The following is a 144179-nucleotide window of genomic DNA, read 5'->3' as shown; positions in this document are numbered from 1 at the left end:
AAAATAAATACTCTGCGTATTCATTTCCATTAGACATTTAGTCACAATGTTGAGAAACTTAATTAAAGCAACACTTTGTAAACTTTTATCACCCTATGCTTATATTGATTTGGGAATATTGTCTGCTAACACATACATGGAAATCAATTAAACAAAATCAACTTTAGTTTGTGTTACAAATAAAGAGACACACTGTTAAAAATAAGTAACTTGTGCTACATTTGGGTATATGTATAAGACGGGAGGATGATAACTATATTTTTAGTTTTCATTTTCTATTGAAAATGAAACTGGATTCATAAAACTAGCAAACATATGTTATAATGTATGTCCTTTAACTTGATACAATTATCATTAATCATATTTTGAATATTTTTAAAAATATAAACACCAAAGACCATGTAGGAGCTGTATCTACATCCCTGACACATTTATAGCAGATGTGTAGTTTGGTCTTCATATGGGTTCCCTAACAATTGGAGAAGGATCTCTCTCTGACTCTACTGCTGCTCCTGGATCTCCTAACCCTAGCTAGACTGCCTGGATAGGCCTCAGTGAGAGAGGGTTGCTAAGTTCTGCTGAAAAAAGATATATTAAAATGGTGCCCAAGAACAGCATTCTCTTCCGTGAGGTGAAGGGAAGTGGATAAAGGGGCAAGGATTTGTAAGAGCAGGACTGAGAGGAGTGGAGAGAAGGAGCTGTAATCTGGATGTAGGGTGAATACGAAAAATAAATGATTGAACAAATCAAATAAATAAATCAAACCTAAACTCAGATACTTCCATTTATTGAAGAATGAAAATTTTAGACTTATCTCACAAGTGTTCTCTCCTACCCCTTTTCTCTCCTTTTCTCTTTCTTCGTTCTCCGTCCTATCATATGCAGACAGAGCAACAGCAAAAGATAGCAACATGAAAATATAACACGAAATGTTCATGAATATTATGTTTAAGAACCATTCTTTCTGCATTCCATATATAAATGCATTTCTTAGAAATAAAATCTAATAATATAGTCCTTATTCTACATTTGTTTTGTGAGTCAGAGAGAGAGAGAGAGAGAGAGAGAGAGAGAGAGAGAGCACGATGTTGAGAGCACGATGTTGTCCTGTTTCTGGATTCATATATTTTGCTGTAAATAAGGTAATTACATTCATGACTGCATGAAAAATACTATTTATGCCACAGTTTTCATATTCATCTATTGATAGATACATTGATGGATTCCATGTCTTCAACATTATGAATAATTGTGCAACAAACAGGATGAGCAAGTTATTATCCTTTGGTGTTAAGCAGAAACTCTGGAGCAAAATGGTAATTATATGGTAATAAGTTACTGAGAATTTTGTAGGGCCTCCTTAAGGGAGGTGAGTCTACAAATGTAGGAAACGGGCTTCAGGTGAAGTTCAAAGTTAAATATCTTTAATTCTGACACTGTGAAGCTTCTTTAGAAGAGTATTTTAAAAAAGACAGACTAATTTCAGTAGCATCGCACATAATAATGGAAATTAGAAATGAAATGACACAGTCACATAAGAACACAAAGGAATGCAAACAGGTTATTTTTCAATGAAAGATAGAAAGGAGGTAGATCTAGATGGGAAGAACTAGGAGGAATAGAGGAAAGGGAAACTATAATTAGGATATAATATATAACAAAAAACTATTTTCTATAGAAATGAAAAATAACATTTAGAGAGATAATGGACTTTAGGAGAGGAGGGAATGAGAGTATGGCTCCAAAAGTGTCCTGTATTTGTGCATCAACAATTGGTCTCTCTGAGATGCCTCTGTGTCCCTGGATGTTCACTGAAAGGGGAGTTATGATGATTCAGTCATGTTTTATTTGGGAGGTAATACTTTTATTGATCATTTTATTTACTTACATTTCAAATGCCCCCTTGTTAGTCTCCCCTCCATAAACACCCCATCCCATTCCCTCTCCCTTTGCCTTTCAGGGTGTCCTCTACCAGTCACCCACACACTCCTGCCTCACCCCTCTAACATCCTCCTTTGGTGTGGCAACAAGCCTCTACAAGAGTAAGAGCCTCCCCTCACACTGATGGCAGATAAGTCAATCCTCTACTACATATTTAGCTGTAGCCATGGACCCACACGTGTATACTCTTTGGTTAGTGGTTGAATCCCTGGGATGTTTGAGGAGTCTGGTTAATTAATATTGTTGTTATTCCTATGGGGTTGTAATCCCCTTCAGTTCCTTCAGTCCTTCTCTGTCTCTTCCTTTGGGGTACCCAGGCTCAGTCCATGAATGACCATGAGTGTCAGAATCTGTCCTAGTCAGGTGTTGGCAGAACCTCTCAGAGGATTCCTGTCTGCATGAAGTATTTGGCAGTAGTGTATGGGTTTGTTATATGCAGACGAGATAGAACCCAAGATAGTCTATGGTCTATGGATGGCCTTTTCTTTGTCTCTGCTCTATTTTTGTCCCTGCGTTTCCATGTATATCTCTTCAGGTCTGGGTTACCTCACTCAGGATGATAATTTCTAGTTTCATCCATTTGACTACAAAATTTATGATGTCCTCATTCTTAATAGATGAGTAGTATTCCATTGTGAAAATGTACCACATTTTCTGTATCCATTCTTCTGTTCAGAGACATCTGGGTTGTTTGCAGCGTCTGGCAAATCTAAATAAGGCTGGTAAGAATATAGTGGAACACGTGTCCTTCTGAAATGTGGGAGCATCTTTTGTAGGAGTATTCCCAGGAGTGGTACAACCTCCAGATAGCTTTCCAAAATTTTTGTGCCAGCTGGCAATGCCACCAACAATGGAGGAGTGTTCCTCTTTCTCCACATAGTTGCCAGCATTAGCTGGCACCTGAGTTTTTGATTTTAGTCATTCTGACTGATGTGATGTGGAATCTCAGGGTTGTTTTGATTTGCATTTCCCTGATGACTAAGAATGTTGAACAACATTTCTTTAGGTGTTTCTCAGCCATTCTAGATTCCTCTGTTTAGCTCTGTACCCCATTTTTAATTGGGTTATTTGAAGGCTATTTTTTTAGTTCCTTATATATTTGGATATTAGCTCCCTATCACATGTGGGGTTGGTGAATATTTTTCCCAATCTGTAGGTTGCTGATTTGTCTTTTGCCTTATAGAAGCTTTTCAGTTTCATCAGATGCTATTTATCGATGGTTGATCTTAGAGCCTGACCCATTGGAGTTCTGTTTTTGAAATGTCCCTCATGCCAATAACTTTGAGGCTCTTTCCCACTTTCTTTTTTTCTTCCAGTATCTGAGGACTGAACCCAGGGCCTTGCACTTGCTAAGCAAGTGCTCTATCACTGAGCTAAACCCCCAACCACCATCCCCACTCCCACCTTCTCTTCTAATAGATTCAGTGTATCTGGTTTTATGTTGAGATCCTTAATCCATTTGGCCTTGAGCTTTGTGCAAGGTGATAAATATGGATCCTTTTTTCTACATACAGACAGTTGAAACAGCACCACTTATTGTAGATGATTTCATTTTTTACTTTGCACATCGTTGGTTTTTTGTGAAAAATCAAGTGTTCATAAAAGTGTGGGCTTATTATTTGGGGCTCTTTAATTCTATTCCATTGATTGACATATCTATCTCTGTACCAGTATCATGTGGTTTTATCTCTATTGCTCTGTAGTACAGTTTGAAGTCAGGGTTGGTGATTCCCCCGGAAGTTCTTTTATTCCTAAGAATTATTTTTGCTATCCTGTGTTTTTTCTTATTCCATATAAAATTGAGAATTACTCTTCCCATATCTGTGAAAAACTGTATTCTAATCTTGATGGGATTGAGTTAGACCTGTTGATTGCTCTTGGAAAGATGGCCAATTTTTTTTTTCTATTTTAATCCTACCAATTCATGAGCATGGAAGATCTTTCCATCTTCTGAGGTCTACTTCAATTTCTTTTTAAAAGAAATTTGAAGTTCCTGTTGTACAGATGTTTCATTTGCTTGGCATGAGTTACAACAAAAAAATCTTATAAAATTTGTGGTTAATGTGAAGGGTGTTGTTTCCCTAATTTCTTTCTCAGTCTTTTTATCATTAAAATAAAGGAAGGCTACTAATATATTTGAGTTAATTTTATATCCAGCCACTTTGCTGAAGTTGTTTATCAACTGTAGAAGTTCTCTGGTAGAATTTTGGGGGTTGATTATGTATATAATCATATCATCTGCAAATAGTGATATCTTAACATTTTCTTTTCCAATTTTATCCCCTCAACTGCCTTTTGTTGTCTTATTACTCTATCTAGAACTTTGAGTACTATATTAAATAGATATAGAGTGGGTAGCCTTGCCCTGTTCCTGATTTTAGTGAGACTGCTTCAAATATCTCTCCATTTAATTTGATATTGACTGATGGTTTGCTGTATATTGGTTTTCCTATGTTTAGGTAAGGGCCTTGGATTCCTGATCTCTCCAAGACGTAACATGAAAGGAGTGTATTTTATCAATTGCTTCTTCAGTATCTAAGGAGATAATCATTTGAATTTTTCTTTCAGTTTGTTTATATAGTGGATGACATTAATGGATTTTTACATATTTAACCATGTCTGCATCCCTGGAATAACAACTGTTTGATCGTGGTGAATAATGGTTTTAGTGTGTTCTTGGATTCAGTTTGCTAGAATTTTACTGACAATATTTTTCATCAATATTAATTAGCAAAATTGGTCTGAGGTTTTCTTTCTTTGTTTGACCTTTGTGTGGTTTGGATTCCAGAGTAGCTGTGGCTTCATAGAGTGAATTAGGTAGTGTTACTTTTGTTTTATTTTATGGAATAGTTTGAGGAATGTTGATATTAGCTATTCTTTGAAGGTATGGTAGAATTCTGCACTAAAACCATCTTGCCCTGGGCTTTTTTGTTTGTTTGCTTGTTCACTGGGTCAAGGGAGGGGGACTAATGACTTCTATTTCCTTAAAGAATATGAGACTGTTTAGATAGTTTACCTGATCTTGATTTAAATTTTGTATGTGGTATCTGTCTAAAAAGTCATCCATTTCATTTAAATTTCCCAGTTTCATTGAGTAAAGGCTTTTGTAGTAGGATCTTACTATTTTTTGAATTTCAGTTCTTATGTTTCCTTTTTCATTTCTGATTTTATTAATTTGGATACTGTCTCTGTGCCCTTTGGTTAGTTTGGCTAAGTGTTATCTATCTTGTTGATGTTCTCACAGAAGCAGCTTTTGGTTTTATTGATCATTTTTGTTCATTCTCTTTGTTGTTAATTGGTTAATTTCAGCCCTGATTTTGACTATTCCCTGCCTTCTACTCCTCTAGGGTTTTTTAAAGTATGCTGTTAAGTTGCTAGTGTAGGATCTCTCCAGTTTCTTCAGGAAGGCATTTAGTGCAATGATTTTTTTCTCTTAGCACTGCTTTCAATGTGTCCCATAAATTTGGGTATACTATGGCTTGATTTCCATTGAATTCTAGAATGTTCTTAATTTGTTTACATCCTCCCTTACCAAGTTATCATTGGGTAGAGAGTTGTTCAGTTTCCATCAGTGTGGGGGATTTCTGCAGATTTTGTTGTTATTTTGGTCCAGGGTGATCTGATAGGATGCATGGAATTACTTCAATCATCTTGGATTAGTTGAGGTTTGTTTTGTGACTGATTATATGGTCACTTTTGGAGAAGGCATTGTGTGGTGCTGAAAAGAAGGAATATACTTTTGTTTTAGGGTGAAATTGTCTAATATATCTTTAAGTCTATTTGGTTCATAACTTATATTAGCTTCACTGTGTCTGTGTTTAGTTTCTGTTTCAATGACCTATTGGTGAGCAGTGGGTGTTGAAGTCTCCCACTATTATTATGTTAGGTTCAATGCATGTTTTTAGCTTTAGTAAAGTTTCTCTTATGAATGTTTGTGCCCTTTCATTTGCAGCATAGATATTCAGTATTGACATTTCATCTTGGTGGATGTTTCTTTTGATGAATATGAAGTATCCTTCCCCATAATGTTTGATAACTTTTGGTTGAAAGCATATTTTATTAGATATTAGAATGACAACTCCCTCTTTTTTCTTGGAACCATTTACTTAGAAAACATTTTTCCAGGCTTTTACTCTGCATATTATCTGTCTTTGTCATTGGGGTAAGTTTCATAAATGCAGCAAAATGCTGGATCCTGCTTGGATAGCCAGTCTGTTAGGTTTTGGCTTTTGGGTGGGAGGGGCACTGAGTCCATCAATGTTGAGAGATGTTAAAGACAGATAATTGTTACTTCCTGTTATATTTGTTGTTGGAGGTGAGATTGTGTGTCTATGATTCCCTCCTTTTTGATTTGTTGTAAGATGATTTCCTGTTCTTACTTTGGCATAGATACTCTCCTTGTGTTGGAGTTTTCCTTGTAGAATGCTCTGTAGGGCTGGATTAGTATATATATATATATATATATATATATATATATATATATATATATATATATATATGTTTAAGTTTGGTTTTGTCATGAAATGGTTTGCTTTATCCATCTGTGATGATTGAGATTTTTGCTGAGTATAATAGCCTTGGCTGGCATTTGTGATCTCTTAGGATCTCTATGACATCTGTGCAAGATCTTCAGGCTTTTAGAGACTCTGTTGGGAATTCTGGTATAATTCCGATAGGTCTGCCTTTATATATTACTAGGCATTTTTCCCATACAGCTTTTAATAGTATTTCTTTTTTCTGTGCATTTAGTGTATTGACTATTGTGTAATGGAAGAAATTTCTTTTTGGTCCAATCTATTTGGTGTTCTCTAGGCTTCTTGTGCATTTATGGCCATCTCTTTCTTTAAGTTGGGCAAGTTTCATCTATGAAACTGTTGAAGTTTTCTGGCCCTTTGAGCTTAGAATTTTCACTCGCTTCCATTCCTATTATTCATAGGTTTGGTCTTTCCATGTGTACTGGATCTCCTGGATGTTTTGGGTTAGGAAATTTTTATGCTCTGTATTTAATTCTTAGACCATGGTGTCAAAATCTTCTGTGGTACTTTCTATGCCTAAGATCCCCTCTTCTCTCTCTTGTATTTTGTTGGTGATGTTTATATCTGTAGCTCCTGACCTCTTTCCTAGGTTTTTATTTCCAGCACTGCCTCTGTTTGTGATTTTTTTATTGTATCTACTTGCATTTTTATGTCTTGGACCAGTTCATTCAATTCCTTCACTTGTTTGTGTTTTCCTATATTTCTTTGAGAGATTTATTTGTTTCCTCTTTAATGGATTATACCTGTTCTCCTGTGTCTCTTTAAGTGAAGTATTTATACATCCTTAAAGTTCTCTATTAGCTTGATGAGATGGGATTTTAGGTCAGCATCATGCTTTTCAGGTGTATTGGGGTATTCTTGGCTTGCTGCTGTGGGAGAGCTGGATTCCAATGATGTCAAAGTATATTTATTGGCTTCTGTTGCCTATGATCTTACACTTTCCTCTAACCATCTCCTTATCTCTGGTCCTAGCTGACGTGGGTGACTCTTTGTGGAGCCTGCATCCCTTACTCCTGGATTGCTCCTGGAGGAATCTGTGGCCCTAGCTGTAGTCAATCCCCCGGAAGCTCTGTAGACTGATGCCCTGACTACAGCAGATCTCCCAGGAGCTCTTCAGAATGTGTGGTGTTGATAAGAAATGCAAGATACTCTGATCTGCCTCTAAGTAGGTGCAGACCAGAGGGAAGATAGCATTTGTGCATAGTGGAGAGGAATTCTGCTTCTACTGGGCACCTGAGGGTCCCAGGTGCTGTGGTTATTTTGGTGGCTCTCCTTCCTGTTACCCTGGCTGCTGCAGATCACCTGGGGACCCTGTAGACTGTGCATTCTTGAAAGAGACAGGCTGGTCTGCTCCCAAGATAACAAGACCACTTAGATATAGAGAAATTAGAATTTTATTCATATTAAACATACAAATAGTTTCAATGTATTATTTCAATTTTACTTAGGTATAATTAATATATTTGAAATATCAAATAGGAAATATTTTAGGGCTATCATAACATCATGATTTCTTGTTAATCATTAAATATGTCAAATAGAAAGTAGTACATAAATTATTACAGAAAGAACAAAGTTAATAAATTCATGAGTCATTTTTTATTGTTCAAAACAATTAGTTTTTGTCATCCATTGTGGAACTGGGGGTTCTGTAATTCTCTGGTCAAGACAGAAGTGGCCAGAGTCTCAGAGCTCTCAGAAGGCAAGCCTGTGCAGGGCAGGTAGGCAGGTCCCAGGCCTTGCCTACTTTTGTGGCAGTGGTAATGCTAGCAGCAGGAGGACTGACAGTGGAAGAAGGTGACAACTACCATGAAAGCAACAGGGACATCAGGGTCAGCAGGGGCATGAGCCCAGCCTAAGGTCCTGCAGTGAATGTTTTGGGAGCTAAATCTCTTAGGCAAAGTCTTATACCTCAGGAAGGCAGTCATTCTCAGTTGATTCTCAGATAAATAACTTGTGCACTTTATTGAATGTGGATAGGGACTTCATAAACATTGAGGAGCAGGGTAGAATTTATGAATAGCTGTTTCTCATTGGCTCAGTTTGAGGTGGTAATAATGCTAAAATAGCATGGGGAAAGGCTTCAGTTGTTTCCCTATGTAACTGATTGGCATGGTCCTCTTAGTGAGATGTTGTAGTGACATGTTCCAAAGCAGGCAGAGTTTGGCAGGGAGCTGGCCCTCAGCCTACTGTATTCAATTCTGAGTTTCAAAGGTTTGGGGTTCACTCAACTTTACCAGTTCTTCTGTCTTGCAGCACACTCCACTTGCCCCACAAGTTTTAAGTTCTCAAACATGTTAGTAGGTACTTAACAGAAGACATGACTGAAATTTTTGATCAAATTAAAGAAAAAGTATACTTAGAAATTTTCAATCGATACAAAATATGTAATAAAAGAGAGCAAATTAATTTTAATGACCCATGAACTTTCTTCATTCTTGGAGTGCACTTAAAAAAAGTTCTATCAGAATTTAAATCTTAGCTGTATGCATTAAGTGTGTAAAGTAATGGGGTTAGTTATATTATTTTATATTTATAATGTATTTTATCCATATTAACACTCATTTAGTGTTTTTATAAGAATATTTGATTAAAAATAGGTAGAAAGACTGGTCATGCTTCAGGTCCATGCTTGTACTAGCAGCGGTCCCAGAGTAGTGGATGGCGCCCCACCTCAAAGCTCTGCTTTGAGGCCATCTCTAACCAGACACACACAAGAGGCCTACTCAAACCCAAGACAAATGACTCCTCCTGCCTTCTAGGAGGCCTGCTTCAATGCTCAGGCCAACCATCACCAGAGACAACTAAATAACAAAGGGCAAACATAAGAATATAAACAACAGAAAACAGTACAATATGGCACCACCAGAAGACAGCTCTTTAATACAGCAAGCCGTGGATTTCCTAACACACCTGAAGACAAAGAACGCAATCTTAAATTCCATAATTCCTTTAATGAAATCCAGGAAACAAAATCAAACATGTAGAAGTCCTTGAAGAGCAAACAAATAAGTTCCTTAAAAAATACAAAAAATGAAATCAAATACAGACAAAGGAAATGAATAAAATGGTCTGAAGACCTAAAACTGGAAAGAGAAGCAATTAACAAAAAACCCTACAATTGGAGGCAACTCTCGAGATAGAAAACCTAGGACAGAGAACAGATTCTACAAACACAAACATCACTAATAATATACAAGAGATGGAAGAGAGAATCTCAGAAGTAGATGGTACCATAGAATAAATGGACACATCGATCAAAGAAAATGCCAAACATAAAAATTTCCTAACTCAAAATTAGAAATAATTTTGGAATTTTGCAGAAAATTTGGAATATTACAAAAAGACTAAACTTAAGAATAATAGAAATAGGTGTGAGGATTGCTTTGATTTGCATTTTCCTGATGACTAAGGACTTCATGAAATTCATAGGCAAATGGATGGACCTAGAAAATATCATCCTGATTGAGGTAACCCAATCACAGAAAAACACACATGGTATGCATTCATTGATAAGTTGATATTAGTCCAAATGCTCAAATTAGCCAAGATGCACAGACCACATGAAACTCAAGAAGTATGACCAAAATGCAGATGTTTCACTCCTTCTTTAAGAGGGGAACAAAAATATCCAGAGGAGGGGATAGGGAGGCAAAGTTTGGAGCAGAGACTGTAGGAGCCTGCCCCACATTTGGTCCCTTTATATATGCAGCCACCAAAACTAGATAAGATGGATGAAGCTAAGAAGCGCATGCTGACCATAAAAGCCAGAAGATCCTGGACAGATGTCTTTCAGATCCTAAAAGACCACAGTTGTCAGACCAGACTACTAAGCCCAGCAAAACTCTCAATCGACATAGATAGAAAAAAACAAGAAATTTTATTATAAAACCAAATTTAAAGAGTATCTTTCTATTAATACATGCCTAAAGAAGACACTAGAAGGAAAACTCCAACACAAGAAGGATAACTACAACCAAGAAAACACAAGAAAATAGTCATCTTACAATAAAACCAAAAGAAAAGAATCACACACACACACACATGCACACACACACACACAATAACAACAATAACAACAACAACACTTCCAACATCAAAATAATGGGAACTAATAATCATTGATCATTAATATATCTCAACATCAATGGGCTCAGTTCCCCAATAAAAAGACATGGGCTAACAGATTAAACACATAAATAGGATCCATGATTCTGCAGCATATAAGAAACACAGCTCATCAACAAAGATAGAACTACCTCAGAGTAAGGAGCTGCAATAAAGTTTTCTAAGAAAACAGATCAAGGAAACAAGCTAGTGTAACCATTCTAATATCTTTTAAAAATAGAATTTCAAAGCCAAAAGTTCTTAAAAGAAATGAAGAATTTCATATTCAACAAAGGAAAAATCCACCAAGATGACATCTCAAGTCTGACAATCTATACCACAAATGCAACGGCACCCATATATATATCGAAGAAACTTTAAAAACTCAAACTACACATTGAATTTCAAACATCAATAGTGCAGGACTTCAACACCCTATTCTCACCAATGGACAGGTAATGAAAGCTAAAATATAAACAGGAGGAGGAGGGATGAGGGATCTCTAAGAAGTCCCAAAGACCTTTAATAGGGTAGGCTCCCAGAATTCAAAATGGGTGATCATAGCCATGAAAACTAACAGTGGGGACATGAAATCCGAAGAGGCCTCTCCTGTAGCCAGGCAGTACTCCCCAGAGGAGGGATTAGGACACCAACCCCACCACAAAACTTTTAATTCAAAGTTTATTCCCCAATGTAGGGGAATGTCAGGGCCAGGAGGCAGGAAGAGGTGGATGTTTCCCCATAGAAGAAGGGGAAAAGAGGAGAAGATGGAGGTTTATGGAGGGGAAACAGGGAAAGGAGATAACATTTGAAATGTAAATAAAAATATCCAATAAAAATATTGAATTGTAAATAATAATAAGTATTTATCTATTGTTTATCAATATAATTTCTTCTTTATTATCTTGTTTTGCTAACATTGGTCTATGTTACATATATCTTTGGGAAGCATGAATAGTTTTAATTTTTTATATTTTAATTAGCCTACAAAGTAACACATTTAATGTCACAATTTCATTCATGTTTAGTTCTGATTAATTCTTCCATCCCAAGTGTTCATCCCTACTTCTGCACAGCATATCATCTATACTGTACGCTTATCAATATTTGTATTTCCCATTCCATTTTGATATTAAAATATACTCTATTGTGCTGTCTCTCACTTAAAGCATTTTTTTCAATTTGCTGGCTATTATCCACACATGCCTTGTCCTAAATGCTCAAAATAACAGAAGCTAGGAGCTGCATAAGAGAAAACACATGGTATTTGCCTTTCAGAGCTAGTGATATTTCACTTAACACATTAGTTTATAGATCCATCATTTCTCTACAAATTTCAGTTTCAGATTTTATTTTATGGCTGGGTAAAATCCATGTTCATATATGGATCACATTTTTTGATTGGATGTTTTATTTATTTACATTTCAAATGTTATCCCCACTTCCTGATTTCCCTGCCCAAGCATTCACCTACCCTGGGTATCAAGCCTTCATAGGAACATGGCCTTTCCTCCCACTGATGCCAGACAATGCCATCCTCTGCTACATAGGAGGCTGGAGCCATGGGTTCCTCCACGTGTACTCTTTGGTTGGTGGTTTAGTCCCTGGGAGCATTGGCAGGTCTGGGTGGTTGATATTGTTGTTCTTCCTATGAGGTTGCAAACTCCTTCAACTCCTTCAGTCCTTGCCCTTAAGTCTCCATTGGGGTCCCCATGCTCAGTTCAGTGGATATAAGCATCCTGATCTGTATTTGTCAGGCTCTGGCAGAGCATCTTAGTGTCAGCAAGCACTTTGTGGCATTCACAATAGTGTCTGGATTTGATGGATCCCCAGGTGGGGCAGCCTCTAGATGACCTTTTCTTCAGTCTCTGCTCCACACTTTGTCCCCACATTTCCATTAGGCAGGAGTTATTCTGGGTTAAAATTTTGAAGATAAGTGGGTAGTCCCATACCCCAACTGGGGGCCTTGCCTAACATCTGGATATGGTCTGTGAAGATTTACCTCCCCTTCGATGTGCATTTCATCTAATCTCATTCCCTATGTGCGCTGGGAGCCTCTTGCTTTCCTGGCATCTGGGACTTTCTGGTTGTTACCCCCAGGTCACCGTAACCCATTGCTATACACATCTGTTCAGTTTCTTTTTTTTCTCCATCTTTATTAAATTGGGTATTTCTTATTTACATTACAATTGTTATTCCCTTTCCCGGTTTCTAGGTCAACCCTAAGCCCTCCCCCTCCCCTTCTATATGGTTGTTCCTCTCCCCATCCTCCCCCCATTACCGCTCTCCCCAAAAAGATCACCCTCACTGGGGGTTTAGTCTTGGCAGGACCAAGGGCTTCCCCTTCCACTGGTGCCCTTACTAGGTTATCCATTGATACCTATGTAGTTGGAGCCCAGGGTCAGTCCATGTATAGTCTTTGGGTAGTGGCTTAGTCCCTGGAAGCTCTGATTGGTTGGTATTGTTGTTCATATGGGATCTCAAGTCCCTTCAGCTCTTTCAGCCCTTTCTCTGATTCCTTCAATGGGGGTCCCGTTCTCAGTTCAGTGGTTTGCTGCTGGCATTCGCCTATGTATTTGCTGTATTCTGGCTGTGTCTCTCAGGAGAGATCTACATCCAGTTCCTGCCAGCCTGTACTTCTTCGCTTCATCTGTTTTATCTAGTTTGGTGGCTGTATATGTATGGGCCACATGTGGGGCAGGCTCTGAATGGGTGTTCCTTCAGTCTCTGTTCTAAACTTTGCCTCCCTACCCCCTCCCAAGGGTATTCTTGTTCCCCTTTTAAAGAAGGAGTGAAGCATCCGCATTTTGGTCATCCTTCCTGAGTTTCATGTGTTCTATACATTTAAGGTAATTCTATCAGTTTCTTAACCCTCTGTATATCACACTTTTCTCCTCCCATACCTGATACTGCACCCCTTTTCCTCTCCCCATCCTTTTTTCCTCCTAAGTCACTCCCATACGCCATCACTTGTGAGTATTTTCTTTCCCCTTCTAAGAAGGACTGAAGGATCTACACTTTGGTTTTCCTTCTTCTTAAGCTTCATATGGAAGCAAAAATCACTGGTCCTCAATATCTCTTAACACCAATGGACTCAATTCCCCCAATAAAAAGACAGACTAACATACTGGATACATAAACACGATTCGGAATTTTGCTACATACAGGAAACATAGACAGACACTATCTCAGAGTAAAAGGGTCAAAAAATATTTTCCAAGCAAATGAATCCAAGAAATAAGCTGGAGCAGCCATTCTAATATGGAATAAAATCAACTTTCAACCAAAAGTTATCAAAAAAAGATAAGGAAAGACACTTCATACTCATCAAAGAAAAAATCTACCAAGAAGAACTCATAATTCTGAACACCTATGCTACAAATTCAAGGGCACCCACCTTCACAGAAAAAAAAACTTTGCTAAAGCTCAAAGTGTACACTGTACTTCACTCAATAATAGTGAGCAACTTCAACACCCTACTCTGATGAATGGACAAATGATGGAAACAGAAAATAAACAGAAACATAGTGAAACTAACAGAAGTTATGAAGTAAATGGATCATATTTTCATTATCCATTGCTGTTTGGGTGAATGTCTAGGCTGACTCCATCCCCTTGCTGTTGTGCAAAAAAAGAATGATAAACATAAATGTGCAGGTATCTCTGTAGCAGAATGTATTATACTTTGTGCATATGCTCTGTAGTGCTATAGCTGGGGCATGTGGTACTTATGTTTTCAGTATGGACATTCTCAGAAAACCACCACTTGCTTCTTATTTTTGAAAGTCTGGATCGAAATTATTTTACTCTTATGCTTTAAGTCTCTTCTAATTAAGCATTATATATTTGAGAATAATTTTCTCATTTTTATCAAAATCATAGCTGTATATGTTCACTAGTTATATTGTAATAAGTCAATAAGTCAGTGTCTGTATGCCACATATAATGATGAAACCAGGGCAATAAGCATTTACACCATTTCAGCCAGTAATAATCTTGTGTGATGAGAGGTTTGGAATCTTCTCTAGTCATGTTTAAATGTAACAGATAAATCTACACTATCTCAGCACATATAGGGCTTACTAGGCAGATTACCTGAATTGAATACTATCAATATAAAAAAGAAAGAAAAGGGGAAAAGAAGGAAGGAAAGAAGAAAGAAAGAAAGAAAGAAAGAAAGAAAGAAAGAAAGAAAGAAAGAAAGAAAGGAAGAGAAAGAGAGAAATTACCCAAAGTCTGTAATCCTACTATTGGAGAGAGGTGGATATAGGAAGAACCCTATGGTTTCTGGGAAGCAATCTTGTTCTACCAGAATCATCAAAAGACCCTATTTGAACATATAAGGTAGAAAAGGATTGAAGAAGATTCTTGATATTGACATTTTATATCTATAAACATGAACATATGTGCATGTATAACACGTGCATGTATATGCATAACAGACATAACAAATACATCATAAAAACACACACAACACACATATGTACATATACCTATCACATGCATACACATAGCACATACATACTTAAAACAAACACCTAAAACAAACAAATGCAGGCACACATATCACACGCATACACAAACACATCACAGCTTGTACAACCAAGAGTTTCTCTCACCTACTTTTTCAGGAACAAAGCTAATTCCTATACAATATCATTGTGCTCTTTGCAAAATTTGTCTTTAATGTTTTTCTTTGTCTTTTAAATATTTATTTATATCTTTTTATTGTTTATTTTATTTATTAACATTTCAAATGTTATCCCCTTTCCTGGTTTCCCCTCCACAAACCACCTATATCACTCCTTATCCTCCTGCTTCTATGAGGGTGCTCCCCTACCCACCCACCCATTCCCACTTCACCACCCTGGAATTCCTCTACACTGGGACATTGAGCCTTCACAAGAACAAGGGCCTCTCCTCCCACTGATGCAAGATAAGGCCATCCTCTGCTACATATGCAGCTGGAGCCATGGGTCCTTCCATGTGTACTCTTTGGTTGGTGGTTTAGTCCTTGGGAGCTCTGGTGGGGTCTGATTGGTTGGAATTGCTGTTCTTCCCATGGGGTTGCAAACCCCTTCAACTCCTTTAGTCCTTGCCCTAACTTCTCTTTTGGGGTCCTTGTGCTCAGTCCAGTGGTGCATGTGTTCATGGATTTGGTTTGTGAGAATTGTATTCAGTAGTTTTGCATCATCTATATTTTAAGGGAAACTGGTCAACTCAGGGCTTAACTCAACCAAATATACTCAAAGAGAACTATACAAAGAATCAACAATCCAGGAGCTGGTTCTTTGAGAAAAATCAACAAGATAGACAAACCCTTAGGCAGACTAACCAGAGGGTACAGAGACAGTATCCAAATTAACAAAATCAGAAATAAAAAGGGAGACATAACAGAAATAGGAAGTTCAAAAATAATCAGATCCTACTACAAAAGCCTATGCTCAACAAAACTGGAAAATCTGGATGAAATGGACAATTTTCTACAGATATCATTACCAAAGTTAAATCAGGATCAGATCAACCTTCTAAACAGTCTCATAACCCCTAATGAAATAGAAGCAGTCATTAAGTTTCCCAATCAAAAGAAGGCCAGGACCAGATGGTTTTAGTACAGAATTATATCATACCTTAAAAGAAGACCTAATACAAGTACTCTTCAAACTATTCCACAAAATAGAAACAGAAGAAACACTACCAGATTTGAAGCCATAATTATGCCTACACCTAAACCATACAAAGATCCAAAAAGGAAAGTGTGTTACATGATCTAATTAATGTGTTCTGCTCTTCTTGAGGTTCTTACCTGTCTGAATTTATCTTTCTTTTTATTGCTTGGAAATAGCCTTATTTGAACAAAACTGCTTCTTTACCACATTTCCTTAGACATAAATCTCTATTTTATTACTGACTTAAAACTGTATTTTCAACTCACAAACCTAATACACGAACACATGCAACCATTGGACTGAGCACAAGGATTCCAAAAGAGGTGTTAGGGCAAGAACCAAAGGAGCTGAAGGGGTTTGCAACCCCATAGGAAGAACAACAATACCAACCAACCAGAACTTCCTAGAGCTCCCAGGGACTAAACCACCAACCAAAGAGTATACATGGAAGGACCCATGACTCCAGCTGCATATGTAGCAGAGGATGGCCTTATCTTGCATCAGTGGGAGGAGAGCCCCTTGTTCTTATGAAAGCTCGATGCCACCATGTAGTGGAATTCCAGGGTGGTGAAATGGGAGTGGTAGGGTGGGTAGGGGAGCACCCTCATAGAAGCAGGAGGATAAGGAGTGATATAGGTGGCTTGCGGAGGGGAAACCAGGAAAGGGGATAACATTTGAAATGTTAATAAATAAAATAAACAATAAAAATATATAAATAAATAAATATTTAAAAGACAAAGAAAGACATTATAGACAAATTTTACAAAGAGCCCAATAATACTGTAAAGGAATTAGCTTTGTTCCTGAAAAAGTAGGTGAGGGAAACTCTTGGTTGTACAAGCAATGGGCGCGCGTGCGCATGCATGTGTTCATGCATCTATTTGTTTTAGGTGTTTGTGTTAAGTATGTAAATTGTATTAGCAACTGTGTTTGTTGCTATGTGGATCACTGCAATTTTAGTATTCTAACTAGATTTTCAACTTTTTATTTAAATTAAAGTAATTTACTCAAAACCTAACAGTGGAATGCCAACTGTCTGCCAAGGGTTTCTTATCATCTATAATCATCTGGGCGTGTCTAAAATTATAGAACCATATTTATTTTCTTTGGAGATCTCAATACTCTAGTCTCTATAAATGCAGTTACAAGTAAGAAAATACATATATTTGTAGTCCCTTAACTTTTGTAAGCAATCAGTCAGGGGAATAATGTTTAGACTAGATACTGTTAACTCGTGTCATATACTAAAAGTAAGGATATTTGAGAACACATGTGATTATATACTGAGGTCCTGTGAGATACCAGAAGTATTTTAGTAAAACAAAAGTAACAACAGAGTTTCCTAGTTTAAATCCATGAGAGGAAAATACACTTAAGGAGGATTCTGAGGGTAAAATGAGCATCTTAGAAAACAGCCTGACTGGATTTGATTATTTCTTTGGAAAATAGAGTAAACAGTGTATTGAGAAAAAAGAACCAGAGATATTTGTTGTCTTTCTGTCTGTGTGTCTGTCTCTCTCTAAATTCTTGGGACTAAGTAAATAACAAACTGCCACAGGTTATGGTTTATTCAGTTTTGCTATTGAAAATAAAATTGGTGCTTTTATGAAAGATATGAAATGTTATCCAGGATGTGTGTAGTTTTTAAAGATTTTATGAAATTCCCTTCATACCCATATACCCTCTTAACTGGAAACTTCCAAAGTAAAAAGTATACAATTGTATTATTAACCCTTCAACATAGGAGAAACATACTGCTTCAGGGAAAGGATATAGAGATTTCACCTACACACAAAACCTCAGACTGTAGCCCAATATTCCAACAAAAACTTTGACAAACTGATGTGAATGCAAGATAATTGCATAGTTACTTTCTTGGCAGAAGATTGATACAGAATGTTAATTTGTATTACAGCATGTATACACATGTCTATTGCCTTCTGTACAGTCCAACTGTTTTGATTTAGTAATACTGAGGCTTTTAAAGTATTCTTATTTTGGCTTCTCCACCTATACACCAGCAACTTCAACAAAAATTTTATAGAAAACCAAGCAAAAATGTAAATATAGCATATTGTTCTTTTGCGTTTAATTCATGGGTCTATTTTGCTTAATAACTGCTCTGCATCATTCATAAAACTTATTACAACTTTTGTTTCATTTAGAGGAGAGCTCACTGGAAATAAGATTATAATTTATTAACACTATATGCATATTCTGTGTAATAATTTAGATTGTGGGTTATTGGTAGATCAAATAAATAGGTGTTGAAAATTTCTTTACTGGCTTACTTTTTTCATATCTCTTTCTGCTTCCATAAGGGCAATACATTGTAAAATAAAAGAGAGGCATTTAGCTTTAGACATTAGCTAGGGAATGTTTCCAAGGTGTGAATGTAGGGTTGGGAATTTCTGGCCCCATTCCTTGTAAAAAAACATGCATGTTTCTCACTGAATAAATTATGGCATTGCATTATCATTTTAATTAGTTTATTTGCTTACTTTTCCAGACCAATTTTCCCTACCTCTTCTCATCCCAGCCACCCCTCCCCCTACCTCACTCCCCTACTACAATCAATTCCTCCTCCAATCTTCTTGAGAAAAGGACAGGCCTCCATGAATATCAGCTAGTCGTGGCCTTTTCAGTAGCAGTAAGACAGGGCACCTCCTCTGCTATTAAGGCTGGATGTAGCAACCCAGCAGGAGGAAAGGGTACTAAAAGGAGACAACAGATTCAGAGATTGCCCTTGCTCCCACTGTTAGAAGTCTCACCAGAAGATCAAGCTACACAACTGTAGCATATTTGAAGAAGGCCTAGGTCAGTCCTATTCAGGCTTCCTGGTTGACATCTCAGTTTTTATGAGCCTCTATGAATCCAGGTTAGTTGATTCTGTATGTTTTCTTGTGATGTCCTTGACCCCTTTGGTTTCTACTTTCCTTGCCCTTCCTTTGCAGGATTCCCCCAGAATTCTGAAAAATAGATAATGAAAGGAGATAAGGAGAGGAACTTCATTCTGACAAAGGAGATTCTCTACCTATCATTTACAACTGGATTTCTCCACTTCCTACAATATTTGAAGAATTACTTAATGTTTAGATGTGGTTCTTTGCATCTGTTTCCATCAGTTGCTGAGGAAGTCCCTCTAAGGATGATTTTGTGGCACCAATCTATGAGTATAGCAAAATATTACTAGGCATCATTTCATTGACATTTTATTTCTGTCATGGTTGTTTCTATACTATTTCTCTGGGCTATTCTGCCTTTGGGTCCTGGCCTGCAAGGCAATGTCAGGGTGGGCTGCTTCTCATGTCATGAGTGTCAATCTGAACCAACATTTCCATCTTAATATTTGAGATGAGATGGGAACAAACCTTGCAAGACTTCAGAAAATGGATGAAACATAGTAGTCTTCCCACTTTTTCCTGACCCATTTGTCAGAAGTGCAATCAGATCTGAGTATGACACTAGCATCTGAGGCACAAAGATGACTGACTGTAACTATATTTCCCAGATCCTGAAGGTCATTGCGGAGCACATACATGCTTTCCACTTTTTTGAGTTAAGATAAAGTGAGTAGGAATTTCAACTTTAAGACATCTTTACATCATACCAAAACACACTCTATGAGTCAAGTCAACACACTTCTCATCCCATTTACCTCTCAGTTTGAAGTATGTATAGGAAATGAGCATGGTAGCAGAAACCATCAGTGAACACAGGATTACACTTAAATCTTCCACCCACAAAATGTCCAATTCAAAATGTGCATCTGAAACAGGAACTGAAGAGAGTTGCAAAAGTTAGAAAGGTGGCAGCAGAGATGGTGCAGCTGGAATACAGACTTATGACAGATTCACGTCTCAGGTTGCACTGCTCTGTTTTCTGGATTTATGAGTGTGGGAAAGAAGGCTAACATATCCCAATATCTTACAAGATAGACAATTAAAGGAGATAAGGAGGGGAACTTCATTCTGACAAAGGAGATTCTCTGCCTATCATTTACAACTGGATTTCTCCACTGTCTACAATATTTGAAGAATTACTCATATAACAAGCATATTGATGAATTTGTCTGTTAATTCTAGTTTGATTTTTGGCAGTGCCAATATCTCACAAGAGAGGATTAACTTAAAAAAAAATTACTAAAAATACAGCTCGAGTTTGTGAATTCTGCTTTGGGTTTTGAGCTATAACTCAATTGCTATAAAGAATTGCCCCATCTTCATTTCCTTTCACTTCTTTATATAGCTTCTGTTACAACTATAAAATTAAAGAGTCTGCAAATCAAATTATAAGATAGGTAGGTGAGGAGTCAATGGATCTTGCAATCTAAGCCACCATCACTCTTCTTTAGCTAAGTGCCTTACCAGTGACAAGGCATTTGGGAAAAGAAATATTTGCTAGAAGTGTCCACATACTTGATAGCACCTACCTCTTTGTTTCAAATGTAAATACCCCATGATTGATACGACAATCACCACCGAAGATATCATTATTAATATGCCTGTCACCCAAGGAGCATCGCATGTACACCTACACCCTGGAGAAACAAAGTTATAATCACGATTTATGGTGTAAATATTCTTATGGTTTGGAAAGTATGTCAAGAAAACAGGAGCTATAATCTGATGTCACATTTCTATGTTCATTAGAACCTAGCATGACTTAAGACTAAAGCTCACAGAACTGCTGGTGACATGATGGAGGGGCAAACTGTTTCTAGGATGGAATGAATTTATAGGATGTTCTGAGAGTGACAAGCACACAGAAAGAAGCTCTTCTTTGCTTTGCTGCCTCTTGTCCATCAGTCTGGGATGTAATAATTCTCATTACAAAGTTAATATTTCCCCCTTGTAAATGATCCATTCAACACTTTCTACACAAAATTAGTAAAATGCTAAGTGTTCAAAGTGTGTCAATGAGAAACAGTTGAATAATGGGAGGAGATTTTTAGAGTAAAACTCTATTTAGAATTATTTTTTCTACTGTAAATCTCTCAAGAGCTTTGGGAAAGTCATATTTAAGCCTTAATACCTGAATAAATGGATACACAGAAAATGTGTTCTACATTTAAAAGAATGTTTTCTATTTTTTTAACATTTTAAACAATGTAAGTTTACCATTAAATATATAAAACATATGCATATGGCATTAGAATCCCAAGGGTGCAATATTAGCATGAATGCCCTCAGAGGTAACTAACATCATAACCTGCTCAACAAGAAGGAATCATGCCTGGTACTGGAGTCCTGGATAAACATCCAGGGCTAGCAAAATTATGTATGTTAAAGGAGAATTTATAAGTGTCAACTTACTAAGCCTCCTTAATTTCTAAATACAGTGTAAATATTTCCTTAAATCTACATTGTGAAAGTATGCAATATCTGTATGCAAATGTAGCTCAGATAATAAAGTGTATTATAGTCTGCACAAAGCCCTGGGATCCATCCCCGACATTGTGTAAAACCATGCTTGCAGCACACACCTATAATATTAGTATTCAGGAGTTTGAAGAAAACAAAGGAAATTCAAGGTCATTTCCAGGGATAGTAAAATTGTGAATAGTATTGGCCACATGCTTCCAGGCATTCCTTTCTACATTCTTTAGATGCAGTAGCAAAAAATGTGAGCTTCTTGAGAAGGCTGGGAAGCTCAGACTAAAATAGAAATTTTCAGTGTTCAGAGGAAATTAATGAACTTACCTTGAATAACAACAATGTTCTCAAGAATACATTGTAAAATGACTTTACAGAGATCACTGATCACAGCAAAGGGATAAGAGACAACAGAGGGAGGTGTACTAATCGTGACATCACAAGTCTGAATTCCTTAGCTGATGGCTAAACTACACTTGGAAGGAAATCTAGGATACCTATTGTGCTCTTCCAAAAGCAATCCCTATTTAAGGCCTTTTAAGTGGAGAGTATCCTCAAATCCGAGACAGCTTTTTATTAATTAATTTATTTCTTCACTTTATATCACAACTTTTCCTCCCTCTTCTCCTCCCAGTCCCAGTTTTTGTTAGTTTGCTTGTTGTTGTTCTTGTTGTTGTCTTGTTTTGTTTTCATTTTTATTTTTATTTTGCATTGTATTTTTAGGGGAAATTCTTCTCTTGAGCACAGCATAGTTGAGAATGTATGCAAACTTTGTCTCCTATAGTAAATTAATAACCTGATATCAAAATTAGCACCCCTCCCACTGTATTCTATTCTACCTTTGCTGAGATGAGTGACCTCTCCATGGTCATTTTGTCATGTACAGTCAAAAACATTGCTCTAACTACAGATAAGGTCATTCGATCCTTGAAGAAGTGAAGTGATAAAAGCATTAAGTGTTAAAACATTTGTCAGGTGGGTTTGAGTCTTCAACATAACCAGACAAAAATATTCCAACAAGACTGAGGTTCTAGAAGACAAACAGCATTGTCAAGAGATCCAGCAGAAAGAGAGGACATGTTAGGAACAAGGAGTAGACAGCTAACTGAAAACACACACACAAAAATTAGAGCACTTTAAAAGGGAGCCCTGCAAATCAAGGCTCAGGCAAAATTAGCTTCCTTCCCTTCTCCCACATTGCATTGCCCATCCTTCAGCATTACTTACTGTTATGTTCAGGATGTAGGAGAAAACTAGAAACCAAGATGGAGAGCACCATCACAAATAATATTATACCCAGAATCATTTTCCAAATTATATTCCATGAAAAAAATGCATCTGTAATAAAGGGTTACAAATCTTATAACATAGAAATTAACATGTCTTCAGACCAATGCATTTCAAATGATGAACTTGCAAGGCATGTTCCTCTTCAAGATCTCATATCTCTGGCAGATTAGATGTAGTACATTTTGGAGAGAGTTATCATGGGACCAATGAAAAGCACAGCATTGTCTCTAGTAGAGCTAAGCCAGGCATGAATAAGTTCAAGACTGATGCAAAGTTAAATGAGAGCACTTTTCTTATGCATCCCTTCCCACTTCCTCTCAGGAGCTTATTTGGTAAAAGAGAAGAGGCAAAGCTGCGGGTTCCTTTTCCCTGTCTATGGCTAAATCACAGGTTTCCAGGAACCATGGTAAGGTCATTCCTAAGTCCATTTTCCAGCCCTTTGTCTAAGCTCTCATCCTGTGTGCAGTACTGAATTCATATGTGGATTACAATGAATTTCTGATCCTCCAGCCTTTACCTTTCCAATACAGGGATTACTAAAGCACATAGGAAAGTGCAAAGTGTATGGTACTAGGAATTGAACTTATGACTTGTGCATTCTAGGCAAATACTCTACCAACTGCATTAAAACTCTAGACCTCAAACATGTTTTAAAACAGCTTATCTTCTCTAAGGAACTACTGACTCATACAATATACTTTGTGTGATTTACTTAAATTGTACATAAATAAGAAGTATCTCCCTTTTGTTATTTTTTATATATGCATAAGTTTGTAGGTGCATTATACATGTGTCTATGTGAATGTTTCTCTCCATCCCCCCTCTCTCCATATATATATATATATGTATATATGTATACATATATACATATATATGTGACATATATATATATATATAACATACTGTGTGTGAAAGAGAGGAAGTGTGTGTAAGTACATATATATTATATACATATAGGCTATGAACTCTAAAAGGAGGATAAAATATTTAAATTTAGTTCTTACCTTGGAATTATTTACATTCCTATTTCTGATGCAACTGTTGTACAAAGATTTACTTTTCCATTGAAGATGTAATTGAATGAGAAAATGCAGTTAACTATAGAAACTAAATTGTCAAAGGCAGAAGGTGAGTTATTCCTATATCTCTTGAGTTCTCAACATATTTCCCTTCATCTCAGCATTCCATTGTCCTCATGAGCACATATAAATGCTGACACATGCATGATTGTTTGGCACTTTAAAAGGTACCCTTTAAATTTTATTTTACTTCAGTTATATACATTGGCTTATATAAATATAAATTAGATAATATGATATGCAGTATTTGAAACAGTTTGCAGACATCAGTATATACAAGTGACAAGTTTAGACTTTTATACTTTTAATAAATAGGTAGATAAGGGACCATAAATAGAATTGTTATACAACGTGTTAAAAGGAAATAATACTAAAAGAATAAGAAATTGAAAAATAACAGCATGCCAGATGTATGCAAGGGACAGATGACATGCTTTTAGGTTGTTTTGTATAAGTAGTCTTTTATAAGATGATAGACAACTGAACAAAGAACTGTGGAAGAAAAGAGGAAAATAAGTAGTATATGCAGCATTTTGATAGTAAAAGGCATTCAGAGTGAAGATCTCACAGTCTCCGCAGATGAGAAGCAGCAGAACACATGTTAATAGATTTGTGTGGACAATGAAGACCCTTAGTGGATGAGATCAGATAAATTAATGGGCACATACAACACAGAACACTGTGAGGCACTGTTCTGGAAAAAAACATTTTAATAAGTCTTCCCTCCTATTGGTTAATTATAATTAGTCATAGGCAAGAATGGCAATAAGTAATTTCCAGCTTCCTATTGATAAAACTGAACATGGATGACTGTGTCTTAAAATTGAATGGTAAGGGTAATATGGTCAAAAGACATGATAAAGAATCCAGTAAACTTGAATGCATTTTTCTCTGCCCTGTTCTTTTATGAGATGTTCTGTCTCTAAATATATCTTAAATGTGAGAAGCAAAGGTTTGACAAACACCTTGTACCCCAGGACTATAACCAGTAGATTCCTCCAGTCCTTAGAAAAGCAACAGTTTTCTTGCTTCCATTACCATGGTATCTTCCTTAAAACTCCTCAACCCTTTCATTTCTTCAATCCCTATATATGATATGACAACACCTGATGCTGCTAGTAGAACATCCATCAAATTTGTCTTCCCACTTTGAGTACACAAAAATTAAAGTTACTTATCATGCATTACCATCAAAATCATTTTCTGAATTTTATTAAGCTTATAAATGTGTGTGCATTTCTATGTGTGTGCACATGTGCTCATGCATGCACATTTAAATATCAAAGAACTACTTATGCTAGGGGGTTCTATCTTTTTACTTGTGAGTCCCTGTGATCAAACTCAGTTCATTGACCATCAAGTCCTTTATCTGTTTTTCATTTCAAATATAGGACTGAATTTATGTCATCAAGTCCTATAATCAAATTTCTGCTTTAACATCACAATAGCAATGAGACACTGGATAGACCTACTGCTTTCCCATAAAGAAAAAAGTCAAGCATTACTTCAAGAATTTTGTTCAGAGAATCTGAATATATGAAGAGTAGTTTGTAAGGCAACGAATTCATCAAGCTTCCCTCGTGGTGGCTAGCTTGTATAGTATTGGAAGTTTCTATGTGGGTGGCTGGGAGAGAAAAGGCATTAATGATCCTACCTAATGCTGAACTCTGAATAATTCAATACTCATGTTTGTGGCAAAATGTGCTACTGGAGCAATGGCACAAATATAAAAGAGTAACTGCATTCTGATTTTGTTTGAGACATGCTCCACAGGAGGGAATTTCGTGCCTGTTACTGGAATCCTACTCAAAAGCACAGAAACACTAGTGTTGAACCTGCTGTTGATATTTTTCTGAGTTGGTGTGTGTTGAATTATCTTCTAAATAATTATGTTTATACCCATAATCATAGACTCCTTTCAACCTTAGTCAGAGAAGCTTCTTGTGCAATGGGCAGTAGTCAATGGTCACAATTAACTGAGAATAAGAAATAGAATATTCTCAGCCCCTAAATATGACATCTATATTACATCTATATTAGTCTCACCAGCATTAGGTCTCTGGGAACATTTCTGAAGTGAGGACAGAAAGACTATGCTAGCCAGAAGATAGGGAGGAGTGCTATAAAGGGATATATTTTGGAAATGGTATGGATTATGCAGTCGTGAACCCACAGCAGCTGTACAAGTCCTCAAAAGATCAAGCAGTCAAAATCCCAGCACAGATAGTGGTAACTGGCGTCCAGGGTTCACTCTGAACTATTTACAGGAGATAGTTGCTGAGAGACAGTAATTCATTCTCTGTTGCAACAGGATCACTGGAAGGTTCCCCACCTTCCAGTGGTGCCTCCACAGCCACAGCCACATGAAAAAAAACTAACTAGATAGAGTACGTTATCAGTAACAAAAAGGACATGGAGTTGGGAGATGTGTGTATTGCGGAGGATACGGGAGGGGGTGGTATTTAAAGGTAGAAAGGGGATAGGTATGATTATATACAACAATATACATGCAAAAATTTTCCCTAAATAATTTTTTAATTGCCATAGAACTCCAATATTAGTAAGCAAAAGTGAAATAAAGAATGTGGGAAAATAGAATAATCGTGGTAAAAGTAATATGATAAATAAAACCAAAATAAAGTAGAGCTTTAGAAGTCAAGTCAAGAAAGAAAATGAATCATTGTGTTTAGCTTTAAACTATCCTGCAATGGCTGATACTAAAAACAATTACACAAACTTTACCTGATAAGATAACACTTGTCCTTCCCTCTTGGCCTGTCAGAGGGTTCTGAAGGCAGCAAGTGATTTTCTGGAAGGAGCTGTCACTAATGAGAAGGGATATCTTCATATTGAACAGTCTGTCTCCACCCTGTGAATGGGATTTTGATGCAGCTGGAATGACCTCCCCTCTGCTGTCTCTCCATTCCATGAGAGGCCGTGGGAACCAACCTCCAGAGTGACATTCCACTATCACACCTTTGGTATTAGGTGGGTGCACATGAATCTGTACCCGTAAGTTTATAGCTGATTGGGAACACAGGAGTAAAACATTATTTTTATGTTAATAAAAGGGGAAATAAAACTGAAAAAGTAAAATTCTCTCTCACATTTTAAGTAATTGCTAAAACCTGAAGAGGCAGGAGGTCTGGTGGCTTGAGTTTTCAAAATAGAAAAGTACCTGATAGAAGTCACAGTACTACTAGCAACATATTCTATATTGTTTATTTATATATTAATTCACTCAAAATGCTATTTTTATATGGACTCACACAAAATGTTTTTATTAAATTGAAACAAGCGTAGGTCCTTGAAATACAATACAAACCAAAATCAATATCCATATACTATAAAATCAATATCTACATACTATAAAATCTATGGTTTAAAATGTTTTCTCTATAGACAACACTTAATCACTGTTGAGACCAAATTTTAAATGATGAAGTCAACAATATCATAATAAAATTTTGATTCTTTAATTGAAACTTCAACTGTTTATTTTGAGTATATAGCTAATGCTTTCATACAGTATATTTCATATAAAATAACTAATACATTAGTGTTTTCAAAATGCATTATATACCAATTTGGATCAAGTTAATGTCTTTGAAAATGTTAGGACATTATATGGGATATAAAATTTGACTAAAATGTGAGAGGAAAGAACTGCGATTTAACCCAACCCTAAAACAACTCTGTTTTACAAATCTTTCTGGTATAACAAAATTAGCTTATATTGATGTCTGATACAGTCCTATATTCTCCATGAGAAGGTTAAGCTTCTGAAATATGGCAAATGATATTTAAGAAGAGAATGACAAATTTTAAGTTTTATACATACATACAAACATACATACATACATACATAAATACATACATACACATATAGCTTTGCTGTGATTCTGTCTCTCTTCCTCTCTCTCTCTCTCTCTCTCTCTCTCTCTCTCTCTCTCTCTCTCTCTCTCTCTCTCTTTCTCTCTCTCTCTCCCTGCTCTACTCTACAATCCTGTCTGGCGTAGAGCTCTCTACATGGATATGAGTCTCTTAGAACTCTGTGTAGACCAAGCTGACCTTGAACTCATGGAGATTTGCCTACTACTATTTCATATGTACAGGGAGCAAAGAGCCATGCCAATGCACCTAGCTTTAAAATATAAATTTAATTAATTATATCGCATTCCTTTAGGTTAGTTCTCAATTATTGGTTTGGAAACACATATGAGGTTCACAAATATTATCTATGAGCTTAGAGGCCAAAACACACATGATCAAAGAATCACTTTCTTTTTTCAATTCCTCACTTTTTTGTATTATTTTCAGATTCATAAGTTTACACAGTGAGAAAAAATGTAAATGTGATAATACTTGCAGAAATGATTACTCAGGAAAATTATTCTCTCACAAAATACCCAGTGGATTGATTTAAGGAAATTTGAGAATAAGAATTACCACAAAGAAAACTATTTTAAAATTTAAATCACTGGTAGATATCACACTTTATTAACATATTGTTAGAAATCACTAGGAGGATAGCACAAAAGTGTCTTATTGATAAGTTAGAAATCTAGCAATCTGTGTGTACTTGATGTATACACAGACATATTTTTAATCTAAGTAAAAAGCAAAATTCATGATACTGAATTTGGTAATACTAATTTTATTTATACACTGAAACACTGAAAAATCTATCTAAGTTTCAGACCATGATGAGTTAAAAATGTTGATTTATAGAAATCTCAGAAAGCTCCATGCCTACCTGTGACCTTGACCTCTGTGATGTGCTCTTCATAAAAATCACCTTCTTTGAACACGCAGTGGTAAAATCCATCATCATCAACAGTCACATTATAGATCCTAAGGGTCACTTTCCCTTCTCCAATCCCATCTTTTAGTAGTTCTGTCCGTTCCACATACTTGGAGATAATCTCTCCAAACATGTCTTTACCATCTCTATATAGGTGCACGGGCTCTCTATAGAGGTTCCGGAACCAGCGAATCTCCATGTGCTGGGCTTGTTGTGGTGGAGACAACTGACAACTGAGTTCTAAGTTTCCACCCAATGAAGCCAAGACTGGCACATCTGAGCCAGTCACTGTAAATAGCTCTGGGAAGGAAAATAAGAATATAAGGTAGTAGAGACAGGACATAACTTTTGTTTAAATCAGTCTCTCTCCCTGATCCCCCTATACCTCACCTCTCCTTTCCCCTTCCCCTTCTCCTTTCCCTCTGCCTCCTTCTTTTCAACACACTACAGAAACAGAAGCACCCCTTATTTAAAATCAGCTACTTCATCCCAAAGATATCATAATATATACATTTAGCTGATTTTTATATTTGATATACTTTATATTACACTATTTATATAGTGTCTCTTCTTTTTATCATAGAGTTACACAGAGCTTTTTGAACTGTGTGATTCTTACCTTTGTTTATTTCTGAATAATTCCTATTTATTGAATTTTTTTCTCCCTTCTTCATTCACTATGTCTTACCATAGTACCCTCTATTATCTGTCTTCAGAATCACCAGCAAGATATAATAAACTACCATAATCAATCCCATTAAGTACCCCCTAGTTAAAGTGCATCTTTGTTGTTGCTTTTCCTTTTAATAAAAGATGGGAATAGTATATTTCTCTTTGGTTAGAGATTCAGAAATTCTCAACTTTGACATCAAGTACCTGAATGGAATAAAATACACAATACCCAAGCTACACTCCATGTACCCAAAGAAGCTAAACAAGAAGAAAGGCTCAAGCTATGATGTTTGAATATCAATTATAAGGGAGAATAAAATTGTCATAAGAGGCTAATGGAGTAAGAAACTGGGAGGGAGAGGGGATGGGGAAGGAAATGAAAGGATTTGGGATCAGGTGTCTGGAGGGCAGGAGAGATGGCCAGATGGCCATGAGAATGACCAGTAATTTGTAACTGACAGGGGTATAAAGGAGGGGAGCATCTCTAGGATGAAACAGAGATCTAGTATAAAGGAAGTACCCAAGAATCAATAGGGGTAACTTTAGGTAACCTTAGCTGTGTCTCAGAGAATTGGAGAGATGAGACTTGAAAAGGTCATCTCCTGTAGCCAGGCAAGAACCCCAATAGAGAGGTAGAGACAGCAACCCATCCACAAAACTTTCAACACAAAATTTACCCTATCTACAAGAAATGCCGGGTGAGGATGCAACTAAGACTAGGAGATTAGTCAACCAATAACTGGCCCTACTTGAGACACATTCTGTGAGCAAACACCAATCCCTGACACTAGTAATGATACTCTATTATACTTTCAGACAGGAGTCTAGTATAGCTGCCTTCCGAGAGGCTCCATCCATCAGTTGACTCATATAGATGCAGACACCCACAGCCAAACAGTAGATGGAGCTCAAGAACTTCTATGGAAGAATAGGGGCAAGGATTGTGGCCTGAGGGGTATAGGATTTCAACAGTAAGATCAATAGAGTCAACTAATCTGGACCAATGGGCCTCTCAAAGACAGAACCACCAACCAAAGAACATGCACAGGCTGGACCTAGGCCTCAGCATACATATGTAGCAGATGAGCAGCTTCGTCTTCATGTGGGTCCAGAAAAATTGTGAGTCTATACCAAAAGTTGTTGCTTATCTGTGAGATATGTTCCTCCAGCTGGGCTGCCTTATCTACCCTCAGTAGAAAAGGATATACATAGCCCCACAAAGACTTGATGTGCGACACACCCGCGGATCCCGGCCCGCAGCAGCTCTCTGCTCCCAGACCCCGTGAGAGAGAGAGACCTCACCGCCTGGTCAGGTGGGCACTCCTGAGGCTGCAGAACAGAAGAGACCACCAACACTGCTCACCCCTGCCCACATCCCTGGCCCAAGAGGAAACTGTATAAGGCCTCTGGGCTCCCGTGGGGGAGGGCCCAGGAGCGGCAGGACCCCTGCCTGAGACACCGCCTGAACCTGAAGGAAACAGACCGGATAAACAGTTCTCTGCACCCAAATCCCGTGGGAGGGAGAGCCAAACCTTCAGAGAGGCAGACAAGCCTGGGAAACCAGAAGAGACTGCTTTCTGCACACACATCTCGGACGCCAGAGGAAAAAGCCAAAGACCATCTGGAACCCTGGTGCACTGAAGCTCCCGGAAACGGCGGCACAGGTCTTCCTGGTTGCTGCCGCTGCAGAGAGCCCGTGGGCAGCACCCCACGAGCGAACTTGAGCCTCGGGACCACAGGTAAGACAAACTTTTCTGCTGCAAGAAAGCTGCCTGGTGAGCTTGGGACACACGGAAGCAGAATTCCTCTAGGACCGGGCACGTTCTGTGTTTACCGGAAGTCCCACACCCGCGGATCCCGGCCCGCAGCAGCTCTCTGCCCCCAGACCCTGTGAGAGAGAGAGACCTCACCGCCTGGTCAGGTGGGCACTCCTGAGGCTGCAGAGCGGAGGAGACCACCAACACTGCCCACCCCTGCCCACATCCCTGGCCCAAGAGGAAACTGTATAAGGCCTCTGGGCTCCCGTGGGAGAGGGCCCAGGAGCGGCAGGACCCCTGCCTGAGACACCGCTGGAACCTGAAGGAAACAGACCGGATAAACAGTTCTCTGCACCCAAATCCTGTGGGAGGGAGAGCTAAACCTTCAGAGAGGCAGACAAGCCTGGGAAACCAGAAGAGACTGCTCTCTGCACACACATCTCGGCCAGAGGAAAAAGCCAAAGACCATCTGGAACCCTGGTGCACTGAAGCTCCCGGAAACGGCGGCACAGGTCTTCCTGGTTGCTGCCGCTGCAGAGAGCCCATGGGCAGCACCCCACGAGCGAACTTGAGCCCCGGGACCACAGGTAAGACCAAATTGTCTGCTGCAAGAAAACTGCCTGGTGAACTCAAGACACAGGCCCACAGGAACAGCTGAAGACCTGTAGAGAGGAAAAACTACACGCCCGAAAGCAGAACACTCTGTCCCCATAACTGACTGAAAGAGAGGAAAACAGGTCTACAGCACTCCTGACACACAGGCTTATAGGACAGTCTAGCCACTATCAGAAATAGCAGAACAAAGTAACACTAGAGATAATCTGATGGTGAGAGGCAAGCGCAGGAACCCAAGCAACAGAAACCAAGACTACATGGCACCATCGGAGCCCAATTCTCCCATCAAAACAAACATGGAATATCCAAACACACCAGAAAAGCAAGATCTAGTTTCAAAATCATTTTTGATCATGATGCTGGAGGACTTCAAGAAAGACGTGAAGAACTCCCTTAGAGAACAAGTAGAAGCCTACAGAGAGGAATCGCAAAAATGCCTGAAAGAATTCCAGGAAAACATAAATAAACAAGTAGAAGCCCATAGAGAGGAGACACAAAAATCCCTGAAAGAATTCCAGGAAAACATAAATAAACAAGTAGAAGCCCATAGAGAGGAGACACAAAAATCCCTGAAAGAATTCCAGGAAAACACAATCAAACAGTTGAAGGAATTAAAAATGGAAATAGAAGCAATCAAGAAAGAACACATGGAAACAACCCTGGATATAGAAAACCAAAAGAAGAGACAAGGAGCTGTAGATACAAGCTTCAACAACAGAATACAAGAGATGGAAGAGAGAATCTCAGGAGCAGAAGATTCCATAGAAATCATTGACTCAACTGTCAAAGATAATGTAAAGCGGAAAAAGCTACTGGTCCAAAACATACAGGAAATCCAGGACTCAATGAGAAGATCAAACCTAAGGATAAAAGGTATAGAAGAGAGTGAAGACTCCCAGCTCAAAGGACCAGTAAATATCTTCAACAAAATCATAGAAGAAAACTTCCCTAACCTAAAAAAAGAGATACCCATAGGCATACAAGAAGCCTACAGAACTCCAAATAGATTGGACCAGAAAACAAACACCTCCCGTCACATAATTGTCAAAACACCAAACGCACAAAATAAAGAAAATATTAAAAGCAGTAAGGGAAAAAGGTCAAGTAACATATAAAGGCAGACCTATCAGAATCACACCAGACTTCTCGCCAGAAACTATGAAGGCCAGAAGATCCTGGACTGATGTCATACAGACCCTAAGAGCACACAAATGCCAGCCCAGGTTACTGTATCCAGCAAAACTCTCAATTAACATTGATGGAGAAACCAAGATATTCCATGACAAAACCAAATTTACACAATATCTTTCTACAAATCCAGCACTACAAAGGATAATAAATGGTAAAGCCCAACATAAGGAGGCAAGCTATACCCTAGAAGAAGCAAGAAACTAATTGTCTTGGCAACAAAACAAAGAGAATGAAAGCACACAAACATAACCTCACATCCAAATATGAATATAACGGGAAGCAATAATCACTATTCCTTAATATCTCTCAATATCAATGGCCTCAACTCCCCAATAAAAAGACATAGATTAACAAACTGGATACGCAACGAGGACCCTGCATTCTGCTGCCTACAGGAAACACACCTCAGAGACAAAGACAGACACTACCTCAGAGTGAAAGGCTGGAAAACAACTTTCCAAGCAAATGGTCAGAAGAAGCAAGCTGGAATAGCCATTCTAATATCAAATAAAATCAATTTCCAACTAAAAGTCATCAAAAAAGATAAGGAAGGACACTTCATATTCATCAAAGGAAAAATCCACCAAGATGAACTCTCAATCCTAAATATCTATGCCCCAAATACAAGGGCACCTACATACGTAAAAGAAACCTTACTAAAGCTCAAAACACACATTGCACCTCACACAATAATAGTGGGAGATTTCAACACCCCACTCTCATCAATGGACAGATCATGGAAACAGAAATTAAACAGTGATGTCGACAGACTAAGAGAAGTCATGAGCCAAATGGACTTAACGGATATTTATAGAACATTCTATCCTAAAGCAAAAGGATATACCTTCTTCTCAGCTCCTCATGGTACTTTCTACAAAATTGACCATATAATTGGTCAAAAAACGGGCCTCAACAGGTACAGAAAGATAGAAATAATCAAATGCGTGCTATCGGACCACCACGGCCTAAAACTGGTCTTCAATAACAATAAGGGAAGAATGCCCACATATACGTGGAAATTGAACAATGCTCTACTCAATGATAACCTGGTCAAGGAAGAAATAAAGAAAGAAATTAAAAACTTTTTAGAATTTAATGAAAATGAAGGTACAACATACCCAAACTTATGGGACACAATGAAAGCTGTGCTAAGAGGAAAACTCATAGCGCTGAGTGCCTGCAGAAAGAAACAGGAAAGAGCATATGTCAGCAGCTTGACAGCACACCTAAAAGCTCTAGAACAAAAAGAAGCAAATACACCCAGGAGGAGTAGAAGGCAGGAAATAATCAAACTCAGAGCTGAAATCAACCAAGTAGAAACAAAAAGGACCATAGAAAGAATCAACAGAACCAAAAGTTGGTTCTTTGAGAAAATCAACAAGATAGATAAACCCTTAGCCAGACTAACGAGAGGACACAGAGAGTGCGTCCAAATTAACAAAATCAGAAATCAAAAGGGAGACATAACTACAGATTCAGAGGAAATTCAAAAAATCATCAGATCTTACTATAAAAACCTATATTCAACAAAACTTGAAAATCTTCAGGAAATGGACAATTTCCTAGACAGATACCAGGTATCGAAGTTAAATCAGGAACAGATAAACCAGTTAAACAACCCCATAACTCCTAAGGAAATAGAAGCAGTCATTAAAGGTCTCCCAACCAAAAAGAGCCCAGGTCCAGACGGGTTTAGTGCAGAATTCTATCAAACCTTCATAGAAGACCTCATACCAATATTATCCAAACTATTCCACAAAATTGAAACAGATGGAGCACTACCGAATTCCTTCTACGAAGCCACAATTACTCTTATACCTAAACCACACAAAGACACAACAAAGAAAGAGAACTTAAGACCAATTTCCCTTATGAATATCGACGCAAAAATACTCAATAAAATTCTGGCAAACCGAATTCAAGAGCACATCAAAACAATCATCCACCATGATCAAGTAGGCTTCATCCCAGGCATGCAGGGATGGTTTAATATACGGAAAACCATCAACGTGATCCATTATATAAACAAACTGAAAGAACAGAACCACATGATCATTTCATTAGATGCTGAGAAAGCATTTGACAAAATTCAACACCCCTTCATGATAAAAGTCCTGGAAAGAATAGGAATTCAAGGCCCATACCTAAACATAGTAAAAGCCATATACAGAAAACCAGTTGCTAACATTAAACTAAATGGAGAGAAACTTGAAGCAATCCCACTAAAATCAGGGACTAGACAAGGCTGCCCACTCTCTCCCTACTTATTCAATATAGTTCTTGAAGTTCTAGCCAGAGCAATCAGACAACAAAAGGAGATCAAGGGGATACAGATCGGAAAAGAAGAGGTCAATATATCACTATTTGCAGATGACATGATAGTATATTTAAGTGATCCCAAAAGTTCCACCAGAGAACTACTAAAGCTGATAAACAACTTCAGCAAAGTGGCTGGGTATAAAATTAACTCAAATAAATCAGTTGCCTTCCTCTATACAAAAGAGAAACAAGCTGAGAAAGAAATTAGGGAAACGACACCCTTCATAATAGACCCAAATAATTTAAAGTACCTCGGTGTGACTTTAACCAAGCAAGTAAAAGATCTGTACAATAAGAACTTCAAGACACTGAGGAAAGAAATTGAAGAAGACCTCAGAAGATGGAAAGATCTCCCATGCTCATGGATTGGCAGGATTAATATAGTAAAAATGGCCATTTTACCAAAAGCAATCTACAGATTCAATGCAATCCCCATCAAAATATCAATCCAATTCTTCAAAGAGTTAGACAGAACAATTTGCAAATTCATCTGGAATAACAAAAAACCCAGGATAGCTAAAGCTATCCTCAACAATAAAAGGACTTCAGGGGGAATCACTATCCCTGAACTCAAGCAGTATTACAGAGCAATAGTGATAAAAACTGCATGGTATTGGTACAGAGACAGACAGATAGACCAATGGAATAGAATTGAAGACCCAGAAATGAACCCACACACCTATGGTCACTTGATTTTTGACAAAGGAGCCAAAACCATCCAATGGAAAAAAGATAGCATTTTCAGCAAATGGTGCTGGTTCAACTGGAGGGCAACATGTAGAAGAATGCAGATCGATCCATCCTTATCACCCTGTACAAAGCTTAAGTCCAAGTGGATCAAGGACCTCCACATCTATACCAGACACACTCAAACTAATAGAAGAAAAACTAGGGAAGCATCTGGAACACATGGGCACTGGAAAAAATTTCCTGAACAAAACACCAATGGCTTATGCTCTAAGATCAAGAATCGACAATTGGGATCTCATAAAACTGCAAAGCTTCTGTAAGGCAAAGGACACTGTGGTTAGGACAAAACGGCAACCTACAGATTGGGAAAAGATCTTTACCAATCCTACAACAGATAGAGGCCTTATATCCAAAATATACAAAGAACTCAAGAAGTTAGACCGCAGGGAAACAAATAACCCTATTAAAAAATGGGGTTCAGAGCTAAACAAAGAATTCACAGCTGAGGAATGCCGAATGGCTGAGAAACACCTAAAGAAATGTTCAACATCTTTAGTCATAAGGGAAATGCAAATCAAAACAACCCTGAGATTTCACCTCACACCAGTGAGAATGGCTAAAGATCAAAAACTCAGGTGACAGCAGATGCTGGCGAGGATGTGGAGAAAGAGGAACACTCCTCCATTGTTGGTGGGATTGCAGACTGGTAAAACCATTCTGGAAATCAGTCTGGAGGTTCCTCAGAAAATTGGACATTGAACTGCCTGAGGATCCAGCTATACCTCTCTTGGGCATATACCCAAAAGATGCCTCAACATATAAAAGAGACACGTGCTCCACTATGTTCATCGCAGCCTTATTTATAATAGCCAGAAACTGGAAAGAACCCAGATGCCCTTCAACAGAGGAATGGATACAGAAAATGTGGTACATCTACACAATGGAATATTACTCAGCTATCAAAAACGAGTTTATGAAATTCGTAGGCAAATGGTTGGAACTGGAAAATATAATCCTGAGTGAGCTAACCCAATCACAGAAAGACATACATGGTATGCACTCATTGATAAGTGGCTATTAGCCCAAATGCTTGAATTACCCTAGATCCCTAGAACAAACGAAACTCAAGACGGATGATCAAAATGTGAATGCTTCACTCCTTCTTTAAATGAGGAAAAAGAATACCCTTGGCAGGGAAGGGAGAGGCAAAGATTAAAACAGAGACTGAAGGAACACCCATTCAGAGCCTGCCCCACATGTGGCCCATACATATAGAGCCACCCAATTAGACAAGATGGATGAAGCAAAGAAGTCCAGACCGACAGGAGCCGGATGTAGATTGCTCCTGAGAGACACAGCCAGAATACAGCAAATACAGAGGCGAATGCCAGCAGCAAACCACTGAACTGAGAATAGGACCCCCGTTGAAGGAATCAGAGAAAGAACTGGAAGAGCTTGAAGGGGCTCGAGACCCCATATGTACAACAATGCCAAGCAACCAGAGCTTCCAGGGACTAAGCCACTACCTAAAGACTATACATGGACTGATCCTGGACTCTGACCCCATAGGTAGCAATGAATATCCTAGTAAGAGCACCAGTGGAAGGGGAAGCCCTGGGTCCTGCTAAGACTGAACCCCCAGTGAACTAGACTATGGGGGGAGGGCGGCAATGGGGGAGGGGAACACCCATAAGTAAGGGGAGGGGAGGGGGATGTTTGCCCGGAAACCGGGAAAGGGAATAACACTTGAAATGTATATAAGAAATACTCAAGTTAATTAAAAAAAAAAAAAAAGACTTGATGTGCTAGGGTTCAGGAGAGACCCAGAGGAACTCTGCTCAAATAAGAAGGGAAGTGGGCATGAGAGAAGTATTGTGAGTGAATGGGAGGAGAATAGGGAAAAGAATGTAAACTGAAGAAATAAAAGTAAATAATTTACTAGTAGAGAGATTGATAAATAATAGATAAAATGGGACCATAGATGTCTATTCTAATGACCATGTAATAATATTAGTGTGCTTATATAATTGATCATTAAAAACAAATATCTGAGCATTGCTAAAAATAATTTTATTTGCTTGGGGAAAAAATCTGAAGATTGTTACTTGGGAACCTCACATGAAGAAAAAATGAGGCATTTGTTTTCAGTGTCTGGCTTACCTCACTCATTATAACTTTTCTACTTCCATTCATTTTACTGTGAAGTACATGATTTCATTTTTCACAGCTGAATGAATAGTATAGTCTAGTATATAAGTGCCACATTTTCATTGTGGCGTGAACCTCATGACTTGAAGTTCATTTAAGTTGTTTTTATTTTCTCGCTACTGTTAACAAAGTAGCAATGAAAACAGATAAGCAAGTGTCTGTGGAGCAGGATATTAAGTCCTTTATGCATATGCCAAGATACATATTTAGAGTTATTTTTATCTTTTTAGAGGGGTCTCCACACTGGTTTCCAGAGTGACTGACTGTACCAGTTTACAACCCTATCAACAATGAAGGAGGGTTCTGTTACCCAGTCATTCCTACCGGCATTGGTTGTGCATTGTTTTCTTGATCTTAGTTACTCTGAGTGGGGTAAAATGAAATCCCAAAGTTGTAATGATTAGTATTTCTCCAATCACTAAGGAAAATGAAAACATTTGATATATGTCTTGGTTGTTTTTATTGCTTCACTTCAGAATTCTCTGTTCAGATCCATAGCCCATTTTTATTTTGGCTATTTTTCTTGACTCTTTGTTTTCTGAGTAACTTATACAACTGTATCATAATCCTTTGATTAATAGCTGACCAAGAATATCTACTATTTCATGGGATTCCTTTTTGCTCAGTCAGTTGGTTCCTTGTGTGTGCAGAAGCATTCCACTACTACTGTCACTCTCCTAATTCAGTGTAATTCCTAACTACACACTAAATTTGTATGTTTAAACACAGAGGTCAGGTCTAAACCTGTGTCCTGAGCAGACCTGGAATGCTAACCCCCTCCTATAACACCTAGAGGGAGACTGACTCCAGGTGCACTGAAATGCCCATGATCATAAGAGAGGCCACAACATCTGGCACAATATTCACAGTAACTTTAGGTGCTGGCTCCCCACCCACTCCTGCAACACTCAGAGAGGCTTGAATCCCAAGAACACTGAGACAACAGGAGCTTAGGAGTTTGGTCACACCAAGTCACAGGGACAGCTGGACTCTGAGAAGTTACAGTGCAACCAGGATCACAGGAATACAGCCTAAAGTCAGAGACAGCAATAGCAGGTAACACTAGAGATAACCAGATGGGAAGAAGCAAGTGCAAGAACATAAGCAACAGAAACAGAGATGACTTGTTATCATCCGAATCAAGTTCTCCCAACACAGCAAGTGCTCGATACCCCATCACACCAGAAAAGCAAGATTCCGATTTAAAATCACATCTCATGATGATAATAGAGGACTTTAAGAAGGACATAAATAACACCCTTAAGGAAATACAGGACAACACAGGTAAACAAGTAGAAGCCCTAAAAGTCGAAACACAAAAATCCCTTAGAAATATAAGAAAACACACAAAAAAAAAACAGGTGAAGGACATGAACAAAAATATCCAGGATCTAAAACAATAAGGAAATTACTAAGGGAAACAACCCTGGAGATAGAAAACCTAGGAAAGAAATCAGGAATCATAGATGCAAGCATCAACAACAGAATACAAGAGATAGAAGAAAGACTCTCAGATGCAGAACATACCATAGAAAACATTGACACAAGAGTCAAAGAAAATGCAAAACACATAAAATTCCTAATTCAAAAACATCCAGGAAATCAAGGACACGATGACAAGACCAAAGCTAAAGATAATGGGTATAGAGGAGAGCAAAGATTCACAACTTAAAGGGCCAGTAAACATCTTCAATAAAAAGTATAGAAAAAAGCTTCCCTAACCTAAAGAAAGAGATGCTCATGAACATACCAGAAGCCTACAGAACTTCAAATAGACTGGACCAGAAAAGAAATTCCTGTCACATAATATTCAAAACACCACATGCACAAAATAAAGAATATTAAAAGCACTAAGGGAAAAGGCCAAATAACATATAAAGGCAAACCTATAAGAATTACATCAGACTTTTTACTAGAGATTCTAAAAGACAGAATATCCTGGGCAGATGTAATACAGATCCTAAGAAAACACAAATACCAACACAAGCTACTAAACCCAGCAAAACTCTCAATTAACATAGACAGAGAATCCAAGATATTCTGTGACAAAATGAAATTTACACAATATCTTTCCATAAATCCAGCCCTACAAAGGAAAATAGATATAAAAAAAACTCCAACACAAATACAGAAACGTCACCCTAGAAAAAGCAAGGAATCTTCTTTCAAAAACTTCTCCCAAAAAATAGCCACACAAAAATAATTCCATATCTAAAACAAAAATATCAGGAAATAACAATCATTTTCCTTAAGGTTAAGAATATCAATGGGGTCAATTCCCCAATAAACAAGCATAGACTAACTACCAGGATCCATAAACAGAACCAGCATTTGGCTGCATACAGGAAATTCACTTCACTGACAAAGACAGACACTACCTCAGAGAAAAGGCTGGAAATTTTTTACAAGCAAAAGGTCCCAAGAAACAAGCTGGCTTAGCCATTCTAATATCAAATAAAATCGACTTTCGACCAAAAGTTATCAAAAAAAAAGTAGGGAAGGACACTTCATATTCATCAATGGAAAAACCTGCCTATATGAACTCTCAATTTTGAATATCTATGCCTTAAATGCAAGGGCACCCACATTCATAAAAGAAACTATATTAAGCTCAAAGCAAACACTGCACCTTACACAATAATAGTGCGAGACTTCAACATCCCACTCTCAGTAATGGCCAGATCATGGAAACAGAAACTAAACAGAGACACAGTGAAACTAACAGAAGTTATGAACCAAATGGATTTAACAGATATCTATAGAACATTTCATCCTAAAACAAAAAGAATATACCTTCTTCTCAGCACCTTACGGTACCTTCTCCAAAACTGACTATATAACCCATCATAAAACAGGCCTCAACAGATACAAGAAGATTAAAATAATCCAGTGGATCCGATCAGATCACCACAGGCAAAGGCTGGTCTTCAATTACAACAAAACCAATGTAAAGCCCACATACACATGGAAGTTGAACAATGCCCTACTCAATAATAACTTGGTCAATAAAGAAATAATGAAAAAAATTAAACACTTTTTAGAATTTAATGAAAATGATAGCACAACATACCAAAACCTATGGGACACAATGAAAGCAAGGCTAAGAGGAAAACTCATAGCTCTGAGTGTCTGCAAATGTAAAGTGGAGAGGGGATACACTAGCAGTTTGAGAGCACACCTGAAACCTTTAGGACAAAAAGAAGCAAATACAGTCAAGAGGACTGATGGCTGAAAATAATCAAACTCAGAACTGAAATCAAACAAGTAGAAACAAAAAGAACTAAACAAAGGATCACCAAAATCAGGAGCTAGTTCTTTGAGAAAATCAGCAAGATAGATAAGCCCTTAGCCAACTAACCAGAGGGCACAGAGAGCATATCCAAATTAAAAAATCAGAAATGAAAAGGGAAACATAACAAAAGAAACTGAGGAACTTCAAGAAAATATCAGATCCTATTATTACTCAACAAAACTGCAAAATCAGAAGGAAATGGACAATTTTCTAGACAGTTATCAGGGACCAAAGTTAAATCAGGATGAGGTAAAACATCTACAACATTCCCATAATTCATAAAGAAATAGCAGTCATTAAATTCTCCCAACCAAAAAGGACCAGATGGACTTAGTGAGGAATTGTATCAGACCATCAAATAATACTTGATACCAGTAGCCTTCAAACTATTCCACAAAATAGAAGCAGAAGGAACATTACCCAATGCATTCTTTGAAGCCACAATTACACTTATAACTAAACAAAAACTGAACAAAGAAAGAGAACGTTGGGCCAATTTCCCTTATGAATATCGATGCAAAAATAAGGGAAAGATCAGGAAATCAATGCCCATACCTAAACATAGTAAAAGTAATATACAGCAAACCAGATGGTATGATAGTATAATTAAGTGACCCCAAAAGTTCCACCAGAGAACTACGAAGCCTGATAAACAACTTCAGCAAAGTGGTTGAGTATGAAATTATCTCAAACAAATCAGTAGCCTTTCTCCACTCAAGGGATAAACAGGCTGAGAAAGAAATTGGGGAAATGACACCTTTCACAATAGTCCCAAATAATGTAAAATATCTCGGTGTGACTCTAATCAAGCAAGTGAAAGATCCTTGTGACAAGAACTTCAAGTCTCTGAAAAAAGAAATTGAAGAAGATATCAGAAGATGGAAAGACCTTCCATGCTCATGGCTTAGCAGGATTAATATAGTAAAAATGGTCATTTTGCCATAAGCAATCTACTGATTCAGTGCAATCCCCATCAAAATTCCAATTCAATTCTTCACAGAGTCAGTAAGAGCAATTGGCAAACATGTCTGGAAAACAAAATACCCAGGATAGCAAAAACTATACTCAAAAATAAAAGGACTTCTAGGGGAATCATCATCCCTGGCCTCAAGCAGTATTACAGAGCAATGGTGATTTAAAAAAAGCTGTATGGTATTAGTACAGAGACAGGCAGGTAGATCAGTGGAATAGAATTGAAGACCCAGGAATGAACCCACACACCTATGGTTACTTGATCTTTGACAATGGAGCTAAAACCACCCGATGGAAAAAAAATAACATTTTCAACAAATGGTGCTGGTTCAACTGGAGGTCAGCATGTAGAAGAATTCAAATCGATCCATTCTTATCACCCTCTACAAAGCTTAAGTCCAAGTGGATCAAGGACCTCCAACTCAAACCAGATACACTCAAACTAATAGAAAAAAATGGGAGGAGTCTTGATCACATGGGAACTGGGGAAAATTTCCTGAATAAAACAGCAATGGCTTATGCTTTAAGATCAAGAACTGTGAAATGGAACCTCATAAAACTGCAAACTTCTGTAAAGCAAAGGACACTGTCGTTAGGAAAAAACAGCAACCAACAAATTGGGAAAAGATCTTTACCAATCCTATATCTGATAGAGGGTTAATAACCAAAATATACAAAAAAACTAAAGAAGTTAGACTCCAGAGAGCCAAATAGCCCTATTAAAAATGAAGTGCAGAGCCAAATAAAAATTCTCAACTGAGGAATATTGAATGGCCGAGAAACACCTAAATAAATGTTCAACATCCTTAGTCAGCAGGGAAATGAAAATCAAAACAACCCTGAGATTCCACCTCACACCAGTGAGAATGGCAAAGATCAAAAACTCTGGTGACAGCAGATGCTGGTGAGGATGTGGAGAAAGAGGAACACTCCTCCATTGTTGGTGGGGTTGCAAGATGGTACAACCATTCTGGAAATCAGTCTGGAGGTTCCTCAGAAAATTGGACATCGCACTACCTGAGGACCCACCTATACCACTCCTGGGCATATACCCAAAAGATGCTCTAACATATAAGAAGGACACAAGCTCCACTGTGTTTATAGCAGCCTTATTTATAATAGCCAGAAGCTGGAAAAAGCACAGATGTCCTTCAACAGATGAATGGAAGCACAAAATGCGGTACATTTACATCATTGAGTTTTACTCAGCTATTAAAGACAATAACTTCATTAAACTCATAGGCAAATGAATGGAACTAGAAAATATCATCCTGAGTGAAGTACCCCAATCACAAAAAAGTCTCACATGGCATGAACTCACTGATAAGCTTATATTAGCCCAAAAACCTTGGAATACCCAAGAAACAATCCACAGATCATATGAAGCTCAAGAAGAAGGAATACCAAAATGTGGATGCTTCAATCCGTCTTAGAAGGGAGAATAATACTCATGGGAGGAAATACAGGGACAAAGAGGGGAGCAGGAACTGAAGGAAAGGTCATCCAGATCCATCCCATATGTAGCCACAAAACCCAGTCACTATTGCTGATGCCAAGCATCAGCTGACAGGAGCCAGATATGGATGTCTCCTGAGAGGCTCCAACAGAGCCTTACTAATACAGATAAGGATGCTTGCAGTTAACCATCAGCTGAGTACATGGACCCCAGTGGAGGAGCTAGAGAGAGGACTGAAGGAACCAAAGCAGTTTGCAATCCCTCATGAAGAACAACAATATCAACCAACTAGACACCCCAGAGATTTGGTGGACTAAACCACCAACCAAAGGGTACACTTGGAGGGACCCATGGCTTCAGGCGCATATGTACCAGAGAACGGCATTGTCTGGCATTAATAGGAGGAGAAGCCGTTGGTCCTGAGAAGGCTCATTTCCTCAGTGTAGAAGAATGCCAGGAAATTGAGGTGGGAGTGGGTAGGTGGAATTGGGAGCATCTTCATAGAAGCAGGAGGAGGGGAGGGGTGTGGAAAATGGGGGAAAGAGGATCACATTTGAAATGTAGATACATAAAATATCCAATAAAAAAATATCCAGTTAAAGAAAAGAAAAAAAGCAAAAAATAAAAACCCAGAGGCAATGTAGCCCTCGCCTCTCGTTGATGTAGCTTTTTTTGCAGAAAGTTATAAGTGGTCAAAGTACAGAAAAAAGTGACCTTCGCCTGCTTAGCCAAATATATAACACAATTCATATAAATAAAACATAGTGTTTTCTTTATATATTTATATATTTTAAACTATGGATAAAGGAGTCAAAATGATTATAAGAGCAAGAGGTACTAAGAAATCTCCTGTGAGGTTCTATCTAATAGATAAGACAAGAAAACCCCATCCATGAAATCTCAATAGTAAGACTAAGACTAGAACAACATCTGCACCTGTTGACATGCCAGTATGGACGGGGAAATCCCACTGGGATTATCTAAGTAATCCACCCTTAGATGAATAACTACAATCAGTTTATGACAACTGAAAGAGAAATCATTAATCTTCTCCACAGAGAAGCCCAATTTTTGGTAATCCAATTCCAAATGGTCAGGTTTAAAAGCATTTACATATAATCAATACTAAATATATTAAATATTCTATATATACATGCATTTGTGTGAGTGTTTGTGAGTGTGTGCGTGTGTGAGTGTGTGTGTGCAACAATTTTAAGGAAAGAGGCCAAGAATTTGAGAAGAATTAATAGAGGGGTATACTAGGAAGGGTTGGAGAGAGGAAAAAGGTAAATGATGTAATTATATTTTTCTTAATTTTTTTTTATTTTATTTAATCCTTTTTTACACTCCATATTTTATTTCCCTCCTGGTCCACCATCTGACTATTTCACTGTTCCCCATCCTGTACCTCTTCTATACCACTCCCCATTCCCACCCGGTCTCCATAGGACACAGGAAGCCCCCAGGCCTCCCACACACACCCCACCCTACCAGACCTCTAAACTCCTTGAGGCTTCCAGCCTCTTGAGAGTTTGGTGCATCTTCTCTGACTGAACCCAGACCTGGCAATCCTCTACTGTATATGTGTTGAGGGTCTCATATCAGCTAGTGCATGCTGACTGGTTGGTGTTCCAGTGTCTGAGAGATATTGGGGTCCAGGAATTTTAAAATGTACTTCTTGGGATATATTTTAAACAAATAAATATTCATGACTTTAGTTTGTCGCTAGGCAACTTTAGAGTCAATGGATATTAGTTTAGAAGTAAAGGCAGGAACAATATACAATTCATTAGGACCTAGGAACTAGAGAGAATTACTCTATCAATTAACTATTAAACTTAAATTCTGTTAGTAATAATCTATCTATAATGAACTCATTGTAATAAATGTATCATACTAAATAGAGATGTTAATAATTAGGGAAATTCTATACATTTGAAATAGGTAGAGTTGGATTATTTTGGAAACTGTGTGTGTTTGGTGCATAATTTTCCTATAAACCCAAAGGTGGTCTAAAGATGAAGATTATACAATGCTTTAATGGTAGAGGCCAAAAAGAGAGAGAATAAAAAAGAACATAAAGTTTGTTGGGAGGGAGGTGGGGAAGAACTAAGAAGAGTTGGGGAGAGAAAGGAATATGAACAAAACCTATTGCATAAAAGTGTCTTATAATTTTTTTTAAATTAAATGTTAAAGATAAAAATAAAACATGATTGAGACCTACAGAAACTTTGTCATCAACAAAATTATAAAAAGTCGGAAAAAAACTCTTCTACACATGTCAAAAGTATTTATCAGTTTTTTGAATTTTGTTAAGACAAAAGTACTTGGATAAAATATAACACAGAAAAGCAAGAGGTTCCCAGGACCCAAGGGGATGACATTAGCTGAAACACCCAAAAAAAGGGAGGGAAAACTTGTAGAAACCATATCCAGAAGTTAGGCAAGGCCCCTGGTTGGGGGATGGGACCACCCATGCATCTCCAAATTTTTCACCCAGAATTGTTCCTGTCTAAAGGAAATATGGAGACAAAGTGTGGAGAGAGACTTAGGGAAAGGTCATCCACAGACTGAACCACCTGGGGCTCCACCATCCCATATGTGGCCACCAAACCCAGGATGCCAAAAAATGATTGCTGACAGGAGCTTGTTAGAGATGTCACCTGAGGGGCTTTGCCAGAGCCTGAGAAATACAGAGAGACGGATGTTAGCAGCCAACCACTGGACTGAGCACCGGGACCCCAATGGAAGAGTTAGAGAAAGGACTGAAGGAGCTGAAGGGGTTTACAATCCCATAGGAAGAACAACATTATCAACAAACCAGACCCCCAGAGCTCCTAGGGACTAAATCACCAACCAAAGAGTACACATGGAGTGACCCATGCCTTCAGCCGCATATGTAATAGAGGATGGCCTAGTTGGGCATCAGTGGGAGGAGAGGCCCTTGGCCCTGTGAAGGTTCAATGTCGCAGTGTAGGGGAAAGCAAGGGTGAGGAGGCAGGAGTGTGTAAGTAGGTAGGGGAATACCCTCATAAAAGCAGTGGGAGGGAGATTGGATAGGGGATTTCCAGAGGGGAAACCCACAAAGGACATAACAATTGAAATGTAAATAAATAAAATATCCAATTAAAAATTAATAAAATATCTGTAAATAACACAGAAGCAAATTAATTCTTAAAATTAAGAGTTGTTAAAAATCAAGGAAAAGAAGATCAGAAATGTAAAGGAAATAAGGCATAAATGTATTTCAGAGAAAATGAAAGACTTTGAAATATACTTGGCATTACTGATTAATTCAAAAAGAAAGTGTAAAAAGAGATTCTATTTTCTCATCTGTAGATGTCATTAATGACTTTGACATCTGTAAGAAATATACCTGAGGAGCTCATACATGGCAACAGTGCAGAATATCATTTCTAATATCATAGTAAAATACTAATATATAGACATGCACTAGCAAATCTACTCACAGAAATATGTGTAAAAAATACATTTAATATAAATGTAAGCAGTGAATTAATTTGGCTGCTGCACTTCTTTATATTATGCTAGTCCCCAATAACCACACAAACAAAACAAAATTTATTTGAAACTGTCCCTCAATCGTTGAGCAGTTAAATGAACTATGTTAACTTTCTATGCTATTCTAGCCACCTCCCAGTCCCATCTTATGATACTTTTATATTTTTATTGATCTGGAACTTTGGGCTTCAAATGTATTTTCATTGTCTCTCTTCGAACCAATTCCTCCATTGTCCTGGCTAATCTGATCCCCCTCTCTCTCTCACTCCTTCCTCTGGCTGGTGGATATCCAGCCCTATTCACTATTTCACCAAGTCATTGGGTGATCAGCATTTATTCACAAGACAGATAATAAATGGTAATAATTGTTTACATGGATTTGAGACAGGAGTTCTTGGTATAAGTACAATAATGCTGTGTTCCAGTTGAAACAAGATATGAGACCAGGGAAATCGACATCTGAATAATATAAGTATAGACTTTATACATTGTTCAAAAAGATTATGCCCACAAATATGTTTATAGCCATATTCACAGTTATGTTCAAAACTCTGTGAAGACACATTTGTGGCAACCTAGTCAAATGTGAGCCCCAACTAAAAAGGACTCAATAAGAATTTTATCACTTAATGTAGAACTTTTACTGGAACATTCTACATTTCTGTGCCATTTACTGCTTCATACTTTGTTTACTGTACCTCCAAAGAAGCTACATGTTGATTGTATAAATTCCCTTACAAATAATTGAGCAAGATTTTAACTTTCCTCATCTCATTGTGTTGATAATTCTCATGTATTCCCATAAAAATCCACATCCTTGACCACTTCCTCAAGATAAAAGTGGTACATGAGACACATTTGCTCGCTGTGAATACTGAGCTCTCAGGAGCAAGAAGCTGATGTTCTTCACCCTTTTTTTCTCCAAAGAACCTGGTACAAATCTAAGAAAATAAGATGTTCCAGTTGGAAATGACTCATTATTTCTACCCATGTGGTTACTGTGTCTGAAGTAGAGTGGATCCCAGGGCTCATATGTTTGAATACTTAGCCTCAAGTTGGTGGAACTACATGGAAAAAAGTAGGTGTGTTCCTGTTGGGAGACTTGTGTCACTGAAGGTTGGCATGAGTCCCAGTGAATATTCTGCTCAAGATATGAGTTCTCCTGGATGCAGATCTCTCCTGAGAGACACAGACAGTATATGGCAAATACATGGGTGAATGCCAGCAGCAAACCACTGAACTGAGAACGGGATCCCCGTTGAAGGAATCAGAGAAAGGACTGAAAGAGCTTGAAGGGGCTCGAGACCCCATATGTACAACAATGCCAACCAACCAGAGCTTCCAGGGACTAAGCCACTACCTAAAGACTATACATGGACTGACCCTGGACTCTGACCTCATAGGTAGCAATGAATATCCTAGTAAGAGCACTAGTGGAAGGGGAAGCCCTGGGTCCTGCCAAGGCTGGGCCCCCAGTGAATGGGATTGTTGGGGGGAGGGTGGTAATGGTAGGAGGATGGGGAGGGGAACACCCATAAGGAAGGGGAGGGGGAGGGGCTAGGGGGATGTTGACCTGGAAACCAGGAAAGGGAATAACATTTGAAATGTAAAAAAGAAATTCCCAGTTTAATAAAGATGGAAAAAAAGATAGGAGTTCTCCGTTGTTCTGGCCACAGGCCTTTGCTGCACCATCGTGGACTCTAACCCTCTGAAATGTTCAGTGCAATTAATTGCTTCCTTTTATACTTTGCCTTGGCTGTGGTATTTTATCAGAGGAATAGAAAAGTAACTAATACAGTTACCTAGGTCCCTAGGAATAATAGTTTTAAAATCCGGCCCATTTTATTCTTCCTTACTATTCCTAACAAGCTTGATATTGCTAAAGCTCTATAGTGAGTGACACATTTATACCTGAGTTTGCTGTATTCATCTGAAGGAGGAACATAACAACACAGTGTCCATAAAAATACAGTCCTGTGGATCCCATTGCACCTGTCAAAAATAAGGATGCAAGTTACAAAGTATTAAAACGCTAAGAATTTGCAGAGGTGAAAACAGACTTGGGGGAGAAAAAGAAATAGACTGGTCACTATAAGAAATGATATTTGTAAAATTCTACTGCTCTTCACCATTTCCAATAGACCTAGAAAATGGATATAAGAAATGGGAGTTTTCAAATGTTAAAATGGTTATTTGAGAAGACTTTTGGGGAATTAAGCAGTCTATTTTGCTTTGAAGAAATCCCCCCATCTTCTCCGTTATTATAGGAGCTAGTAATAAGACTTAAGTTTGGGTTCTGATTTAAAGATGTGCAGAATTGGGGCAACGTTGAATTTAAATATTTAATGTGCTAAATATTAATCTAAGTTAAGAACAATGAAAGGTAGCCTGAAATTCATAGAACTGGGGTAAGGAAAATTTTGCACAAAAATTAGAGTCTTACATGTGATAACTAACATGCATTTCTTTACAGTCAAAACAATTCATTTCTAACTAAGGTCCCTCATGGTTATCTGGCAGCATCTGCCATAGATGATTAGCCACTTTCCTCATTACCAAATACCAAAATTAATAGAGTGAAGTTTTGTTTTGCGTTATAGCTTAAGAAGTGTTATGGTACACCATATTTGGAAATACATGGTGGTCAGTGTGTAAAGCAGTGTGTAAAACAACATTGAGTCTGCAATCAGGAAGCATCGAGAGAATAGAAGTGAGGTCAAGCTATCAAGCCACAAGGCCTGTCACCAGATGACCACCACATCAGAGCTCTACCTACTTAAAGTCACGACTTTCCAAAACAACTCCAACATCCAAGAACAAAGCATTTAGACCTGTGGTCCTACGGAGATTGTGACTGTAAATATTGATGGCCAACATGAGAGTATATAATATACCATCACCTAGGAGATAGCTCTCTGGGCACATGTGAGAAAATTTTGATACCAGGTTATTTGTAGTAGGAAGACCTGGCCTAACTGTGAAACAGTATTCCACGGAGTGTGATCCTAGAATAAATATAAAGAAAAAAGACATAAATAGTCTCCTTCACATCTGTTTACAGTGACCAGCTAGCTGACTCATGTTTCTATCAACATTATTTTTCTTGCCAAGATTGGCTTATTTTTTGAATATTAGGCTGAAATAAACCCAACTTTCTTAAGTTGCTTTCTTATCTGGCATTTTGTGACAACAATAAAGAGGACAGCATTTCAGATTCAGCCCACATTATTTTCTTGTCCTCATAGGCTCATATTCATCTTACAATGGCAATGCATTTGTTCCAAATCTAGAAATTAACATAATCTCTAGTGGTCTTCATGTTATTTGAGTGTTAAAAGTCTCTTCTGAGACTCAAGGTGTAATCTCTTAACTAGACCACTCTAAAATCCAACAACAAGCTATATACTTCAAATACACAGTGACGCAGATCAAACATTCCAATTCCAAAAGTAAGGAGCAATGAAATAGAAATAATAGGACAAAAGTAAGACTAAGAGCAAATAGAAAATACTTCAGCTCAATGCCTGGCCTCTGGAGCTCATGGTGTCATTATCTGTTTTCTAAATGTAACCTTTCCCCAGAATTCTGCCCTCTCCAACACACATAACCTTTCTGGTGGGTTAGACCTATTCTGTGCATTTAGGTCTCCACAACTGATGCCTCCTGGGCCTGCCATCCCCAACATCCTGAAGTTTCCATTGAAACTTAAGCTTTCCTTCCTTGTTTACTACAATGTTTTTGTGGAACTTCCTATCAGGTTTTCAAACTTTGCCACATAGAGTCTTTTGTGGGTTTGGGAAACTTCGATACAAATTTCCATTACCCTGCACTGTTGTGTGTTCAGTGCATTCAAAACTGGTACTATGTAGATGATATTGCCAAGTTCTGATGCCACTGGAAAACCCCAATAGAGGAAATAACAACTTATCCTCAACAGATAGATACTCTGTCATTGTATCTGGCTTCCCGGATTATAGCAATTCACATGCATTGATACATGTTCGGTCTTTTCATTCTCATGTTGTCGTAGGCACACTTATTTCTCACCAAGTGATTCCTTTTGCAACTAAGTAAATTTCCAGCACACTGAAGAACAGTAAATTCTCTTGTCTTGTCATGTGCAGTTGATTTATGACAATAAATCTATGACATATGATCTATGCTTTAAACCCAGGGCTGACTGTGCCACCTCCCACTGTAGAACGCAAAGGAATCCAAATAATAAGGTAGGTATTTAAGATCCTATTTCACTAAGTGGGTTTAGAACCTATATTACCACTTTCTTTACCCTTTATGCTGGATGTTTAGAGATTCTAAGATTCTGAGATCTCACCAGAATATTTAATTAAGAATCTGATTTATTGGAAGCTGAGACTTCTCCCTAGTCATTTGGAGAATCTTACATCAGTGAATGTGGGTCAGATGGGTGTGTCACTGTACCCTGTTGGGAGTGGGTGAAGGCCAAAGTAGTTCCTTGACTGATAATCGCAGTCACTAGTAAACTGAAGTGTCTCACAGCTGCCTGTAACTCCAAGTATCTGATATTCTCTTCTGGCCTCCGTAGATATCTGCATTCATGAACCATACAAATAAGAAAACATACAGTCATAAAAGAAATGAAGCAAATATTTAAATAAGAACCTCCATGTCAACACTGAATGTGCAGGTATTATTAATAGTTTGGAGTTCAGTAATTAGCTTACTTGTAACTCCTAGAATAGCGCTTTGTCCTTACCAATGAACTGTGACAAGAAGCTCGAGGCATGTTCTTCACTGATAACTTCAGAAAAGTCACCTCAAGAAAATGACTGAAGAGAAGGCTGACTGATCACCGAAACTATCAGTTACTGGCTTCCATTGACAATGTGTAATGATTTACTGCTGACATTTGTATATTCCTGATGCTGGGTAAGAGAGCTACATATCAGTGTCCTGCTTCCAACTTACATCACTGAGGCATCTCTACTGTTCTGTTATAATCAGAACTGTAGTGCTGAGAAGTTCTCACCACATGAGAAGTTCAGAAGCAGTCTTTCTGTGGAGGGTGAGAATGATTGTATACAAAGTAGAGAAGTATCCAGTTATGTGACAATCTTTATGTAATAAAGTTTTATTTAAAGTTAAAAAACAGCTATTTTAAACACTTAACATTTTGGCATAGTTGTTTAAAGTAATATTAGTGGCAGCAGTATAAATTTTAGGCCAGAACTGTGGCCAAACTACTAGTTAGCATGCTAACATCTTATAGGTTCGGAAGTTTGTCATGGTGCTGTTGTAAATTTTCATGCACCTATTGGACAAATCTGAGCTGTGGACTAGACAAAAGTCAAAGGTTAACTATAATGAATAATGTCTTTCTTTATCCATAGTCACTACTCTGAGTTATTTTGTAAAACCATCTCAGTGAAAGCCAAATATCAAAATATTTGCAGTGTTGAAATCAAAGTGATACTCCTATGAGAAAATGTGTGCTTTGGAACATTGCTAAAGAGACCAACAAATTTCATTCTCACTTAGATGAAGATCACAACCGTTCACATGTCTCATGCTGCTGATCGATGTTTAGCTATTTAACAGTAGTGAGTTAGGTGTTTCATGATATAGAGTTTCAATTTATGGAGATAAAAAGTGTCTAGAAATAGAACATGAAGGTGGTTGCACAGTAATGTGAATATATTTAATACTACTGAACATTACATTTTAAATAAGTGGAAATTTTAATTTATTAAGAAATTTTTAAACTATTTTACTAGTTCTTTTAGAATAGTATATAATATATTGTGATTGTACTCACCCCCTCCATCAACTTTTAACAACTTTTAACAGTTTAATCACCCTTCCCTACCAACCCACTTTGTGTCCTTTGTTGTTGTTGTTGTTGTTGTTGTTGTGGTTGTTGTTGTTAAACCATTCAGTCCTATTTAAGATGCCCATCAAATTTTAAGTCTGGCACCTTCCACTGTACCATGGTCTATCCACTAGGAACCACAACATTGAAGAAAGTTGACTTTCCTTTCTCAACCATTTTCAATTGTCAATATCTCCTCGAATACCACTGGGACTTCAGGCCCACGTCTCTACTCCATGCTTGGATTTTGTTTGGCTTGAGTTTAAGGTGGTGGGTGACTACAATGAGTCAATATTTTCCAAACATAAAAGGGCTGCTGAACTTGTGGACTCATAGCAGTTGTGACAGCCTGTAGCACCTTTGGTACACTGAGCCAGTCAGTTTATTTTTCCTGACATTGCTAAAGATTTTACTGTAATAAACCAAATAAACTTACAATTTATACAGAATTTGAACTAATAAAGGTACAAAAAGTAATGTCAGGAAGTGTAATGTTAGGAAAGAAATTCATTGGCAACATGAACACACTCTAAATTATTCAATGTCTGGGTGACGACTATTCATCCTCTGACTCACAAGATTTCACTAATCTTCAGATGTAGGTCAAGTGACAGAAATTAAAGAGAGAACAGTTCATGAAGCATCGGAAATGGAAAGGAATGAGAGAGAGAGAGAGAGAGAGAGAGAGAGAGAGAGAGAGAGAGAGAGAGAGATCATCTGTAAGGAAAGAATATATCCCCATATCTTACTAAAAACTCTCACTTACTTGGTACTGGAGATCGTGGGTCAGCTCCTTTTTGTTCCTGTAGAGATAGTCCCAGTTAGATCACTTAGATGTCTGACAATGCTTTTGAGAATATTCTAGAGCAAGGGCAGTATATGTCAGATGCAAATGGGAGCCAGGAGAACTCATTACCAAACTTTCTTTTTTGAAGTCACACCTGGACATACTATTGTCTAACACTGATGTTTGCATTACTTTCCAAGGGAAATTTCCAATAGACTGATTACCTCAGCATGTAAATGAAACAATTATTTAGCTCTGTCCTTACACTTGGCATTACACAAGTACTAACATGACTCTTCTCACTGTGGGAAGAGGCAAAACAAAATCTGACTCATAAATGTCAAGTAACTAGCAATGCAGTCAAGACCTTTGATAATTTGATTTTAAAACCTATATCTGTACTTAGAGACAAAAAAAGATTCCCAAACTAGACATTCAAAGAATCAGCGAGCCAATGACCATTGCAAGGAATCTTGAACAAAAAAATTACCTTCAAGGCAGTTAAGTAAAGAAATACAGCAGGTATTCTAGGTTGTGGGCAAAATGTTTTTTAAAATATTGAATGGAAAATTCACAAAAAGTAGATCACTGTGATTGGAATAGGTGAAACGATGGAAAGCAAAGGAGAGAGGCAATCTGTACAGACAAGCAAATATGAAATTTTAAGAAAAAAATTTCCACTTAATTTTATGTTTATATGTATATACTTAAGTCTACTAAAATATATGTATACAAATGTATATATTTGATATTACATAGACAATAATCATAAAGATTTATAATAATTATCTATGAATATGCATATAAGCATATAAGCATACAAGCATATAATATACACATGTAACACAATTATATATATGTGTTTATCTACATGCACATAGAAATAAGTTTATGTATAACACATATATAGGTGATAATGCTCATATGTATTGATATACACATGTGGAAATTCTACATGTATACAGATATATGACAATAAGATCATATGTGGATATATTTACTTCCTCATATATAATTCATGAACCATATACACATTATTTATATACATGCATGTTTATATACATACACAAATCTTATCTTAGAAAATATAAATATAACAAGTTATATTACTGTGAAAGCATCTAAAGTACACTTGGAAAAGACTGAACTCTAGTTGGGGTATAGAATTGATAGAATGATAGAGTACAGGAAAATATTACTTAGAATGCCTCTCAGATTTTAGTGTTTTCCAAACAGGATAAACAGAGGGAATACTATGTGAAGTATAATTTCATGAATGAAAAACTCTTAATAAATGAGTAAGTGAATTCTTGGTGTGGAACATATTAACATTTGTGTACCTTGGGTAGTCTATGTTATACTCAAGACAACTTGATTGACTAGGTCTCATGGTATGTATTTTGACTGCACTTTTAGTGATTCAGATAAGGACCATGTCTACAATCATTTTACTACCAAGACCCTAGAATACTATGCCTTGGTTCTTCTTGTTCACCTGAAGTCTTTGGCCAGATTAACCCCATTCAGACTCCCCACTGAAGTCACTACTTTCAGAAGAATAGCACAATTGGGTTTGTTTTCATATTTCTTTTATTTCTTGGATATTTTATGTATTTACATTTTAAATGTTATCCCCTTTACCCCCTCTCTCATAACCCCTCCCCCTGCTTCTATGAGGATGCTCCCACTCCCATCTCAATGCCCTGGCACTCTCCCACATTGGAGAAATGAGCTTAACAGGACCAAGGACTAAACCTCTTATTGATGTTGGACAATGACATCCTCTGCTACATATGCAGCTGGAGCCATGAGTCCTTCCATGTATATACTTTTTGGTTGGTGGTTTAGTCCCTAGGAGCTTTGGGCAGTCTGGTTGGTTGATATTGTTGTTCTTTCTATGGGGATGCAAATCCCTTCAGCTTCTTCGGTCCTCTCTTTAACTCCTCCATTGGCATCCCCGTGCTCAGTCCTATTGTTAGCTACAAGCATCCTCATCTGTATCAGTAAAGCTCTAACAGAGTCTCTCAGGAGACATTCATATCAGGCTCCTGTCAGCAAGCGCTTCTTGGCATTAGCAATAGTGACTGGATTTGGTGACCATTGCAGATATGCCAACTAGAAAAATCACTGTTTATGTTATGAGTGTCTTACCTTGGCCTCTCTTTAACTCCATCTTTATGATCTCAAAAAAATGAACTTGGAGAAGACATACATAATATAAAACATAGGTAATTTATTGCAGAATTATCAGGGTTAGTAACAATAAAAGTGAGCAGTAGTCAAAGGAATAATTGCAAAGAATAACACTTTCACTTTGTGAGCATGAACCCTAGTGAAAGGAATAATTAAGTTGAACACACTCTTTGGGGTTAAGAGTAAACAACAGGTCAAGAAACAACTATACCAATTTAAAAGTTAATGTGAATTTTATACTATTTGTTAATAGTATAAATAGTATAAACAAGACAACTTCCTTGAAAGTATTTTTCATCTACTGATGATTGAGAGTTCATTTCAATTAATTCCCAAGGGAGGGATAAATAATGTGTCCTTGACCTTTACCAGAAAGCATTTAGGTAGATAATAATTTTATACTTTTGGAAAGAATAAAATGTCACAAGTCTACCCATACCACTGTTTCTACCACTAACCAAAGTCCTGATACTTTATACGTTGATGATCATAAGGGAAGTTTCACTATGCAATAATCTTCAAGATTGTATCTAGCTAGCTACCTAAAAATACATAATATTTGTATAAAAGTCATGTCACTGTTTTACCAGTAGTCACATCTGGCCTGCAGGTTGATAGTATAGCATGCAGGGTTAAATCTAAGTAAGATTATTGGTCTCCCTCAGCAGCCTGAATAACACCTTACAGCAATACAAAAGATACCCTACAATGAGAGAGCTTCTAGTTCAGTCCAGCATGTTTTTCTGGATCCTGAGATCAACATAGTCTTATGAAACAACAGCAATGGCAAAGAATGTTTTGTGAGGATTCTACATATTCCTTGGTCAATAAGTCATAAGAGGATCCTCATACCTGGCATAAGGGTTTCACTCAACGACATTATAGATGTTGGTGATGGTATGAAATTTGATTCCTTGAGGATGAAGCAAGAGAGAGTAGTACCACTATCCACTTTGAAAACATCCTCCATATGAAGATACTATCAACTATAGCTCAGATTTTAAAGGAGCCAGAATCTGCCGATCGCACTGTGCTAGGGTTAGAGACTTTGCAACCTGAACCTCTGAAGGACGTTTAAAACAGAAATGTATGTCATTCTACCCCTACCCTCCAAAATGTCCATTCCAAGAGAATCAAAATTACAAATGCCCCAGCATTGCTCAAAAGCATTAAACCTGTAGAACTATAGTCAAACTTGACAGTAAATGAAAAAAAGAAAGTTATACATTTCCACTATATAATGCAGACCCAGGCAGAGGGCAAATATTCCTATACAAAAAGAGAAGGAAAAGGAAATACAAAGGACAAAACTGGTGAAATATTAAAAGTTCTAGCTCTATTTCTGATTGTGGAGGAGCACTGTGGTGGGGTGTGAACTCCCAAGGGCTTGGCTGTCTTTTGGTCTGGCTTTGCCCATTGCATGCAACCTCTCTTGCCTCCATATTGTTGACATCTCTGCTGCTGACATCTTTTACCTTAGCTCCAGTTTCATTTTTTTTCTGCCAGTTACCTTGTCCAAGGCTATGAATAGGGATTCTGACCCTTCAACACACAGCCTGTCTTCCCGGGTTGTCTTTGAAATCTTGTTGGAGCCTTACATGACTCCAAAATTCTTACAGTGAACTGGCCTATAACTCCATAATCATGTGAATGATAAGAATTGAAATAAGAGTGAGTTGTGACCAGTCTTATTTTAAACATATCTGCAATGGCCCTTCTGCCCTTTGCTATTGAATACAGAAAATATTTCCCTGGAAGTTCTCAAGGAACTGAAATGCCGCAGGGATCTCTTGTAGTTACAGCAGCATAGAAAGGTCTTCAAATAAATTTGTAACTCTCCATCTCTGAGCTGTGGAGAAGTAGAGACTCACCAACTTCTGATATGTCTTAAATGAATATTTTCTATCATCTAAGGACAAAGCACTTTGACCAAAATTTTGTATGTTCTCTTTTATTTACCAAGCTGTCCTACTCTATTACTCAGGACTCTCTACCGAATATATTTATATGTATATAAATATATACATATACATTTATATGTATATATTACATTTTAATTTTATAAATATATCATATTTAATTATATAAATATATAATTATATTTAATTATATAAATATACAATATATATATATTTTAATTATATAGAATACTATGTAATTGTGATTACATATATTTGTCCATGTACATATATACTTATATGATGTATAATTTTTTTCTTTATTAACTTGAGTATTTCTTATTTACATTACGATAGTCATTCCCTTTCCTGGTTTCCGGGCAAACATTCGCCTAACCTCTACCCCTCCCCTTCTATATGGGTGTTCCCCTCCCCATCCTCCTCCCATTACTGCCCCCCCCAACAATCACGTTCACTGGGGGTTCAGTCTTAGCAGGAACAAGGGCTTCCCCTTCCACTTGTGCTCTTACTAGGCTATACATTGCTACCTATGAGGTTGGATCCCAGGGTCAGTCCATCTATAGTCCATATAGATGTTTTACTAGCTTGGTTAAAGTCACACTGATGTATTTTATATTATTTGGGACTATTATGAAGGGTGTCATTTCTCTAATTTCTTTCTTGGCTTGTTTCTCTTTTGTGTAGATGAAGGCTACTCATTTATTTGAGTTAATTTTATACCCAGCCACTTTGCTAAAGGTGTATATCAGGTTTAGTAGTTCTCTAGTGTAACTTTTGGAATCGCTTAAATATATTATCATATCCTCTGCAAATAGTGATATTTTGACTTCTTTTCCAATCTGTATCCCCTTTATCTCCTTTTGTAGTCTGATTGCTCTGACTTGAACTTCAAGAACGATATGGAATTAGTAGGAAGAGAGTGGTCAACCTTGTCTAGTTGCTGATTTTAGTGGGATTGCTTCAAGTTTCTCTACATTTAGTTTAATGTTAGCTACTGGTTTGCTGTATATGGCTTTTACTATGTTTAGGTATGGGCATTGAATTCCTATTCTTTCCAGGACTTTGATCAGGAAGGGGTGTTGAATTTTATCAAATGCTTTCTCAACATCTAATGAAATGATCATGTGATTTTGTTCTTTCAGTTTGTTTATGTAATGGATTACGTTGATGGTTTTCTGTATACGAAACCATCCCTGCATGACTGGGATGAAGCCTACGTGATCATGGTGGATGATTGTTTTGATGTGCTCTTGGATTCGGTTTGCCAGAATTTTATTGAGCATTTTTGCGTCGATATTCATAAGGGAAATTGGTCTGAAGTTCCCTTTCTTTGTAGGGTCTTTGTGTGGTTTAGGTATAAGAGGTTTAGGTATAATGTGTGGCTTCATAGAAGGAATTCGGTAGTGCTCCATCTGTTTCAATTTTGTGGAATAGTTTGGATAGTATTGGTATGAGATCTTCTATGAAGGTCTGATAGAAATCTGCACTGAACCCATCTGGACCTGGGCTCTTTTTGGTTGGGAGACCTTTAATGACTGCTTCTATTTCGTAAGGAGTTATGGGGTTGTTTGAATGATTTATCTGTTCCTGATTTAACTTCAGTCCCTGGTATCGGTCTAGGAAATTGTCCATTTCCTGCAGATTTTCAAGTTTTGTTGAATATAGGCTTTTGTAGTAGGATCTGATGATTTTTTTAATTTCCTCTGATTCTGTAGTTAGGTCTCCCTTTTCATTTCTGATTTTGTTAATTTGGACAAAGTTTCTGTGTCTTCACGTTAGGCTGGCTAAGGGTTTGTCTATCTTGTTTATTTTCTCAAAGAACCAACTTTTGATTCTGTTGATTCCTTCTATGGTTCTTTTTGTTTCTACTTGGATGATTTCAGCTCTGAGTTTTATTAATTCCTGCCTTCTACTCCTCCTGCGTGTATTTGCTTCTATTTTTTCTAGAGCTTTTAGGTGTGAGGTCAAGCTGCTGATACATGCTCTCTCCTCTTTCTTTCTGCAGTCAATCAGAGCTATGAGTTTTCCCCTTAGCACAACTTTCATTGTGTCCCATAAGTTTGGGTATGTTGTATCTTGCTTTACATTAAATTCTAAGAAATCTTTAATTTCTTTCTTTATTTCTTCCTTGACCAGGTTATCATTGAGTAGAACATTGTTCAACTTCCATGTATATGTGGGCGTTCTTCCCTTATTGTTATGGAAGAACAGCTTTAGCCCATGGTGGTCTGATAGGACACATGGGATTATTACTATCTTTCTGTATCTGTTGAGGCCTGTTTTATGACCAATTATATGGTCAATTTTGGAGAAAATACCATGAGGTGGTGAGAAGAAGGTATATCCTTTTATTTTAGGATAGAATGTTCTATGAATATCTGTTAAGTACATTTCGTTCATGACTTCTCTTAGTCTGTCTATGTCTCTGTTTAATTTCTGTTTCCATGATCTGTCCATTGATGGGAGTGGGGTGTTGAAATTTCCTACTATTATTGTGTGAGGTGCAATGTGTGCTTTGAGCTTTAGTAAGGTTTCTTTTATGTATGTAGGTGCCCTTGTATTTGGAGCATAGATATTTAGGATTGAGAGTTCATCTTGGTGGATTTTTCCTTTGATGAATATGCCATGTACTTCCTTAACTTTTTTGATGACTTTTAGTTGAAAATCAATTTTATTTGATATTAGAATGGCTACTCCAGCTTGCTTCTTCAGACCATTTGCTTCGAAAGTTGATTTCCAGCCTTTCACTCTGAGGTAGTGTCTGTCTTTGTCTCTGAGTTGTGTTTCCTGTAGGCTGCAGAATGCAGGGTCCTCATTGCGTATCCCGTTTGTTAATCTATGTCTTTTTATTGGGGAGTTGAGGCCATTGATGTTGACAGATATTAAGGAGTAGTGATTATTGCTTCCTGTTATATTCGTATTTGGATGTGACGTTATGTTTGTGTGCTTTTCTTCTCTTTGTCTTGTTGCCAAGATGATTAGTTTCTTGCTTTTTCTAGGGCATAGCTTGCAACCTTATGTTGGGCTTTACCATTTATTATCGCTTGTAAAGCTGGATTTGGAGAAAGATATTGTGTAAATTTGATTTTCTCATGGAATATCTTGGTTTCTCCATCTATATTAATTGAGAGTTTTGCTGGATACAGTAACCTGGACTGGCATTTGTGTTCTCTTAGGGTCTCTATGACATCTGTCCAGGATCTTCTGGCTTTCATAGTCTCTGGTGAGATGTCCGGTGTGATTCTGATAGGTCTGCCTTTATATGTTCCTTGACCTCTTTCCCTTACTACTTTTAATATTCTTTCTTTGTTTTGTTCATTTGGTGGTTTGACTATTATGTGATGGTTACGGTTTCTTTTCTGGTCCAATCTATTTGGAGTTCTGTACGCTTCTTGTATGTTCATGGGCATCTCTTTCTTTAGGTTAGGGAAGTTTTCTTCTATGATTTTGTTGAAGATTTACTGGTCCTTTGAGCTGGGAGTCTTCACTCCCTTCTATACCTATTATCCTTAGGTTTGATCTTCTCATTGAGTCCTGGATTTCCTGTATGTTTTGGACCAGTAGCTTTTTCCGTTTTACATTATCTTTGACCATTGTGTGGATGATTTCTATGGAATCTTCTGCTCCTGATACTCTCTCTTCTATCTCTTATATTCTGTTAGTGATGCTCGTATTTACGGCTCCTTGTCTCTTCCTTTGTTTTTCTATATCCATGGTTGTTTCCCTTTGTGCTTTCTTTATTGCTTCTATTTCCATTTTTAATTGCTTCACCTGTTTGTGTTTTCCTGGAATTCTTTCAGGGATTTTTGTGATTCCTCTTTATAGGCTTCTACTTGTTTATTTTTGTTTTCCTGCATTTCTCTAAGGGAGTTCTTTATGTCTTTCTTGAAGTCCTCCATCATCATGATCAAATGTGATTTTAAATCTAGATCTTGCTTTTCTGGAGTGTTTGGATATTCAGTGTTTGTTTTGGTGGGAGAATTGGGTTCCGATGATGCCATGTATTCTTGCTTTCTGTTGCTTGGGTTCCTGTGCTTGCCTCTCAGATTATCACTGGTGTTACCTTTTTCTGCTATTTCTAGACCATCCTATAAGCCTGTGTGTCAGGAGTGCTTTCGACCTATTTTCCTGTTTTCTTTCAGTTATTTATGGAAACAGAGTGTTCTGCTTTCAGGCGTGTAGACTTTCCTGTCTACTGGTCTTCAGCTGTTCTTGTGGGCCTGTGTCCTGAGTTCACCAGGCAGGTTGCTTTGAGCAGAGTCCTTGGTCTTACCTGTGGTACTGCAGCTGAAGTTGCTCATGGGGCACTGCTTTTGAGTTCTCCGTGAGGGCAGCAACCAGGAAGGCTAGCGCTGCCTTTTCCCGGGGGCCCCATGCACTGGGGTCCCAGATGGCATTAGGTGTTTTCTTCTGGAGTCAGAAATGTGGGCAGAGTGTAGTCTCTTCTGGCTTCCCTAGCGTGTCTCCCCTTTGAAGGTTTAGCTCTCCCTCCCATGGGATTTGGGTTCAGAGAACTGTTGATCCTGTCCCTTCAGGTCTGGGCGGTATCTGGACTTCAGGGGACCTGCCACTCGAGTGCCCCTATCTTCTGGTTCCCAGAGGCCCTATACAGTTTCCTCTTGGGCCAGGAATGTGGGCAGGAGTGGGCAGTAATGGTGGTCTCTCCCACTCTGCAGTCTCGGGAGTGCCCAACTGTCCGGCCGGTGAGCTCTCTCTCCCAAGGGGTTTGGGAGCAGTGAGCTGTGGGTCGGGATCAGCGAGGTTGGGGATCCAGTTAAAAACAGGAAGTGTCCAATCCCAGAAGAATTTTGCCTCTGTGTGTCCTGAGTCCACCAGGCAGGTCGCTTGGAGCAGAAAAGTTGGTCTTACCTGTGGTCCCGTGGCTCAAGTTGCTCATGGGGGGGGGCTGCTTTTGAGCTCTCTGAGAGGGCAGCAACCAGGAGGGCCTGTGCTGCCATTTCCCGGGGTCCCCCATGCACTGGGGTCCCAGATGGCATTAGGTGTTTTCCTCTGGAGTCAGAAATGTGGGCAGAGTGTAGTCTATTTATTTATTTAGTGTGTACATGTGTGTGTGTGTGTATGTGTGTGTGTGGGTGTGTGTGTGTGTGTGTGTGTGTGTGTGTGTTTCACACACATATACCATAGTATACATATGGAGGTAAAAGCACAACTTGAGAGAATTAGCTTTCTACCATGTGCATTTCAGGGATCAAACTCGGGTCTATAGATTTAGTAGCAATCACTTTTACCTGATGAGCTTTTTCACCAGCTCCAAGGCTTTAATAAAGAAAACAAAAATGTGAGAATGTCATACATTTATATCTAGTAAGTTATAATATCTAGTTAGCTCTTACTTTTAAACATATTACCAGCCATTGATATTTAGTGGTTAAATGATGAATATGTAGCCATCCATTTGTATCCATGAAAAGTTAGTTCCAGGATCCTCATAGATACAAAAATATACAAATATTTAAATTCCTTGAAATAATATTTTGACACTTACATAAGACAATGAAGAACTTCTCCAAGATATTAAAATACTTCCATATTAAACATAACACCTAATACAATAGACCCTATCTGTCTCTCTGTCTATTTCCCTTCTCTCCAACTTGTGGATAAGATGTAAACTCTATGCCACTGCTCCAGCATCATGCCTGTCTGCTTTAAATTGCAGACCACATAATGGTTATAGGTTTACCCTTGAAACTAGAAGCAAGCCCCAATAAACACATTCTTCTATAACTTGCCTTGGTAATGATGTCTCTTTACAGCAATAAAAAAAGACATAAATGAGGAAAAGGTGTAAATAAGGCTCAATAAAGATTAAAACAATAATTATCAGTAAATGGAATACATAAGAGCAGTGTAAAGTAATCTATATAAAAAGCTGTTTCTTTAGAAGATGATCAGATAGTAAGTATTAAAATTTCTCTATATGTTAAAAGAGAAGTATTAAAAAACCACCTCGGGAGAGAGCCCCTGGGCAGCACCCCACGAGCGAACCTGAGCCTCGGGACCACAGGTAAGACCAAAATTTCTGCTGCAAGAAAGCTGCCTGGTGAGCTTGGGACACACGGAAGCAGAATTTCTCTAGGACCGGGCACGTTCTGTGTTTACCGGAAGTCCCACACCCGCAGATCCCGGCCCGCAGCAGCTCTCTGCTCCCAGACCCGGTGAGAGAGAGACCCAACCGCCTGGTCAGGTGGGCACTCCTGAGGCTGCAGAGCGGAAGAGACCACCAACACTGCTCACCCCTGCCCACATCCCTAGCCCAAGAGGAAACTGTATAAGGCCTCTGGGCTCCCGTGGGGGAGGGCCCAGGAGCGGCAGGACCCCTGCGCCTGAGACACCGCCGGAACCTGAAAGAAACAGACTGGATAAACAGTTCTCTGCACCCAAATCCTGTGGGAGGGAGAGCTAAACCTTCAGAGAGGCAGACAAGCCTGGGAAACCAGAAGAGACTGCTCCCTGCACACACATCTCGGACGCCAGAGGAAAAAGCCAAAGACCATCTGGAACCCTGGTGCACTGAAGCTCCCGGAAGGGGCGGCACAGGTCTTCCTGGTTGCTGCCTCTGCAGAGAGCCCCTGGGCAGCACCCCACGAGCGAACTTGAGCCTCAGGACCACAGGTAAGACCAAAATTTCTGCTGCAAGAAAGCTGCCAGGTGAACTCAAGACACAGGCCCACAGGAACAGCTGAAGACCTGTAGAGAGGAAAAACTACACGCCCGAAAGCAGAACACTCTGTCCCCATAACTGACTGAAAGAGAGGAAAACAGGTCTACAGCACTCCTGACACACAGGCTTATAGGACAGTCTAGCCACTGTCAGAAATAGCAGAACAAAGTAACATTAGAGATAATCTGATGGCGAGAGGCAAGTGCAGGAACACAAGCAACAGAAACCAAGACTACATGGCATCATCGGAGCCCAATTCTCCCACCAAAGCAAACACGGAATATCCAAACACACCAGAAAAGCAAGATCTAGTTTCAAAATCATATTTGATCATGATGCTGGAGGACTTCAAGAAAGACATGAAGAACTCCCTTAGAGAACAAGTAGAAGCCTAAAGAGAGGAATCGCAAAAATCCCTGAAAGAATTCCAGGAAAACATAAATAAACAAGTAGAAGCCCATAGAGAGGAGACACAAAAATCCCTGAAAGAATTCCAGGAAAACACAATCAAACAGTTGAAGGAATTAAAAATGGAAATAGAAGCAATCAAGAAAGAACACATGGAAACAACCCTGGATATAGAAAACCAAAAGAAGAGACAAGGAACTGTAGATACAAGCTTCACCAACAGAATACAAGAGATGGAAGAGAGAATCTCAGGAGCAGAAGATTCCATAGAAATCATTGACACGACTGTCAAAGATAATGTAAAGCGGAAAAAGCTACTGGTCCAAAACATACAGGAAATCCAGGACTCAATGAGAAGATCAAACCTAAGGATAATAGGTATAGAAGAGAGTGAAGACTCCCAGCTCAAAGGACCAGTAAATATCTTCAACAAAATCATAGAAGAAAACTTCCCTAACCTAAAAAAAAGAGATACCCATAGACATACAAGAAGCCTACAGAACTCCAAATAGATTGGACCAGATAAGAAACACCTCCCGTCACATAATTGTCAAAACACCAAACGCACAAAATAAAGAAAGAATATTAAAAGCAGTAAGGGAAAAAGGTCAAGTAACATATAAAGGGAGACCTATCAGAATCACACCAGACTTCTCGCCAGAAACTATGAAGGCCAGAAGATCCTGGACTGACGTCATACAGACCCTAAGAGAACACAAATGCCAGCCCAGGTTACTGTATCCAGCAAAACTCTCAATTAACATTGATGGAGAAACCAAGATATTCCATGACAAAACCAAATTTACACAATATCTTTCTACAAATCCAGCACTACAAAGGATAATAAATGGTAAAGCCCAACATAAGGAGGCAAGCTATACCCTAGAAGAAGCAAGAAACTAATCATCTTGGCAACAAAACAAAGAGAATGAAAGCACACAAACATAACCTCACATCCAAATATGAATATAACGGGAAGCAATAATCACTATTCCTTAATATCTCTCAATATCAATGGCCTCAACTCCCCAATAAAAAGACATAGATTAACAAACTGGATACGCAACGAGGACCCTGCATTCTGCTGCCTACAGGAAACACACCTCAGAGACAAAGACAGACACTACCTCAGAGTGAAAGGCTGGAAAACAACTTTCCAAGCAAATGGTCAGAAGAAGCAAGCTGGAGTAGCCATTCTAATATCAAATAAAATCAATTTCCAACTAAAAGTCATCAAAAAAGATAAGGAAGGACACTTCATATTCATCAAAGGAAAAACCCGCCAAGATGAACTCTCAATCCTAAATATCTATGCCCCAAATACAAGGGCACCTACATACGTAAAAGAAACCTTACTAAAGCTCAAAACACACATTGCACCTCACACAATAATAGTGGGAGATTTCAACACCCCACTCTCATCAATGGACAGATCATGGAAACAGAAATTAAACAGAGATGTAGACAGACTAAGAGAAGTCATGAGCCAAATGGACTTAACGGATATTTATAGAACATTCTATCCTAAAGCAAAAGGATATACCTTCTTCTCAGCTCCTCATGGTACTTTCTCCAAAATTGACCATATAATTGGTCAAAAAACGGGCCTCAACAGGTACAGAAAGATAGAAATAATCCCATGCGTGCTATCGGACCACCACGGCCTAAAACTGGTCTTCAATAACAATAAGGGAAGAATGCCCACATATACGTGGAAATTGAACAATGCTCTACTCAATGATAACCTGGTCAAGGAAGAAATAAAGAAAGAAATTAAAAACTTTTTAGAATTTAATGAAAATGAAGATACAACATACTCAAACTTATGGGACACAATGAAAGCTGTGCTAAGAGGAAAACTCATAGCGCTGAGTGCCTGCAGAAAGAAACAGGAAAGAGCATATGTCAGCAGCTTGACAGCACACCTAAAAGCTCTAGAACAAAAAGAAGCAAATACACCCAGGAGGAGTAGAAGGCAGGAAATAATCAAACTCAGAGCTGAAATCAACCAAGTAGAAACAAAAAGGACCATAGAAAGAATCAACAGAACCAAAAGTTGGTTCTTTGAGAAAATCAACAAGATAGATAAACCCTTAGCCAGACTAACGAGAGGACAAAGAGAGTGCGTCCAAATTAACAAAATCAGAAATGAAAAGGGAGACATAACTACAGATTCAGAGGAAATTCAAAAAATCATCAGATCTTACTATAAAAACCTATATTCAACAAAACTTGAAAATCTTCAGGAAATGGACAATTTCCTAGACAGATACCAGGTATCGAAGTTAAATCAGGAACAGATAAACCAGTTAAACAACCCCATAACTCCTAAGGAAATAGAAGCAGTCATTAAAGGTCTCCCAACCAAAAAGAGCCCAGGTCCAGACGGGTTTAGTGCAGAATTCTATCAAACCTTCATAGAAGACCTCATACCAATATTATCCAAACTATTCCACAAAATTGAAACAGATGGAGCCCTACCGAATTCCTTCTACGAAGCCACAATTACTCTTATACCTAAACCACACAAAGACACAACAAAGAAAGAGAACTTCAGACCAATTTCCCTTATGAATATCGACGCAAAAATACTCAATAAAATTCTGGCAAACCGAACTCAAGAGCACATCAAAACAATCATCCACCATGATCAAGTAGACTTCATCCCAGGCATGCAGGGATGGTTTAATATACGGAAAACCATCAACGTGATCCATTATATAAACAAACTGAAAGAACAGAACCACATGATCATTTCATTAGATGCTGAGAAAGCATTTGACAAAATTCAACACCCCTTCATGATAAAAGTCCTGGAAAGAATAGGAATTCAAGGCCCATACCTAAACATAGTAAAAGCCATATACAGCAAACCAGTTGCTAACATTAAACTAAATGGAGAGAAACTTGAAGCAATCCCACTAAAATCAGGGACTAGACAAGGCTTCCCACTCTCTCCCTACTTATTCAATATAGTTCTTGAAGTTCTAGCCAGAGCAATCAGACAACAAAAGGAGATCAAGGGGATACAGATCGGAAAAGAAGAGGTCAAAATATCACTATTTGCAGATGACATGATAGTATATTTAAGTGATCCCAAAAGTTCCACCAGAGAACGACTAAAGCTGATAAACAACTTCAGCAAAGTGGCTGGGTATAAAATTAACTCAAATAAATCAGTTGCCTTCCTCTATACAAAAGAGAAACAAGCCGAGAAAGAAATTAGGGAAACGACACCCTTCATAATAGACCCAAATAATATAAAGTACCTCGGTGTGACTTTAACCAAGCAAGTAAAAGATCTGTACAATAAGAACTTCAAGACACTGAGGAAAGAAATTGAAGAAGACCTCAGAAGATGGAAAGATCTCCCATGCTCATGGATTGGCCGGATTAATATAGTAAAATTGGCCATTTTACCAAAAGCGATCTACAGATTCAATGCAATCCCCATCAAAATACCAATCCAATTCTTCAAAGAGTTAGACAGAACAATTTGCAAATTCATCTGGAATAACAAAAAACCCAGGATAGCTAAAGCTATCCTCAACAATAAAAGGACTTCAGGGGGAATCACTATCCCTGAACTCAAGCAGTATTACAGAGCAATAGTGATAAAAACTGCATGGTATTGTTACAGAGACAGACAGATAGACCAATGGAATAGAATTGAAGACCCAGAAATGAACCCACACACCTATGGTCACTTGATTTTTGACAAAGGAGCCAAAACCATCCAATGGAAAAAAGATAGCATTTTCAGCAAATGGTGCTGGTTCAACTGGAGGGCAACATGTAGAAGAATGCAGATCGATCCATGCTTATCACCCTGTACAAAGCTTAAGTCCAAGTGGATCAAGGACCTCCACATCAAACCAGACACACTCAAACTAATAGAAGAAAAACTAGGGAAGCATCTGGAACACATGGGCACTGGAAAAAATTTCCTGAACAAAACCCCAGTGGCTTATGCTCTAAGATCAAGAATCGACAAATGGGATCTCATAAAACTGCAAAGCTTCTGTAAGGCAAAGGACACTGTGGTTAGGACAAAACGGCAACCAACAGATTGGGAAAAGATCTTTACCAATCCTACAACAGATAGAGGCCTTATATCCAAAATATACAAAGAACTCAAGAAGTTAGACCGCAGGGAAACAAATAACCCTATTAAAAAATGGGGTTCAGAGCTAAACAAAGAATTCACAGCTGAGGAATGCCGAATGGCTGAGAAACACCTAAAGAAATGTTCAACATCTTTAGTCATAAGGGAAATGCAAATCAAAACAACCCTGAGATTTCACCTCACACCAGTGAGAATGGCTAAGATCAAAAACTCAGGTGACAGCAGATGCTGGCGAGGATGTGGAGAAAGAGGAACACTCCTCCATTGTTGGTGGGATTGCAGACTGGTAAAACCATTCTGGAAATCAGTCTGGAGGTTCCTCAGAAAATTGGACATTGAACTGCCTGAGGATCCAGCTATACCTCTCTTGGGCATATACCCACAAGATGCCTCAACATATAAAAGAGACACGTGCTCCACTATGTTCATCGCAGCCTTATTTATAATAGCCAGAAAATGGAAAGAACCCAGATGCCCTTCAACAGAGGAATGGATACAGAAAATATGGTACATCTACACAATGGAATATTACTCAGCTATCAAAAACAACGAGTTTATGAAATTCGTAGGCAAATGGTTGGAACTGGAAAATATCATCCTGAGTGAGCTAACCCAATCACAGAAAGACATACATGGTATGTACTCATTGATAAGTGGCTATTAGCCCAAATGCTTGAATTACCCTAGATCCCTAGAACAAACGAAACTCAAGACGGATGATCAAAATGTGAATGCTTCACTCCTTCTTTAAATGAGGAAAAAGAATACCCTTGGCAGGGAAGGGAGAGGCAAAGATTAAAACAGAGACTAAAGGAACACCCATTCAGAGCCTGCCCCACATGTGGCCCATACATATACAGCCACCCAATTAGACAAGATGGATGAAGCAAAGCAGTGCAGACCGACAGGAGCCGGATGTAGATCTCTCCTGAGAGACACAGCCAGAATACAGCAAATACAGAGGCGAATGCCAGCAGCAAACCACTGAACTGAGAATAGGTCCCCTATTGAAGGAATCAGAGAAAGAACTGGAAGAGCTTGAAGGGGCTCGAGACCCCAAAAGTACAACAATGCCAAGCAATCAGAGCTTCCAGGGACTAAGCCACTACCTAAAGACTATACATGGACTGACCCTGGACTCTGACCCCATAGGTAGCAATGAATATCCTAGTAAGAGCACCAGTGGAAGGGGAAGCCCTGGGTCCTGCTAAGACTGAACCCCCAGTGAACTAGTCTATGGGGGGAGGGCGGCAATGGGGGGAGGGTTGGGAGGGGAACACCCATAAGGAAGGGGAGGGGGGAGGGGGATGTTTGCCCGGAAACCGGGAAAGGGAATAACACTCGAAATGTATATAAGAAATACTCAAGTTAATAAATAAAAAAAAAAAAGAAAGAAAAAAAAAACCACCTCGGATGCACAGTAATGACCCTGTGAATTACTTATGAAAAGACACCATAAAAAATATAAGCCTGAATTCTCTATGATGACATACTTGCAGTAAAGTACAAGTCATTCATGAAAGAGAAACCTGAAATTTTCCATTAGATTACTAATACATTACTTAAATAAAGCCCATATTCTTCATATATCTTGTTTTGCTTCAGGAGCAGGCAGAACCTTAGATAGCAATGGTTAATAAAATGAGGTCCTATTTAAAGTGTAAACTACTCCCTCCATCTGCCTATTATGACTATTTTATCCCCCTTCTAAATGAGAGTCAAGCATTTGGGCTAATAACCATTTATCAATGAGTGCACACCATGTGTGTTTTTCTGTGATTGGGGTACATCACTCAGGATGATATTTTCCAGTTCCATCCATTTGCCCATGAATTTCATAAAGTCATTGTTTTTGATAGCTGAGTAATATTCCATTGTGTAGATGTACCACAAAACTTTTAACACAAAATTTATCCGGTCTATAAGAAATGCAGGCATGTATTATAAAGAAGGCTGCTAAGAAGATGTTGGAGCACATGTCCTTGTTATGTTTTGGAGTATCTTTTGGGTACATGACCAGGAGTGGTATAGCTGGGTCTTTTGGTAAAGCTATTCCAAATTCTCTGAGACACCACCAGATTGATTTAAAGTGGTTGTACCAGCTTGCAATCCCACCAGCAACTGGAGTATTCTTCTTTCTCCATATCCTTACCAGCATCTGTTGGCACCTCAGTTTTTAATCTTAGCCATTCTGACGTGTAAGGTGAAATCTCGGGATTGTTTTGACTTGCATTTCCTTGATGACTAATGAAGTTGATCATTTCTTTAAGTGTTTCTTGGCCATTTCCTCAGTTGAGAATTTTTTGTTTAGCTTCATACCTCACTTTTTAATTAGTCCCAGACATCAAGGATGTGAGAGGCTCCCAGTACCTAATGAGGATTACCTTAGTGGAAATACCCAACAGTGGGGAGATAGAACCTAAAGACCACCTCCAGCATGATCTTCAGTGGAGAGATGGGGCCACCCACCTATCAAAAAATTTTTAACTCAGAATTGCCCCTGTCTAAAGGAAATGCAAGGACAAAATGGAACAAAGACTAAAGGATGGCCATTCAAGACCTCCCCACCATGTGATCCATTCCATCTGTAAATGCCAAACCCAAACATGATTGCTGATGCCAAGATGTGTTACAAATAGGAGCATGGTATGGCTGTCCTCTGAGGGGTTCTGCCAGCACCTGACTAAGACAGATGCAGATACATCCAACCACTGGAATAAGGCTGGGGACCCCAATGGAAGAGTTAGGGGAAAGATTAAAGGAGCAGAAGGGAATTGCAACCCCATAGGAAGAACAACAGTATCAATTAACTGAACCCCTCAGAGCTCCCTAGCACTAAACCACCAAGCAAAGAGTACACATGGATGGGTCCATGGCTCCAGTTACATTTGTAGCAGAGGATTGCCTCATCTGGCATCAGTGGGAGGGGAGGCACTTGGTCCTGTGAAAGCCTGATGCATCAGAGTAGGGGGATTATAGGGGGTGAGGTGGGAGTGGGTGAATAGGTGGGGGGAGTACCCTCTTAGAGGCAAAGGGAAGGGGGAAGGGGTGGAGGGTGCATGGAGGGGATATTGGGAAGAGGATAATATTTGAAATATAAACAAATAAAATGATTCATAAATAATGAAAATTTAAGAACCCGCCCCCCAAAAAAAAAGAAATGCCAGCATAGGGGATGGAGCAGAGACTGAGGAAACGGCCAACCAATACCTGGCCCAACTTGAGACACATCCCATGGGCAAGCACCAATCCCTAACACTAATAATGATACTCTACTATGTTTGCAGACAGGAGCAAAATGTCCTCTGAGAGGCTCCACCCAGAAGCTGACTCTGACAGATATATATACCCATAGCCAAGCAGTGGGTGGAGCTGGAGACTCTCATGAAAGAAGAGGAATGAGTGTTCCTCTGAAGAGGAAAGGAACTCCACAGGAAGACCAACAAAGTCAGCTAACCTAGATTCTTGGAGCTCTCAGAGTCTGAACCACCAACCAAAGAATATACACTGGACCTAGGCCTTCCTGCACATATGTAGCATATGTGCAGCTTGGTCTTCATCTGGTTTCTGAACAACTGTGGAGAGGGTATCCTAAAAGCTGTTACCTGTTCATGAGATAAGGTCTTCTAGCCAGGCTGCATTGTTTGGTCTCAATGAGAGAGGAAGTGCCTAACCCTGCAGAACCTTGAAGTTCCAAAGTGGGTAGACATCGGGAGAGGGGAGCACCAGCTCAAAGGAGAAGGAGGTATGGGGGAAGGATTGTGGGAGGGGTGAAAAGATGAGGGCAGTGAGTGGGATGTAAAGTGAATTAATTAAAAATTAATAATATTTTTTAAAGATGTAATTAAATCTATACAAGTAGAATATCTCAGTCATGACTTTTCTCATTTTTAGTAAGATTTTTGTTAACATTTGAAATTATAATTTAATTATAATAATCTTTTCACTTTCTTCCCTTCAAACCTTGCCATACAACCATCCCTAAGCATTAAGTCCATGACCTCTTTTTTAAATAATTTTATTGCATGCATATAATACACATGTGGATATATAATGTACATATAATAAATGTAATAATATATATTCCCAAAATAACCTGTTCAGCTTGCATAATGTGACTTTTATGTATGTTTTCAGGGCTAATGTTTTGACACTGGACAATCAGTTGGCAGCTCCTTCCTGTGGAAATTATCTTTCCTGCTCCCAGCTTTTTCTCGGATGTTTTCTATATAGGGTTGAGACTTTATGGGCCTTTCCCAGTCCTGGTTTGCTGTCCATGATGACATCCTTGTTCTTCTACTGTTTATTCAGACATGTGGGTGAAAGTCGCCTTAATATTAAGGCAATGATTGGTAAGACAAAAAATACTGTCAGAAAAAGTATCACAAATAGCAAGTCCTTTATCCATTTGTTGTATAAAGGAAACTGGGGATCTGAAAGAGAGACTAAAGAAGGTGACAAAATTAGGAAACTAGTGAGACTGTGTACAACAGGGTCAACTTTCTTAAAAATAACATTTAATATTCCATTGCATGCTACCAATTGTCTTTAATTAGGGGTGAGTACTGTGATGCACACCTCTATTGTTAGTGGTTAGAAAGATGGGGCACTCAAGAAGTCAACAACAATATGGTCTCTTCAGCAAGATCTGAACAATGAGTAACAGCTGATGGGCCAACATAGTTGGCAGAAATCCCACAAGGCCCTACCCCTAGATTAAGAGCTGCAGGCCATTGTTGGCTGCAGAGAGAAAAAAATCAGTCTTCTACAGAGAGAAGCCCCTGAGAAGTTTATCAAATACCAAATGCTTAGCCCTAAACACATATACATATAAGCAGCACTTAGCAAACTCAGCAAGTTATATTTATGTATTGTATATAAACATATATATTAAGAACCAGTAATTATTAATGAATAAGAGTTCATACGTTTGAAAGGTTGAAGAGCCACAAGAGGATTTGGAGTGGGAGAAAAAAAGTGAAAATGATATAATTATAGTAGTCATGTATGAAACTCTGAAGAAAAAGAACATTTAAATTTAATAAACAAAAATCAAATACAATTCTGAAGCACATATGGCACCAGAAATTTATTCCCAAGTAGGCCAAAAGATCTTGTACATAAAATTCAAATTTGAGGATGTCATAATTCAAACTACATAATTTTGTTTTCAGCTTCAAGGACTAAACCTAGAGTATTATGCTTGCTAGGCTACCTCTATACCTTTGGACTAAACCTCCAACTTCCAAACTCCAGTGCAATGATACAGCATGAAAACAATGCAGCACTGACACAAAAACAGGTGGATTCATCAATGGAACGGCACAGAGAGCCTAGAAACACACCCATTTATTTGTAATCAATTGAAGTTGACAAAGGCACCATATATGTGCAATGGAAACAGAATACTACTGTCAGTGAGTGGTCCTGGGAAAACTAGATGCCCACATGTAAAAGAAAAATGTCAAACCTCTGTATTACGTCACATACCAAAATATCAATTCAACAGATTAAACATGTAATGGTTGGCATTTTTCTCTGCAATGAAACAGAGACAAAAGAAGCAAAACTGGGAGAAACTACTGGAAACAAAAAGCTTCTGGAAAACAAAAAAAAAAATAAACCTGAGTAAAAAGACAACTACTGAAATGGGAGGACAAGAAAATTATTTGTAATCTATATATGGAATATATGTGTATATATATATACTCAAAGTTAATACATATGAAACACACAACTCAATAGCAAGTGCTGCCTTTTCTATTTTTAATGATGTGCAAATTATTTGCATCTTAGTAGTTACTTAAGAATTACACATATATTCAACATATAATCCAGCTCAATTTACACTTAATCCTTTCCAAAGTAATCTCTGTGTATTCAGAAAATTCAAAAGATCATTTATAAGCAAGAATAATTCAAAAGCAGAAATGGTCTTTGTCCTAGTCTTTGGCTCCTCACATTTTCTCCTACAGAATATTTAGAAGCAAGAAGAATTTAGTTGAATGCAGATGTTTTGAGGAATTTGGGATTTGGTTTGGTTTGGTTTGGTTTAGTTTGGTTTGGTTTGGTTTGGTTTGGTTTATTCCCACTTTGGATTTGTGTGTTGATATTTTCAATAGCAATGTACTCATTTTAATTGCACAATAATGAAGGATTTCTTTTTCTCCCTTGGTTTCATAAATTCCAAGGTTAGATGCTATAATTTTCAATAGAGATGTTTGACATACCTGTCTATATATATTCTTTTACAGGACCTATCTAGCAAGATAATGGGAAATAGAGGAATAATGAAAGCCTTGCTGGAACCCCTATAACTTTAAATTTCTCACTTCTGCTTGGGATGTCATGCTAAAAATAATAAAATGAAATGAAATATAAAATAAAATAATGAAAATTTTCTTTGCTTTGATTGATGTTAACTCTTCTCTACATGAATCTCCCTGTAAGCCTCTAAATAACGGAGAGCTGCCAAAGCATCAAAAGCAATTAGCATAATTATATCAATAATTAATTCACTTTTAGATAATAGCCACATCTTATTAGAAATGCACCCACAGAAAGATTTCAAAGTTTCTTAAATTCCCCTAAAGGGCATATTTGTTCAGGATATTTATTAGCAGTGGAAGTCATTGGGAAAAATTAAGATCGATCATGGTGCAATGTAGACTGTGAGCACCAAATAGTCAGTAAAAATTGACTTGGTGTCATGGATTCATACTGAAAGTTAAGTGAAACCAATACTTAAATACTTAAAAGTGATTCACTGAACTTGATCATATTTTCTGACCATGCTTTTGTTTCCCTCTTTGTGGTAGAAAGAGCAGGAAGCTCTGATACCTACCACAGCTAGAACCATTGTGGAATCGCTGAGAGTGGCTCTAGTCCTTAACATTTGCAATTTTAATGCTGGAAAATGGTCTTGTGAGATGTCATTAAAAGCACAGGTTCTCCTGGTAATGATGTAATTCTCACATAACTAAGTCTCCAGGAAACAATGTTTTAGCAAAATGAGGTCAAGTAAGGCATATCCCACCACTACTAATCTCATTTACCTCTGGACCGGTGAGGTAAGTATATACCAAAGAGTAGTCCAGTACAGAATAAGAAATTCAGTATTTGAACTGGCCACGAGTTGAACACACAAAAACATTTAGACACGTATCCAGATGCACATCCTAGAACAGAGAAAGGTAGAATATACAACAAGGTGCACATGATTGTATTATACTAGCCTACAGGCAATAACCTGAAAGGTAGGAGTCACTATCTCATGACCTCTTGATCTATTTAGCAGAAATCCATCTGAAAGTTTGGTTTGTAACCAGTGGCAAAACAGAATGAGATAAAGTTGCTCTACTAGGAGATCTATATTTGAAGCAGTTGAATCTATTCCATTTTGAACTGAACTACTTCTGAAAAAGGAAATTATTCCTTTAATTTCAAATTTTAATTTTTCATTCATTTTATTACTTCATTGTATACACCTTTAGAGCTATAGAAGTGACTATGGGAACTAAGAGGTCAGAAGGCATGTCAATAGACACAATCCATAAGAACGCCCATGTCTTGGGAATCTCAATGTTATCAATATGAAATTCAACATTTCTAAGATGAAAAATAATCATAAGTCTGCTTGTGATAAGCATCACATTGGAAGATCAATACCATTTAGCTTTGCCTAACACTCACATGACTTGGAATAAAATTTCTTAAAAGATCTCTTAATTATTCTACCTTCATCATATAATTACCTTGTCTTCTGCAAAAACAGCTGATGAGTAGAAGAAAGCTGATGATGAAGAGTATTATGCATGCAATGATAACTAAAATTTTCATCCAAATATGGTCTTCATAAAAGAGTTCATCTAAAAGAAAGGACAGAATGTCTTAAAGCCAATATGAACACTATAAACCACATCAATGGTTTGGGAAATTGTTGATCCTAAATACCCTTCTTCTCCTTAAAGTCCTGGAATCTGATGTCTATGATGTATTCATTATACAATGTCCCTGTGTCAGATTCATTTTTGTCACCTTGTTATCATTCTAAAATATGTTTTACTGCATATAAAATATATGCAGAAATCTCTAATCTCCACAGAATTTGTAGAATATCTCTCTGTGTCTCTGTCTCTGTGTCTCTCTTTCTCTCTCTCAGCAGGTTTTCACTTTGTACCCTAGACTGTCCTTAAACCCTCCATCATCCTTACCTCAGGGTTTACAGGCATATGTCTTCATACCTGCCTTCAATTCATGAATTTTGCTGTGATCCCAGAAAATTTCTTACATATTCACATATACACATGGAAACATTTATTTTTCTGTTTGTTTTCTAATCTTCTAAGTGGATAGAGAGAGCAAGAGAGAGAGAGAGAGAGAGAGAGAGAGAGAGAGAAAGAGAGAGAGAGAGCCTCTTAATATTAAAAAAAGATTCCATGAAGTAAGAAATGAAATCTAAGGTACAGTTACCCCCACACCATTCTCCTAGAATCATCCTTAATAGAGCCTTGTTAGATAAAGATAATTTTTATATACACTATATACAAAATCTTTCTGATTCATCTTTGGTATTCACATATTACACGTTCAAACAACAGACAAGAGTAAGCAGTCTGTGCTTTAGTAACACATGTTACTTACAATGTTACTTACTTACTGATTTTCCTGGATTCTGTAGTCTATCATTCAGCACTACACTCAGATGTAAGAATGCTACTGAATATTGCATGATAATGATAAAACTTTTTTGCTTAAACTCATTTAGGATTCATAATGTAAAAAAAGAAAAAGAAAAAAAACGTTCATACAGGTTGTCCACAGGCACAATGCCACATACTTTCCATCCCAGCACTCTAGGAGCAACAGCATGCAGATCTGAGTACATTCGAGACCAGCCTAGTAAATGATGCAAGATACAGTCCAGCCAGAACTTCAGGATGAGATTTTTTCTCAAAATCAAAAATAAATGAATAGACAAAAGTAAAAATATCATTAAGTGTAGGGTGCAGTACGTAAAACTACTTGCCACAAAAGCTTGAGGACCCAAGTTTAAACCCTGAAACCCAATGTGGGAGAAGAAAAATTAACTCAAGAAAGTTATTCTCTGACCTTTACACATGCTTCATCATGTATGCTCACATGTGTGCACATACATGCACACACACACACACATACACACAAATAAATGAAATAAAAATTAGAAGCATGATGTTAATTATATATTCATTTCCTAGATCTATAGGAATGTAGATAAAACACATAGATAAAATATAAATAGCATAAATAACATTAATAAAACTAAATAAATATATCAACATTCTTAGTTACCAAAAATACATATCTTGTTAAACTTACACAAAAATATTATGTCTACTGAAATAACTCTCAATGTCAATCAAGGTGTTTTTATTATAGACTGCCTTTGTCTTTGTCTACTTGCCTTCTGATACTCATGACATCATACCTCATGACAATACTTGCTTACTAAAACCCAAAGGGAACTCCGTAAAATAATAAGCTTTTTTCATGCTTATTGCCTTCTTGATTTTGTCTTTATGCTTCCAGATCAACAGTCAAACCTGATGAGAGTACTCACTTGCTAGGATGATATTTGTTTGCTTCTCTTCACCTGTTACAGGGTTAAAAATACAGCAAATGATGTTGCCCTGTAACCTGTTTGTGAGAAGAGCCATCTTCATGTGGAAAAATCTGGCTTCATCCTGTGAATATGATTTCATTGAGTGTCGAAGTGTTTCCCCATTACTATCTCTCCACTCCATTTGGGGTTTTGGGAACCACCCTCCTGAATTACACTCCACTATGACTCCATCAGCATCAGGAGCCTGAACATGGATCTCTGTCTCCAATCCAACTGCTGGAGAAAATGAGAAAAAGTACAATCAGGATATTGTGTTGAAGTTGAACTGACAATTTCAAGAAAAAAAATAGTTTGTTCTATGATCTCAGAACTTTAGTGAATTAATACAATACTTGATTTACGAGTTACAGTAACCAGTTGGCACTTGATGTCTATCCACTACACAGTGTATTTTTGAGTTGGCCATATGATTTTTACTCATTACTTTAAAGTTTTAATGTTTTCTGAAGTACCTGCTTCAACAAATGGATCTGAGAAAACTGGATGTTCACATACAGAATTAAATTAAACTAGAGTTGATCACTTTGCACAAAAACTAATTTCAAGTAGATCAAAAACATAACCATGAAACCAGGAACTACTAGAAAAAATATAGGCCTCATACAACATGACAGAGGTTTAGAAAACATTTATTACTACCCCATTTCCCCAGGAATTAAGGTTAATAGTTGATAAATGGAAATTGATGAAACTAAAAGGCTTCTGCACACCTAAAGAGACAATCAACTAAATGAAGAGGAAGAATCATTGTCAGCAATGCAACTGACAGGGGATTAATATAAACAATGAATAAAAACTCACAAATGAAAGAAAGGAAGGAAGGAAAGAAGGAAGGAAGAAACCCTTTCAAAACAGTGACCCCGGGACCTGAACAAACGTTCTCAAAAGAAGAGAAATAAATGGTAAGTAAAGTCTCAAAAAATGTTTATCATCCTTAGAAATTTAGGAAATGCAAATCAAAGCATCTTTGAGATTTGATCTTACTCCATGTAAATGGCAGAGATTAAGAAAAAAAACACCACCAAATGCTTAAGGAGTGGGGGCAACTGATAACCCCGATTCATCTCTGGTAGGACTGAAACTGGTGCAATCATTTGGGAATCAGTATGGAGAATTCACAAAGGTAAAAGTAAATCTACCTTATATTCCAGGTATATTACTTCTTAGCATTTCTACAAATAAGAGATATATGGAAGGATTTGGAGAGAATGAATGGAAGAAGAATATTATGTAATCTTTAATGCAATCTCAAAAAATCAAAGAAAAATTTCAAAGCAAATTGATATCACTGAGCTAGCAGATGAGAGCAATTAGTTTATATGGATGCCTCAATGTTTCAGTGTTATCTTACATATATATAATATATATATATTATTTTGGTAAATAATAAAACTTTAATACTTAAAATTTTAAATATGAAAAAAAGAAAATCAAAAATCACCAACATAATTTGCAGGTATTTCAATTTATTGGGCATAAATGCACTGTACATTGTGCTCCACAAGAAACTTACCTGTCACATTGAGGTTCATGCTGGCCACATCAATGAAACCACTATCATTAAATGAACATCGATAAGGTCCATCATCCAAAATGCTGATATTATGAATTCGGAGGGTCACTTTGCCTTCTCCAATGGCCTCCTTCACAAACTGTGTACGATTTGCATATTCAGGAGCAGCTTCTCCACTCATGCTATGGCCACCTCTGTATAGGTAAACAGGTTGGGAATGGCCACTCCTGAACCAGCGCACCTCCATATACCCCACACTCTGTGGTGGGATCACCTGACAGCTGAGCTCAGCCTGGCCTCCTACTCTAGCTAATACGTGTCTTGTGGGAGTAGTTACCATCCATTTCTCTGTGGAAGTACAATGAATACCAATTAGTCTGATGCCAAGAATCTCCTGTCTCTACACTCTGTTTTAAAAATACATACTAAATACTGCCTATTGCACCTAGCTGATCCAATGTTCAGCTCTGGCTATATTCCCTGTAGTCCATCAATATTTTACTTTTTGAAAACACAATACTATTTTATTGTACCTTAGAGATATACTGTGAATGATTGTAGAGCAGAAAGCACCAATAATTTCTTTCTCTACTTTAAAAACAATCATATGGAGAAAGAATCTGCCTGGTGTAATTTTTTTTTAATTTTATGGGATATAAAGGCCTTAGAAGAAGTCACTTGCTGGGAACTGTGATGGAATTCCTCAAAGAAACAATTTAAAACAGGGGAGATTTGCTTTGGCTCCTGGTCTCCTAGTCATCTCACTTTTATGGAGCTACAATGATTTTCTGATTTCTGGGGTTTTACTTGTTATAACAATGGAAAGATGACTTTCTGCTCCTCAAACGCAGAAGGAGTCATCAGAAGTGAATCTCAGATCCCATGCGCAGCAAAACTTTGAGTAGAAAAAAGTAAACAAGTTATCTTCAAGTTCCTTCCTCTAAAAATTAGTGCCGAGCAATGCCTTCATCAAAGAAGTTCCCTGTTGCAGGGTGTGTTCCCTAATTCAGAAACCCATGGCTGGCCAGGATAGTGGGATTGAGGGATGCTCTGCTCCAAATTGAACAGCTATATCATTCCCTTCAAGGCTCTAAAAACATTGAAGCAGAGAGGCAAAATGAATAAAGAGGGAAGAAATGTTAATAAGTGCAGGAAAAAAGTCCTCTGGATATAACACCTTGTACTCATGCAGTCATGGCAGCTGTGGTCACAGACACGATCACTGCACATTATCAAATCTGTCAAAATTTCATCGTGGTCAGGGAGGGGATAAAGAGCCCACACACATGCCTGAGTGTCTATGGGAACTGAATGGTTTCTGGGATATAGAGTATCACTGTTTTCAGTAGTGTCAGTGTGGGACTTGAATGGAAGAAGGGCTTTAGTGAGAGAAGGAAGGTAGTGTGAATGGGGAATGGAAGTGAACACAACTTAAATTTACTATACATGTGTATAAAATGGCCAAAGAAAATATGAAAAGATTTTAAAAGGGAAAGGTAAATGAAAATAAGCTAATAAGCTTCTTACCTGAAGAAATTGTTACTTGCAGAAAAAGAAAGTACACACACAATCCAGAAAAGTAAGAGAACTCAGGCTTCATCATATCTGAAAATGATCCCAGAAAGAGGTCATAAGCAACGAGATATAAGGCTTACATTGTCTATATAGATAGATGGTCTTCATATCTATAAAATGGTCAAGCTTATTATATTTACTTTTAAATACTAAGGTTTACCAGTGTTTGATAGAATGTCTCTATCCTCATACATCATTCTGATTAGGAGATATCTTCTCCATACATTTACCCACTGCCCCAAAGTCTTCTATTTCATCGTGTTTTATGATTCAAGTATGGCTAGACAGGATGTAGACCCTAGGAAAAATCTATTGGGGGAGGTGGTCTGGTGCTTTGATCCGGAGTCTGTGTGTGAAACATTGAAGGTCCTGTTACCCAATTGGTTCTTGATCAATCAATAAAGATGCTAGTGGTTAATGGCTGGGTAGAAAAGGGAGGACTTCCAGGTTCCCGAGAAGACACAGGAAGAAAAAGAGATTCTCCATGCTTCAGAGAGAGAGAGGGAGAGAGAGAGAGAGAGAGAGAGGGAGAGAGAGGGAGAGAGATCACCCATGTGAGATCTCAGATGGAGCAGCCATTGGCCGCTTCTCCATCTGGGCCTAGAGTAGCAGGCAGGAGACTAGAAACCCAACTAAGCTGAGGTATTAAGCTGGCAGTAAAGGTAACTGAGCAACTAAACCGAGGGAAGATACAAAGGTGTTAAGTTGGGAGTGAAGGTAAGGGCATATTAGCCATGTGAGGCTTAGATGTCCCCAACTATTGAGCTAAACGTATATTAAAGTAAATTAATGTTTGTGGTAGGCAGAAGCTGGAAACAACCCAGATGTTCCACAACAGAAGAATAGATACAGAAAATGTGGTCCATTTATACAATGGAATACTGCTCAGCTATTAAGAATGAGGGTGTCCTGAGTTTTGCAGGCAAATGAATGGAACTAGAAAATATCATCCTGAGTGAGATAACTCAGGGCATGCATGGTATGTACTCACTAATACATGGATATTAGCCACAATAAAGGATAGAATTTACAAGATAAAGTCCATAGAACTTAGAAATTTAACAAGCCAAAAGGCCCAAGTGAGCATGCTTCAACCCCACTTGGGAGGGAGAATAAATTAATCACATAATGGGGGAGGGAGGGAGGGACCTGGTGGGGAAAGGGTACTGGGAAGGGAAGAGGGTAACATGATCAGGTGGGGTAATAGAACTGAAGCCCTGAGGGCCAGCAAAAAGAATAGAAACAGACAACCTCAGGAGACAGGAGGTAGGAGATCCTCCAGAATGTACCAGAGACATGGGAGGTAAGAGATTTTCAGGACTCAAAGGGAAGGACCTTAGATGAAATGCCCTACAGTGAGGAGAGGGAACTTGTAGAGCCTATCTCCAACAGAAAGACCAGGCATCAAGTGAGAAAGGGGGTTGCCATCCCACAGTCAAACTCTGACCCAGAATTGTTCCTATCTAAAAGAACTGCAGGGACAAAAACTGCAGGAAAAGAAAAAGAAAACTTTGTCCAGTGACAGGCCAAAGTGGGATACAGCTCAAGGGGAGGTCCCAAGGCCTGACACTAGTACTGAAGCTATGGAGTGTTCACAAAAAGGGACCCATCATGACTGCCCTCTGTAAGACCCAACAAACAGCTGAAAGAGTCAAATGAAGGTATTTATGCCCAAATAATGGACAGAAGCTGTTGACCCCTGTGGTTGAATTAGGGAAAAGCTATAAGAAGCTAAGGAGGAGGGCAACCCTGTTGGAGGACCAACAGTCTCAACAAACCTGGATCCCAAGATGTCTCAGACACTGGACCACCAAACAGGAAGCATACACTAGCTGATATGAGGCCTTTAACTCATATACAGCAGAGGACTTCTGTGTCTGGTTTCAGTCAAGGAGGATGCACCTAACCTCAAGAGACTAGAGGCCCCAGTGTGTAGAAAGGTTTGGTGGGGTGAAGGGGGTGTGGACATCTCGTAGAGATGAGGGTAGGGTGGAGGTATGGGATATAGAACAATGAGAGGGTAGACCAGGAGGCAAATAAAACCTGGAATGTAAAAAAGATTAAATAAAATTAAAGAAATAATAATTTAGTGTGTGTGTGTGTGTGTGTGTGTGTGTGTGTGTGTGTGTGTGTGTGTGTGTTTCATCCATGCACCTGGGGTGGCTCCTGGATAGTGGTTAGTAGTGTGGTCCACCCAGAACTTAAAGTGGGGTAGTAGAAACTATATGCTATAAAAATGTAGCTTAGTTTGCTGCTAAACTGACATAATATTTAATTGACTCCTAATGATTTATCCTAGCACTCACAGACTATGTCTCCTAATCATCATCTCAGGAGCTGGTATTTTCAGTAGATAGTGATTAAGAAAGATAACTACAACTGGCCAAAGTGTGGAAAATAAGATACTGAAAATGATTAGCACTAAAGGAACGTATATTCCTCGTTTCTCTCCCTCCCATGGCTCAAGGATCATTCGTTAAGGGGGTTCAGAAGCAGTATAGTAATCAAAGATGGTAGATGATTAAAAGGAAACACCTTCTGCACACACTAGGGCAGATGTATCCATGATACTGTGCATATAACTTGTGCACACCTAATACATGTCAAATGAAAAAGAAAATTGGGCACATAAATTCGCCCCTATGCTTAGAACAATTGGCAATTGGTAGCATCTGGAAAAAAGTGCTATATTTCTCAAAGAGTATAAGGATTAGAAAGTTGACCACACTCCATTGGAGGACTGTACATCCAAGACAATCTAGGTAACATAAAATTGGTCTTGAAAGGCTTAAAGTGGACAGATAAAAAAAGGGATGGAAGAACCTCACTGATCCCAGCCCACAGCTCACTGCTCCCAAACCCCTAGGGAGAGAGAGTTCACCGCCCAGACAGGTGAGCATTCCTGAGACTGCAGAGAGGGAGAGACCACCAATACTGCCCACCCCTGCCCACATCCCTGGCCCAAGAGGAAATTCTATAGGGCCTCTGGGAACTGGAAGATAGGGGCACTCCAGCAGCAGTTCCCCTGTGCTCCAGACACCACTCACACCTGAAGGGACCCAGTCAAAACTCCTCCGCACCCAAATCCCGTGGGAGGGAGAGCTAAAGCTACACAGGGGCAGACATGCCTGGGAAGCCAGAAGAGACTACACTCTGCCCACATTTCTGACTCCAGAGGAAAACACCTAATGCCATCTGGGACCCCAGTGCACGGGGGCTCAGGGAAAAGGCAGCACAGGCCTTCCTGGATGCTGCACTCAGGGGGAGCTAAAAAGCAGCACCCCATGAGCAACTTCAGCTGCAGCACCACAGGTAAGACCAACTTTTCTGCTCAAAGCAATCTGCCTGGTGAACTCAGGACACAGGCCCACAGGAACAACTGAAGACCAGTAGACAAGAAAGACTACACGCCTAAAAGCAGAACACTCAGTTGCCATAACTGGCTGAAAGAAAACAGGAAAACAGGTCTTCAGCACTCCTGACACACGGGCCCATAGGACAATCTAGCCACTGTCAGAAATAGCAGAACAAGGTAACACCAGAGACAACCTGATGGCCATAGGCAAGCGCAGGAAACTAAGCAACAGAAACCAAGAATACATGGCATCATCGGAGCCCAATTCTCCCACCAAAACAAACACTGAATATCCAAACACTCCAGAAAAGCAAGATCTAGATTTAAAATCACATTTGATCATGATGATGGAGGACTTCAAGAAAGACATAAAGAACTCCCTTAGAGAAACACAGGAAAACAAAAATAAACAAGTAGAAGCCTATAAAGAGGAATCAAAAAAATCCCTGAAAGAATTCCAGGAAAACACAATCAAACAGGTGAAGGAATTAAAAATGGAAATAGAAGCAATAAAGAAAGCACAAACGGAAACAACTGTGGATATAGAAAACCAAAGGAAGAGACAAGGAGCCATAGATACAAGCATCAGCAACAGAATACAACAGATGGAAGAGAGAGTATCAGGAGAAGAAGATTCCATAGAAATAATCGACACAACAGTCAAAAATAATGGAAAATGGAAAAGCTACTAGTCCAAAACATACAAGAAATCAAGGACTCAATGAGAAGATCAAACCTAAGGATAATAGGTATAGAAGAGAGTGAAGACTCCCAGCTCAAAGGACCAGTAAATATCTTCAACAAAATCATAGAAGAAAACTTCCCTAACCTAAAGAAAGAGATGCCCATAAACACAAGAAGCCTACAGAACTCCAAATAGATTGGACAAGAAAAGAAACTCCTCCCGTCACATAATAGTGAAAACACCAAATGCACCAAAAAAAAAAAAGAAAGAATATTAAAAGCAGTAAGGGAAAAAGGTCAAGTAACATATAAAGGCAGACCTATCAGAATCACGCCAGACTTCTCACCAGAGACTATCTAAGAAGGAAGATACTGGACAGATGTCATAGAGACCCTAAGAGAACACAAATGCCAGCCCAGGTTACTGTATCCTGCAAAACTCTCAATTAACATAGATTGAGAAACCAAGATACTCCATGACAAAATCAAATGTACACAATATATTTCTACAAATCCAGTCCTAAAAAGGATAATAAATGGAAAAGCCCAACATAAGAAGGAAAGCTACACCCTAGAAAAAGCAAGAAACTAATCATCTTGGCAACAAAACAAAGAGAAGAAAAGCACACAAACATAATCTCACATCCAAATATGAATATAACAGGAAGCAATAATCACTATTCCTTACTATCTCTCAACATCAATGGCCTCAACTCCCTAATAAAAAGACATAGATTAACAAACTGGATACGCAATGAGGACCCTGCATTTTGCTGCCTACAGGAAACACACCTCAGAAAAAAAGACAGACACTACCTCAGAGTGAAAAACTGGAAATCAACTTTCGAAGCAAATGGTCTGAAGAAGCAAGCTGGAGTACCCATTCTAATATCAAAGAAAATCGATTTTTAACTAGAAGTCATTAAAGAAGATAAGGAAGGATACTTCATATTCATCAAAGGAAAAATCCACCAATATGTATTCTCAATCCTAAATATCTATCCTCCAAATACAAGGGCACTTACATACATAAAAGAAACCTTACTAAAGCTCAAAGCACACATTGCACCTAACACAATAATAGTAGGAAATTTCAACACCCCACTCTCATCAATGGACAGATCATGGAAACAGAAATTAAACAGAGACATAGACAGACTATGAGAGGTCATGAAACAAATGGACTTAACAGAAAATTATAGAACATTCTATCCTAAAACAAGAGGATATACCTTCTTCTCACCACCTCATGGTACTTTCTCCAAAACTGATCATATAATTGGTCATAAAACAGGCCTCAACAGATACAGAAAGATAGTAATAGCCCCATGCATCCTCTCAAACCACCACGGGCTAAAGCTGGTCTTCAATAACAATAAGGGAAGAATGCCCACATATACGTGGAAATTGAACAATGCTCTACTCAATTATAACCTGGTTAAGGAAAAAATAAAGAAAGAAATTAAAAACTTCTTAGAATTTAATAAAAATAAAGGTACAACATACCCAAACTTATGGGACACAATGAAAGCTGTGCTAAGAGGAAAACTCATAGCTCTGAGTGCCTGAAGAAAGAAACAGGAGAGAGCATTTATCAGCAGCTTGACAGCACACCTAAAAGCTCTAGAACAAAAAGAAGCAAATACACCCAGGAGAAGTAGAAGGCAGGAAATAATCAAACTCAGAGCTGAAATCAACCAAGTAGAAACAAAAAAGACCACAGAAAGAATCAACAGAACCAAAAGTTGGCTCTTTGAGAAAATCACAAAGATAGATAAACCCTTAGCCAGACAAATGAGAGGACACAGAGAGTGTGTCCAAATTAACAAAATCAGAAATGAAAAGGGAGACATAACTACACAATGAGAAGACATTCAAAAAATCATCAGAGCCTACTACAAAAACCTATATTCCATAAAACTTGAAAATCTGAAGGAAATGGACAATTTCCTAGACAGATACCAGGTACCGAAGTTAAATCAGGAACAGATAAACCATTTAAACAAACCCATAACTCCTAAAGAAATAGAATCAGTCATTAAAAGTCTCCCAACAAAAAAGAGCCCAGGTCCAGATGGGTTCAGTGCAGAATTCTATCAGACCTTCATAGAAGACCTCATACCACTACTATCCAAACTATTCCACAAAATTGAAACGGATGGAGCGCTATCAAATACCTTCTAGGAAGCCACAATTATTCTTACACCTAAATCACACAAAGACCCAACAAAGAAAGAGAATTTCAGACCAATTTCCCTTATGAATATTGACGCAAAAATACTCAATAAAATTCTGGCAAACCGAACCCAAGAGCACATCAAAACAATCATCCACCATGATCAACTAGGCTTCATCCCAGGCATGCTGGGATGGTGTTAGATATGGAAAATCATCAACGTAATCCATTATATAAACAAACTGAAAGAAGAAAACCACATGATCATTTCATTAGATGCTGAGAAAGCATTTCACAAAATTCACCACCCCTTCATGACAAAAGCCCTGGAACGAACAGGATTCGAGGCCCATACCTAAACGTAGTAAAAGCCATAACAGGAAACCAGTAGAGAACATTAAACTAAAAGGAGAGAAACTTGAAGCAATCCCACTAAAATCAGGGACTAGACAAGGCTGCCCACTCTCTCCCTACTTATTCAATATAGTTCTTGAAGGTCTAGTCATAGCAATCAGACAACAAAAGGAGATCAAAGCGATACAGATTGGAAAAGAAGAAGTCAAAATATCACTAATTGCAGATGATATGATAGTATATGTAAGTGATCCCAAAAGTTCCACCAGAGAATTACTAAACCCGATAAACACCTTCAGCAAAGTGGCTTGGTATAAAATTAACACAAAAGAGAAACAAGCCGAGAAAGAAATTAGGCAAATGACACCTTTCATAATAGTCCCAAATAATATAAAATACCTCGGTGTGGTGTAATTTTAACCAAGCAAGTAAAAGATCTGTATGATAAGAACTTCAAGCCTCTGAAGAAAGAAATTGAAGAAGACCTCAGAAGATGGAAAGATCTCCCATACTCATGGATTGGCAGGATTAATATAGTAAAAATGGCCATTTTACCAAATGCGATCTACAGATTCAATCCAATCCCCATCAAAATACCAATCCAATTCTTCAGAGAGTTAGACAGAACAATTTGCAAATTCATCTGGAATAACAAAAAACCCAAGATAGCTAAAACTATCCTCAACAATAAAAGGACTTCAGGGGGAATCACTATCCCTGAACTCAAGCAGTATTACAGAGCAATAGTGATAAAAACTGCATGGTATGCGTACAGAGACAGACAGATAGACCAATGGAATAGAATTGAAGACCCAGAAATGAACCCACACACCTATGGGCACTTGATTTTTGACAAAGGAGCCAAAATCATCCAATGGAAAAGAGATAGCATTTTCAGCAAATGGTGCTGGTTCAACTGGAGGGCAACATGTAGAAGAATGCAGATCGATCCATGCTTATCACCCTGTACAAAGCTTAAGTCCAAGTAGATCAAGGACCTCCACATCAAAGCAGATACACTCAAACTAATAGAAGAAAAAGTGGGGAAGCATCTCGAACACATGGGCACTGGAGAAAATTTCCTGAACAAAATGCCAATTACTTATGCTCTAAGATCAAGAATCGACAAATGGGATCTTATAAAACTGCAAAGCTTCTGTAAGGCAAAGGACACCGTTGTTAGGACAAAGTGGCAACCAACAGATTGGGAAAAGATCTTTACCAATCCTACAAATGATAAAAGGCTTATATCCAAAATATACAAAGAACTCAAGAAGTTAGACCGCAGGGAGACAAATAACATTATTAAAAAATGGGGTTCACAGGTAAACAAAGAATTCACAGCTGAGGAATGCCGAATGGCTGAGAATCACCTAAAGAAATGTTCAACATCTTTAGTCATAAGGGAAATGCAAGTCAAAACAACCCTGAGATTTCACCTCACACCAGTGCTAATGGCTAAGATCAAAAACTCAGGTGACAGTAAATGCAGGCAAGGATGTGGAGAAAGAGGAAAACTAGTCCATTGTTGGTGGAATTGCAGACTGGTACAACCATTCTGGAAATAAATCTGGAGGTTCCTTCAGAAAATTAGACATTGAACTACCTGAGGACCCAGCTATACCTCTCTTGGGCATATACGCAACATATGCCCCAACATATAACAAAGACACATGCTCCACTATGTTCATAGCAGCCTTATTTATAATAGCCAGAAGCTGGAAAGAACCCAGATGCCCTTCAACCGAGGATACAGAAAATGTGGTCCATCTACACAATGGAATATTACTCAGCTATCAAAAACAATGACTTTATGAAATTCATAGGCAAATGGAAGGAACTGGAAAATATCATCCTGAGTGAGGTAACCCAATCACAGAAAAACACACATGGTATGCACTCATTGATAAGTGGCTATTAGCCCAAATGCTCGAATTACCCTAGATGCACAGAACACATGAAACTCAAGAAGGATGACCAAAATGTGAATGCTTCACTCCTTCTTTAAAAGGGGAACAAGAAGACCCTTGGGAGGGAATAGGGAGGCAAAATTTAGAACATAGGCAGAAGGAACACCCATTCAGAGCCTGCCCCACATGTGGCCCATACATATACAGCCACTCAATTAGATAAGATAGATGAAGCAAAGAAGTGCAGGCCAACAGGAACCGGATGTAGATCTCTCCTGAGAGACACAGCCAGAATACAGCAAATACATAGGCGAATGCCAGCAGCAAACCACTGAACTGAGAACGGGACCCCCGTTGAAGGAGTCAGAGAAAGGACTGGAAGAGCTTGAAGTGGCTCGAGACCCCATATGAACAACAATGCCAACCAACCAGAGCTTCCAGGACTAAGCCACTACTCAAAGACTATACATGGACTGACCCTGGACTCCAACTGCATAGGTAGCAATGAATAGCCTAGTAAGAGCACCAGTGGAAGGGGAAGTCCTTGGTCCTGCCAAGACTGAACCCCTAGTGAACATGATTGTTGGGGGGAGCGTGGTAATGTGGGGAGGATGGGGAGGGAAACACCCATATAGAAGGGGACGTGGAGGGGTTAGGGGGATGTTGGCCCAGAAACTGGGAAGGGAAATAACAATCTAAATGTAAACTCAAGTTAATAAAGATGGGGAAAAAAGGGAATGGAAATGGGATGCTTTTGGAGGTTAGTATGATCAAAACTTATTATATAAAACAGAAAAGTCTCAAAGTAATAATAAAGCAAAGACATAATGATAGATGTTAGATAGATAGATAGATAGATAGATAGATAGATAGATAGATAGATAAATGATAGATAAAACATTGGCATTTCCTAAATTTAAACTTCATATTTTACTCTAAATTAACCTTTTATGCAAAAGCATTGTACATATTCAAATTTAATTTTAAAGAAATCAAGTTTTATATGAATATAACTGAATCTTTGAATATGCCATATCAAAATGAATAAAGTACTTCAAACTTAACTGATATCCTGCATTTTAGGTAAACACAAATCACCCTAAAGTCATGGATATGAGTTTATTCACTGTGTTAGCATGCCAAGTCAGCCTGCTAACTAACAACTATGAAGAGTTTCAAACAACAGATATACTAAAAAGAAATACAGGACTTTGTTAAAGCCTTAGCCATATGTACTAGAAATGAGTCAAGATCAGGAGGTGAAAATTCCTATGGCCATGGAGATTATCAAAATCCCTCTGCTACTGAAAGGTCTACTTGGCCTTTTTGTGGTTAGAGTACATTAAAGCTAATTATATATTTTTTACATTTATAAAACAAGTTATATAACCTTACTTCATCATATGATGTACACACATGCTGTGGGTAGGTGATTGGTTGGCTTATTATCTGGAAGAGCAGGTTACAGCAAACAAGGAGACATAATAAGAAATGTAATCTCTAAGTGACTGGTATGATTCTGGTATCACCTTCCATTACGACATCACAACTTTCAGAACAATTAACCTAATGATTGAATTCATTAAGGATATTTATTCTTAAAAGAAAACTGCAAGAGAAATAAAAGTGCATAAGTGTTGTATATAGTATTGATACATTAAAAGCCAGTAGCTGAAAATAACCATTTTTCTGACAATAAAATGGATAAACAATCTATGGCTAGTCATATAATATATACATCATTAAGGGGAGCGAACCATTTCTGTAAATGTCAGATATCAATCTCTAGAGGATTTGGTAGCATTGAGTCAGATGAGATTTACTCATATGGTATAACAGCACGTACACAAATGTCTAGAAAATAAATAATCATTATAAAAACATATGAGTGGGTTTTTTAGGGACAAAGAAAGGGGACAGGAGGAAATGGTCCCAAAATTTCAACAAGACAGTTTTGAGGTCACGGTTATAAGTTATGTAGACCATAGGTGGCAATTTCTTATATGTATATATCTAACAAATTATTTCTTTTAAATATAATGCAGGCTTCATTGCATTTAAGTTAAACATTAATGAATCTCTTTACAAAGAGTACCTTTTAAATAACCAAAGTATTGACATGATCTTTTGGTGAATATTTATGTGTATACTTTATCATATATGTCTTACTATATAACTTAAAGTTAGTAAGCAGACCTTACTAACTGAATACACCTCTACTGGTGAGTGTCGAGTCTAAAACACTAGCCCCACTACCTTCTCTCTGATTCTTTATTTTTACAAAAGGCTGTGGAAATAGTATAATTTCTGAAATTCAGAGCACACCAGACCACATCTGCCATCTTAATAATGAAATTTGGAAACAAACCCTCTCTTTTGAAGGACTTAACTTCCTGACAGATTTATAAGCTCCACATATAATGAAGAGCTGTCTAGCTATTAGCTATTAAAGTTAAAACCATAAGACTAGACTTACAGAGGCAGGAAATACACTTGTCTTCAAACAGCATCCATACACAGATCACTTACTTGAGCTCCAGAATCTAGGAAGAATTTCTTCCCTGGTCTTTCAAAAATCCTGTGTGCCTGCAGGTGGCTCATCAAAGCTCCTTCATCAGTATTCATTTACACATCCTCTAGCTCAGTGTTGTGTGCTCTCCAGGCTCAATCAGTTTCCTCCAAGGTGATGTTATCACTTGTCATTCTCGATTACATATCTGTTCAGAGAGAAAACTGGAAGATTTCTACTATGCTTATTTCTATAAAAAGCCGCGTGAGCTCACACACACTGCAGCACTCCTGAGCTCTCTGTTGTTTACAGTAGATCTGTTCCAACATGACTTGCTTGTCCGGTGATGATATCTGAAAGGAGGCATGGCTTTTCACAATATTTTCCCTAAATTTTGCTTGAGAACACTAGAAAAACTGAAAGCAAACTTGTTTGTATTGATAGTCATATACTGTTGAAAGTACCACTTTAAACATTGATGTTATTTAGATTTTTCCAAATACTTTTGGTACTTTTTGATACAAAATATGTTCCCTTTCTTATTATTTGCAATATTCCATTTAATGGAGGACACAGAATAGGGCTGGAAATAATTGCCAAAGCTTTATAATAAAGTAGATAGTAGGATTTTTATTGAAAATTATTTTTCATACAATGTATTCTGATCAAAGTTCTCCTCCCTGAACTTCTCCAAAATTTTTCCTCCCTCCCTCCAACTGTATACTTTCTTTCTGTTTAGAAAACAGGCAAACATCAAGTAGCAAACCAGATTTAAAGATCAACAATGACAAAAATAATGTTTAAAAACAACAAGCAACACACACACCATAAAAACAGAAAATCAGAAAACGTAACATAAGGAAAAGACCAGTAAGACAAAAATGATCAAAGTGATATGAGACCAAAAGTCTAGAAAATTACCATTCAGTTCATTTTGTGCTAGCCATCTACTTCTAGGCATGGTGTCTAACTTTAATTGTAGAACTCCATTGTAGAAAATTATTTTTTTTCCTTTGCAAGCATATCTCAATTGAATTGAGAAAGATTCTTAGTTAGAGACGGGAGCTTGTGTCCACTTTCGCCTAAACCTGGACAGGCCTTGTGATGCTGCCACAGGATCTATGATTCACGTGTGCATCAATCCTGTTGTGTCTGGAAAGCAACAGTTTCTTTGGTGTGATCCATCCCCTCTGGCTATCACAATGTTTCTGCTTTGTCTTTTGCATAGTTCCCTGACCCCTCTTGGAAGGGTGTGATGATAACATTCCATTTAGGATTCACTGTTTAAAAGTATTTTAGTCTCTGCATGTAATCCAATTGTGGGTCTCTGTGCTCATGCCTATCTACTGAAAAAGTAAGGTTGTCTGATGATGGCTGAGCAAGGCAATAATTTGGAGGGTAGGAGAATGTTTTAAAATAGTAAATTTGTATTTATTTCTGCTATTTATGGTATATATTAAACGATAAACTAGTATGTTTCATTGTGCCATTTTCATTCACATATAATGTACTTTGGTTATATTCATCTCTTCTTTTGTCTTCCTCAACTATTTCTGTGTTCCCCCTTCTACTTTACAAATAGTTCCCCTTCTAATTTCATACCCTTTAATTAGGGTATATTCTGTAAGGGAAATTCTTTTCTACATAAACATATACAAAAGATTAATGTACAGAACACCTAAAGAACACAAGAAGCTGTATATCAAAACAGCAAACAACACAATTAACAAATGGGCTAATGAAAAGAACATAAAGTTCCTCAAAGATGAAATGCAGATCGTCAATAAATAGGAAAAGTATTCTGGGGGCTGGGGATTTAGCTCAGTGGTAGAGCGCTTGCCTAGCAAGCGCAAGGCCCTGGGTTCGGTCCCCAGCTCCGAAAAAAAAAAGAAAAGAAAAGTATTCTGCATCTTTTGCTATCAGTGAGATGCAAATTAAACCTATACTAGATGTCATCTGTTAGAGTAGCCATCACTAAGAAAACAAACAGCAATGAATGCTAGCCTATACGTACTTCCAGCTGGAGGCATCTAAGGCATGGAAACGATTACTCCCCTTCTCTGCCTAAGAACTGGCTTCAGAGTTTCTCATGAGAAAGAAAACCACCCTGTTTCACAATCACAATATCCTACCACAGAGATTGGAAATGGATGTTGAAATGGAACAGCACAAATATGCTTACTATAATAACCTTTCTCTTCCCCTAGATCAGATCCACCTTTTCCAGGAGCACATGTCTTTTAGGAGTTTTCTCACCACTGGCTGCCCAGTTCAAAGCTTTTTTTTTTCTCTTTAAAAATCCAGTTCCTTTATTTATTTATTTATTTAAATTTTAATTACTTTATTTATTTACATCCTAAACATTGTCCCCACATCCCTGTTCCCTCCTCCCAGAGTTCTTCACCCCCTCCGCACTCCCCTTTGCCTCAGAGTTCCATTAAAACTCTAAAATCTCTTGTAAAAGATAAATGCCCTTTCAGCTGGTGGCACTTGTAAAACCAATATAAATAAAATACCTTCTTACTTCAAGAAGGAAGAATCTGGGCAAAGTCACCATATGAACAAAGCAACATAAACTGAAAACTGTGAATAATCTAGGAGCCAATGGCTGGGATTCCCTGAAGATCTTCTGGGCACCTGAAAAGGAACTGGGTTACTTCTTCAGTTCTACCCTCTACAGTACAGTACAGTACAGTACAGTACAGTACAGTACAGTGGTCTCAAAGGTTCAGCCCAGTTCTCCATGGCTGCTCCTGTTCTTGGCAGTTGTCCCATGATATTGGCACCTCATAAAGGTCTTCAATGGCAAGTGCACTGATCTTTCACTGGTAGCCTCTTCACCAATAGCCTTTTACCAGTGGCTTTCTTCAGGGACTCCAGCATTTCCACACAGTGCGAAGCCCCAGCTATTACCCATGACCACTTCATGGCTTCAAAACCAGTACCACTGGGGTGACTCCTACACTACAAAGTTCAAATGCGATCATGAGATACAAACTTGGCCTCTTCTGGAACAACTATTATTTGTGTTGACTCTGAGAAAACACTTTCCAGAAGATTTCACTTCAGTGATGCTGGCCTCCTCTTAATTACCATCAGTTTTCAACTCTAACTAACCACCACAAATTGTTCCAGTAAAACAAAGGTTTCATTCAGTGGTGCTAGTCTCTTCATAATCAGAGCTAGTTCTTCAGCCACAACTGACCATAACCACAATTTCTTAATTCAAGATATTGCATAAATAGTCCAGATAGTCTTTGCTTTCCCCTGAAAAGTTACAAGCCAGGTATCCATTGTCTGCATTTCTTTCAAAACTCTTGTCTTCTGAGCTCCCACAGACTGGCTCATCAATCTTTCAAGGCTCAGTGGGCTTTGTAGTCTTAATTTCCAAAGTCCTATCACAATCCTGTAAGAAACACAGTCACCTCACTCAGTATGTTTTAGATTTAGCTGTTTTCCTGAAAAGTTCATTCTTCTTTATAGCTGCGTAGAATTCCAAATAGACCAAAGACCTCAATGTGAAACCTAAAATAGCTAGAAGAAGACATAGGCAGTGAGTTACAAGATAGGTGTAAGGAAAGAACTCTCTGAATAGGATTCCCTGCACTCAGGAATTGTGGCCAATGACTATAAATGACCTCAGAATTTAAATGCTTCTGTACACCAAAGAAAATTATTGAGTGAAGAAAAAGCCCATACAACAGGAGAAAATGTTTCCTAGTTATTCACATGATAGAGAATATCTTCAGAATATACAAAGGGCCTATGCATCCAGAATATAAACACAAAGAATCAAGGGTGGGGGCTGGCAATTAAAACACAGGATATGAGTCAGAACAAAGAATTTCTAAAGAAATAAAAATGGCTGTGAAATATTCTTTTTTCCTTTTTATTGGTTGTTTTTATTTATTTACATTTCAAATGTTATCCCCCTTGCCAGTTCCCCCTCCACAAATCCCCTATCTCTTCTTCCCTCCCTCTACCTCTACGAGGGTGCTCCCTGACCTGCCCATCCACTCCCACCTCTGTGCACTAGCATTCCCCTACCCTGGGTCATCGAGCCTCCTCAGGACCAAGGGGCTTCCCTCCCTTTGATGCCAGATAAGGCAATCTTCTGCTACACATCCAGCTGAAGCCATGGGTTCCCCCATGTAAACTCTTGGTGGTTTAGTCCCTGGGAGCTTTGGAAGGTCTGGTTGGTTGATATTGTTTTACTTTCTATGGGGTTGCAAACCCCTTCAGCTCCTTCAGTCCTTGCCCTAACTTTTCCATTGTCATTCCTGCACTCAGTCTGATGTTTGGGTCCATGCATCCACATGTGTAGGGACAGCTTATACCAGGCTTCTGTCAGCAAGTGCTTCTTGGCATCAGCAATAGCATCTGAGTTTGGTGTCTATAGATCGGATGGATCCTTAGGTGGAGCAGTATTCATCATCCTTAGCAACTAGGGAAATGCAAATTAAAATTATTTTGAGATTTCATCTTACTTCAGAGACAATGTCTAAGGTCAAGAAAAATACTGACAAAATGCTCGAAAAGATGGGGAGAGTGTTCACTGTTGATGAGAGTGTAAAGGGGTACAGTCACTCTAGAAATCAGTGTGCTGGACTCTCACAAAGCTATGAGTAGGTGTACAAGACTTGATATCCTACTCCACTGACACTTGCTCAGCCATGTTCACTGCTGCTCTACACACAGAAGCTAAGAAAGGGAAACAACCTTCAATAAATGAATGGATGATGAAAGTAAGGTACATATTCACAATAGAATTCTACTCAACTGAATAATAAAAGCATGACCTCCAAAGTTATTATTTCCCCTTTAATATAAAAAAGATTTCTACCATAAACATATAAATGTTTAATGAAATTTATACGCTGATCCTTTTATAAATAAAATGAAATTTACATACATAAATATTTATATGTTAATATATTTTTTCACTTAAATTCTTCCACTCAGATGAAAGAGGTTTTAACATACAGATTTAAAAGGTATCCTGTCTCACAAGCTGGAGTCTCCTCTCCTTTATAGTTCTCTGTGTGGGTTTGTTCCCTGCTTATGACCCAGTCACTAAAGTTAGCTTCTTGGAATCCACATTGGTTCTGATATGAAAGAACACACCCATTTCCAAAATAGGTGGTGCCTTTGAAAAGAAAATTCAGTCCGTCTAAGATGAGGCATGTAGTATGTGTCTGTCATGTGCAGGGGATATTATAACAAGCAAAATGTGAATCATCATTGCTCACTGGAGTTATGGAAAGAACACTAATAGTGAGAGTCAAAAGCAGAGGGACAAGAATAGGAAAGTTCATTGAGCAAAAGCAATGATAGCAGGAAAAATATCCAGTCTGAGAATAAAGCTAACACTGGGGTGATTACGAAAACACAAAGAAGTGAGGGATGAGATCAAACGCACCTGCAGAAGCAGTTCACTGACTGGTAAACTGAACTAAGGACTTCTGGACTCATTTGAACAGTACTAGAACACCACTGAATGATTTTACCAGAGTGTAAAACTTTAGAGTGACATATATGAAGACATGCATCACTTTTGCAAAGCTCTCTCTGACTTTAGCAAGAAAGAATTGAAGCAAGGACAGATTAACAAGTCCCCATCTGGCTTGTTCCATTCCAGACCCTGAGGCAGGACAAAGCAGAGACAGGAAGGCCTGTTCTATCCACCCGTCTTTTCTTGTCCATCTTTGCCATTAGCTTCCTTTCTTCCATCAAACTCCCTCCATGTGGAAGCTTGGTGGGGAAAAAAGCCTGGGAATTGCAAGAAATTGCATGTTTATTTACAGCCAGCCTTCACTTTTCACACTAGCTCTCTAGAGTGTGGTCTCCAGTTCTAGCACCATGAACGTTTGCGCCACGATTGCCCAGCATATCATGCAGGTGCGTCAACATCATAGACCTCAGAGTTGTAGCTGGGTTGGAGGTTACCTTTCTTCTCTGGTAGTGTACAGAATACCTTTCAGTACGTGAACACTGGTCAGTTGGCAGCGGGGGGTGGGGGAGATGAATGGGAGGGGGAGACTCTAGCCTAGTTAGACACTGATTTGACTTCAGTGAGATGTGTAAGTGTTGTCTTCAGCAATAGGGTCTTGCCATCAGTTTATGAAGAGTAACCAACAGCCTTGTCAATAGCCTGAGTTGTTTGGGGATTTGCATGACTGCTTTAGCCAATGATTCTATTAGATGTAAACTATTCCTGGCATTAGACGGTTCTGATTCACCTGGTGGCAAGCATCATCTCTCCTGATATTTTGGTGATTCCATTCAGATTTCTTTCATATATGTATATATTTTGAGAAAATTCTACAGTAGTATGTGTCCATGTCACTCCTCAAATAGTATTAGTTATCCCTCCATCTTTTCCCTCTTTTATTCCTTCCTGCTCCCAGTTTAGTCCTCCTACTCCAGCTCTTACATAATTATAAATTCTATTTCCCCTTCATGGGGCAATTCTCCCCATGCCCAGTCCTTTACTTGTTATTCTATCTATGTGTTTATATGGATTGTAGTAAGCCTATTGAAGGCTTAAAAATTAATATCCACATATAAGAGAATACATATAGTACTCCTCTCTTTGGTTTACCACTCAGACTGAGGTTTGGTTTTTTTGTTTTGGTTTGGTTTGTTTTTTTTTTGTCTCTATCCATTTGCCTGTGAGTTTTGTGGCTTTTTTAAAGAGCTGGATAGTATCCAATTGTTGTGTAAACATGCAATATTTTCATGATTTAGTCACTAATGGACATCTAAGTTGTTTCCAGTTTCTGTTTATTAAGAGTAGGGAAGCAATGGACAGGATCAGTCCTGTGTCAACAAGTTCAAGACTATTCCACACTTTTTCCTCTATAAAATACAGAATATCTGGCCTTGTGTTTAGGGATTTGAATTGTTTAGAATTGAGTTTTGTGCAGGGTATAAACTTAGATCTATTTATATTCTTCTACATGAAGCCATCCAGTTAGCCTAATTCTTTTAATGAAGACAGAATTAACCAGATATGTAAACTATACAAAGACACAACAAAGAAAAAAATTACAGACCCACTATGAACATACATGCAAACATCCTCGATAAAACACTTGCAAACAGAAGCCAACTAACACTTCAGAAAGGTTATCCATCATGATCTGTATGATAGCATTTAACAGAGGATTAGTTCTGATGACTCAGCACATTTGTCAACATTTGGCCAAAAACAAAGCTAAATTGTTAGGTTGGTGGGACGCTGCTCCAGGTTGCCATGGTAGTATAAAACACTACAATTTTCATCAAGTGTTTCCCAAATGATTCTGGAGTCTTCTTCCTGCCTCTTCTCCTCCGTGGACTGCAGAGCCTTCTACCTCCTATGGAAACCTGTACTTTCTCTCCCACGCCAGTAATTTGAGGTGACATTCTTCAGGAAACATGCCTTATTTCTTTTATTATAAGTTCACACTTTCTGTCTTTAGAAATTTTCCCAACATGTCTCAAAATAGATACAAAAGTTCCTCAGCACCAGTTAATAGTGTCACTGTGCTGAACTTGTTAGTGCATCTCTTGGTCATTGCCCCATAGTCTATATTCACTTAGGACCTATGTCTCCACCTTTTAATGAAGCTTTACTGCATTATCCCTGCCCATCTCAAAGCCAAACCCCTTCAGTAATTCTCCCGTAGCAGGCCCACTGAGTATGGTTTATTCCTATTGTAAACTTTTATCAACCTTATGAAGAAGAGGGTAGCTTTAGACAGGGACTTAATTTGCATACCACAAATAAAAAGCCATTATGCCATATTGGACCATAGTTTTCTCCTTTCCAAAGCATCATAGGACTGCTGTTATGTTAGGCCACCTTAGAAATAAATTTCACTTGGTTAGTGCTCAGAAAAAAAGACAACAGTAATTTCTAGCTCTTACTGAAATTAGACGACTTGCTTGTATTACTGTGTTATAAATCTATCTTTCCATACTCCACCACTTCTCCTGCCTCACCAGCCCCTTGCCACCATAAGAAACATAGGAAGAAAATTAAATTTAAAAGTCCAAATTCTAAGAAGCTAGAAAAAAATCTGAAATACTCTAGATTTCTGTGCTGTACAGGCCAGAAACTATTAGTACAGTTATTTATATTTTACATTAGTTAAAATATGCACTCCTTTGAGACAGCAACCAAACCTGAAGTATTCACATGTAGTTAATTGCTATCATTTCAGACACACATTTACTGAAGAGGGGTTCATTGAATGATACTGGTCTACACACTAAACACAATGCTGTCTTATCACAAGACAGCTCAGACTTCCTGCTATCCAGCCAATCCTATCTAATGCTAAACTCTGCAGGTTGATAGGCTCATAGATACTATCTCTACCATTTAATGCGATTTCTTTTCTCAATGTGTACAGACAGTGCTCAAGCCTGTTTTATGGTGCCACCCTGTGTCCAATACTTAGTATTGCACTTGCAAAGTCAGTATTAAAATCTAGAGTCCAAAAGAATGTATGTATCCAGAGAGGATATGCAATGGACTTATACAATACACCTTCTAAAATTCTAGGGACTTTCCAAGTTATTCCACCTTTCTACCAAATGGTATACAAACTATAAACAGAAGCTCTTTGTTTCCTTATTTCTTAGCTTGTGGAGAATCATGAGTCACAGGTGCTTACCCAGGCATTTGTCATTTAGCAACCTCTTCTGAGCCACAACCACAAAGCCAAGGCCTGAGGATTGCTCCACTGCTCGGAAAACACCCATAGTATCGATGATTAATTTCTCTACATCACAAAAGAAAATTTTGGAAGGAGACAAGCAATTTTCTAAAGGCCACACAAACAGTATCAAAACAATATGGAATCAAACTTTAGAAAGACTGACCCCCAAATGCCATGCTCTTTTCTGCTTCTAACTTGATCTTAACATATTTGGAAACTACAGGTGCTTGTGAGCATGAAGATTTTGTGAAACCAGTCAGTTTCTTTGATCAATATCCATTTACCAAATGATAGGCTGTGGAAGACAAAGGACTGGGTCTCTGAGGTTCAGAGAGGATACTGTTTCAAAGAAAAAAGGAAGTGGGAGAAAGATTTCCAGAAAGATCTAGACTCAAGAGATTTAACAAAGCTTATCTTGAAGCATTTCTGAAAGTTTTAGAGAGATACTAAGGGCATCCCTAAGAAAGTTCCCCAAAACTTCAGTTGTAGAAACCTGTAAATTTTGAAAGGAAATGGAGAGAAAGAAGAGCAAGAAGGGGGAAGGGAGTGGGGGAAAGGAGAAAAGAGGGAGAGGGAGGGGAAGAAGGAGGAAGAAGAAGGGAAAGAAGATATAAAGAAGGGGGGATTTGAAAAAATCACACAGATAACGGAGAATATCAGAGCAAATTTGGGGAAAAATAAACATCATATGTGGTCAAATACCACCAGGAATGTCTCAGGCTATTTAGCACCCTGATTGTAAATGAAAACCCACAAGGGGTCCCTTTATCACCTACAGATTCTGCATATGGGCCTATAGCCCCTCAGACAGAATAAGATATGGTGAGACCTGGAGTGGGACACTGAGTAGAAAAGTTGCTGTTCTGTTTCACTTTTTGTGACTGTGACTTATACTGATGTTCTGAAAACAGCTAGTTTTGCTTTAAAAAAATACTAATACTGATTCTCAATTACACTCTGCACCAAGGCCCTATAATAGAACTCACACTTGAACACTCTCTCCTAACTGACTTTACATGGACGTATGTGAACTTATGCAACCATTGTTACCACTAACATAAACATGCTCCAGGGAACTTACTGGACTTTCACACACACAGAGACAGAAAGAGAGAGAGAGAGAGAGAGAGAGAGAGAGAGAGAGAGAGAGAGAGAGTTAGTTTTAAATGTTTTTAAATGACATATATGACTATTATATTTACATCATTTCTTCCTTTCTCCCTCATCCAATTCCTTCTGCATTCTACTACTCTCTTTCAAATTCATGCCCTATTCTTTAATTATTGCTTTACACACACACACACACACACACACACACACCCCTATGGAGGTCATTTAGTGTGGCTTGTACGGATAAGTATTTAAACCTGACTGCTTTGAATTAGGTAACCTACAAGTGATCTCATTCCTGGAAAAGACTGACTTCCTCTTTCTCAGCAGCCAACACTTGACTGTAGCTCTTCATCTAGGGATAAGATCTTTGATGTTTTTTTTACCCATCCTTGTTGGAATATCAACTGGTATTGTAATAGCTTGGGTTTCGTTTAGCAGCCATATTGTTGCCATTTCATGTGGAAGACAAGGGACTGTGATTCCCTAGAGTTTCCTTGTTATACATGGAAGACACTATCCCACACCTGACATCTGATCCCCTGGTTTTTAGGATCTAATCCATTCTCCCCTTCATCGGTGTTCCTGAGCCTTAAATTTGTGTTGTACTGGGTACCCCCTTGTAACTAATTGTGGGTTTCTGTAATGATTTATGTTTGCTGCAAAAATAAGCTTTTTTGATGAGGCATATCTTTACTTATCTAGGGGTATAGGATAACAATTTTTAAAGCAATTTAAGAAAAGGGCAGTATTGTTTTCAATGGTACATGACTTCAGTAGTCATGGATATTTGGTTAGGTTTACAGAATCAGGCATGAATTCCCTCTTATTAAGAAGGCTTTCAAACTCAATTATGTGGCTATTGCTTATCTCCCAAACCTAAGTGACACAATTGCACCACTAGGGATTTCTTGCTAGACTGGCCATTGTTATGGTTCACAGGCTTTACAGTTAGGTAGGACTATTAATTTCTTCCCCCCATTGATAGTTTACATAGCAACTTCAAAACCTGTGAGAGCTGGTCCTCAGAGAGAAGTCTTCCAGGTCAGTTCCAGTTCAATTTCTCCAAGTCTTGTGACTTGTGTATAGTAGTACCTTCAGCAATAGGGACTTACCTTAAATTTCTAGTAGAGAATTTGGAAGAAAGGCACATCCTATGATGTTTTGGAGTCTCTTGAATACTGCTTCCAGGTGTCAGCCAGAAGTGAGAGACAGAAAAGGTCCCATTTCAGCACACTGCACCTTACCTACTATCATATTTAATGTTTGAATCAGATTAGGAAACATGTGTTACCATCCCACTTTACAAATGCATTGTCTTGGACATTGTCTCAGTTAAGGTTTCTATTCTTGTGAAGAGACAACATGACCAAGGCAACTCTTATAAAGGAAAACATTTAACTGGGGCTGGCTTACAGGTTCAGAGGTCCAGGAAAGCATGACAGGAGCATGCACGCAGACATGGTGCTGGAGAAGGAGCTGAGAGTTCTACATCTTGATCCTTACACAGCAGAAAAGAAACAGCAACACTGGGTGTGGCTTAAGCATCTGAGACCTCAATACCCTCCCCATAGTGACACAATTTCCCAACAGAAACCACACCTTCTCCAGCAAGGCCACATCTTTTAATAGTGCCACTTATTTTTGACCTATGGGGCCATTTTTATTTAAACCACCACAGACAATATGTATAAGGTACTCCTCCTAGTTCCACATAGAATTCAGTTTTCTGCTTCTCTAAACTGCAGTTTCAAACCATAAAAGAGGCTATAACCTTCCATCCTGGAATCCTGATAGGACCCCAGGAAAGGCATAACTGCTAGGGAAAACAAAAAACACATTCTTAACCACTTTTATCTTCTTCCAACAGCTTTGAGATGGTAATTATCTTCTTCTAAAAGACAAAAAGGAGAGAGAAAGGCAAAGAGCTTTGTACCCCTGGCCCAAGGGACAGGTTTAGGGAGGAACTCAAATGAATCTGAACTTCTTCTACTTTGGACTCACTTTCCCTGAGCAAGCTCCCAGTAGCTGGAGGAGGAGAGTGCTTGTGGAGATACCTCTCACACCTGTGCCTGAGCTGTGGTCCAATCCCAACACTACTTTGAATATCCTAACTGCCTGTATTTCCTTTCAGCTATCACTGCAGCATGTTTTGAGGGAGACAGGAGAGAATTTCACTTAGTTTCTCCGGCCTTATGAAAACAGCTAACAGTCAGTTCTGGTGGCAGCAGGAGTACTAGTCCTGCCCTTGCTGGCCCAATAGAGGCCCAAGCTGACCAACTCAACTACCATCCAGGCCCACATCCAGAGCTTTGAGTTGGTCCACTCCAACATCTACTCCATTGGTACTGGTGTGCTGTGGAATCTCCATGGTTCCAGGCAACAGCAGGATATTTGAGATGAGTCTCCACTAGGGCTTCAGAATTGATGGTGTAGTAGAAGCCAGAGGTCTTAGACCACATCAACAATGATTCCATATTGCAATGAACATTTGCATGTAAAGCTAAACAGTGCCACTATAATGACCGAGAGGAGAAGTGGGAAAGATGGAGGAGCACACTGGTACATGCTTGATGAACTTGACTCAGCTGTGATGGGTGTAAGAGAGGGCTGTAGTTCATGCAAGAACAGGTTGTTACACAGTAAGGTCAGCAGGATGATGTGAAACAACCTGGAGCTTGTGCACACTCATTCCTTGAAGAAGTTGCCCAGCCACATGATCACCCTGACTTGGAAAAGTGAAAGGATATTTGAGATGAAGAGTGATTAATTTACTGGCTTGAACCTCTTTGAAGGACCTCCATGGTTGTACTTCTCCCAGAAGCCATGCTGGCCCATGACTTGTGCTTTGGCAGAGGACCATGTTGATGTCCAAGGAGGTCCATGGTAACTGCTGAGGTTGGAGACCATGTGGATATCCTGTGGTCTGTTCTATTTGTGGTCTGTGCTGTTGCCAGAAACCATGTAGAAGCCCAGAATTTATGCTCCTGTGGACTATAAAGAACAAGAAGGACACTCTCACAGTGATATTGATGACTACAGATGAACAGTTGAGAAAGAGGAAAATAGAAATCCTTTCCTCCATCCTACCACTACCCCCCAAAAAATAACAACCTACAAAGGAAGCTATCAAATAAAGTCCTTAAAATTTGTGGTAAGGATAAATGTAGCTCTTCAAAATTGATGGCTCTGGAGGGGGTACAGGTCGAGAAGGACTCAGTTTTCCTTAGTGGGCTGGCCACGTAGAATTTGACCATGCTCCAAGTGGGTATATAAACAATATAAAATGGACTTTACTTTTTTCTTTCTCTTCTTTTTTTTTCCTTTTTCTTCTTTTCAGGGAAGGTCACAAGAATGGAAGAGAAGAGAGGAGAGATGAGAGGGGAGAAGTGTGATTGGGGTACATGATGTGAAGTTCAAAGAATCATACAGATATGCTAAAAGAAAAACATAGTTAAAAAATTATAAATTTTTTAAATTTTAAATTTTATAAATTATAAAAGAAATTATAAATCATGATATGGTTTGATGGAGTTGTGTAACTTTTATAACTTTATATTATAGAATGATTGGCTTCATCAAGCTCACATTTGAAGCATGAGATGAGAATGCACGAGCTATACTGCTCATTGTGTTCCAAGCATACAACATGATATGATCAAGCAAAGATACCACGCTATTCATCAGAGCCCAGAATTTGTTCTTCTGGAAACTGAAATGCTGTCTTCCTGCCTTGAGAAACCTGTTTGCCCAGGTGTGAGAACAGACTGTGACCACAACAGTGACAGAGCCTCATACTGAGCTGTGTCTCCCTTCCCACATCCCCTGGGGGCCTGGGCAAATCTGAACCCAAACAGTGTGTTCACTGTATTACAGAATCACACCTTACCACAAGAGCAGACACTGTCTCTCAGAAACCAAGGCCCAGTGACTGGAGTGAAATTCAGGGCCTTTCCTGCCACCCTTTGGAGAAGAAGCCAGGGCTCCTTCTCAGTCTTCTGTGATTGGGGGAAGTTGTTAAATGCCACACCTTGGCACTGAAGAGCTTGAGGCTCAGACACTAAACCCAGGATATTTTGACTAGGCCAGGCTGCACAGGTTGTTTTGGGTGAGTAAAATATGAGTCTCTCTCTCTTTCTCTCTCTCTCTCTCTCTCTCTCTCTCTCTCTCTCTCTCTCTCTCTCTCTCTCTTCCTTCTCCATTTCTGGTACTCTGTTGCCATCTTTCTCAGACTTATACATCTACATTCTTTCCCCTTACAATTAAGCATCAATCTTGTACACATAGGGTCTCCTTTTTTCTTCAGGAACCATCTGGACACTGGAGACCCCCAGAAACTTTGCCTTCGACAGTTGGAGAGAGGGACCAGTGAGCAGAACAACAGGTATCCACTCTGGCCCTGCAGACCATGTGATCTCCTTGCCAGGATCCAGACCTGGCCCTGTGAGAGTGTCTTGTTCTATGGTGGGATGCTGCTGGTGTTGCTCTCTTAGGGGTAGCGTACTCTGCAGTGGTATGGCACAGCCTGACCTGGGCCTTACATGGTTAGTGAATGAGATCTGGGTTTGAACTGAACTGAACATGGGCACGTGAAAAAAGCATCCCCAGGCCTGAAGGTCTGAGAATTACAAAAGGCAGGGCGGAGGACTGAGTGAAGACTGCAATGGTAATCACTGGCATGGAACCAAGACCCAAACCTGGGGAGCCTCCCATTCCTAGTTTAGCTGCATTTGCAACCTGCTCTGAGCTCAAGTTGGAAGGAACAGCACAGAGCAGATCTCTAGCCAACCACAAGCAAGAATAAGTCCTTCTCTGTTCTCTCTCTAGAGACAGAGGGTAAGGAGAGAAGGGAGCATGGTCCTGAGCACCTTTAGAGTTATCCAAGCCCAGAGTCAAAACCCAAACAAGCCCAGGAGTTAACTAATATTTTTATGCCTGAAAATAATAATAAATCCATGTCCAGATGCCACTGTTTGTTATGTAAGCGACCCAGTATTATAAGCGGTAATCTTAAACATTAGTCTCTATCCTTTATTGTTGTCAATAAGGAAGTTGTCAGTAGGGATCCTGGCAAGGACTGGTTTTACAGGAAGAACTTGTATGTAGCCTGGGTACAGGCCAGTAGGAGGTACACAGAGCCTGCCCAGCATTACCAAAGTAAGGAACCCTACAAGGAGACAGGAGTCACGTAGGCAGCTTCATGAATGGTCCTTCCCTTTCATGAAAGAACTGATTGTATAGTGCATGGAAAGGGAAAGGCTGGGTACTTCTCTGATTCCATGTACTCTAAGCCTCCCATCAGCAATTCCTCTGCTTGGTCAAAAACTCCAACTGACCTTTATTGGGGGAAAATATCAGTCCTTTGGGTTGAATCAAAATTGAATATGTTTCACATTAATGGCACTAGGGACTACGTGAGAAGGACTCCAGGTGGTTGAGAAGACCCTAAGGGAAAGAACCATGCAAGTCAGCACACATCTTGCTTAGTAAGAACAGCTAGGTATGACCTTTTCATCTCCCCCTTGCTCTATGCCCTGCTCTGTTTAACTATAGCACCAGCTGCCTCATTCTTGCCTATCACACACACTGGCCTCAAGAGGAATTTCTAAAAGACCAGTCTCATCACATCCCTTCAATGGCTTCGCTCTAATCATGAATAAAAATAAGACCGTTCGAGAATCCAGGATCTCATGTCTAAGGCAGTCAGGCCCCAAACCAGCAGTTACATTTGGGAAAATGAGCAAGGCACTCTGGAGCTCAGGATGTCCCCAGGCTTCTGAGAAAAGAAGGTGATGGAGGACACAGCACTCACAAATTCCAGAGATGAGGCAAGCATGCCTCACCCCCATCATATAGCCCAGCAGCGAGGAAGCACAGGAAGGATTTTCATCCCAACTCTGAGGAGTGTGGGGAAAGGAAGAGCTCCCAGAAGGTGCCCATAGGCCAGTGCACTATGATAGCTGGCAAGGCAACCTGTTCACTTGTGCCCGGTAGAATGACCAAAGGGGAAATGACATGACAGACACAGCAGGAGAGGCTAAGAGTATGTGCCACATGAACTGTCCAAAGTGACTGAAATGATAGTGATCAAGAATGGTGAGCCTGAGAAGTTATGGGATTCAATACTCTAGCAAGGATTCCAAGAATTCCAAAGTCTTCATTAAGGACCCAGTCAAAAACCCAGCTAAGATGCAGGAGATGGGTCCGATCTCCCATGTACTGTGAGCTGTAGGTGAAATAGGCTGGACTCAGGGAAGTGATCCTAAAGGCAATTTTGTTAAGCTGCTTGTTCATTGGGACATTCTTCTCACATACCTAACTTAGAATTCGGGTCATTTCCTGGTGATAATTGCATGGAAATTCTGACATTTTAGGATTGAACATATAACCTCAATTCAAATATTATTCAGAAATTGTAATGCCAAGTACCCCACACTGTTCAATACTTCATTTAGTCTTTATTCAATAGTTAGACTTCTCTACCCTGTGCATCCTATCCTCTCTAGAGTTGAGTTCTCAGAAGTGCTGCTGCCAAGTCTGGTAGCTACAATCAAAGGAAGAAGAAGAAATGTTCTTGGTACAGAAATTTTGACTTGAGTAGGGCACCCCTGAGAAGATTTTGCTGGAGAACAAGCAGAAAGCTGGCTTTTTTTCTAGGGGCCCCAAGACACTTCAGGTCCTTGGCCTCCAGTATTCAGTGTTCACTGCCATGTTCTGATAGCTTTGATAGTTTGTGGCCAAACCTGCTCGTTTAGGATTAGACCAGCTACAAAACTTGTGGGCTCAACCTCAGGCACTTGTGAGGAGACAGCTGAGGACAGGTGTAGGGTGATTAGGCAGGAGATCCCTAAGGACCCAGATGGCCTTTGTGAGTGGAGAGAACAGAACATTCTGGGTTCAGCTCTCTTCTCCCAGCTATACCCTCATCCTTCTCTGAAGAAATGAGCCACAGAAGCACTGTGCCATTCTCAGGGTCCTGAACTCACACCTAGCCTCTATCCCTCTGGAACAACATCCATGCAATAGCAAGCCTAGTTACCCCTCTTCAAGCAGTGCACCAGGAGCTGTCCTTCATTTGTTGCTTATATTGCTAACAGTGACTGAGCTCCTTACCCCTCTCATTTACCTGATAAATACTTATTTACATGTAAATACATGCCTCTCTGCCCTTCTGTCCTGTAACCCAAATGAATGTTATACTCTATTCTACCTACTCCAACTGGCTACCCTGGCAGATCCATGCCCAACTCCTTGTGGCTCTGGATGGCCTATACTTGTTTTGGGCTAAATGGCCAACCCAAAAGAGGTGCACACCTCTGCTTTTTACTTGCTTTATTCTCTAATTAAAGTCAAAGAGAATCTGTTCCCTACACCCAGGTCTGTGCTTTTCCACAACACACTGAGGTGGGAATTCATGGTCAGTGGGGCCCCTTTACCAACCCCCAACTAGAAACTGGCCTGCTTATGCACAGGAACACAGCACTCACAGATCACAAGGTCTAAATATAACTATTACAGAATGATATTCACAGGCATGCCTCGTGCCTAGTTTTAGGACCCATTGGGTAAATAGTGGCTAATACTGGTTTTTCTGTCTTAGCACTGACCACCCAAATAGCCCAGAGTTTGAAGGGGAACTTGGGATCATATTGGTACCTCCTTATTGCAGTAAGGTAAGCAGGGTACAGGGTGCACATTTATGAGAAGGATGCCTAAGTTTAGAAACAACAACTTGCCCAAAGTCATCACAAGTGTGGTAAAAAGACATGGTAGGGACAAGAAATGCAGCTGCCTAAATCTTAAAAGATGATCTTCTTCAGTGAACGCTACCTTTTCCCAGGTAGACTCTGACCTCAACCATTTCACCTGTCACAGCCAGGGACAGGAAGTGTGAATTGAGTACAGCAAATGTAAAATTGGCCTGCCTTGACACAAATGACCCCATTCTTTGCAAGAAAACTTAATTAAGCTTTCCCTAGGTTTCATTTTCCTCCATTGTAAAAGAGGGAACCTTGGTGAGGGTTAGAAGTGAAGGTCTATGAGGTAGCAATGGCTTTACAAAGATGATCATAGACTCTTCTGTCTTCCCTCTTCAGCCTCTTATTGAGTAAAGGAAAGTTGTATTAAACTGATGACTAAGAAACTGAAACTTCAGCCTCGGATCCACAATCACTGTACTTAGTTCCTCTTCTACAAAGCAGATGCTTGAGTACCTTGATTTCTGAAGTGTGTGTGCATGCAAACACATGTGCATGCAGGTCTATACAATGGCAGCAGGCAAAGAGAGGGAGGGTACAAAGTATGCAGGGGAAGGCACTGCAGCTAGAGGAAATGTGGGCAGGACCTCACATGCCAGCAGAGCTCCTCCCTTTCTCAAAGGCTAATAATACTTGGGTTTGTCTAATCATTAAAGGAAAGGAATGAAGTCAGCAAGACATCAAAGTCCAGCCTTCTGAGAACCAACAGTAACAGATGAGCAAGGAGCTAGCAGCAATGGAACCTGGAGCTTCAAGGGATGGACTCAGAGCTGAGACAACACACCAAGCCCTGGGCTCTGGAGTCAGCCTGCACACCTATGACATCGTGGTGGTGGTCATCTACTTTGTCTTTGTCCTTGCTGTGGGAATTTGGGTGAGTGGGAATTAAGTAATGCTTAAGCCTGACAGGGAGGAAGAAAAGGCTCTTATTTTGAGCTTGGAGAGAAGTAAGAGAGAGATGACTGAAGCCCAGAGAGGCCTATGGCCTGCCTGAGCGATGGATTCATGGTGAATGAGGCAGGTCAGACCAGGAACTCTGACTCCTCTCCCCTTTAGCTTCTGTGAGTCTGACTCTCCTCTCTTCTGCCTCAAGATTCCTAACTCAGAGAAGGCTCATTCCCTAGCCTTCCTCTATTTCTATTCATATCTTGAATAAGGAGCTGGATGCATACTATCTTGGGGAATAGCACTTTCCAGATTCCAATGTTCCTATTGTTCACAGAAACCACAAAACTGAGGCCAGGTACAGAATGTTGAGGTCAGAGGACCCTGAGCCCAGAGCAGTCAGAGCCATATGGCCCTGGGGATGTGGAAACCTTTTAGCTCCCCATGTATTTGCAGTTGATTCTATTGAAAGTTATAATCATTCAGTGACAGGACACATACAAGCACCTGGCACAGTGCCTGGCATGCAGGTTCTGGGCAATAAACAGCGACTCTTATCAACACAAGATTCTGTGGAAAGGTCAGTACCTACTGACTACCGTGAGGTGGATTATCACTGTACTCTGTTAGTCAGGAATTCCTATGGACCTTAGTCCTCTCCTCTGGGGAGGGGTTAGCCCTTGTTTCACAGGCTTTGTATGGGGGAAGAGGTCACTAGGCAGGAGCTCAGCAGCCCCTGTGAGATGGCCAGCGGGAGACCCCTAATTCCTTTTCCTTTTCCTTCCTCTACTTCAAGGATCTCTCTTGTCATATAGAGTCAGATTTGTGGCCTCCCACTCTGAAGTAACTTTTACACCTGTGTCAATTTCCAGTTGTGACAAAATGTTGTAAATCAACTTAAAAAACTAAAGGTGTATTTAGGCTCCAGGTTTCCGAGGCCTCAGACTGCAGTCAGCTATTATAATGGATGCATGGGAAGGCAACAGAAGCATGGAATGGAGGAGCATCATTATCTCATGGGTACTGGGAAACAGACAGGAAGAGAGGACAATGCCGGTGACGAGACATAACCTTCAAATTCACACCCCCTGTGACCCACTTCTTTCTAATCTGGACTCATTTTCCATGGTTTCTACCACCTCCCAATAGTCAATTCAATTTTTAATCCATCAATGTATTAGCATACTAAGCCAGAGTCCTCATAAAGCAAACAGTTCCTGGGGCTGGGGATTTAGCTCAGTGGTAGAGTGCTTACCTAGGAAGCACAAGGCCCTGGGTTCGGTCCCCAGCTCCGAAAAAAAGAACCAAAAAAAAAAAAAAAAAAAAAAAGCAAACAGTTCCTAAAATCTCCATGTCTGATAGTACACTGGGAAGTATTTAACACAAATTGCAACACACCTTTACCCACTCTCAGCCCACATCACAATCTTTCATCATACCCTAACAATCTCTAGACACCCTGAGCCTAACTTATGCCCTCTTCTCCACATCAATACCACAGATTTGGAGAATGCATAGCTATCATTCAAATTCTGCTGGTGTCTTGACCAAAACATTGGTCTCATGTCCCCAGAGAAAGTAGTTACACTCACATCCCAAAACAGGTTATTGACTGACCACCTACTGGCTCCTTCCAGGATCCTCACTGGTCTCAATGGTATGCTCCAACTCCAGGCCATATCAACAAATGGCCCAAATAGAGTTCTTCATTCTGCCCAGTGTTCACAGACCTTGGCCAGACAGCTACGACAATGTCTTCTTCAGTGTAGAAGTCCACCTGGGAAGAAAGAAGAGGCTAGCTCAGGGAAGAGTTGGTCATTATGGCCCTGAAACCGATTCCAACCCATCTTTTGGAAGAAGCTACTAAAAGAGGGGGAAATAAGGAGAACCTGATTACCATCCAGAATGTTTTCACGGCATTCTGTTCTTCCTGAAGACCCTAGAGAGCCATTGCTTCCTTTGCTTTTCCCATCAGTCCTGAGAAATAGATGGTAGGCAAAAGTAACAAAGATAATGTGGCTCTCCCACAGACTATAGTTTAAAGATACTGACACCATCAGTATACAGACAGCTTTACTCTACCTCAGTTCTAGCCTTCTTTGTTCTCACAATGCCTGCACCAAGCGGCCAGTTAATTGGGGATGAAAGGAGAGGACTGTAGAAAGACTTGGAAAATACTAACATATCTGCATATTCTTTCCAGTCGTCCATCCGCGCAAGCCGAGGGACCATTGGTGGCTATTTCCTGGCTGGAAGATCCATGACCTGGTGGCCAGTAAGTAGACCTCCCACCCTCCTCTCCTAGGATATATTCTCAGCTTTCACCACCTATGACCTCCTCTCAGCTTTTCTTTCCAGAATTACATCATTACCCTCCAAATGTTTTTCCCAACTCTGGAATCCTCTCTTGCCCCAATCCACCAGCAGCCTGAGATGTCTCTTGTGTGTGTCACAGATGGCTCTCTAGGGGTTCTTTTGTTCTACCTAGTAAGAAATCAAAGGTAAAAGGGGGCACTTTGTTGATAACACTCAATTCCAGAGGTTTGTAAGCTGGGATTCCAAACAGAAGCTTACAGCTCTATACACTAGAACTGAAGTCTCATGGCTCCAAAGAGTTCTTGTTCTAGGTACAAGGCGCAGGGGTTGTTGTTCTTAGCTTGAAGTTCCAACAGCCAGGGAGTAAATAGAGTTATGTCTCTGAGCTTTGGCTGTTGGGCCCCTTTTGGGTCTCAAACATTTTCATTGATCGAGATTTATAGTCCTGTACTCTCAGCTACCATTCAGCACTTAACAGCCCCTTTGGTGCTCAGTGGTCCCACTATAGTTTTAAGTTTCTTGCAGTGTTTTTTTTTTTGTATAAGTTTTTAGCCTAAGGTTCTGTGTCACAGCTTTGAACATCAGGGTCATTAGCTCTCAGACAGTTCTGAAACTCAGCTGCTTCCTCACCACTAAAGCTGGTATGTGGTCTAATATCTACTTTTCATGCAACAAAACCAGTATGTTCCCTGAGTAGGAAAAGAGATCATTCGGGCCAAATGTGTCAACACTGAGATGCAATTTGGAGTTTTGGGGGATACACAGGAGAGAAGTCTCCCAAACTAACAAAACAAAAAGTGACAACCGATCAATTTATAGGCCAGAAAAGAAGTGAAGGACATTTTACTCAGAATATAGTTCCCACAGTTACATCATTGTACACACACAACTTCCCGGTCTACTAATCACACTCATTAGATAAAGACCAACCACAAGTCTCACACTGTACGAATACAGACTTTTCCTGTGCCCCTGAAGAGATTCTCCTCCTCCTGTGTTATTGAGTATCTATAGAACAAGTAGTCATCTATCATCCACAAGTCTAGTCTAGCCTAAAGTGTGGTCTTCCCAATTTGGTGCATGCTTTCTAAAGTGGTCATGACCACAGCACAGGCTCCTAAAGTAGCCATGTCTATGGCATCATAGTTGCAGCATCCATCTGAATCTTCAGTGTTAGTCTCTTCAATGGATCCATAAAGCGTTTGAAGCAGCTGAGATAGCATGATGACAGTCTGGCCAATCACGCAATAGGAGCTGCTCAATTGACAGCTGCCCAATTAAAGCATTCAGGCTTAAGAGAAGAATTTGTCAGCTGTCAGTCTAAGTACAAAGCAGCCCATACTCTCATAGTGCCACTCATTCAGAGGAGAAAAGCTTTAAGACTTCAGAAACAAATATCCTTAATAACACTTGATGTTTTCAACCTTGTATCCACATACCCAGGGAAAGTTGAGTTTCCCTCCTCTGTTTTCAAATGTGGGTCTCACAGTGGGCACTGAATCTATCAAAATATATCTGGAGTTTTCTGCTATAGAAATGCACAGAGCTATGTGGGCATATAAACTCATGTAAACAATATAATCAAACCTGGAGTAGAGGAAGCACTGGGGTTACCCATTGCTTAATGAAGTTGCTGGGTCTCAGGCAATAAGTAGATAGGAAGTAGGAATTATTTTCTTGAAAGACTGACACCTACACTTAATACTAAAGAATAGTGATGTGAGACTGCTTCCAACAGTCTCCAAAAACGAATCCCAAACATTTTTAAATCTCATCTCTCTCATCAGACCACACCCAAAATTTCTACTAATCCTTGAAAATTAACTTCCTCTTCCCAAAGTCAGATGAAAGGAGGTCAGGCCTATGTAGAAGCCCAGTCACATCAACTATACACACAGATTCTCACATGCTCATTCATGTACTCATACATTCTCACCTTCTCTCAGTCACACACCTACACCTTAAGGCAGAAAGATGCACACACAGACATTCATAAAAGCCAATGTTCACCTATACTTGTACCGTGCGCCCATTCACACAACCAACATTCACATATACTTGCACAGTGGACACATGTACTATCCCCATTCATTCTAACACACTCATTCACATAATATTACATTTAACAACTCAACTCCCACATACTCTCACATACTCGATTACTCACTCACTCTCTCATTTGCTCACATGTGTAATGCCTGCTATGTTTGCACCTGTTGATGCTCACCATGCCTGTTTGCTTGACACTGCTAACATTCTACTCTTGCTTTAGTCTCTCTTAGAAGGGGGAACAAATAGTCACAACAGTAAGTACAGGGACAAAGAGTGGAGCAGAGACTACCCAATATGAGGATCCATCCCATATGCAGCCATTAAGCCCAGTCACTATGCAGATGCCAAGAAGTGTTTGCTGACAGGAGCCTGATATGGATGTCTCCTGAGAGGCTCTGCCAGAGCCTCACTGATACAAATGAGGGTGCTTGCAGTTAACCATCGGACTGAGCACAGGGACCCAATGAAGGAGTTAGAGAGAGCAGAAGGAGCTGAAGGGATTTGCAACCTCATAAGAAGAACAAAAATATCAACCAACCAGAACCCCCAGAGCTGCTGGGGATTAAACCACCAACCAAAGAGTACACATGAAGGGACCCATGACTCCAGCCACATATGTACCAGAAAATGGCATTGTCTAACATCAATAGAAGGAAAAGCTCTTGGTCCTATGAAGACATTCCCTAATGAAGGGGAATGCCAAGGTGTTGAGATGGGAGTGGGTGGGTAGGGGGGAGAGCATCCTCAGAGAAGGAGGGGAAGGGGTGATGGGAGAGGAGGGAATCCTAGGGCTAGCATTTGAAATGTAATTAGATAAAATATCCGGAAAAAAAGAGTAGAGAAAACCCTGACAGCCTTCAGGAGCCTGTAAATGTTTTGGTTATCTGGAGCAAGAAGTCTAAGGACAAGGAAACTTATGTCTGTTTAACATGATAGACTACCTGAGCTGGGAACCTAGAGTCTCACAGGGCTAATGAGAAATGGCTTGTACTTCTAGTTGCACCCTTATGAGGAGAAAGAAGAACCTTTGGAAATGCTTCCACTTACTTAGCCAATGCCTCAAAAACCTCTAGCTGCTTCCACTGTGAATGGTCCTAAGCCCAGATGGCTTCAAACTAACTCTGACACCTGACCCTCAACCTCACTTGTACCTTGCAGATTGGAGCATCTCTAATGTCCAGCAATGTGGGCAGTGGCTTATTCATCGGCCTGGCTGGAACAGGGGCTGCTGGAGGCCTTGCTGTGGGTGGCTTCGAGTGGAATGTAAGGAAGCTAACCTGACCGCTCCAGAGGGTTGAGGGTCAGAACCATCTTCTGTGCCTGACCTTAGAGATGAAAGATCTCTTGGAAGAACTTGGGCAGCTGTGTGGTAAACAGAAGACCCATTATCTTGATAATTACATCAAGGCCTTAAGAGTTTTTTAAAAAGATTTAACTGAAGTTATTCAGAAAAGCTAGGATGAGGACCCAGGTCCTTCATTTCCTTATTTGGGGCTTTCCCATACAAAATGCTATCCTCAGGTGGGAAGGTCAACTTTTCTACAATCAAAATACCTTCTCTGTGTTCTTCCAGGCAACTTTTCTGCTTCTGGCCCTGGGCTGGATCTTTGTCCCTGTGTACATCGCAGCTGGTGTGGTCACCATGCCACAGTACCTGAAGAAACGATTTGGGGGGCAGAGGATCCAGGTGTACATGTCAGTCCTGTCTCTCATACTCTACATCTTCACCAAGATATCGGTGGGTATGACTCCAAGTTGGATTCCTTACTATGGGCATTATACTGAGCTCACTGATAGCAGGGAAGGAGGGAGGGGAAAGGGGGAGAGGGATGGATGGTGGGAGGGAATAAAAGGAAAGCATGTATAGATGAAATGAGGGATAAAAGAAGGATCCATGAATACACAGAACCTCAGAGAATGCCTCCATCCAGAAATGGGGCAGTCAGAAATGAAAAATAAATGGTTTAAGGGAATATTGATCTTTCATTCAAAACACTATCAAACAAGAGTACATGGTTTCACCTTTACATTAATTGCTGCTTCTTCATTCAGCAACTATTAGTAGCCTAGAATGTTGGAATCAGAAAGATTTCTACTGTCACTTTATTGAACTAAATTCAGAAAACAAATCGAGACATGTGATGTGAATTATCCAAGTCTACACAGAGGAATGACTAGATCTGGAATCACAATTGGATCTTGACTGCCATACCACCAGAGAGTACATACACACATACACACACACACACACACACACACACACACACACACACACACACATATTATAGATTCTGAAATCAGTTTATTAAAAAAGTCATGTGATGTGCTGAGTAAATGAACTTAAGGGAACAGAATCAATCACGTGCTAGATCTAGCAATCAAATTCCTTTGAGGACCAACATTGTGAGCTGGTGCAAAGCCTATACTTCAAGTCCCACAATAAACCCAAGCACATAGATTATCCAGAATCGATGATTGCCTGCCCAGCCATCCCAACATGCTTGTGCTATGTCACAGAGCAGCCAGCAACCTGTGTGGCTCCTATTCTCCCCTCGCATATGCTGTCTTCTCCATTCCCAGCTCCTAGCTTTACTTCCTCCACCTTCCACTTCCATTGTTAACCTCCTACGCATGATAGACAAATAATTCATGTCTAGATGGTTTGTTTTTCAATCAAAGCATTATACAGTACTATTTTCCTCTAAGTTCTACCAAGCCTTCATGTCTGCAAAGTCATTCCCTAGTGTGGCACTTTAACATCAAGAGCAAACTCATCAGCATGGCACTTCAGTCTTGTCTTCATTGTTTGATGACAGCTGAGGACAGGCTGAGGACACCGACTGAGGTAGGTGACACCCACAGCAACCACCCTGGACGCTTTGGGTGCCATGGACTTGTGGGTGCTGGCTTTCTGCAGACTGATATCTTCTCTGGAGCCCTCTTCATCCAGATGGCCTTGGGCTGGAATCTCTATCTCTCCACAGTCATCCTGCTGGTGGTGACAGCTGTCTACACCATTGCAGGTAAAAATGGGGAAGAGCCATATTGAAATGTAGAGATGATAGGTGAGGAAGGATGCTTTCACTGGGACAGATACAGAAAGATAACGATATAGACATGCAGAAGACTTGTTATCCTGAGAGAAACAGTAAGAGGAAGAGACACAGAGACAAGCAAATGAAGACAGAGGTCTAAGATGAGAGAGCTCACAGAGAAAGATTAAAAGACAGAAAAGGAGTAGGGAGTACATAACGAGGTAGGAAGTACAGAAATGAAAAATCCACTCCACAAAGACAGAGAATGAAAGAGATGTGGGGTGCTGCTGAGGACAGGTTGCACAGGAACAAGGTAGAAGATCTGTAAACTGCAGTCTGGGTCATAGTCACTGTCTCAAAAGCCATGAACCCACTCTGCCCTCTTTCCTTTGAGTTATAGAACTGGTATTCTGCCACACCAGCCCAGGACATAACAACTTAGGGCTCCGTTACTTGTCTTTGAATGATGGGGCCATCTATGTGGGCTTGGAGAGGGAAAGCAGAAAGCCTTGGAATATTAATAGCAAGAACAATGGAGTGTTGATGGTGTGGTGACCAGACCTGGACATGGACAAAGATAGTAACATCAGAACTCACTGGTCTGTAACCAGCCTCCATTTTCCTTGGGTGGGATAAAGAGAGAGAGAAGAGAGGGAAAAGGGTTTGTCACTAAGGTTCCCTGCTAAGAGGTCTCTGTGTCTTCTCTGGTCTCCCAGTGTATATAAACATAGAGGTAGGCCACAGAGAGAGCTCCCATTGATGCTGACTGATGTATTCTCTTCTTGGGTACCCAGGGGGCCTCACAGCTGTGATCTACACAGATGCTCTACAGACCGTGATCATGGTTGGGGGAGCCCTGGTCCTCATGTTTCTGGGTAAGAAAAAGGTCTACACATACCCACCTTGACCCCTAGAACTTTCCATAGCCCAAAGCCATATAAATTTTCTAGGTCAACATTCCATAAAATCAGGGTTCTGACTACTCCAAAACCCAAAGCCCAGCTCCCTTGCCTATTCCCAATCTTTCTATCAGTTCAAACCCAGAGGTTCACATGGGGCTAGGAGTAGGGCCGCAGGCGATTTCTCATACTCTGTCTCTCCCACAGGCTTTCGGGAGGTCGGCTGGTACCCAGGCTTGCAGCAGCTCTATAGACAGTCCATCCCCAATGTCACAGTTCCCAACACTACCTGTCACCTCCCACGGTCTGATGCCTTCCACATGCTTCGAGATCCTGTGAACGGGGACATCCCCTGGCCAGGTCTTATTTTTGGCCTCACAGTCTTGGCCACCTGGTGTTGGTGCACGGACCAGGTAATGTCCCCAGCCTGGCTTGCCCCAGCAGGGGCTTCCTGAAAACCAATAAACAAACACTTCAGTATTTAGAGGATTGGACATTTTCCTGGGACTGAATGAAGGCAAAAGTGGCAAGTTGTAGGGCTCACCTGCACTGAACTAAGCCCCTCTCTGACCTAGCGGCATCCCCACTGCTACTGTTTCAGGTGATTGTGCAGAGGTCTCTCTCGGCCAAGAGTCTTTCACATGCCAAGGGAGGATCAGTGTTAGGGGGCTACCTAAAGATCCTCCCAATGTTCTTCATTGTCATGCCCGGCATGATCAGCAGGGCCCTGTACCCAGGTAAGAGCTAATGATGCTCTCTGTGCATTGTGGGTTTTACAAGTCATTTACAGAGAACTATTTCTGGGATGGGTAAGCTACAGCAGGGGCTGGCAGGATTTCTCTCCTAAGAGAACATTCAAAAAAAATTTTAGACATGTCTAGACATAATGTAGCTCCCTTCTTTTGCAGATGAAGTCGCCTGTGTGGACCCTGACATCTGTCAGAGAGTGTGTGGGGCCAGAGTTGGATGCTCCAATATTGCCTACCCCAAACTTGTTATGGCTCTCATGCCTGTGGGTGAGTCTCAGCTCCCACACCCCTTTCCAGCACTCAGTACTCCTCTAAGACTCATACCTAGGATGAACTGAAGGACAAATAGATGAAAAGAGTGAAGAAAAAGACCCATCTTCATGATCACTCTAGCACATGCACACACAAACACACACCTACCTACACACCTACTCCCTTAAGCTTCCCTAAGACATCTGCTATGTGTTCCGGGTATGGTAGGTACAATGCTAACAGGCAGTTTTCTGATCCCGGGCTTTATATAACTGGGCTTCCCCAAAAGTATAAGTCATGGTGACCAGAAGAGCTGAAAGGAGGTTTGACCAAGCCTAGAGAGGGTCACAAAGAATTATCCAAATGAAGGCAGCATTGCCAAGTCATAAGAAATACCTTGTCAGAGACCGAGAGCATGCGAAACACCATTCCAGGAAGATGCTGCATCTGCAGATGACAAGGGAGGAAAGACCATGCAATGTACCATCAGCAGAAAGGATGAATGAACAGAGCTTTCCATGGGAATGCTATGGCCAAACACCACGCAGAGAAACAGCTTTTGCTCTGAGAGCAAAGAAAAACACTGGATACTGGGGGATTTTAATTCAAACATGAATGATTAGATTTGTGCTTCCATAGGACCACTATGCTTGGAGAATTCAGCATAGAGACAGAATATGGGGGGGGGGGGGAGTTTGAAGAAACATAAGTGAGGATTCCACAATGCTCCAGATAAACGGCACTGATGACCTGACCTGACCAGGGTGGTTTTAGAGATGAAGAGAAAGCATTAAGTCATTTGTGAAGTAATATTTGGCTGGATTTGATTACTCAGTATCCATTACTGACTAGAAAGACAAAGACCCAAAGACAGTTCCAGTTCTTGATCTTTAGAGGTTGTACTTCGTCAAAGAACTGGAAGGCAGTATATGAGTGGTTATTGCTTCCCTCTAGTAGTTACAGACAGTCAGAGAAATAGCAGAGATAGTGAAGATCCACCTAGGGCCAAGCAGTTAACAAAAAAAAAAAAGGAGAGGAGAGAGACAAGAGAAGGGTCTAGGATAATGCTGATATCTGTGAGGGAAAACAGTAAGGTGTTTTATTTATTTTTTTCTCCATTTTTATTAAATTGGGTATTTCTTATTTACATTTCAAATGTTATTCCCTTTCCGAGTTTCCTGTCCATCTGCCCCCTAGCCCTATCCCCTAGCCCCTCCCCCTTCCCTTCTATATGGGTGTTCCCCTCCCCATCCACCCTCCATTACCGCCCCCCCAACAATCCCCTACACTAGGGGTCCAGCCTTGGTGGGACCAAGGGTTTCCCCTTCCACTGGTGCTCTTACTAGGATATTCATTGCTACCTATGCAGTTGGAGCCCAGGGTCAGTCCATGTATAGTCTTTGGGTAGTGGTTTAGTCCCTGAAAGCTCTGGTTGTTGGTATTGTTGCTCTTATGGGGTCACAAGCCCCTTCAGCTCTTTCAGTCCTTTCTCTAATTCTTCCAACGGGGTTCCCATTCTCAGTTCAGTGGTTTGCTGCTGGCATTTGCCTCTGTATTTGACATGTTCTGGTTGTGTCTCTCAGGAGTGATCTATATCCAGTTCCTGTCAGCCTGCACTTCTTAGCTTCCTCCATCTTATCTAGTTTGGTGGCTGTATGTGTATGGGCCACATGTGGCACAGGCTCTGAATGACCATTCCTTCAGTCTCTGCTCTAAACTTTGCCTCCCTATTCCCTCCTATGGATATTTTTGTTCCCCCTTTAAAAGAGGAGTGAAGCATCTGCATTTTTGTCATCCTTTTTGAGTTTCTTGTGATCTGTACATCTTGGGAAATTCGAACATTTAGGCTAATATCCACTTATCAATGAGTGCATACCATGTGTGTTTTTCTGTGATTGAGTAACCTCACTCAGGATGATATTTTCTAGTTTCATCCATTTGCCTATGAATTTCATGAAGTCATTGTTTTTATGGCTGAGTAGTATTCCATTGTGTAGATGTACCACATTTTCTGTATCCATTCCTCTGTTGAAGGGCATCTGGGATCTTTCCAGCTTCTGGCTATTATAAATTAGGCAGCTATGAACATAGTGGAGTATGTGTCCTTGTTATATGTTGGAGCGTCTTTTGGGTATATGTCCAGGAGAGATATAGTTGGGTCCTCAGGTAGTGCAATGTCTAATTTTCTGAGGAACCTCCAGACTGATTTCCAGAGTGGTTGTACCAGTCTGCAATCCCACCAGCAATGGAGGAGTGTTCCTCTTTCTCCACATCCTCGACAGCATCTGTAAGGTGTTATTAGCCAGAGGGAAACAAAGAACTGAGGAGGAAACTCGAGTGCTCTCAAGGTTTCCAGGGAGACACTAGGACTTAGTTAACCATGTGCATTTAAGAGAAAGAGGCCCTGGGTGGGCAGGAGAACTACTGCTACTGGGATCATCTCCACAAGGTTAAAAGGTTATTTCCAGAAGCTTGACCATCAGAGGTAGAGACTTTAAATATTAGTGCACCCTCTAATATTTCTTTTGTCCAAATGGAGAAAATGGAAAGTAGAGGAAAGAAAAAAGTAGGAAAGGAAAGAAAACAAAACAAAACAAAAGAAAGCTACTAGTCCAAAGATCATCCATTTAGCCAGCTATCTACCAAGTGAGGAACAAGTCCAGGTTTCTGTCTCCAAGGCTGAGACTTCAGGTAATGACTATAATGTGATTTAAAAAATCACTTATTTTTCAAAAGCATAGAAAGCAAATCACAAACATTTAAAAACACTAACAGCCACCCTCTTACTCCCAGCCTCAGAGATCCACAACTGGAAAACAAGACTGCAGAAAACCTATCAGCTTGACTCATGTACGCTTTATGGTGCACAGGGACTACCCAGGGCCACAGAGCAGAGGACAGATCTTGGCTTCAAGCACTGCAGGTCTCCTGATGCTATATCTCTCCTAAATGGAACCTCACCAGCACTCACAGTTTCCATTTTCCACCCTAAGATTCCTGACTTTGTGTGATTCTGAGGCAACTCACCATGTCTTGGTAGAGCCCTTAAATAGACAACTTTCCACCCAGCTCTGTCTCTCCCCAGGTCTGCGAGGCCTGATGATTGCCGTGATCATGGCTGCCCTCATGAGCTCACTCACCTCCATCTTCAACAGCAGTAGCACCCTGTTTGCCATAGATGTGTGGCAGCGAGTCCGCAGGCAGGCATCGGAGCAAGAGCTGATGGTGGTAGGCAGGTATGTGATCTATGCCTTCAGAGAAACTCTCTCTCTCTCCTCTCCCATCCCTGCTTCCTGGGAAGACTGGCTAGGCTAGAACCCAGGCTGGCACTCAGAACAGTGGGTTCTGTGTAACTTTGCATTAAGCCCCACCCCAGAATAATGCCACCTCTCCCTCTTTGGAATACTGGGTGTCAGGGGGTGTCTATCCTTACCTATTTTACTGCCTCTTGTACAAGATCTCCAAGGTCACTGTGAGATAGTAATGGATGTCAAGCAATGGTTCTCAACCTAGCTAGTGCTGTGACCCTTTAATACAGTTCCTTGTATTGTGGTGACCCCCAGCCATAAAATTATTTTTGATACTTCATAACTATAATTTTTCTACGATTGTGTATAAAGTAAGTATTTGATATGCTGGATATCTGCTCGGTGACCCCTGTGAAAGAGCTGTTTGATCATGAAAGGAGTCATGACCCACAGGTTGAGAGTCACTGATGTAAACCCAGCCTGACAGTATAAGAACAGGGATATCTCAACCCCTGAAGTCTTTCGAGCCAGCTCTGGCTGTTATACAGGACATGAGAATGTTATTAATCTAACCCACCAGATAGACCTTTAACATACATCATTCAACACACTCTTGTACTGGGGACACAAGGATACATGGTATAGCCCAGCTCTCAGGGTATCCCCAGCTTACTGGGAAGAGGGAACTTCAAGGGACAGTGAAGGGCAGTCTTATGGAAGATGTTCATAAAGAAGTTGTCTCTGAATGACCCACAAGCCTTGAATATCAAGCTATGAACATTGAGTTTCACCTTGAAGGTAGCATTTTATGTTTTTAAAAGAGTAACTTAGTGGCAAACATTCTTATTCTCTGTAGACTAGGGATTGATAGTTCACATAGTGTTAAGGGGGTTGTGTTCTGAAATCTCTGCTTCACAATTCACGTCTACCTGGTTCTGGCTTTGGAACTAAAGAGCACATTCCATCCTCCTTGGTGGTTAGAGATCTGAGATTAGATACCGCGCTCTGCACGCTCACTCTCCGTTCCTCCCCAGTGTTTGGTTTCTGCCCTACAGTCTGCCCATCTGGATACTGCCAGACGTGGCCCAGACTCTAAAAGTAGGACAAGAGAGGGAACTGGTAGCAAGGAGGACACATGGGTAGTTACCTCTCTAACAGGGCCCAAGAAAGGCAAAGTGGGAGTAAAAAGAGAGGAGAGAGAAAGTTATTTCAGAAGTATTCCTCTCTCTGCACACCAACAGGCTTATCGTTCTCAATTAGTGTGAGTTTGGCGCCATCTGCTGACCATATGCATTACTGCATCGAGTCCATCCAATAAAAGTCCATTGGGTTTGTTTTTATAAAACCAGTCACCAGGAGTGAGGATCAGCTAAGGGGGGTAAAAAGAAGAAGCAGAGATTCTGGGGGCTGATGAAAGGCTGGAGCCATTCTAGAGAAGCTAGCCACTCTAGACAGTGCTGAGTGCAAAGAAGAAAAAAGGAATCCTAAGCAGAGACTTTTCAGTGCATGACTGGGGTGAAAGGGATGTTTATTCCTCATCGGTGGACAGAATAACCTGAAGTCATTTAGTATGTGAAAACGAAGATTTCTTGAATTCTGGAGTTCTAACTTCTAGGATCTTAACAATCTAAATGTCTGCATTCTAATAGTTGATATGGTAGCCTCCAGACCTTCTGTGGCCCAGGGAACACTCACTTTTTTTTCCTGATTCCCATGCACACTCTCATGATCACAGGCGTGGCACTCCCATAACCCTGTACTCTTCCCACAGGTTGTTTGTAGTCTTCCTGGTACTCATCAGCATCCTCTGGATCCCCATCATCCAGAGCTCCAATAGTGGGCAGCTCTTTGACTACATCCAATCCATCACCAGCTACCTAGCCCCGCCCATCACAGCCCTCTTCCTGCTGGCCATCTTCTGCAAGAGGGTCACTGAGCCTGTGAGTGAAACGCCCTGCCCCTCCCCCACACACAAGGTCTGGGGTGACACTCTGTCACTCTTCTTAGCCCAGAGCCTTAGGACCTTTGGCTGAGCCACTGCCTTCTCTAGGTTTTTAACTATTACCTTCAAGTTAAGATTCTCTCAAGCGCCCAGTAAATACTTAATCAACCCAAGTATGACATCTTCAAGAATGTAATAGTTTACAAGGTTCACATGGATCGGCCATCTTGAGCAGACAGGAACAAAAAAATTATTAAGTAAGCAATAACAGCAAAAAAGCTATGGTCTCTGTGAAGTGAATAGCCAGTGAAGAGGCTCCTAAGAGAGGTGCAGGAAAGACTTCCTGGAGGAAGCAGCATTTGAGACAATTCCCAAAAGGTCAATGGTAGAGGAAGAGACTGCTGCAAAAGAAAGAACTGTGAAAGCTCAGGGCAGGCGGAGGTTCTGTGGTCTCTGCTCCAACTCTAAGCCTGGATCCTTCTATGCATAAGCAAAGCAGCAACAAGGGCACCAATGTTAACCCGGTGAGTGTGAACTCTTGGGATGATGCGCACACAGCTGTCCCATAGCTACACTGAATTCTGACAAATGTGAGAGGGGGTTAGAGATGCCAGGATGGGAACTGTGACTACATCTCAGGATAAAAAGAAGACACTGGACCGAATCTGCTGGAAGTGCCTTGAAAAGTTAAAGGATGTCATGTTCATGACTCCACACAAATGAAAGAACTCAAGGTCATGACAAAGGCCATCAAAGGAACCCTTCCCTTTATTCCTCCCTAAGCAGTATGTCTACTACTTGCAAGATTTATTCTTGCTGACATCCACAGAACACAGAAAGAGCCCATAGAATTCTGGGTGCTCATGCTCATCCAAAGAACTGAAATAAAGATCAATATCTCGTGAAAAATCTCAGTCATCTGACCAGTTCATAATGGGAATGGAATTATAATTAATGTGAGGTCTGAGACTTTCTTTTGTAAAAAGGAGGGGTGCAGCTCTGCTCTAATTTCTAATTCTCATAACAGAATTTGGCAAACAGGCTCCTGGTGTTCCTCGATTAATAGAAAAACACAGCTTGTTCGATTTGAATATTGAGCATCTGCGACTCAGTACCTGCTAACCTTTCTTTCCATTCCACGTAAGAAAAACTCTGAGCCAGGCTCTGGAGCTCATCTCCATCTCAGTATACTGCTCCGGTTGCCTTTTAAGTCAAATCAGAGTGTTGACGGGGAGCTAGAAACCAGTAAGAAGCCAGTAAGAGAGAAAGATTAAAGCAGGGTGTCTCAACTTCCTAGGAACTCCTCCACCTCACCCCAGTCTCACTCCTCCCTGTCCATTTCTCCACTCTCTCCTTAGGGTGCCTTCTGGGGCCTCATGTTTGGCCTGGTAGTGGGAATACTGCGTATGATTCTGGAGTTCTCATACTCAGCCCCAGCCTGTGGGGAGAAGGACAGGCGGCCAGCTGTTCTTAAGGACTTCCACTACCTGTACTTTGCCCTCCTCCTCTGTGGACTTACCGCCATCATCATTGTCATAATCAGCTTCTTCACGGAGCCCATCCCCGACGAAAAGGCAAGTTGTGTGTTCAGGATGTGGCTACTGGAAGCAATTCCTCTGCTTCTCATGCCTGGAATGCCCCACTGGGTTTTATCCTGCTGGATTAGGGTCTCACCAGCTGCTAAGCAGATATCTTTTGGAGGACATGTTCACTGGGGTATGAATTTCCAGGCAAAAAGTAACACATTGAGTTCAAAATTATTCATTGTCTACCCACTATGAGTAAAGTGTGGTGCTGGGGTTACAAAGATAAATGGTCCCTGCCAACAGTTATCCCCAGGAGAGCAGATGCCAGCATAAACTATTAACTACACAAAAAGGAAGTACAGAAGTACTAGGCTTAATGAGAGGCACTAAGCACAGCTATCCAGAAACAGGTACACTAGCAATGTCTCCCTGAGTTGGACTTAGAGATTACATATAGAGAGATATTAATATGTGTACATAGTACACTGGTTAAGAGAGACATACACGAGAAAGGAACCAGAGAGTATCCCATCCTCTGAATATTGATGTGATCTCCTCCAGCTTGTTTGGTTTACTAAGGCCACCAAAATTGCTTATCACTGACTAGACAGCATAAACATCAAGAATCTATCACATCACCATCTGGAACCAGGAATCCTGGAAGCCTGGGGTCAAGGGAGAGAGGCAGGTTATTTTCATCTGAGGGCCCCTCTGTGGCCTGGACATGGCCATCTTCTTCCTGAGTCTGCACATGATCTTCCCTCTGTCTGCGTTTGGGACCTGACCCCAGTAGGGCTTTCCCATGCCACCTGATCTTGCATGAATTATTTTCTAACAATAGTGTCACCATATGTAACTATAATCCGAGTTATAGGAGTTAAACCTTCAACATAGAAAGTCTGATAGAACATGGTGTGGTCACTGACAAAGCCTGTAGTAGAAGTTGAGCCCTAAAACATTGAGTGGCAGTCACTGATAATGCTCTCACCTGTGTGGTACCTGTGAGTTTGTACAATGATCATATGACTTTTCCAAATAAGAGGGGCTCTAACAGATGAACAAGTGAGGCTGGCTCTTGATGTGGCAAGACATGACCTCTTGCTAATGGGGGTCTCTGATTTTCCCTTGTCTAAATTCTCACTCCACATATCAAAGCCATTCCCACATTAGAATCCATCCCAAGGACCATCTCTGTCACCACTGATGCTGGCTATAGAAGTTGTGTTTTAGACCTTTGGGCCACTGAAAAAAAGGGGTGGGGATAAGAAAAAGTTCAGGGATACCATCTTTTTCTCTGGTGATGGTTTCTTCTCTACTCCCTCTCTCTACAGATAGTGTGGATAAAAACCAGTCCTCATTCCAAGTGTCCATTCCTGTCTGCACCCCCTCAACCCACTGCTGTCCCCAGAACACCATTCAAGTTGTTCTCATTGAAGCTACTCATATTCTTGTTGCTCAAATGAATGATTAATTCTTATCACTCTCTTATGTCAGTTCTGAGGAGAGCTAGACACCACTGACCATATCCTGACTGTTGAAGGCTCTTCTCTACTGATACCTGGTATATTTTTGCTCCTGACTTTCGTTTCATTGTTCTTATCTTCTGGTCTTTTCCTGGGCTACTCTTTTACTTTAGAAAAAAATCTCTGTGGCATGTTACCCTAAAGCACCTGTTATCAACCTGCTAATCACAAGCCTTTGGAGGGGAGGTCATGTGTCAGAGATCCTGCACATCAGCTATTCACATAACAATTCATAACAGTCCCAAAAAAAGTATTGATAAAATAATTTTATGGTTGAGGGTCACCACAACATGAGGAACTATATCAAAGGGTAGCAGCATTAGAAAGGTTGAGAACCACTGTCCCAAAATGTCCCTGGGCTATCAATTTAACAACTATTTATGGCTCCCATTTCTGTCTCTTCTCTATTCACTCTCTTAAGACTGAAGCTAAAAATCTAACTGCCTCCTGGGGACATGAAGACACGCTGCCTATGTGCTGTTAGTGACACGCAGAGTGAACATGAAGTTCATACATTTTGCAGAGATGTGTAGAAACAAACAAACCTCCCAGTTCTCATAATCGGAGACAGGGGCATACTTGAGCCTGACAGAAATAGTGCAAAGTAGGGCTGCAGAAACAGGCAGGTGGCACCTGGCTCTGCATGTAACAGACTGCTGGGGCAGGGAAGGAGTTTTGTTAAAAGAGACCTTCAGAGGCACAATCATGTTTGGGGGGGTCTAACATCACTGATGTGAGATAGAGAAGCTGCATTTCAGTCTTTTGGACCACAAAAAATGGAGATAAGTTGCCATCTCCATCCTTGGATAAGGACCATCCAAGAGGTGTAAGGTTTGGTTTTCCTTACTGAAGATCTCAGAAGCATTACAGACACCTCAAGCTCACCATCATATTTGTGTGCACATTTTCTCAGTCTTCTTCTCTCACAAAGCCCCAAACCCACTCTTGCATCTCTTCCCCCTTGGAGGGGCTTTAATTCCCCGTGTCATCATCTGAGCCAGGAAACAAGACCCATGGTAGTCTCTCCTCTTCACTTGATCATTCTGTAAGTCACCATATCCTGTGAGTTTTACTCTCCTAACATCTCTGAAGGCTGCCACCTCCTGGAATGGGGAGGTCAATGGGTGGTTGAGTATTTGCCTAAGTAAATGTTTGCCTGGGTAAGGCCTAGGTCTGGCTCCAGGCAATGCAAAGGGAATCAATGCCTAGATAAATGCAGAGATCTTTCCCTCCTACCTGTTTTCTCCAGCACCTAACATTTCTTTCACTATTTCTTGTTTCCCTTTTCAACCATTTCCAGGCTGGAGCATTTCAATTCACTTTGAGAGAGCCTTGAAAACTCTAGCCTACAGATCTTTCTCTTTGACTAAAGGCTGCAATAGCTCTTGCTGGTTTTCAAGTTTGTTCTTGCCAGTAATCAGCTCCTCCCCTGGGACCTTCCATGCTTTTGATTGGTGATCAGGCATCTACTTAACTGTCTAGGCTTGTTTCTCCCAGCTGCCAGGGAATTCCTGACTCAGATCTAAATTTCAGCACCCAGCGTAGGCCTGACAGAAAGAAAGTGGCTACTCCAGAAAGGCTCATATTTGAAGATAAGAGAAAGCAATGGCTTTCCCACCTCACCTTCTTCTTCTGTCTGTCTTCTATGGTTCTGTCACTCCCATGGATGAGAATTCCTTCTCCACAGCAGGACTGTCCTCTGACTCCAAACTTTGTTTCTTCTTGTTCTAGCTTGCTCGCCTGACCTGGTGGACAAGGAGCTGTCCCATATCTGAACTACAGAAGAAAGTCTCTGTGAGTGTGAACAACACAGAGAGTGACAACTCTCCAGCACTGGCAGGGAGGCCAGTGATGGAGGGCACTGCAGGAGATGAGGAAGAAGCAAACACCACCTCAGAGCCTGAACAACCAGAAGGTAGGTTAAGTGCATTTTGGGCAATATAATGGGACATAGAGGAGCTTGAGGACAAACATAATGTTGAGGATCCCCCAAGGACCAATTTTGTGGTTACTGGGGATGTAGGACGCTGAGAGAATCCAATCAAAATCACCCTTTCACTTTCCCATGTTCCTATTAAACCAGTTAAGACAGGTGAGAGTCTAAAGATTGACTTGATAACTCATGAGGTGGCTAGTTTTAGATTCTATCCACAGGGAGGTGTACTTTCTAATACTGAACCCATCATTAAACAAAGATGCTCACCCATTCTCCAGAGGAACTAACCAACAGCTCAGCAGAAGAAACCTATGGGCAGGAAACTGAACAGCATTACAACTCTTGAGTGTACTCCATGTGGAAGGTAGCATAGATTTCCTTCCTGGGACCTCGTGGGACCTCGTGGAAAGAGTGTAGAGCATGTCCACACACTTGTGTTGTCATAGGGATATTGCAGAAAAGTGGCTACTTTGCTGCCAGGTTCTTAGAGCTGCTTATGCCTTCCCACAGGTTGTTAATTGTGTTAGGATAGTACATTAATTAAATCAAAGCCACAGTGTGCCAGTTGACAATATAATGAGGTCATAGCCTTCCTGTAGTGAGATTAAATAATAATATTAAGGCATCACATGATAGAATGACATAGATGATAGAATGACATCATTATTGAGATTTTTCAGTTATAGTATTCCCAAGGAAAAATTTAAAATTCCAAAAGTCACATCAGTTGCGAGTTAAAGTCCAAAGTCAATTATCTTTCCCTTATGAAGCAGAAATTTAATAAAAATGTAAGTGCTGTGTTTATTTCCATTGTTAGTTAGATAGTCTCAGTGCCTGGATGGAGCTGGGATCCTCTTGCCAGCTGTTTGACATAGAATTGGGCAAAACTCCCTCAACCTTCAGAAAGCCTGGGTGTTGTATCTGCCTCTGTGGTGCCCACCTTTTTGTGTCTACAGGAAGTTAAGCCAGACACCTCGCAAAGCATCACTGCTGGACCCCCACATTTGTCGATGTTCTGCCTCCCAGTTCTTCTGCATTCACTGGGTCTGAAACCCTGCACTGCCCCTCAGGCTTGAATGGATCCCACTTTTTGAGGCCCTTCACCTTAATTCAAGGTCTTCATGCTATACAAATGACCACTATCTAGTAGCTAAAGATACCAGGAGCTCCAGAGCTACCAACATCTAAGGCTCAAAACTTCTTGCCCAGGCAGTGGTGGTCAAAGGTCAGTGAAGCAGTCTGAAAAGGAGAGATACTTAGTAGATATAGAGATGGTCATTTCAGAGGCATCAAAGGCCAAAGCCACTCTCTCTGGTCTTAGCAGTCACCTCACCTAGGTTCAGTGTACTTTGCTTGGCAAAAAAAAAATGTAGCTTCATTTTTCTTTTGCAAGTGTTAATACATTTTGAGTTTGTCTTAAAACTGCTTCCCCCATCACTGCAAAGACTGGCTTTGGCTCCTCAAAGTTTATGGGCTGGAAAGAACATCCTTCAAGCAGTCATGTAGGTGAAGCAGCTATGAGGGAAGAGAGGAAAGAGTGTTTCCAGAGGAGGGGGGAAGAGTCCATGGCTGGACCCCAGAGCTAGATAGGCACACAGTTACAAGTCAGACTGGCTCCTTGCTGGTCCCTGTGTTCAGGACAAATAGTTCCTGTTGATACAAAGAAATGCCTGCTCCCTGTGAACAGCTGCACCTAAGAGAGGAAAGTGAGAAATACAGCCCCAATGCCTCAAGCATTGGTGGTTACAAAACACCACTGTGGAGGAATGAGAGGGACAGAGAAGGCACCTGCTTATGGAGTGGATCTTGCTGAAACAAAGGAACCTCAAAAGAGGAGGGAAGCAGCCCCTTTAAGCTTAGCTTATGTAGTCACAACCTCAACAATTCCCCATACTGCTGGCCTGGCCGGAATTCCTAAGGCACCTGAGCATTTGGATGTCACTCACACACCCTCGCCCAGTCCCAGCAGCCATAGCATTTATAGTGTTTTAACCGCCATTCTCCCTTAGAATACTGCAGGACATGTCATAAGGCATATGAGGAAGAAAGTGCCTGCCATTAAAGATTGATTTATTGATACATGGCCTTAGGCAAGGCAGAAGGCAGAGCTGGCCTTACTGCTAAGTTCCTGACCTCCAGCTCAATGCCAGGCCCTATATGCAGGGAAATGATTCTATCTGGTTTAGATATTCCCCCTTTCTGGGTAAAATAGGCTTTGTTTGTCCCCACGCTGCACTGGTGTTCTGAATGACAAAGCATGATGCTAGCTTCAACATACTATCCCCATAATAAAATGTTTCTAAGCTGTGACCATTTGGATGCTATTGCCAAGGTCACAGTTCATCCTAGAGACTCAACTTATCACCCATCCTATGCCTTACAAAGTGTCCTCCCCATGTGCACCCCACTCCTTCCTTCCATGACTTACCCATTCCTCACCCTCTCATCCCTTGTCCAACATTCCCTTTTTCCTTCCTTTCTTCTTCCCCTGTCCCTTCTCCTCCTTTTCTCTTATGGCCTGTCGTCCAGTCCTACACAGGTCCTGGGGGAAATGGCTGTGGAACTGGTTCTGCGGACTCTCTGGAACACCACAGCAAGCACTGAGCCCAGCTGAGAAGGCTGAGCTGGAGCAGAAGCTGACCAGCATCGAGGAAGAGCCACTCTGGAGATGTGTCTGCAACATCAATGCCATCATCCTGCTGGCCATCAACATCTTTCTCTGGGGCTATTTTGCATGACTCCAGAGACTAGGGTTTAGTTGAAATGAGTAAAACCACTGAACCCTGGTCCGTCCCCAAGACCAAAGGCAGGCTCTCTTTCCAACTTGCTGTGCTAACTGCAGACCACAGAGACTGAGAGCAAAAGAGCCTTGAGGAGCATCTGTTCTCATATGCTTGTAAGGTGGAGATATGAAGGGCTAGAGTGGTCACTAGGATCACCCAAAGTCATAAAGCAGGACTTACACTAGGTCTCCAACTCCAGCTCTCTTTCTATTTTACTACCCTGTAATCCTACCTCAAAAACACTATCCCCTCCATCCAATGAAGATATTCATTGTATGTGTATCTTCCAGTTAAATACATAGTAAGAAAATGGGTAGAGAATTCTATAAAAATTATTCTTGTATACTCGTTCCCTTTCTGCTTCCTGTTTCCCTTTCCCTCCTTGGCTCTCAGTAAGATGAGTCCAGTGAGAAGGGTCTTATCATGCCGTTGGTTTCCATTGTGCCTGTCAATCCCATAAGAGCAAAGAGCACAGATAACATGACAGGTGTGGAGACAAGTGCTCCAAGACCAGGATCCTCCTTGGCACAATTCTAATTCCACTTATGTCCCCAACAACCTTTCCACATCCTAGGAACTTGGAGCCTAGCTTGAGTGATGTATTGAAAATAACAGGAATCAAAGAGCCCTAGGGAGCAGAGAGGACAGCCTGGGGGTGGGCACACCATGACATTCACCCCTCTGCCTTTATTTGCCAAAACTTCTTCCCTGAAATATATTGAAGACCATGTCTTTGAGCAACTTCTCAGGAAGATTTCCAAATGCTGCACACTGGATCAAGGTCCCACTCAGACCCTACAATGCATATGCTGCCTCCTTGTGGCCCTATCATACTGCCCTGCAGTATACATTCCCTTGTAGATGGTGCATGCCTAGGAGCAGGGATCAATGGTGATGTCCAAACTGGCTTTGTACCTATCAACAAAAGAAGCCAATAGATGCTTGTTGGATTCATATGCACTTCCAGGCCCTGTGCCTTTTGCTCTCTGGATGGTGAGGAAGAGAGTTATGGAGTTGGCTTCTGGAGAAGAGACTCTGTGAAGTATCATGAGCAGCTGAGTCTCAGGCATATAGGCTGAATGGTACAGATGCAGCCAAGAATGGCCCTTCTCCCTCTCCTCTGGTCCTCTGCAATGCATTTTTGATCACCGTGTCAATGACTGCTCATTCTAACTGAAGACAAATAAAATTCCATTTCATTAACCTGCAGACACAGCTGCGCGTCTGAACCTCTCCTCTCGTAGCTGCCTCCAAATTTTTCTTTCAGTGACTGTCTGACCTCACTGACCCTTGCTTTGAATCAGAGAGTACACTAAGTGGGTCCATCTGAGAGGCCGTACTCTTGGACTGCACTGTAGGAGTCAGAACATTTTTAATTCAGCTCTTATAATGGAGTGCAAGGTGTGCAAGAGCCCCATGGCCGGAGTTCTGCTCCCAGCTCTTCACATCTGAATGAACGAGGGAAATTCAAAAAACTACTTGTTCATGGGCTAGTGAGGAAAGATGGGGTCAGAGGCAAACAATAAACTGCTGTGGCAAAAAGCTTACAGGTGAATGTCTGCTCTGAAAAGAAACTTAGATTTAAAAAAAAGAGGAAGATGCTTTCAGTGGGGTTGGGACATAGTCAAAATCCCACAGGGTGTCAGCAATTACCACTGTCCGTGCAAAGGTGATGAGCAGGTTGGTTTTGACACAGGTGGGTGCAGAGAATCGTGGAGTTAGCCTGGCTACTTTGAGAAGCCATGGGTTTTTCAGGGTAGAGTCCATGGCTCCTGGTGCACAATGTACCTTCCATTTCCTGAGAGGCCAAGGCACTCCCTCAGGCAGTGAAGCTTTCAGACTGCCTGATGTTTTTTCTGTATGTTCCCTTGGAAACTGAGGAAACATGGAAGCTTGACAGGACAATTGGTTTTAGACATTCATTTTGTGCATTCTGTAAAGTTTGAAAACATCATTGTATCCTGGCAACAACTCTATGGATCCTTTTTCAGGATAAAGGTGTAAAAAGTCTAATTGCTCTCAATAAAACTATCACGGCCTCAGTCTTGCTGTGGCCCCTCCAACTGTCCTGGCTTAGTTCCTGGAGGCCAGTGTCAAGTATCCTTGTCTCAGTAAGTAAGCCCTGGCTGTCACTTACAGGTGGAGCTGGAAGACAGGAATGCCGAAACCACCCAAGGTCTTGGGTGGGTCTATCGTGGCCACACAAATTGCCAGTGTGTGTGTGTGTGTGTGTGTGTGTGTGTGTGTGTGTGTGTGTGTATCTATTGGTAAATGTGTTTGTCTCACTTTTGCCAACTAAAGGACATTAGAGTTTCTCCCACCAAACCATCCTTCCTCTGTCATGTGGCTCCCTCCATTTGGAACACAACCTTTGACTTCCTCCCCTGCACCTCCTAGCTCCTGCTCATCTCAGGAACCATCCCTTCCAGTGACTTACTGATGCCTCTCACCCAGGGGTTTGTGTCCCTCTGAGTTCTCACATGCTGCCTTTCAACCACAAGAATCTCATGCTCATACCACAATGTCTTTTCTGCTCTTTGTTATAAATCGATGCTCTTTAAAGTTGGGCTGTGGGTTCATACAGGGATTACATATATCAGGAAACTTAGTAAATGATAAAAAAATATCCAGTGAATGAGTGAATATTAAATTATGGCATATATTTAAAATTCATAAATTCAATTCATACTATATCTTGCCTCTGTTAATTTTTCCGACTTCTAATCATAACTCAGAGCAATAATTAGGAGCAACTGTCTTTGGGGCTATAAACTCCTGCTGGGCATGAAGCTTCACTAAATTCCTACAAACTTCTAGAGGAAGGTAGGCAAGGATTGCCACCTTTTCAGAGAGGATGGCCACTGCCATGTGAGATTCAGACAGCACAAGGTAAACATGAAAAGCAAAGAAGCTCTCACATTAGGAATGCCAATGTATTTGGAGGCACATCGGCTATAAATAAAACATTTGAAAGTGGTAAGGAAGCCAGCGTTGACGTATGTGGGGCTGGAGGACAGGACATTTGGACCCACACCCAAGGTCTTGGGTGGGTCTACCATGGGCACACAAATTGGCAGATAGTGCCTAAAGTGGCACATCAGCCTCCCACACTAGTGCTTCTGTGTCCCCTTTACAACCTTGTCACCCCACCATGCTTTCTGCTTCTAGCAAGGTCCTGTTCTCAGTCTCAGACTCTGCCTGCTTACCTGTGAGTAGACAAGAAGTCACCCAGCCTGTATTATATGGTGCTTCAGCATTGTCCTAGGCTTCAGTATCTACACTGTGAACGTGTGTGTGTGTGTGTGTGTGTGTGTGTGTGTGTGTGTGTGTGTAGTGGTGCTGGTGGTGGTGGTGGTGTATGTGTGTGTGTGTCTGTGTGTCTGTGTGTAGTGGTGGTGGTGGTGGTGGTATGTGCATGTGTGTGTGTGTGTGTGTGTGTGTGTGTGTGTGTAGTGGTGGTGGTGGTGGTGGTGGTGGTGTATGTGTGTGTGTGTGTGTCTGTATGTAGTGGTGGTGGTGGTGGTGTATGTGCATGTGTGTGTGTGTGTGTGTGTGTGTGTGTGTGTGTGGTGGTGGTGGTGGTGGTGTATGTGTGTGTGTGTCTGTGTGTCTGTGTGTAGTGGTGGTGGTGGTGGTGGTATGTGCATGTGTGTGTGTGTGTGTGTGTGTGTGTGTGTAGTGGTGGTGGTGGTGGTGGTGGTGGTGTATGTGTGTGTGTGTGTGTCTGTATGTAGTGGTGGTGGTGGTGGTGTATGTGTGTGTGTGTCTGTGTGTCTGTGTGTAGTGGTGGTGGTGGTGGTGGTATGTGCATGTGTGTGTGTGTGTGTGTGTGTGTGTGTGTAGTGGTGGTGGTGGTGGTGGTGGTGGTGTATGTGTGTGTGTGTGTGTCTGTATGTAGTGGTGGTGGTGGTGGTGTATGTGCATGTGTGTGTGTGTGTGTGTGTGTGTGTGTGTGTGGTGGTGGTGGTGGTGGTGTATGTGTGTGTGTGTGTGTGTGTGTGTGTGTGTGTAGTGGTGGTGGTGGTAGTGGTGGTGGTGTATGTGTGTGTGTGTGTGTGTGTGTGTGTGTGTAGTGGTGGTGGTGGTATGTGCATGTGTGTGTGTCTGTGTGTAGTGGTGGTGGTGGTGGTAGTAGTGGTGGTGGTGATGGTGATAGTGGTGGTGGTGGTGGTGGTGGTGTGTGTGTATGTGTGTGTGTGTGGGTGTGTGTGTGTATGTATGTATGTATGTATGTGGTGGTGGTGGTGGTGGTGGTGTATGTGTGTGTGTGTCTGTGTGTCTGTGTGTAGTGGTGGTGGTGGTATGTGCATGTGTGTGTGTGTGTGTGTGTGTGTGTGTGTGTGTGTTTATAAAGATAGTAAAAAAAATTCTAGCAGCCCACTTGAAAGAAAACTGCTTGTCCATTGTGCCTGTTGGTGGTTCTTACAATCATTTTCGAGGCCTTACTTCAGCTAACCTCATCTCACTGCAGGAGAAATAAAAGGCCAAGGGTCAGAGCGGGCATCATAGTTTGATTTTGCTACTTGCTTTGTGATACTCCATGCCTCATTAACGTCCATCTCTTTATCCCTTAATCAAGAGTGAGTATAAAGGTTAAGTCTTTTCAAACATGACATCATATATTTTTAACTTGATTCCAAACATAAAGAAGGCCGAGTCCATGGGACAATAAGGAGGTAAGCAGGAAAAACAAGTCCCATGACAGCCAAGGCAGTAGCAGCACAAACAATGTCACAGTGGAGAGTCATTTTCAGAATGGAACTGGCTTTGCCACAAACAATACGAACATTAAGTAGGAGCTTTGTACTGTGAAAGGACAGTTTCAAAACAAATAGTGTGCTTAAAAGCATCAGGAAAAAAATGTCTTTAAGATGATTTGCAATTGAGCTTGAACCACAGAAAGCCCTCTGTTTAACATGGGAGACTTACAGTGATGTCGCCAGGTGTGAGAGTTCACATCAGTCAGAAGAGGTGCAAGCTGCTGGAAGGCTAGGAAAAAAGCAGGGTAGGTTTTCCATTAACCTAGAAGGAAAGCCACTCTGGACTTCCAGCAGTGAGATGACTGCAATTTTCTCCTTTCTCTGGGGTAAAAAGTTGGGAGAACTTTGAAGGTTATATATAAATATAAATCCTAGTGACTTAAATTGAGGTAGTTACAGTTTATGTTCATATTTCAAAATCAAATCTCAGCTTTAGCCCAGATTCACAGAGTAGAAATGTTGGACTTTTCACTATGATCTTATATGAAATCTACAGCTTTTGCTGAAAGGGAAAAGGGAATACGCTATACCTTACCTCTTGAATAGAATGTCAAGTACTGCCCCATCTCTTAATGAGGTCTGCATATAAATTTCAGAATTATAGATGTTTGGAATGGGAGGTTCTCTGGAGGCCCCTGCTATAGCCCTCCTGTTCTCCTATCATGGGTCAGAGCTTTTCTGACATCTTCCCCACTCTGTTTGAAGCCTCTCTTTACACACTTCTGTAGAGGACTGACAGCCTCCTGAGGGACAGCATCCACCACCCACCTGGGTCACATTTGCAGTTAAAGTTGCAGTTTTCAACCCAAACAAACAGTATGAAAGAGAGTTCAAGGGAATGACCTATTCCAAAATTAGATCCCTATTACTGGTGATTTCTTTCTGAAAAAATAAAAATAATCTAGGAAACTGCGAACTTGTTGCAGAAGTACCTGTTTATCTAAGATTAAAAGTATAGGCACAGAAAGATAACTGGTGACTTAAAAACCTCCTTAATTATTGTCCAGAGAGCACCTCCCATTTCCATACCATCCCTCTCCTGCTACTCTCAACCTCGTTCAGAGATGCTGTCCTTTACAAAGAAACAAAGCCCTGTTTCTTGTGCCTCCACACTAGTCCTTGAGCCTGGACTTCTAGCTGAACATTCAGCCCCACACCCACTGCAGTATCCACTTTCAGGGCTGTTCTTTGCCAGGCTTACATAACAACAGTAAGAGAGATAGATATTGCCATTATAGAGAAAATATAGGCCAGGCAAATAAAGACAGCAGGCATTGAAAGTAAAGAGCAAAACACCTTGGGAACACATCAAAGGACTAGAACCAGAGATGTCTCCATGGGAGAATATTTATCTTGACATTTAACTCTACTTTGTGAGATTTCTGGGCAACAAAGTACAGTGAATTATATTTGACCCCAGGTTGGGGTGCAAAGCAAGTAAGTAAAATGACATGCATTTTGGGGGGGGGCAGTGAAGAAGCTGACCTGGCTGACACACAGTGGGAGGAGAATAAGCCAGATGAGGTGGGAGAGGAGCAAGTCAAGTCACTGATGACCTTGGGGACCAGCATGACGATGATAATGATGATGATGCAAGAATGAGACTTATAAAACACTGGGCTTGCTGCTCTAAGCCAGACAGACAAATATGGCATGATTCCACTTACACAAGATACATAAGACATATAAAGTCAGAGAAGTTGCCAGAAAGAAAGCAACAAAGGATATGTCAAGAATACCCAAAGAAGTGACTATGGGTATCAGCCATGGGCAGAAGAGAGAGCTTGATTTTCATCATAAACTGAACTATGCTCTTTGTTACCATTAACTAAAAATAATAAATAAATAATAGTATAACTACTTTATCTTATGTCCAATTAATATGTAAATTTCATGTACAAATTTGAATTTAATATGCTAGTAAAAATTTAAAAAATCAAAATAAAATTTAAAAATTAATGCACATAAAAAAGATATCTTTCTTTGAATGGGAGCTTAGATTGAGGCAGTAGGAAGAGGGGGCAGGGAGAATTGAATTAAATGGAGCCTTCCAAAGCAATCCACAGTTTCAATGAGCAATAGAAAAAAGCATTGAGAAAGGTCTTCAGTCCTGGAAAGTGCTAGATCCTCGGAGACGCGGGATTTGGTCCTGGATGGGGAAGAAAAAGCACAAGTTCACATGAGCCCATCGAGTCATAGATACTGTGAGTACCTCACTGGTGTTGCAAAAAGATGCCTGTGTCTCCTTCTGGGGCTTGGTGAAGAGGTCAAGGTCGTAACTCTTCATGAACTCTACTTGGGAAAAACACTACCGATCTCTGGATCTTAGCTCTGGATCTGCAGCGTTAGTAAAGGAGAGTGGTGATGTTCTTTGGTGATGTAGTAATTGGAAGAATAAGAGATACTTCAGACATTATCCTGTGAAGGAAACCGGAAGAGAAAGTGGAACTCTGTTCAGCCACACTCTAATGTGTTTGTATCAAAGTAGTATAATAAAACTTAGTGTGGAGTGGGAATAGTGACACTGGGAATTTGTCACCAGGTTCTCCAAGAAAAGATCTGGAGGCCTGGAGAGACAGTTCAATTCCTAGCACCCTTAAGGTAAGTAGCTCAGGATCTATTTAGTTTCAGGGGAATCCATCGCCCTCTTCTGACCTCTTCAGGTACTGCATGCATATGGTGCACTTTCTCACATACAGGTAAAACTCATTTGCATAAAATTTAATTTAATTTAAAAAGGAGAAATAGGAGGCCCGGAACCGTGGGTACTGGTGGCTGTATACAGGGGCAGCCATCACCTACCAGACTGGTCAGGACTGCCCTAGCTGCAGATCCTTCTTACTAGAGGACTGACCATGTTAGAAGGCAGCACAAATTCCAGAGGCTAATAAATACAAAGACATTGACCACGTCAGCCTCACAAAGCAACTCTGAGATCCTAGCTATTTATCAAGGCCACCATCAGACCTGGATCTCAGTTCGACATCTCTACCCAGCTCTTTACTCCTCCCTCCCCCACACTGGGAGGGATGCAGAAATATTCCCTAATCAGCACCCTTTACTTTCAGTCTCAGAGGCTGAAACCAGAGTCTGGGACCAGAATGGGGAACCAGGATCAATCATCTTTTCATCTGATGCTTTATAATACTTGCTGCCATCCCATGCCATGGCCCTGTGATTTCTGAAGATAGGCTCTAGCTGAACCACAAGCTTTTCCATTTCCTACGTGTTGTGGGAAGTAGCTAATGGCTATTTTCCGCTCTTTAAGATAGAGTAGTAATGGGTTTCAATTAACCCAGTTGGACAAATAACAAAAAGGGTATCATGTGTTCTACACATAATTCCTTCCAACCTGCCCTACAGACTCCCGCAGCAGAAACCATTAGTCCTTGTGTGTTTTATTTTCCTCTGCTGCACCCCTGAAGTGTTTGCTGATATTTGAAATCTGGTAATAATTGTTGGCCCCTAGCTATGTTCCTGAATCTTCAGCCAAGTTCATGGTCATCCCATTTTCTGAGTCAGACAGTATAATCAACTTGCTTCTAGACATAAAAAGGAAGGAAAAAATCTCTTTAAACTTCAGGGCCACAAAACTGTTAGGAAAATGTGTCCAGTGAAAACATTGCATGGTCACAGAAGAGAGGATGCAGATCAAAATAAATATATTTGGGACTTCTATGCAAGGATGTGCATGGATAGAATGAGCCAATATTGGGGAAGGGGAAGCTCCCATTCAGAACATTTTAGGGAGCTCATCTTCATTAATTCAGTTGTCTATGGCTTGTTTCTGTCTTTGAATCACAGCAAGCTAAACACCACATATTCTCATCTCAGGTCTCTTAAGAAAGGTAAAAATACACAAACTCTTATAAATAAAAGAAATTTTAAATGAACTAATAAGTTCTAATGAGAGCTGTGTGATTAACAGAGGCCAATATCCACCAGGCACTCACTCACTGATGGCAGCCATGTTTTAGCCTCTCCATGGTATGAATGCCTTGGTGCACAGTAGGAATGGGGCTCCCACAGGGTGTCCATAGTAGCCCTACAGTTTAACATTATTTCTTCTTTTCCAGATCAGGGAAGGGAGGAAAGGACCAGTCATCCAACAATGAATACTGTCTGTAGAAATGCGAAGGTTCTGATGAAGCCCATCTCTACTCCTGTACAGCTGTAAGAAAAAGAATTCAGTCTCATGGCCAGATAGACAGGATGGGAATAGTAACCCGACCCTGAGGATCCTCTATAACACAGCCAGATAATCTGGAGAGGAAAGTCAGGTTCTGAAAAGAAAAGACAAACACCAAAACACCAGGTAGAAAAGATGAGAGAACCAAATCGAGACAAGCTTGTAACTTTAATTTTTCAAAATTCTAATGATGGTCCTTAAACACGTTAACCTCCTTTCCAGCCCATCACCCACCAGAGGCAGTGGAAAAGAAAGGATACGGGGGAAGTGGGCCTGTTTAGAAATGGTTCTTTGGAGCAGATCCCATCTGTGTTGTCAGGAAATCAGCAGGTCAGCTGACAGGTCAGCAGTGGCAGCTCAGTCCACTGGTAAACACTTCAGGGATACACCTGAAGTCCAGTTCTGTAGTGATGGGTTAGCAGCAGCAGTGGTTCATCCTAGCAGAGACAGCCAGGCCTCCACCAAGTTGGTACAAGTCCCCGGGAGGGACCAGGGCCAACAGGAATGCCAGGCAAAGTTCTCAGCTGAGCCTCTTTCAGCAAAGATTCAAGACCAAGAAGCATTTAACTGTGCAAGCAAGCCAAGCTTAGCTCTTCACTGTCTGTTGAGTCCTATTTATATCCCTGTGAACACCACTGGTCCTCCGCAAGTCTTGCCTCAGCATGTGCGTCTGCCTCAGCTAACATCACTCTGCCAATCAGCTTGAGTCTGCAGAAGTGACAAAAAGCTGCCAGCACACCACGAAGAGTTTTTTTGGTGCGTTTCTCTCTCTGGAATCCCAACAAATGCAGCTCAACTATGCAAAATAAGGCTGACCAATATATGCATGCTGTTAGCGAAGAATCCTTTATCACGAGTCCTTTCACTTGCTTGCTTTAGCTAATCATCTTTCACCTGTGTCTGCTTCAGTACAATGTTCCTTCACGTGTTTGCTTTAGCAAAACACCCTTTCACTCGTGCCCACTTCAAGAAAACACTCCTTCATGTGTTTTTCCAAGCAAAACGCCATCCAACACTTTGCAAAGAAGCCTTAAGTTTCCACTCCACAAGCAAGCTTACAGGAGGTCATGCCACTGATACAAAGGTCTCTTCTCTAATCCAAAACTGCTGTCCACACTGGCAAGCCAGAATTTTGTCCAGTGACTATAAAGAATCACATGACATTCCTTAAATATAAGGAATTTTCAATAATATTTTAGTAAATCTGAAAATAAAATATGTTCAGTATATTTCAGGAGACTAGGTAAATAAATTGCTAGAATAAGTTAAAATATAATTATTTGAGAGTTTCAGATATTAAGACTTCACTTAT

The 144179-nt window shown here is 40.0% G+C and overlaps 3 protein-coding genes and 1 long non-coding RNA gene across 10 annotated transcripts; 1 reads left to right on the top strand and 3 right to left on the bottom strand.

Annotated features, from left to right (window-relative positions):
• Positions 1-17806: 17806 nt before the first annotated feature.
• On the bottom strand, positions 17807-54418 carry Skint1 (selection and upkeep of intraepithelial T cells 1). 5 transcript variants are annotated; one of them, XM_087551207.1, is made up of 9 exons: positions 54259-54288; positions 54109-54145; positions 49406-49486; positions 28753-29100; positions 26739-27020; positions 22855-22965; positions 20685-20792; positions 19911-20033; positions 17807-19221 (listed from the first exon to the last, which is right to left on the bottom strand). In XM_087551207.1, the coding sequence occupies exons 3-9, from the start codon at positions 49479-49481 to the stop codon at positions 19181-19183; spliced, it is 1089 nt and encodes a 362-aa protein (XP_087407333.1). In that variant the 5' UTR covers positions 49482-49486; positions 54109-54145; positions 54259-54288; the 3' UTR covers positions 17807-19180.
• Positions 54419-73352: 18934 nt separating this feature from the next.
• Positions 73353-93516, bottom strand: Skint8 (selection and upkeep of intraepithelial T cells 8). Its single transcript, XM_087551522.1, has 7 exons — positions 93218-93516; positions 82162-82239; positions 80635-80982; positions 79059-79337; positions 77215-77328; positions 76516-76638; positions 73353-73905 (listed from the first exon to the last, which is right to left on the bottom strand). The coding sequence occupies exons 2-7, from the start codon at positions 82235-82237 to the stop codon at positions 73757-73759; spliced, it is 1089 nt and encodes a 362-aa protein (XP_087407648.1). The 5' UTR covers positions 82238-82239; positions 93218-93516; the 3' UTR covers positions 73353-73756.
• A 3544-nt stretch (positions 93517-97060) lies between these two features.
• On the bottom strand, positions 97061-104543 carry LOC148005981 (uncharacterized). Its single transcript, XR_015620415.1, has 3 exons — positions 104432-104543; positions 104131-104265; positions 97061-97641 (listed from the first exon to the last, which is right to left on the bottom strand). It is a non-coding gene; the product is annotated as an uncharacterized LOC148005981 (long non-coding RNA).
• A 2230-nt stretch (positions 104544-106773) lies between these two features.
• Positions 106774-135133, top strand: Slc5a9 (solute carrier family 5 member 9). 3 transcript variants are annotated; one of them, XM_087550205.1, is made up of 17 exons: positions 106883-107123; positions 107322-107399; positions 110616-110688; positions 111429-111646; positions 113861-113932; positions 117184-117288; positions 117599-117763; positions 118943-119048; positions 119855-119935; positions 120167-120372; positions 120561-120696; positions 120868-120975; positions 124046-124196; positions 125980-126148; positions 127509-127724; positions 130931-131114; positions 133665-135127. In XM_087550205.1, exons 4-17 carry the CDS (start codon positions 111488-111490, stop codon positions 133871-133873), a joined length of 2067 nt encoding a protein of 688 aa, XP_087406331.1. In that variant the 5' UTR covers positions 106883-107123; positions 107322-107399; positions 110616-110688; positions 111429-111487; the 3' UTR covers positions 133874-135127.
• The last annotated feature ends 9046 nt before the right edge of the window (positions 135134-144179 follow it).

This window comes from Rattus norvegicus, chromosome 5 (genome assembly GCF_021556685.1).
Source record: "Rattus norvegicus strain SHRSP/BbbUtx chromosome 5, alternate assembly SHRSP_T2T, whole genome shotgun sequence".
Lineage (NCBI taxonomy): Eukaryota > Metazoa > Chordata > Mammalia > Rodentia > Muridae > Rattus > Rattus norvegicus.
Note: the sequence above shows the minus strand (reverse complement) of the source record. Positions and strands in the feature narration are given on the sequence as shown.

What these genes read in the sequence shown, in the direction of transcription:
- Slc5a9 (XM_087550204.1), top strand. Translation starts at nt 111,488, where the DNA reads ATGAGCAAGGAGCTAGCAGCAATGGAACCTGGAGCTTCAAGGGATGGA. An exon ending in GGTGTTGGTGCACGGACCAG is followed by an intron (nt 120,373 to 120,560) that starts GTAATGTCCCCA and finishes CTACTGTTTCAG; the next exon opens with GTGATTGTGCAGAGGTCTCT. An exon ending in AGCCCATCCCCGACGAAAAG is followed by an intron (nt 127,725 to 130,930) that starts GCAAGTTGTGTG and finishes TTCTTGTTCTAG; the next exon opens with CTTGCTCGCCTGACCTGGTG.
- Skint1 (XM_087551208.1), bottom strand. Translation starts at nt 49,481, where the DNA reads ATGGGATCCACAGGACTGTATTTTTATGGACACTGTGTTGTTATGTTC. An exon ending in CCTACATCCTGAACATAACA is followed by an intron (nt 20,793 to 22,854) that starts GTAAGTAATGCT and finishes TTGTTTCTCCAG; the next exon opens with GGTGTAGGTGTACATGCGAT. An exon ending in TTTACATTTGAAACAAAGAG is followed by an intron (nt 20,034 to 20,684) that starts GTAGGTGCTATC and finishes AACTCTCTTCAG; the next exon opens with TTCCTGTTTCAGATGCACAT.
- Skint8 (XM_087551522.1), bottom strand. Translation starts at nt 82,237, where the DNA reads ATGATGAAGCCTGAGTTCTCTTACTTTTCTGGATTGTGTGTGTACTTT. An exon ending in GCAAGTAACAATTTCTTCAG is followed by an intron (nt 80,983 to 82,161) that starts GTAAGAAGCTTA and finishes GTACTTCCACAG; the next exon opens with AGAAATGGATGGTAACTACT. An exon ending in CATGAACCTCAATGTGACAG is followed by an intron (nt 79,338 to 80,634) that starts GTAAGTTTCTTG and finishes CATTTTCTCCAG; the next exon opens with CAGTTGGATTGGAGACAGAG.